This window comes from Protopterus annectens, chromosome 13.part0 (genome assembly GCF_019279795.1).
Source record: "Protopterus annectens isolate FY-2018-M chromosome 13.part0, PAN1.0, whole genome shotgun sequence".
In the NCBI taxonomy this organism is placed as follows: domain Eukaryota; kingdom Metazoa; phylum Chordata; order Ceratodontiformes; family Protopteridae; genus Protopterus; species Protopterus annectens.
In genome coordinates, this window is record NC_056747.1 from 93,324 (window position 1) to 237,502 (window position 144,179).

The following is a 144,179-nucleotide window of genomic DNA, read 5'->3' on the forward strand; positions in this document are numbered from 1 at the left end:
AGTGATTCCCAAGGAAAGGCACAACTGGAGTAAGGAATCCCTGGCTCTGACTAAAGATGCCCTCATGGAGGCAGTGAGAAGCCAATTGTCCAGGTAAGGAAAGATCTGGAAACTCTGCAGCCTGAGTCAGGTTGCCACAACTGCCATGCACTTGGTGAACATCCAGGGGGTGGTGGTAAGCCCAAAGGACAGCACCCTGACCTGGATGATTGGCTCCCATCCAGAAGCACATATACCTCTGCCTCACTATCTTTATAATGGTGGTAAGCATCCTTAAAGTCAGTTGAGCACATCCAGTCCTTCCTCAAAAGCGGTAGGACAGACTGCACTGTGACCATCCAGAACAGTGTTTCACAAAGTGATTCAGTTTGCTTAAATTCAAAATTTGCCTGAGGTCCTTCTTCTTCTTTGGAACCAAAAAGAACCTGGAACAGACCTCCGATCAACGTTGGTCTGCTTGGTTCCTTGAAAAGGTCTGTTGGGAGGGGGTGGCAAAATGCATCCCCATCAGCAGTCAGTGTCTTTCTATCTTGCTCACCCCTAGTCAGTTTGTATTTAATCCTCAGCCCGAAGAACATCTCATCAAAATGGGAGTTAATAAAGGACAACTTGAAGCAGTCAGCAAAGTTGCACAATCTCATCCAAGCATGGCAACACATGGCAATGCCAGTGCCAGCAGCACAGGATGTGCTATTGGCTGTTTTGGAAAGCAGATGGACTTACATGTTATAAATAGACAGTAATGTGAACACAGACTCCAGAGACTGTAATGTGGATTCTGAAGCCTGTTGTGTAGTAACCACTCGACACTTCAGACATTATAGTCTGTTGAAGACTTGTCAAATGAGACAGGTAATTTAATGCTCTCAGCACAAAAATGGCTAACGTGGGGCCACTTCCATAACCATTCAGTTAGGGGGTGGACCAACAACTTTCTGAGATGTCCTCCTTGCTGGCTACTGCTACCACAATAGCATCAACAGCAGGACCCTTTCTCCAATGCTGTCAACCCTTAGGAGGGCCCAAGATCTTACTGGGGTTTTTAGGTATCTGTTCCACCATATTGGCTCCCTCCAGGCTCTGACAGACACTAAGTCAAACACATCCAGAGGTGGAACTACCTATGACATGGCTGGCCCCACCTCAAATGCCTCCAAAAATTATGACTTCTTTGGAGATGAGGCTTCAACTGTCCAGCCTGCGCTAGTGAAGCAGCTCCATAATTTTACTAAAAGAGATATCTTTATGGGGGGATTTTAGTAACCCCTTTCCTTCCTAGTGGTCAGTATTCTTGGTGAGGGATTCCTCTGTGGAATCCAGGTACTTCCTCTTGCACTGCCTCTACCCATGACTCTCCCAACCTTCCATCCAGGGGGGCAGAGTAAGATGGAGGGTGGCCAGGAGTGCAGGGTAGTCTGGAGGCCTGAGTAGGCTGTCCCGGAGCAAGATGTTGCAAGTCTACAGGCACTGACAATGAGTGGGAAGGAATGCCAGTTGCCACTGAGCACTCAGTATCCGAATGGGAGAACATCCTTTCTACCACACCGAAGTCAGAGACTGAAGCAGGCTACCCAAAATCCACACCTCTGGCATTCAAAGACTGCAGGACATGCCAGACTCCTGAGATGCCCCAACACCAACATTGGAGCTGAACTATCGAGTGTCAAAGTGCTGAGTGGAAGGGATGACTTAGACTCAAAGCGTCAACCCCAACCGAGAAAATTTGACCCTGAATGGTTGGCTCCAAGACTGCCAGAGTCGAGACGGCCAAGGCAGGGGTGGGAGCCAAAATCAGTCAAAATGTCAGACGCAACACCAAAGGTGGAAAGACAACCAGCTCCGGGAACCCTGGAGCCACAAGATCTGAGGGAGGAAACAGGTTGGTTAGATCTGAAGTCTCTGATCACAGACTGAGGCAGATAGTATCAGGCCAAATTGCATCTAAGCCTGCAGAAAAGACTGCAACAGCTGCTCAAACTCAGTGGGAGTCTAATACTCCCAAATAGGCAGATAGACCAAGATGATACTAGAGAGAGGCTAGTGAGGAGGGCTTGGAAGCCCACCTCTACAGCAGAGGAGGCAAAGACTGTGGGGAAAACTCCCAAGGAGTAGAGGGCAAAAAACAGGGAATGGATCCTGCCACAGGACATCCAAGGGCTAGGGACACAGTGTCAGTGATGGGGTGTTCCCCACAGTCATTGCTGTGGGAGAAGAGGTCTGAGTCCTCACAGTTGAAGATCTTTGGCTCTTCGGATTCAACTGGCTAGAAGTAGGGGAACTGCACATTTGCAATCCCCCTTAGATGTTTGGGGTAATCAGTCTCGTCTTCCTGGCCCTGATCACTCATCTACCTTTTAAGTCAGAGTGGAGAAGGAAGCATTTCTGGTGATAAAAGACCCTTAAGGACCAGATGAGTCCTTCCCTTAATTTGTTGACAGCCCTGGATCCAAAACAGTCACAAATGGAGCACTGGGTCTCCAAGTAAGCAGCCCTGAGACAGTATACACACTGCTCATGCATATCCTGGGAAGGATTATGGCTACACACTGCACACCTAAATCCCTTATCCAAATCAACAAAGGTCAGACTAGAAACCTAACGACTTAACACACTAGCTATCTTAATATGATTACTAACAACTATTAACTACAGAAAAAAATATATACGTCTCTCGCAAAAAGGGTGGGAAAAGCCTGCATATGACCAAGATAAGACTGCAGTACCCAACTAGCCCACTTACTAGAAGAAACAAATCCACAAACACACACAATCAATACTTAGATATCAGGGAGAGAGGAATAAGTCAAGATAAGTGTTCAAAGGCACACAAAAAAGGATAACCACAGTAGAGCTTGAGATCTAGCTGCTATCATGGAAGATGGCAAATGATATCAGAGGTAACTGTGTACAGCAAGATACTATGGGTTGAGGAGGCACAGCTTGGAGGGCTGAAGTTTTGGAAACTGCCTGTCCCTTATCGGAGTTGGATCAGATAACCCAGAAGTTGAACCCGGATGGAAAAGATACTGGGAACTTTTATTTTGGTTTATAGAATATGCCTAATTCTTTCGAGAGGTCCTTAGTCATGTCTGTACACAAGCAGTGAAACAATACTGGAATGAAAGTGACCAAAACGCTACATCTGACACAAGCAGTGAAACAATACTGAAATGAAGTGACCAAAACGCTACATCTGGCTTTTCTCCAGTCCATCTCAATGTAAGGACATGCCAGATCTGGCTGGCAACCTTTGGACTTTGGATCCAGGCCTCGGGCTCCTCCTCCTCCTCCTCCACATGGAGTTCCTCAGATAGAGTTTACCACCCCCATACAGATGGTTTATTTTATTTCACATTTACTGACCAGATCCCACTTTTTCACCAGAGGCCCGGGGAGAAAAGCTCCACAACATTTACATTTAAGTTTGTAACAGTGCATTTAAAATTTTAAGAGTAAAACAAAGAAGACTAACACTACTTGAGCTGAAACTATACAAGAGGAAATATTAAAGTTCTAAGCTGGGAAAAGTACAATCTTAGAAAGTATGTAGGGAGACTGAGCTTATATTACATTTACAATATAACAAACAATAGGCCTGAGAAGGCGCACAATAAAACTCTCAGACAGTTGAATTCTCTTCCTTGAATGTCACAACCAAAGCACAAAAACAAAGCTCTGCATTAACGTCCTGAATTACGTCTTCATTTGTGAAACTTCATCAGATGTGGGAGTCTGTAGTTAGGTCAGGCACATCCCCCTCCTGTGTGTTGCCCTCTTTACAGTTTACAGTATACAAAACGATAGAAAAAAGCTAAAATTGTAGATACAGCCAAGTAGTAGTTAGAAAAAACATACAGGTGGTATATTAGTAAAGGTATTTTAAGATGGAGTAAGAGGCAATAACCAAGTTGAGAGGAGGAAGACAGATGGCACTAAAAGTGAAGAGAACCAGTAAAAGGCTGACAGTGCTAAAATAGGACAGGATGACAGTTTAAGGGGGGGTGAGTACAGTTGACATAGCCAGTGGCTTTTTACATAGTCTTTGGCAGCTGATTTGAATACATTTGGTTGTTTAAGGGATCCACTTTCCAATGGGAGATTGCTCCAGATGATGATAGGGTGGTAGCTATAAAGGTTTTGACCAATTTTGCTCTTGGGTTCCTAGATGTATAATAAGTCTTGGGCTGAACAACTGAGAGACCTGGAAGGAGTGCATGAGGAGTCAACCTGGGACATAAAGATGGTCGGTATATGATAGAGGTAAGTCTTGGGCTGAACTACGGAGAGACCTGGAAGGAGTGCATGAGGAGTCAAGCTGGGACACAAAGATGGTCGGTATATGATAGAGGTAAGTCTTGGGCTGAACTACGGAGAGACCTGGAAGGAGTGCATGAGGAGTCAAGCTGGGACACAAAGATGGTTGGTATACGATAGAGGTAAGTCTTGGGCTGAACTACGGAGAGACCTGGAAGGAGTGCATGAGGAGATGAGTCAAGCTGGGACACAAAGACGGTCGGTATACGATAGAGCGGACAATCTGACGCTGGGAGAGGAGAAGCTTGTGCGGTAGCCCCAGCCAGTTTAAGTGTTTTAAAGAGACCATGATGAGATCGACAGCTTTGATTTGCAGCACATATAGCACTTTGTTATAGGTATTCTCAAGCTTAGTCTGGAGGGAGGTAGAGACCGTGATGAGATCGACAGCTTTGATTTGCAGCACATGTAGCACTTTGTTATAGGTATTCTCAAGCTTAGTCTGAAGGGAGGTTTGGAGGTTAAGAGAGGATATGAGAGCTGATGGGCATGAGAGAGGGAAACTTTGGCCTTGTTGGATAGGAACTTTTTATTTCTATACAAGAGGCAGAGTTTTTGATGGGTTTTCTTGATACAATTGTTGACATGCAAATTGAATTTCAGTTGGTCATCTATTATGACCCCTAAAAGTTTTGTGTAGGGTTCAACAATGATAGGTGTATTATCTAGAGAATGGATAGTAAAACTGAATTTGAGGTTATTCAGGCTTTTGGGGAGAAAAAGTAAGAGTTTAGTCGTTTTAGCACTCAGAATTATCTGTTTGCCATAGAGCAAGGTCTCGACAGAGTTGAATGGTGTCTGCAATAGTGATGACAGTAGAGTCATCAGCATATTGGATAAGAGTAGACTGAGGGCAGGAGGTATAAAGCAAATTAGCGAAGACAGTTAAGAGTAGTGGCCCAAGAATAGATAGTTGGGGAGCACCTATTTTGATGGAGAGAGCCAAGAGACATTTTACATATTGTAGTCAGAGGGAGAGCTGGACAACCAGGCAGTAGTAGAGGAGGAGAAATTGAGGTTAGTGTGTCCAGAAGAAAGGAGTGAGACACTGTGTCAAATGCTTTAGATTTAGCAATAAACATGACAGTACTTTATTGTTCTCTGGCCTGAGAAATTGTATTGAAGGATAGTAGAGTAGTAGTGGTGCCATGCTTATGATGAAAAACGTGTTGTGTAGGGGTGAGCAGATTTTCCTGAAGTGTTCCATAATTGCTTATGCATGCATTATTCAAGTATTTTTGAGAGGGATTAGAGGATAGCTATAGGTCTGAAGTCGGAGATTTCAATGGAGTTACCTCCTTTGTGACTGGGGGTATAGAATGCCTTTCAGAAAGAGGGAAATTTAGATTCTGTGATTGACCGGTTAATTAGCATAGAAACTGGGAGGGCTAGAGGGTCTGCTGCTAGCTGGAGAAAGTGGGAAGGTAGATTGTTTACATATGCACAGCAGGGTTTTAGTTTCCGAAGTAAAGATTTAATATAGCTGGTAGGTATAGGTTTACGGGAGAAGGGTTAGTAGAATTCTGACTCAAGGGGGAATCTGGTAGAGTATTAGTGTCAAAATTAGAGGGGATTTGACTAAACTTACTAACAGATTATATGAAGTAGGAACTGAAGTTTGATGCCGTTTCGAGGGGTGTCTTTGTAGGGCATGGATTGGGAGATGAGGGGTTACTGGGGGGGGTATTTGATTGATTGCATGCCAGAATTTCTTGGCATTAGATCTTTGAGAACTGGGTGGGTTATTATAGAAGTCTTTTTGTCTTTATTGACTTGCTTTTTAGTAAGGTTTCGAGTTCTTTATTTTTGCAGGTGAATGGGGAGTTTAGTTTTTACCCAGGCTGTCCACATTCCATCTCCAGCTTTCATCAAGGAATGAGTGGCATTAGTTAACCAGGAACATAAGTTAGATTTGACATGTATTGTGTACAGAGGTGCCAATGAGTTAAGCATATTTAGGAAAGTAAAGTCAAATGTGAGGACTACCTCATTTAGGGGGAGGTGGAGCAGAGAAGACCAATTTACTTTGGAGAGGAGAGTATTAAAGGTATTTGGGTCAAAGTTTGACAGCTTGCAGCATTCAATGTATCTGTGTGGTCTGGGAGAATGTGAACACAATCTAAACTTTTATTGGAGAGTGATCGCCAAGGGAGTCAGGCAGAGTTTCAGGATTATGATATTTATGTGGGTCTGAGACTAATATAAAGTCAATAAGTGAACTGGAGTTGTAAGATTTATTAGTGGGGCTAGGAGAATAGATTGTCTGGGTGAAGCCATGCAAGTTGATATTTAAAGCTGAGCAAGTTGAGCATTGGGACAGCCGATTTATGTTGGCATTCCCTAGGACAGTTTCATTATGTATATGTTGAGCAAGCCAGGAGAGGATATGTTCTAGAAGGGGGTTATCACCAACCAGGGGGTATTATAAATGGCAACTACAGTAATTTTAACATGACTATTAATTTTAAGGTTGGAATTAGGAGTTCAGCAGGTAGAAAAGATGGTGCTGAGTTGTCAAGCAATGTGAGTGTAAGATTTATTCTACTTATAGGAAGGAACTGAACATAACGCAGACTGCATACAAGATAAAACTCTGGAAAGGTCCAGTGCAGCTGCGAGTCTGATTGAGCATCAGGGTAAGTACACAACATCCATCTCTGATGTCTTTTGAAGCCCTAGATCTAGACTGCACATCCAGCTTGTAATGAGACAAATGTGCAAACTGTAAACCAGCTAGCAGCAGCACACAACAGGGATCCTAGAAAAGAAAGGTGTAGAAGTTGCTACTACTCTTGCTAAGTGTGCTGTAGGTTTCTTAGGCAGTGATGAATCACTTGGCTCTATAGAAAAATATGATGTAATCTGACCACCACCTGGACAGTGTAACCTTGGAGACACTGGTTCCAAGTTTAGTTTTAGAAAAAGGACACAAAGTTGGTCAGATTTCCTGAAATTTGTCGAGTGATGCAAGTAGAAATAACTGACGATAAACAAATGCAGGATAGTCACCTTTGTGGGAGAAATTAGGAAAAAAGACAAATCTGATTCAAGGAGGCCACCAAAGCTACCTTGGGAAGGAAAATGTGGATTTGTTTGGAGGGACACCCTACCCTTGTGAAAGATCGGCTATGCTGGCTCACAAGACAAGGCCTACAATTCTGAAATCCTCCTTGCCATGATAATCGCCACCAGAAATAGTTTTTCAAGACAAGAATTTCAGGTCCATCATACAAGGCAGGCTCAAAAGGGGGTCTAGACAAGGCCTGTAGCAAGATAGTAACATCCCAGTGTGAAATATGATATGTTATGGGAGGGCACAGGAGAAGACAGACATTCAAAAAGGCCTTAACGGTTTCATAGATGCAAAAGGGGTCTGCTTTTCACCTGTATGAGAATGTGAAATAGCAGCCAGTTGAGCTTTGTGGAGTAGCTAGCTCTTACATGAACAGGGTCTGCAAGAAAGTCTAGAACAGTAAGGGAGCATAAAAGGGGTTCCTGACCTTTGCCTGAAGCCCAGACAGAAAATCTCTTCCACTTGCTTCTGTAAACTTTCCTAGTGGAAGGCTTCTGAGGAGGATAAAATGTGAACACTGAACAAAAATCTGGAATTTCTGGACATCATTGGAAGTGGATAAACCAAGCCATCAGACTCCAGGATTTGATGCCCAAGTGAGGGTTGCTGGATGGGCAAGAAATCTGATCCAGAAGGGGACGCAGCACCAGTGGTGGGCACATCAGGTGAAGCCACAGTAAGAGGAACCATACTTGGGGTTAAAAGGAATTTGAGAATCACCTTAGTCTTGCACCAGGCCACATTCTGAAGAAACTTGGTTATTAGTGAGGTAGGATGGCACATGAAGAGGAGACCTGGGGGCCCAGTGTGGAACCAGAGTATCCACTGGGAGCTGCCCACTTGGGAAATTAGGTCAAAATAGCTGCTGCATTTGGTGTTGGAAGGGATTGTAAATAGGTCACAACAAGGCTGACATCAGTGGCTGAAGATCATGGTAGCCACTGTCTGAGCAACCACTAACATGGCAGCAGAATCAATCAGCTCATCCTGTCCACTAATACAGTGGATTTCCCCAAATATGTGTTACAATTAGAAAGTGCTGGGAAGACATTACCCACTGCCAGACTCTCATGCCCTCATAACAAAGGATAAGAGAGGGTTCAGTCTTGTTTGCTGATGTACCAGACCACCAACATGTTGTCAAGCTGGATAGCAGTCACACCTGTGGGGAGGGAGTCCTGGAAAGCCTGTAACTCTAGGACTTCAACTCTAGTACAGTGATTGCGATGACTGACCTTTGAAACTACGTCCCTTGGACAGTCTTCCCATCAAAATGCCCCATCCCACCCCATAAAGGATGCATCCATAGTCACTGTGGCTCCTGGTGGGGAAGAATGTAAGGACAGTCTAAATAAACAAGAGGAGAATTTAACCACCACTGAATATGGAGTTTGATGGGATAATGCATAGGATGATGTATGGACCAGAGGATGGCAAAGGTTCACTCTATCCTCATATGGAATCTGGCATGAGAAACAAGAGTGACGGATGTCAAGGCTTGATCTTGCTGGTGGAATTTGAGAAAAGGTCCAAAGCAAGTACCCACTGTAAAACTGGAAACAAAAAGCAGCAACAGGATACACCAACATTGAGAAAAAACTTTTAATGCAAAAAACAACAAAGCTTTCGGGGCTACACCCTTCCTCAATGCTAAATACAAATTCAAAATCACAACAATCAGCTTTAAATAGGAGCTAAAGAAGGTCACATGATCGCAGCCAGCCTATCAGAAGACAAAAGCAACATATAAAATCACAAAAAAATCATAAAATGAATAAATATATAAAATCATGTACAAAAACGTGAAAAAAATAAAAAGTAAAAAAATAAATCAAAATTTACTCTGTTGTAACTTCACTAAAATAGGCTTTAAAGTGACAGCAGTGTTAAGACCAGGTGGATGATCAGCAACTAGCCTCAAAATCCACTCATATTAACGTCTAAAAGATTATTGATGTCACCACCTCTCAAGGACATATGGATCGTGTCTATAACCATAACATAAACTTATGAGCACTACCACAAAGCAAAATGTGTTTATAAAGTGCGTTCTTATCATTGTTCCTCCTAATCTCAGACTTTTGTTCAGTGATGCAATCTTTTAATCTTCTCGTGGTCTTCCCCACATAAAAGGAAGCACGTTGAAGACAAGTAGCCAGATAAACCACATTAGTGCTAGTGCAATTAGCTAGAAGTTAGACATGTCCAGTGACAGGGTGAATATAAATGTCACTACCTTTACCTAAAATATCAACACAACAAGCGCAGTCCATACAACAAAATGTGCCCACCCTTGTACTTAATTGGGGGGGTACGTTTACAACGAAAATCTTTGTAACATGATTTATTTCTCAGATTCATCATATTCCTATAGGAAAAATGGGGTTTAGAATCTAGCACATTCCTAACATCAGGCAATGCCATCAAAATTACCAATTCTTCTCAATAATATGCTTAACCGCCTGGGTATTAATATTAAACGTTGTCACATACCTAACTCTAGTTGAGCTCCCCATGTCACTCTCGCACATGTGTAGCAGATTCATTTATCATGCTAAAAGTTGGTTTAAGTGACACAATCCTGGCTCTTACAGTTTTACCCACTAAGTCACAAAGTAGTGTTGAGTCATAACCACTGTGCAAAATGTCCGTCTTCATGTCCTCAAGCTGTGTTAAAAAAACACCATCATCTGTATTGAGCCGACTGGCTCTACTAAATTGCGCAGTTACTATCCCTTTAAAAATATGGGGAGCATGCATGCTGTTCTTATGAAGGTATCTACCAGCATGTACTTCTTTATTGTGTATACTCGTACCTATCAAGCCCTCCTTCAACTCTATACATAAATCCAAAAAAGTAATATTGGTTTCAGAATATATCATTTTAAACTTCAAAAAAGTAGTTGTACCATTCAAATAATCTAAATAGGTACATAAATCACGAAATGATCTCTTCCAAACAAGGAAGCAATCATCAACAAAACGCTGATAAAAGCAGACATTATTGTTTAACAAATTAGCGTCACTACATACATATTTGGTTTCCCACTGATGAAGAACCAAATTGGCATAAGCATTAGCCACAGATGTACCCATTGCTACACCAGTGAGTTGCAAGTAATGCTGATCAAACAAAACAACATTCATAGTGAGGACCAAGTCTAATAAAGAACAAATATTCTCTATTTTTCTGGCAGGCATACTAGCCATGCCAGTCAAAAATTCTCTAATAGCCTCAATTCCAAAATCGTTAGGAATAACTGTGAACAAAGATGAAATGTCAAGGGTGACAAATATTCACCCTGAGGTAATGTAGTAACACACAGACTATCATACCATTTCCTAAATTTCAATATAAAAATCTGTCGTATCTTTTAACACATTCTCACAGTCTAACAAAAAAGGATGCAATTGCTTCTGTAAGTTGATGGAAATTGGTTCTATCAACCATTGCCAGATACGCTTTGTCTCATAGGGGGATTGTGCAAGGACTTGTGTATCTTAGACATCCCATAAAGTTGTGGAACAACTGGGCAGGGAACAGCAAAGAAGTGAAAAAGATCAAGACCAATGTCTCCATTGACCTGAAGGTCATATAGAAACATAACCTTACTAATACACTTCTTGATGTCTAAAAAAAGAGATACACTTAAAAGCATTTCCATCATCAAGCAGTAGATACATAGCTTTCAGATATTCCTCATGATTCATTAGAACCAGAGCCCCCTTTATCGGCCTGCTTTATAACAATGGAGGTATCCATCTCTAAAGCTTTAAGAGCGAAGAACTCATCATAAATAAGATTGACATTTCCTTTTTTTAACATTAGAATATAAATTTCTAAGTTCAACTTCACAAAGGTTATGAAAAGCCGTGAGACCAGGCAAACTGATAGGTATGAAAGTGCTTTTCCTCTTACAGTAAATAGATTGACGTGAGGTAGAATCTTTAAATAATACTTTTAAGTTAACACTTCTGACAAACTGCTTCAAATCTGTAAGAGCAGTTACAATGTCATCAGCAGCTGTAGGAATAAAACTAAGTCCTTTCTGTAACAAGGACAAGTGTGAAGGTTCAGGATGAAATGTGGGTAAATTACCTTGGGCTATCGCCAGATCAGTTTTCCTTGCCCCATAGGGCTCTCGTTCTTCCATTTGGTTCCACTGAAGTTCTGTCTCTGCGAGGATCGGCCCCTCGACACACTCTGTTCTTTCACCTTTTCTGGCCAGTCCAGCTGAAAACGTTTAAGAGAAAGGTAGTGACATTTATATTCACCCTGCCACTGGACGTGTCTAACTTTAAGCTATTTGCTAATTGCACTAGCACTAATGTGGTTTATCTGGCTACTTGTCTTCAACGTGCTTCCTTTTATGTGGGGAAGACCACGAGAAGATTAAAAGATCACATCATTGAACACAAGTCTGAGATTAGGAGGAACAATGATAAGAATGCACTTTATAAACACATTTTGCTTTGTGGTAGTGCTCATAAGTTTATGTTTAGGGTTATAGACACGATCCATATGTCCTTGAGAGGTGGTGACATCAATAATTTTTTAGACGTTAAAGAATATGAGTGGATTTTGAGGCTAGTTGCTGATCATCCACCTGGTCTTAACACTGCTGTCACTTTAAAGCCTATTTTAGTAAAGTTGCAACAGAGTAAATTTTGATTTATATTTTTACATTTTTTTACTTTTTATTTTTTTCACGTTTTTGTACATGGTTTTATATATTGTTTATTCATTTTATGACTTTTTTGTGATTTTATATGTTGCTTTTGTCATCTGATCGGCTGGCTGCGATCATGTGACCTTCTTTGGCTCCTATTTAAAGCTGATTGTTGTGATTTTTAATTTGTATTTAGCATTGAGGAAGGGTGTAGACCCGAAAGCTTTGCTGTTTTTTGCATTAAAAGTTCTTTCTCAATGTTGGTGTATCCTGTTGGAATTTGAAATAAGACCTGTGAATCTTGTTGGCACAGAGTAACTACTTTTGACACAGGAAGTTTGGCAAGTTGTAGGGTGTTTCCCAGGTGGCAACCTATAAATGCTATGGAATAGACTGGCATTAGCTTGGAGTTCTCCAGGTTGAAGATTCCTAGGTGGTGAGCACAACTGGAGCAAGGAGTCCCTAGCCTGCCTTGGTAGATCCCTCATGGCAGTGGTAATGAGCCAGTAGTTTAGGTAAAGGAACAGCTGGAACCCTTGAAACCCAAGATGTGGTGGTTACCACTTTCATGCACTTTTATGAACACCCAGGGGGGGGGCTCTAGTAATTCCAGAATGTAGCACTCTGGAAATGACAGTTTCCTTGCTGAAAGTAAAGTAACCTTCTGGATTGTCGTGCAAACTTTGATCTGACTAACCTATGATGATAGAGATCCTGAAGGTCTACATTGAAGGGATGGGATATCAGTTTGGGGGAACTAAGGAGGTGAAGTAGCCTTTGGTTATTACACACGGCACCCATAAACTGAGAAATGGCTGACCAGGCATGAGGGTACAGAGCTATGAGTCACCTGATTGCCTCCAGAGTGTGGAAGTAGGGCAACCTTTCAGGAGCACTGAAGGGTTTTGTCAATGAATGGTCCATGAAAACTTTGCTTTTGCAGACCACGTCTGCCCCTGGGGTGATGTCTATTGGAATTCCACCCTGTACCCGGGGGGGGGGGGTGGGCATGTGTCTCCAGGAGTGGGACTTTTGAAATCAAACACTTCCCACTCTTCTGCTAGCAAGAGAAGGCCTTTGGAGGGGTGGAAAAGTGAATACAGAAAGCAGACATAAATGTCTTAAAACTTGGGCCCAAACACAGTGGACCCATCAAAAAGGACGTTTTGTAGTTTTCTGCAAAATCACACAGACAAATCCAGGCATGTCAGTGCATGGCAATGGCAATCTTCTGCTCTAGATGTGCCATTTGCAGTGTTGGACAAGTGTATCAATGTATTTGAAATGGACTGCATTATGGCCAACTGTGAATACATTTTTCAGAATTCTGCTATCGTGGTACCAAAGGGAGATTTGGAGGGGTCTTTGGATAGACAAAAGAACTAAACTCAAGAGTTTAGTGGCCACCTGCACCTCGATGGAGTCTACCCCAAGTCCCCTGCTCCACCATGGTTTGTCTCCAGGTGAGAGTGAAATCTCATCAGGTTTGTGATGAATGGGCCATCTGACTACTTCCATGCCTGCAGAGAGAGTGTCTACTAGTTCATTTGCTGGGCGATCTACCCAGAGAGATAACAGGCCAGCTCCAAAATCCTTGAGCAGACTCCTCCTAGGAAGCTGGTCCCAAAGGATGACTCATGGAGTCCAGACCCAGATAGAAAACCACTGCAGACATTACCTGGCTCAGATTCAAAGCAGACACTGGAGCAGAAATGAAGGGATGACTCCAAGTCCTGGAGATGACTGACTCCCACACCCCTGACATTAAGCTCCTGGCTCTAAGATCTCCTCCAAAGATCTGAGTCAAGTGGCTGAGTGACAGTGCAGGAATCAAAAAAAAAAAAGTCCACACTGTTGACACCAGCAAAGGGAGCTTGTGGGTAGCACTTAGATCAGAGATCTCTTGATCTGAAAGATCAGAGGAGGAGAATCATGTGGGCAATGCACAAACCTGGTCCTGCAACACTAAAGCGGGGGAAGAGTGGACAGAACCCATAGTTGGACCAGATTCCTCAAGATCCTCCTATCCAAGTCATAGCTTCAGAAAGTTTCTATGACCCCAATGACCTAAATGAAGCCATAGGTGGTCTGGTAGACCTATGGGGAGGTGTATATAATGATATCATGAGAAGTCTCTCCAATGGTATAGTGGGAGGTCTGAACTGTGGAGGAGTCTGCTCCAGGAAGAATCTAGTATCCAGGAGTATCAGAGGTGAAAACAGATCCCAATCTGTACCGGTCCCAACAGCAAGGAAGGTGCAGGGTCCAGAGACCTCAAAACTTTCACATATGCAATCATACATTTATATAAATGAAAACAAACCATACTGACAATTTTATTTGCAAACATACATCACTTATCTATCCAGTCATTGTAAAACATTACATAGCTCTTACAAATCCTGCCTTCTTTTAAATCTTGTTCCTCCTCTGCATGTATTGTTCCCACAATTCCTTTTTTTTCCATGTAATTTGCACCTACACTTCTCTAAAGATCCAATTTCCAGTTTTAGCTCTGTTACTATAATCATTACTTCTAGTAAGGGTGGTTTAGACTTTGATTTCCATTAATTGCATTTTTTTGGCAGCCACCATAATTAGACTCAGCAAGGCATTACTATGTCTTGGCAATTCCGATTCTGTATCATAGCTCAAAAAAAATAATTTCTTAGTTACACCAATTTGCTCATCCAGTATCTCTGATGGAGCATTCTGCAGGGAATCTTTAAAGTTTGCTAACTTACTACACTCTCAGAACATATGTTCCCATTTAGATCCAGTTTTCTTCTCTGTTCATCTCAAGTTATGGGCTATGTCTGATCCGATGCCAGCAACTTCCAGACGTTGGCTTTAAGGCTTAGGCTGCTCCCTTTGCCCTAATACCCCTCCATCCTACAGTTCCTCGGATCTTTTTTCCACTTGAGGTCATGTGATCCTTAAGGCTCTGGGCTCTCAATTGCAGTTGCAGTTAATGACAATAGTCTAGTTTTCTTCTTAGGGTTACAATCTTATTTTGGAGCTTCTGGCTGCTTTCTGTGGTAGTTTGTATGTAATAATTCATAGGATAATTCATTAAGGCTTAATCTCCCAAGGCTTTGGGTGTCCCCCTACCCTTTTTTGTATTTCCCCCCTTTCAAAAAGAAACACAAGCTTACATTTTATACAGCTTGTATTACTCGTTATTCTTAGTTTGGATCGTTTTTTTGGCTTCTTTGCTGATAGTTGATGTTTGAAGTAGTGTATTCTGTTTTGATGTTGCCTTGAATCTGACCAGGTCTGACTAGGTGCCAAAATTCAAAAAAATGTGCTGACTGCGGGCACAAAATCTCGCCCTCCAAGATCCTCACTCAAAGTGTGTATACTGCTTGGGGTCATGCAGTTGAAGGTGTGATATCTGTTCTACCTATGGGCCATGGGCCCTTTAACTGCTGCTGTAAGTTGATCCTCAATTGTGTTCGCTACAGATGAAAGGCCTCTAACACCCCCTGGAAGGGCATTAACTATACACTAACACAAACCCTGGTGCAAACTTGCTGTAGTATATCTTTATGGTGCTGGAGAAAGCATTTTGCAATCAAAATATAACACAAAATATCCAGACATTTTCTTTATTTTTTGGTCTCTTACTCCTAAAACATTTGATTTGTGGCCAGTAATTGGAGATTGAAGTTACTAAATAATGGCATACATTTGAGTTTGACGATTTTCTTCGGCAAATTCATACCAACACAAATTTTTATTTAAGCAAGTTTGCAATTTTATAAGCTCGGTAATTACAATCCAGTCCTATTTTTGAGCCTTTGTTCCCTCTAGGGTTTGTCCAGATTTCTTCAGCTGAAAGGTCCAGAGTATGCAAACCTCTACTGTCGCTCTCACTCACCTTCTCTCACACACCTGTTTCAGAAAATGTATACCAACACAAATCCTAATTTTGAGCATCTGTCCCCCATTTATTTTAGGTTTATCCAGATATCTTGAGGCAAGTGTCAACAAAGCATACCTTTCAACTGTATAAATTTTTGCAGAATGCCCAGATTTTTGGATCAAATGTGTGGTCCCATCCTCATAAAATGTGTAGTTTTCTGGTAAATGATTTGAGATTGAAGTCATGAAATAATGACAAGCATTTGAGTTTAAGACTTCTCAATTTTAGAGATCAGTTGGCATAATAGTTAAGGTCTTCGCCTCTCATGCACAAGGTTCAATCCTGACCTCCGACCAATGCCTGTTTAGAGTTTGCATGTTCTCCCTGTGTTTCCATGGGGTTTCTCCCATGTCTGAAAAACATGCTGAGTGTTTCAAACTCACCAATGAATGGAACTGTGGGCAACAGCAGACTCTACATGGTGCCTGATAGGGGGAAGATTTGTACAGACCAAACACTTTCGGCATCTACTGTGGTGTGCAGTATCCTCAAGATGGGAGAACACAGCTCATAGACTATGTGCTGTGGCAGGACTAGCCACTCTGTGTAAAATATGGCTCTAGGTGATTTGGTAATGTTGACTAGTGTCATCAAAATGGGCATGGGTAGTTACCGGTGATAAGTGGGTTAAGGACCCAGCCTACTCTGACCTACCCCAGGGACACTTAATGGTGGGAGCAATATATGTGCCCCTATTTGCCAGTGTGTGCCTTCCATAAAGCCCAGCAGCCCTGGGTCAATAAGCTGGCAGCCAGTGTCTAGTTGCCCAGCCTGGGTTACCTGGGATAGCTCTGTTGAGTGAAAGATGGACATAAAACCGACCAACCTGCCAAACATGAACTGAGAATTGCTACGCTTAATGTAGGTTCACTGACAGGATGCAACTTGGAAGTGGATGACATGATACAGAGGGGAGGCTGGACATCCTATATATCTAAGAGATTAGATGGAAGGGCAGTGCAGCAAACCCACTGGGCTTGGGATCCAGACTATACTAATCAGGAGGAGGAAAGGCTAGAAATGATGTAGGAATTGTGGTAAGAGGCTTCAGAAGGCGGTGAGTGATATCATCTGAACTAGTGACAGACTCATGACAATCAGACTCCAGTGTAATGATAGGGCAGTATTCATAATCTCAGCCTGTGCCCCACAGCAGGGATGTGATAGAGGAAAATAATGCATTCAGACTGTAGTTACAGGGCCTACTAGATAAAGCAGGACAACATGAATTGGTGTTGATAATGGGTGATTTGAATGCACATATCAGGACAGAGAGAACAGAATATGAGGACTGCCTGGGTCCACATGGGTGGGGCAACAGGAATAAAGGAGAAGCCATTCTAGACTTCTGTCTGGCAAATGGCTTGATAGCAGCCAACACATGGTTCAGAAAGTCAGTCAAGATCACATGCAAGAGTAGCCAGCATGCAACTCAGGTAGACTTCCTCCTAGTAAGGAAAAGGCACTGGGGTAGAATCAATGATTGCAAAGTTATCCTCAGTGAAACAGTTGGCCCACCTCATAAACCATTAGTTGCCACAATCAGCTGCAAGCAGTGGTCAGAGAAGGCTCTAAGGTCAACAGAGACCAGGCTGAAGACCTTGAAGTTGTCTGGAGAGAAAGTGCAACAGTTCAAGGAATTACTCAGGGCTCTAAGCACCCCAACTGGAGGAGGAAATAGGTGGAGATGAAGAATGACAACGCCTAAAAACAGCATGTGTTAGGACTACAGAAAAGATGTATGGCTGAGCCAGATATGGAAAGAACATACATAAGGAAAGCTGGTGGTGGAATGCAGAAGTCCAGTAAGTCATCAAAAGAAAGGAGGAGTGCAGGAAGAAGTGGGAGACAGAAAAGACTGACCAGGCTAGGAAGGACTACTGGTTGGCTAACAAAGAAGCTAAGAAAGAAGTTGCAATAGCAGAGAATACGGTATTGGAAGCACTCTATCGGCTTCTGGAAAGTGACTCAGTAAGGGACACAAAGAAACTATATCAGGTTGCAAGGCAAACACAGAAAGATAAAGAAGACAGTCAGACACCCTTCATAAGGGATGCCAGCAACAACCTGCTCACCAGTCCACAGGGCAAAGGCAGATGAGAGTATTTCCAGCAGCTTCTGAATGAAGAAAACCCCACAGAAGCTGTACTGCCCCAGAAACAGCCTATGAAGAGAGAAGAGGAGCCCGCCCTAGAAGACGCAAGAACATCACTAAGGAAGATGAAGTCAGGGAAAGCAGCAGGCTCGGATAAGGTCGCAGCAGTGTGTGGAAAGAAAGGCGTATCCCAGATGATTGGAGAATAAATATACTCATGCCAGTGTACAAGAACAAAGGGGACATCCACAACTGTGGGCAGTATAGAGGCATCAAACTCCTATCAACATTGCATGAAAGTTCTGGAAAGGGTGATTGATAAACAGATACACAGACTAGTAGAATGTAAGATGGGAGATGAGCAGTTCAGATTCAGATCAGGATGCAGCACAACTGACCCGATGTTTGCATTGAGACAGATACTTTAGAAGAAGCTAGAGATGAGGAGAGTCTCCAACTGGGCATTAATAGACTTGGAGAAAGCATATAAGGTGCCCAGAAAGCTGATCTGGGCGGTACTGCGGTGGTTTGAAGTCCCAGAAACATTGGTAGAATTAGTACAGGCTATGTACAAGGACCCAATGACTCAAGTACAAAGTGTTCGACCTCACAGAGGGGTTCCCAGTGGGAGTGGGTGTACATCAGGGTTCAGCTCTGAGCCCACTGCTGTTCATACTGGTGATGGACTACATTAGCAAACAGGTCGGAGGGGACAAATCAACAAAGTTGCTGTATGCATACGATGTGGCATTACAGGCTGACTGAGCTAGAACTTCAGCAAAGGACAGGGGAATGGAATGCAAAACTGAAGGCACATGGGATGAAACTAAGCACAGATAAGACAGTGGTAATGGCAACAGATTGGGGAAATCAGAAGAAGCTGAGAATAGAGATAGAAGGGGAAGATAGTGGAACAGGTAAACAGCTTCAAGTATCTGGGAGGGGTGGTTGAGGAGAAGGGAAGTCTGAAGGAAGAGGTCAAAGCTAGAATCAGAGGGGCTGCAGCCAACTGGCATAGAATGTCAGGTGTAGTCCACGATAGTAGAATGCCAAAGAAGCTGAAAAGTAAGGTGTACAAGACAGTGGTGTGACCAGTACTACTGTATGGTCCAGAAACCTGGACAGTAAAGGCAGAACAGCTGAAGAAGCTAGAGGTGATGGAAATGAAGTGACTGAGAAGGGTGGTTGGATGCACACTGCAGGACAGGCGAAGAAATAAGGACATTAGAGCAGAAGCCGAAGTAGCTCCAATTGCAGAAAAGATCAAAAAGATCAGATTACGGTGGTTTGGAGATGTGCAGAAAAGCAGAAGACAATCTGGTGAGCAAGATTTGGGACAGACAGGCAAGAGGAAGCAAGTATGTCCAGCAAAGAGGTGGATGGATTGTGTGAAAGAAGATCTGAGACAGTCAGGAGTGAGTGTTGAAGAAGGCATGACTGTTGGCGACAGTTAACACCATTCCCCGACTCCATGTAGAAAAAAATGGAAAAAGGGGGGTGGGCTGATTGAGTTTGACTTCATATTGTTCAGATAATACATGCTCCTGGACCCCCAACATAAATGACTACTGAATTTGGGTTATAGACCCACACACACAAAGACATATGCCACCGGTGTTCACAATCTGGAAATTCTACTCCTTTGGCGAGGTCACTGGTTATTAAAACACTGCAAATGACCAATGGATGGGGATGATTTTGGCCAGTTTTCATGCTTGGTGAGGTTACCAGGCCACTTTGTTCTATTAGTGCGTGTATTCACCCCCCCAAGAAGCCAAAAGAGGAAGGTTACCAAACTCAGGTGCTCCCCACCCCAGTAGAGTGCCCTTTAAAAATTGGACCAGCCATACATTAAAATTCCATTTTCTTTCCTCTATTTACAGTTAGTCCTATTACAGCTGGAATTCAGTCTTCTCAGCCTCTGTAAAAGAACCTCATCCACTAATCATTCCATTCAGCAGATGAAAAGTCGCAATTCACCTTATTTGCTAGCGAAACCCCACTCTCCATTCCTATTAGTCCTGAATGTTCACCCTATCACATACCTTAAAACTAAGTTAAGCACCAATCAATTGTAGAGAGCTCTGTCTATTGGACAGTACTCAAAAATAGCTGGCCATACAGCTTAATCTGGTGGATACGAAAAATGACCCGTCCTCCTAAAGCCTTGGTACTCAGAGCATTTCTCCCAGCCTATGGTAGCTTAGCATCACAAATTTTCTCCAATCAAAATTATTCTGGCTGCCTACCAGGCTGAAAAGGGTACAGACAACACACAAACCTTACTATAAAAAGGTTTTGGATTGCTTTTGCATTTATCTGCCAGTGAGCGTAAACTTGATTGGAAGCCATTACATGCTTTACTAAGTCATTCCTTTATTTTATGGTTTGCTTGACATGCTCCACTGTATCCTTGCTTTAACAATACATGCTAATGGAAACCCTGTTCTAGCAACTTTCGAAGTTTATAAGAGCGACATTTAAAAGTCTATACCTATTGGTGTCTCTGTCCAGATTTATTGTGCAAAAGGTCAAGAGGTATGGAAACCTCAATCACTACTGCTGCTGCCAGGGACTGCTCACACACACAGTCTTCTGCTTTAATGCATGCATTCACTCACACAAGATCACTCTCATGCAAAGTCCCTTCTGCTGTAATGCATGTATTCACTCACACAAGATCACTCTCATGCAAAGTCCCTTCTGCTCTCATGCATGCATTCACTCACACAAGATCACTCTCATGCAAAGTCCCTTCTGCTCTCATGCATGCATTCACTCACACAAGATCACTCTCATGCAAAGTCCCTTCTGCTCTCATGCATGCATTCACTCACACAAGACCACTCTCATGCAAAGTCCCTTCTGCTCTCATGCATGCATTCACTCACACAAGATCACTCTCATGCAAAGTCCTTCTGCTCTCATGCATGCATTCACTCACACAAGATCACTCTCATGCAAAGTCCCTTCTGCTCTCATGCATGCATTCACTCACACAAGATCACTCTCATGCAAAGTCCCTTCTGCTCTCATGCATGCATTCACTCACACAAGGTCACTCTCATGCAAAGTCCCTTCTGCTCTCATGCATGCATTCACTCACACAAGATCACTCTCATGCAAAGTCCCTTCTGCTCTCATGCATGCATTCACTCACACAAGGTCACTCTCATGCAAAGTCCCTTCTGCTCTCATGCATGCATTCACTCACACAAGATCACTCTCATGCAAAGTCCCTTCTGCTCTCATGCATGCATTCACTCACACAAGGTCACTCTCATGCAAAGTCCCTTCTGCTCTCATGCATGCATTCACTCACACAAGATCACTCTCATGCAAAGTCCCTTCTGCTCTCATGCATGCATTCACTCACACACAGACATACTTTTTTTGGTTTCCTTTAGTATTTTACATTCACTAAACAGCAAAAGTGCCGATTAGAGAGAGTAAAATAACGTCTCAATCGATTTTATTGTTCAATCTCTCTTATACACATTCTGCGTACACACACGCATTCACTCACACGCAGACGTATACGTACACATTCACTTTCATTTCGCTCCATTCCTGAAAGTTTCACTTTTCTGTGTTGCCTAGTACACGATGATCCACAGTCCAGTGGTTGGGGACCTCTGCCCTTACTGACATATGGGTAGTGCCCTAATACCATACGTCTTGCAGTCTGTCAAATGGCAGGCTTCTCCTCCTGCTTACCTGTTACCACGAAGGACCAATCAGCTGCCAGAGCAGGAGTCCTTAAGTCAAAGACAACAGCCCTAATTGTTATCCTAGGGCCCAGATGGAAAAGCTAAAGATTTGCCAGTACATATTGTTCCAGACCAAAGCCTACCAACATGCACACCAAATGCTGTTACACAGCAGCAACCAACCATAAATGATTTACAACCAACTAAAGGGGGATGGGGAGGGTACTGACAAGGCAGTGTGTGTAGATTCCCAAAGCTTACCCCACCTGGGAAGGGGGATAAGCATCCAAAAACTCCTGGAGAATGGTCCTAATGAAGCCCGCCCCAGATCTAGAAAAGGCATCCAGTTTGCAGTACTTCATACAAGTATGGACTACAGACCAAGTTCTTACCTCTAGAACACTAGTATGTCCACCACTTTGCAAATGCTACTGAAGAGGAAATGCCTGTACCTGGCCTGGATTTATTGCTATGGTTGGTGTAAGAAAACCAATAGGAGAGGAAAACCAATAAATAATGGTTTGCTTCGAGACAGTTTGGCCTTTCATTGCCCTTTACAAGGAAGTATAAAGCCTTTCAGCTATCCTAAAGGGCTTTGTACTGTCAAGGTAAGTTCTGAACTGCTGAAACACATCCAAGGTGTGAAATAAAATCAGTAATTCTAGGGTTCTGAAAGAACCCAAGGAGAAAAATATACTGGCTATCAAATTCTTAAACCACTTACAGCATTAGAGAAGGATTGTGTCATCACTCTATACCTGTGGAAATCAGGAAAGGTTGTGCAACTATGAAAGGTGCAGCTCAGAAACTAGCCTTGCAGATCTCAGGGCAATAACTTTTCCAGTTTAAAAAATGGTCATAAGGACTTAAAAAAAAACACAATGGAGAAATTTGCCTGAGAGGGGTCCTCATATACAATATTCCCTTCATATACTGTTTTACCAAAAAAGAAAAAAAATGAGATCCATAGACTTACAGAGATGGTCACTAAATGTGCCTTAACGTATGCATATGCTAAATCATCCTGAAGAAACTCGCACAACATTTTCAAGACTAGAGGGAAACTGGAATGGATCCCCTATTTCTGTTTAGGCACCAAGAAAGCCTCATCCATTATTGAAACACTAGATTTTCTACCAGCAGGATTTCTGGCCTCCTTTAACACCTGCTGCACATGCTCAAAAAGCTAAAGCCAAGCGCCTAAAAATGCGATTGCCTCATCCAGTCCATTGAAGTTTCTCCAAATTGGGGTGCACCTGTCCTGAGGCTAAGTGAACAGATCCAACTTGTGAGGAAGTCTGTGGTAATTGCCCTCTGTCAATACAATTAAAAGGGAGAACCGAGACTGCCTAGGCTAAAAAGATAGTCAGCACAATAACTGTCTTTTTTTACTGAGCCTTCAGAACTACCTTGAGAATTGGGTGGAAAGCATTCGGCAGCATTCCCGTGAAGGGAAATGAAAATGCATCCATCTTCCTAGCATGGCTGTAAGGATATGAGGAACAAAATATCAAAAGCTGTCAGGCAACCAAATCTATTTGAGGCATTCCTCACATCTGGACTAGAACTTGAGTTTTCACTTGTACAGGTTTGCCAAGGATGTGCAAAGTCTGTCTGCCACAACAAACTGCTCTGACATGAAGGAAGATGCCTGAAGAGTCCAAGAATACAAAAAAGCCAGCTCCCTGTGTGATACTTACCAACCGGCACAAAGGATAACACCTCATACTTCTATGAAAGTCGAAGTATCATGTGGCTCAGGTGAAGCCTGAAACCAATGTAGAAGCACCCAGAATACAAAGGTGAAGGACTTGAGGTATTAACTGCCAAAAACTCCAGATATAGATATGCTTCCATGCGTCCATGGCTAGCACTTCTCTTGCTTGACACTATTCCCCAAACAAAGTGAGACATTTATTAGTATAGCTTGCACTGGCCCACAGGAGTCCCAGAAAGATACACAACTATTTGGTCTACCACGAAGATGCTGGCCTGAAGACAAGCAGAGCAGGCCACTGGGATTCCACAGCACAGGCCACTGGGATTCCACAACACATGCCACTGGGATTGCAGAGAAAGTTGTTAATTGCAGACATAGCAAAGAATTTTCCTCAAAAATGCAGACCCGTGGTAACAAGAGAATCAACACATGGTGCAAAAATTATGTATTCCTTGCAGAGGCAACTTTCTGGGGAATCCAAAAAACACTGCCTGGTAAGACATGACTGACTTTAGAAAGGCCATTATAAATGAGTCAATTAAGCAATCTAGAAAGATCAGCATTTATGAACGTGCCAAACACTACTTCTAAAGATTCAATGAACTCTAGCTAGGAGAGAGCAGAAACAATGTAGTGATTCCATGCACCTGGAAACCTACTCTGCAAGAATCTGCAAGTCTTTCAAGTTCACGAAAGAAAAAAAAAGAATTTCCTGAGTCCAACAGTAAGCTGCAACCACACTCATGGTTCAGTGGAAAGGCCAGATGGCAAACCAGATAGTGTGGACCAGACATCAGAAATTTTAAAGGGACCAAATAGTCTCCACAACAGCTCTTATTCAGGGAGAAGAAAACACTGAGAAGGTGATTTTCCAATTTTTTTCAGAGATCAGTTCAAGTACTCAGTCGACCATCATTTGCCAGATAAAACGAGGGAACAAGGTCAGGTACAGGGGCTGCAAGTTGCCCCTAGAACAAAGGCGACAGCTGTCAACACTGTTACCTGAAAGCCTTTGTCAATGTGGTTGAGCACCCATTTTTTCAGGAACCAGTGACAGCCAAGCAGCCTTGCTAAGAGTCAACTATAGAAGCAAAACACCCAGAGAGGGGACTTGAAGATGGGTGCCAAGCCTCTATTCAGGAGAGAAAAAGTTATGCACTTACTATAACATTCCATCTGTGGTGTCCATTTTCATTCTTCAACTGTTGGGTTTGGATCAGAATCTAAGATTAGACTTGGCCATTACTAAAGCCTGTGATAACCAAAAAAATCTTGAGCTGCTCCCTTACCCATAATATGCCAATCCCTAACACACCTCAGATCTCGTTTGTTAATTTCCCTAAAGTAATTCTTACTAATGTACATGTATATACAACCCCACACACATCTATACAGACTTGTGTGTATATATGTATATTTATATACATAATATATATAAACATACATATATATGTATATAAATCCTACAGAAGGAACTATATCTGGAGTTCAACATTAAGGACAGTGGTGTCGTTGCAATATCTTGTTCTCCCAGAAGTCTGCTGTAAAAGGGTTGGGGGGTTGTTGGGTGGGAAGTTGAGAACGAATGAAAATGGACAACACAGATGGAACATTATTGGTGAGTACTAACTTCTTTATTTGATGTCAATTTTCTTTTTTTTCAATAATAAATCTTTATTATTTTAACAATTTTTCATACAATAAAGAAAAACAGCAAGAAAATACAAATAATACCCAAATTAAGCTACTAACACCCATACTGCAAACTATGTACACTATTTACATAAATGCTTCCATCCGTTAAACAAAATCAATGACAAAAAAAGAAAGTAACATCTAATAACGAGAGTCAAAAGATCTAATATCATTAGAATGGATTGTTATTACCAACTTTCAAATTAAGTATGCATGTCCTGGGGTTGAGCTAAATTCGGTACATTAAGCTAATATAATGTTGGAAATTTGTTCCCATACTTTCAGATTATTAATATTCCTTTTATTATCCTTGATTAAAAGTTTATGTGCTAAAATATGTTTCATGGCTAAACCTTTAAAGTTTTCCCATGAAGTTTGAGGTGGAGTCAACCAATTTGTAGCTATATAAAGTTTGATTAATAAGAAAATATTTATAAGTATAATAATTTGGGTTCCATCTAAATTATTAGGAGGGATATGTAGAATCATGAATTCCCAAGAAAGTGTAGAATGTTGATAACCCATCTTTTGTAGTTGGATTTTTAAGGAATTCCAAAGTTTGTATATACATTTACAGCTCCAGAACATGTGCAAGAGGTCCGCTGTTTGATCTTTACAGTATGGACATTTGTGCGAGTTTTTTGAGTTAAATTTATGCAAGCTAAGGCGTGTATAGTAGGCATTATTCAATATCATCAATTGTGTAAATATTAATTTTTGGAGAGAAACTGATTTTATTGTTAAGTTAATTGCTTTTAATATTTTATTTTCTTCTATCAAAGGTATTTTATCTTTCCAAAATTTTGACGAGTATTTGATTTTGGTATTTCAACTCTTTTATCAGTTCACTTGTAGAAGTTATAAATTTGGTATCTTGTCTAAGAGTCAACCATAAGTTTGAACAATTAGTTAACATTTCCTCATCCATTCTGAAGTCTTTAAAGTAATTTATAGAAAGATCCTTTAATTGTCTCAATATTATTAAGTAAGATTTAGGAAGATTCATCCCCTGCAACATAACATGAATTGAATAATTAAGATATGGATACATCTCAAGTAAATTTAAATTAATTATAAGTGGATATTTTTTAAGATCTATTAATTGATTATTGATTTTCAAATTCGGGTTCTTATGAAAAGGTTGAAAAATCATCATGTTGATGTCAATTTTCATTCCATCAACTGTTGGACAGGGTCCCTAGCTACCTAGAACCCAAGGTGGACTAAGGATATTCCTGACCACAATTGAACCAAAAACTGCTCTAGCCCCTGAGACCAGATCCAGTTTGTAATGAGTGATAAAGGTATGAGGATTCATCCAGGTTGCAGCTGCACATAGGTAGTCCATGATAACTCCGGATAGAAAGGCTGAATATGTTGCCATGGACCTAGCTGAATGGGCTCAAAGGTTTTGGTAAGGTTAGACTTAATTTGTTATAGATAAAATGCAATCCATCAGCCATATGGCTAGAGCTACTTTTGTAACTGGTTTGCCCAATTTCAAATCTGCAAAGGAGACAAATAATTGATCTGTCTTCCTGATTTATTTTGCCCTTAAAAACGTAATTGTCTGTGAACATCCAATAAATGCAACATATACTCTCCTTTGCAAATTTAGGAAAGAAAACTAGCAAATTAATGGACTGATTGATATTGGATTCTGACATCACCTTGGGAAGGGAAGAAGCATTGGTATGTAATGTAACTATCCTTAAAGCTCAAGTAGGGAGGTTTAGATGACAATGCTTGAAGTTTGAAATTCTTCTAGCAGAGGTAATGGCCACTAGAAACATAGTTTTCCAGGTCAGGAACTTAAGATCATATTTTGCTGCTGCTTCAAAGGGGGGAACGAATTAAGGCCCGCAGTACCAAGTTCAAATCTTATGATGGAGTAGGATCTTTATATATGGGGATCTCACAAGAATGCTTTATAAATTTTAGAAGAGGCCACAGAAGAATTTTCAGTCCCAATATGAAAATTAGATATTGCTGCTAATTTAACTTTAAATGAGAGGAGATAGTCCCCTCATTAAAGATTAATGCCAAGAATTCAAGTATATATACTAGAGCCGAAAACAGATCAATGTGTTTATGTTGCACCCAGCAAATGAACCTTTTCCACTTGTATAAAGCTTTCTTGTAGAATTCTTATGGGAAGATAGAATATGACAGACAGTGGAAGAGAGCATATGTTGTCTGGCTATTAACGAAATTGGAGAGAACATGCTGTTAGCTTGAGGTTTGAGATACCCAGATGAATCATCTGTTGGATGCAACAGCATGTCTGGAAATATTTCCAGAATCCAGGGTTGGCAAAGTAGATGAGGCCATAGGAAGGGGAACCAAATCTGCAGAGGCCAGTAAGGTGCAATAAGGATGACTTTGCGCTTCAACCTGGCATCTTTCTGCAGAAATTTTGGAATAAGGGGAATTGGTGAGTAAGCACAAAATAGACCGGGGAGCCAATCAAGAAGTAGATTAGCCTTAGGTGATTCCCTGAGGGGGTGATTAGGGCAAAATGTCTGCTGCAATTATTGCTTAGGGGAATGCAAAAAGATTACAGCAAGACTGGCCCCATTGATGGAAAATCATTTCTGTCACCTTCATGTCAAGAGACCACTCATGAGGTAGAATAGCCCTGCTCAATTTCTCTGCTATCACACTGGATTTTCCCAGAATGTACACTGCTATGAGAAAGTAGTTGGACAAGATCGTCCATTGCCACACTGAGTGCTTCTGAACACAAGGGGTAAGATCTAGTTCGTTGTTTGTTGAGGTACCAAAATACCGACATTCTCTGAAAGAGTCCCAATTGTCCCTAAAGGGAGTGTCTTGGAAGGTCTACAATGATAACAGCACTGTTCAGCTCTAGGACACTGATATGCAAATTGGCCTCTTCAAGGGACAAAGTGCCTTGGATTTTTTCCTCAGGAAGTGTCCCTCCCCCCAAATTTAGGAAGCATCAGTGGTCACTATGGCCTTGGGTTGAGGGAGAATTAAAGGTCAGCCTTGTAGAACCTGATTTGACTGAATCCACCACCAGAAGTATATCTTGCATGTCAGAGTGGTTATTTGTGCTGACATGCGCTGTTAAAGAATTGACCACTGTGTTGCTAGTACCCATTGAAGAATCCTCACATGAAATCTTGCTAAAGTAACTAAGATTATGGCAGCTGACAATGACCCCAAGGCTTGAAGGATCAAATGAGTTACAATTTTGGTATTGCAAATTATTTTCATGACCTGGAATCTGATAGTCTGAACTCGACAGAGGAAGAGAGGTTGTTACCGATACACTGAAGATGGCTCCTACAAATTCCAAAATTTGTGTTGGGTCTAACAGAGACTTTTTCTAATTTATAGTTATCCCCAGAAGAGAACAAATCTGAAGTACTTGATCTTTTGCTCTTGTTAGATTCCTGGTCAGAGCAGTGATGAGCCAGTCATCTAGATATGAAAACACATGGAATCCCTGCAGTCTCAAGTGAGCTGATACCACTGCCATGCATTTGGTAAACACCCTGGAGGCTGTGGTGAGGCCAAAAGTCAGTGCTCTGAACTGATAGTGATTGGCTCCCAGCTGGAAATGTAAATACCTTCTGGACTGTGTTCATTTTTATATGATAGACCTTCAGGATGCATACTACTGAGCACATCCAGTCACCCTTGCCTAGGAAGGGTAGAATGGACTGAACTGTGACCATCCAAAACTTTGTGTGTTGAACTGACTTGTTCAAAGTGCTGAGATCCAAAATTGGTCTCCCGTCCCATTTCCTTTGGTAATAAGAATTGAGTAACTTCCAGATTCTATCTGGTCTGTGGGACCTCTTGGATAACTTTCTCACAGCTTTTGTATTTCACGTGTTGCTGCTTTCCTCTAGGTGGAACATCTGGAATTTTGCATACAGATGGGGATGGAAAGGAAAAGGGAATTATATAGCCTCTGGAAATAATACTCTGCACCAAGTATCTTTTGTTATATCTAGCCAGGCTTTCTGGTGAAGGGATAGCTGATCCCTGGACTGCCTCCAGAGAGGGACAATCAGGCCTCCTTTCAGGAGTGCTGATATGGTCTATCAGAAAAAATCTCTGGACAATACAATTGGTTTTGTGGGTTTCCTCTGTCACGTGGATGGCATTGTCCATTAGAGTTTCCCCTCTGCCCCTAGGGAAACTTTCTCCATGTGTGCTGTGGAAAGGACCCTGGGACTTCCTGAATCAAATTTTCCAACTACCTCGATTCCTAGAAAAAGATCTTTGAGGGGTCAAAAAATGTACACCCATTGCACAGAGTATCTTTCCATCCTTCTTACATCTGGATAACGCATCCTTCACAAACTGCTGTCAAAGGGTGCATTGATGAGCAAAGACCTGAAAAGCTCTGCAAAATCACAAGTGCATCCAGGCATGTCTTCTAATGGACATGCCTGAACCTGCTGCCCTTGAGGCCCTACCTTCAGTTGCATGCAAGATAAGCCTCATGGATGAATTCATAATAGATTGGATGGTAGCCAAAGACAACTGAGCCTCAGTGGTAACAGTCCCTGAAAGGGAATTTGAAAGCTCCTTGATCAAGTCCCTTTGTAACCTAGTAAAATGTGCCAAATAGCTCAGTGACCTAAAAGCAAAGGTCGCTGATGCACAGACACGCTTCCCAAACTTGTCCATCACCCTAGACTCCTTGTTAGGGGGACAAACAGAGAAACTTTGTTCATAGGATCATAGCCCACTCATCCAAGTACCTGTTAAAGAGGGATGATGAAATACTCTGCTTGATGTGGAGAGGGAGTCTATTCCACAGATGCGGGATCTCTAGGAGAGACATCTGTCCCACCAGCAAGTCATATGATGTTGCAGACCAAGTTGACGTTTTGCATATGGGTCACGTGAGTGGAAGTTGGCTTGTGGATATGTAGAAATTTCTTCAAGGCGGGGTCACAGATTGCTCTGTGTGCCACACATAGATCACCTCTAAGGAGTCTGTGTGAGCTGGAGTAGAGAGACAGGGCTTTTAGCTTCTGTGTAGGATAGATTTTTGAAATCCTGAATTCTCCTAGTCAGGAACCTCTGTGGTCTCTCCAGCTGCTACATGTGCTTCGTGAAGTACATGCCGAAAGGGGCGTTATACTCTATGATGGGCCTGATAAGGGAGGAACACAGAAAGTAATGACTTCCTGGTTCTTCGAAGAAATACTCTTACTAATGAGATAAGCCATGTAGAAAGCTCTCCATAGAATGGAGGCAACATAGTGGTCAAAAGTCAGATTACTGTCAACTTGGGTGCCCATGTCCCTCAACTCCTTGCGTGCTTAGGACACTAATGCGATAATTTGTGGAGATGTCACTCTCATGAAAGAGGAGGATGCAGTTTTTTTGGCATTTAGTTTGAGGCCGTGTTTCTGGCACCAGTCATTTGTCTGGGTGAGACCCTCTTGTTGTACATCTACATCACTTGGGGAGTTTATGACAGCACCCAACTTGCAGTCATCTGCAAACCTGGTCAGTGATAGACTTCTGGTTTTGGCGTGCACCTCGGAGAAGTATATCCCAAACAGTAGGGACCCCAAGACCGAGCCCTAGGGTACACTGCTCATTACAGGTTACTACTTGAGGTAGCTTCCCCTATTTTGAGTTCTATCAGTGAGACAGTTAGCTACTCATCTGGTCCCATACGGATTTACACCAAGCTGGGATAGTTTAGCTTTTATGCCTGAGTGGGGAATAGTGTCAAAGGCCTTGGCCAGGTCAAGGTACGCAGGGTGCACTGTCTTATCCTTTGTCCATGGCTTTGGTGACTGACTCAAAATCTGCCAAATTTAACAGGCATGTCTCCCCTTGGCAAAACCAAACTGTGTGGGATCAAGTGTTTGGAGGTTACTGATGTCCTTGTTAATGCGGTCCGTGATGCCATGCATTCCATGGCCTTGCAAATCAGGCTAGTTAGGCTGATGGGTCTATAATTGCCTGGCTTGGTGGACACTCCAGCTTTATGCAGAGGGATGACTGTGGCCATCCTCCACTTGGCTGGGATGAAACTGGTACTCAGGCTTAGGTTGAAAAGTGTACCTAATGGTGCTGAGAGTTCCTGCCTTAGTTGATGCAGGATGCAGCCTGGGATGTTATCAGGTCCCATGAAAGCTGTGTTTTTAGCTGTTGAGAGAGTGGTAATGACATGTTCCCTAGAGATAAGGAGGGGCAGTTGCTGTGGCTATCCTGGATTACTGATGGGGGGGAGGGGGATTTTCACTGAACCTTTCTGCCAGCAGGTTGGCTATATCCATGGCATTTGTGTATGTGGTGTCCTTGACCATCAATTCCGAACAGATATGGGTGTTTCCCCTTAGATTGTGGATGTATGTGAAGGCCTTATGATTGTCTGTAGTATATGTGGCCAATTTGGACTCAAAGTTAGCTTTGGAGGACTTCACTAATACCCTTATTTGCCTGTTTAGGCCAAGCAGAGACTGCTTCCAATTTGGCACCTGTTTCCATCTTTGTCCTGGACAGCATTTCTTCCTTTTGTTATAGAGTTCATTTATAGCCGATGTCCACCAGATAAGGTTTACTCTTCCTTGAAGAGGATTTTGTCCTGTCAGGTAATGCTGAACCCATGTATTTATATAAATGATCATATAGTATTTTGGTGTTGTTTGAACATTAGTGCCAGTTCCTGTTAGAGAGGGGGCTTTGAAGCTGTTTAGACCTTCTCTCAGGAGGTTATTAGCTTTGGAGTTTTTTTGTTTAACCCTAACTGGAGGGGTGGTCAGGGGAGATGGTGACCTCGAATGCGACCACTTTGTGGGCTGATCTTACCAGGGATGACCTCACTGTGGGGATGCTACAATGGTTTCCTATGTTGGTTAGTATCAAGTCCAAGATGTTGTCACCTCTCATAGGGGTGTCAACCAGCTGATCCAAGGCACTGGCAAAGTCAAGCAATCTTTGAGCATGTGTGTTCTGGCTCGAGTAGTTCTTCCAATCAATGGTTGAGTAGTTAAAAATTGTCCAAGACCAGGGTAAAGGGTTGAATATTAATAGATTTGAGGAGGTCCAGATAGGCAGCGTGGCATCCTGAGAATGTTGGGGGGTCTGTAGCTAACTGACTTCAACAGTGGTCTTTGTCAACCATTAACTGCACCTGGAGCATCTCCTGTGTGTCATACTGTTTGACTAGTCTGGAGATGTGTACATCTTTAATATATATTGAAACACCACCCTCTTTGGCTTTGCTCCCCTCAGTTTGGGGTCTATGTATGATAGGATGAATAACTAGGTAAAGGCTGTAGTGCTCTCTCCAGCTTTGAACCAGGTTTCTGTGATTGCACAAATGTCAGCATCTTCCAGGGTTAAGAATACTCGCAATGAGTGAAGCTTCATGTTGAGACTCCTAGCATTTAGCACCATGAATTTTAAATTGCATTTAGAGGAGATTCTCATGTTGGTAGTTTTGACATTGCCTATAACAGATACTATGGGGAAGGCAAGAGCCTTTTCCAGGAGCCTGAAGCCCAAGGGTGACAGATGCAGGCCATCACTGGCAAAGCATCATGGTCTGTCAATCATGTCTTCCCAGGCTGATAGGTACTGGATCCATTTAGAATGACACCAAAAACTAAGCAAATTGTTAGTCAATTTTTTGTTTGTACTGAGGCATCATTTTTGGGTGACAGCAAAGTGCTGCTTAAGGCTAGTGACATACATGCCTGGAGCACATATTCATTGAACTCAATCATATCTCTCTTCAAAGTCCAAAGAGGTATGTCTCAAGTCATTCACACCAACATGTACTATGACAAGTCATAACAGTACTTGAGGGACTTGAGTGCATGGGTGATGTGGCGGATTCTGGCACCTGACAAACTTACCGTAACTTTCTCCTTATCCAGCCTGGTGAGGAGCACATCTGTGCGTCTGACAATAGAGTCTCCTATGATTAATATATTTGGTTTATGGTTAAGCCTTAATGCCTGTGAGAGACAGGCTTGTGCACTGTGTGTGGTGTGGTAGGCTGTGGAGTTTGCATTTATTTTTGTCTTGGAGGGCACTTTTGTTTAGGTGTTTAAGAACCTTTGCATATGTGGGTGTGTGTTGTGTTGGTGTGGGTGATGTTTCAGGTGTGGTGTTTGAGCAGGCAACCTTCTCAGCGCCAGGTATACTGGCTTGTGAGGGAGAGAGCACAAACTCCAGTTTTTTAATGTAGTAGCATTTCTCACAAATTGTGTTCCTAGTTGGTAGTAAGAGAGGGTTATCCATGTACACGAGAGTTACTACACTGTCTCAGGATGCCCATAACTAGATTGGCAGGAGAAACTGTAGGAAACTGTCTGTCCATATTAGTCAAAATCAATGTGGGGGATGAGCTAAGGGGGGTTAAGTTGGAAAGCTCTGAGATACTAGTAGCTTGTGTTTGTACAAAGGCTGTAAAGACGCTTCACTACCTCAGGATCAAGTGAGGGCTAGTAAAGGAAAATTTGAAGCTGGAATACCTTGCAGTGGGTTAAACCAGCGCAGCAGCGGTGCACGACTTTCAATAGAGTGCAGCCCTGCACAAACACAGGGTTTAAATACAAGAAAAGATGGAAGAATCTAGAAGCTCAGATTACTATTCAATCCTGCTAGCCCCTCCACTTTTAACCACTCATGCTAGAGAAGGTCAGACAGCCCTGTTACGCTCACTAACAGGGAAGCAAGTCCCTTACCAGCACAGATGGCTGCCAGGAAACTCATCAAGCAAAACAACCAGGCCTGGATGAAGCAAACCTGTATCCAGACTATGATACTTAAAGCAAGTTCCTTCTTGGTGGCCACTGCCACCACCATGGACAGGTACACCCTTACTCCACAACTCTTTCCTGACAGGTTCAGCCAGACTCTGATCTGGCCTCTAAGAGATTGACTCAGTCAGGCTCCTTCCACGCCCACTGAGAAACCAAATCAATGAGCTTGTCGGTAGGTGGAGTAACCCAGGAGGCAGACAGACCAGCTCCAAAGGCCTCTAGTAATACAGATTCTTCTGGGGAAGGGTTGCTGGAGGTCCAACCACCTCTCTACTTCAGGATCTGAAGGATGTATCAAAATGAAACGTCTTCCAGACGTGATCGTGGAGACCCTTCTCCCTCATCAAAATCAGTATCCTCAGTGACCAACTCGGAATTTCCAAGTGCCTCCTGTTGCACTTTCTCTACCTAAGAACCTCCCCGGGGAATGCTACAGTGAAGTGCTGGAAGAGATTGTGAAACTGTCAGGTGGTCTTGAGCTGGCTGTCTCTGTGGCATAGAAAGATGCGGCTCCAAGCACAGACATCTGGGAACTAGACTGAAGATCCGAGTGGGTTGGATCCATCCATCCTGTTGCAGCAGAGAATAAGCTCTTCACTACCTCAAAGGCAGACCACTCTGGACAGAAGACTGACCTTGGCCCTGAGAAGGCAGACTTCTGGACTGCTGCCCCCCCCCCCCGTGGAGGAAGTTGGAGCACAGCTATCCAGTGGTGAAGCACAGAGGTACAGTGATGGCTCTGAAATCCTTGGAGTTTACTCCAACACCTCGTACTCAAGCAAGGAAGCTTCAGCTCTGAGAATCATCTGGATCAGATGTCAGAGCTGGTGCACTCAGAGAAAGCTTCAAATGCCATAAGGTCATCTTCAGCTCCAAGCCAGGCAGACCCAGGAGGCTTGGATCCAGAGACTCTGAAGCACCCAGAGGGATCAGAAAAGGAGCAAGTAGTTGTGGTGTGATAGGTGGACTGGCTTCCTGACCTGAGGGGGGTAGGAGCCAGTAAAAAAATACCTATCTGAATCTGTGCTAAGAGGAACGTTCTCATCATTCTGTTCACATCCTCTTCAAACTCCTGGATGAATGAGACAAGGCAAGGGAAGATGACTTGGATCAGCACCTTTCCAAAAAAGGGGAGGGAACCCTGGAAGGCACTGGATAATGTATTGGTGAATATCTGGTCCTAGGAAAGATTATCGGATCAGTAGGTTTAGTCAGATCAGAGGCCATAGGATCCCCTAATTTCTTCCTCTTCAGATTCAAAGGACAGTGGCTCTGAGATGTTCCGTGACCTAATCTTGATCTCTTCCTTGATGGCTCCAAAGATGGAGTCAAGAAAGTAGGTTTAGGAAACTTAGATAAGTACTCCTTAGTTTTAATTCTGGGAAATTCAGCCCCATTAATACCTTCACCAAGATGGCAGTAAACCTTTTAGAATAAATGTATTTCTTATATCCACAACAGCCCTGGGATTGAAATTCTTACAGATTAAACAATCCTTCTGTAGATGTTGATGGCCCAATCTGTAAATGCAAAGAGTATGAGCATCTGAAAGAGCAATCTGTGCCCACATTTCAAACACTTTCTAAAATCAGAAGGTGCTTTCTCAAATATGCTGGTGACTAAAGGGAAAACAGTAAATAAACTTTTTAATGGGAAAGTGAAAGGAAAGAAAAATAGTGTGTATGACAGGGAAATGGATTACCAACAATGGTAAACAAAAATTACCAAAATATACACAGTAAGGGAGCAATATATATAAAATGTATAAACTATGAGGGAAAAAATGCACTTATCTTGAAGGAAACTCCAGAGCTAAGGTGGACTACATCTTTTCATGAAAAGTGGCAAGAGAAATCTGGGGTATGTTAGGGGTGGTGCATTGTGGGTAAGGGAGAAGCTAGAGAGCTTTTTGGTTACTATTAGCATTATTAAAGGCAGGGTTGGATAAGAACCCAACAGTTGAGGACAGAATGGAAATTGACATCAGATGGGAGGGTTTTATCCTTTTATGGTACAGGAATCCCTCTTTAGGTTTGGCAGAGGACTACACCTGCCATTAAATGAATACTCACCATGACGACAGATCGGTTCTCTCTTTGTCCTTCAATGTATGGGTCTCTAATCTGTGTCGGATCAGACTTGGGCCACTTTCAAACTTCTAGATCCGGTGCTCAGTCTCCTCCCCTTACCCATAATCCCTGGGGTTATGTGAAATATCTCAGAGTTTGCCTGTAGGAAGACTGTATGAAATCCAAGACAGAGGCAGTGAAGCAACCTCAAGGAGCCAAGGCTAGGTCGAGAAAAACAAGAATCAGAAGGTCAAATGCTGTCCAGCACATGGAAGGGTTGACATATGGGAAGTGAGCTGAGAAAGGGCAGACTTTCCTTCCTTTCTAGTCTCTTCCATCTGTTCTTTAATGTATGGTTCATAGCCCCCAGCTCAACTAACACCGCGGTGGTCTTTTGGAAATATTCCAGAACACTGCTGAGCCAAGAGAGGCTCTTGATCTGCATAGTATGTCCAATTTATAATGTGAAATGAATGTGTGAACTTTGGACCAATTGGCAGCTGCTCAAGTGTCAAGAAATACTCTAGCTATAAAAGGTTGCCTAGCGACATATCTAGTCAAATGGGCATTTGGGGGAAAGGCAAGGACAGCACCATCTGCTTGCAAACACAGAAAATGCACTCAGGTAACCAAAAAGGAGTGTGTGACCTTGGATACTCATTTTTCGATTTTGTAGAACAAACAAATAAACTGGGAGGAAGAAACAAACAATCCAAAACAGAACAGGAGCCCAACAGTAGCCAGCAGAAAAAGATGTTAATCCCAAAAAACACTTTTTTTTAACGTAAAGTCAATTTAATAAAAATGTTTCTCACGTTTTTGTCACTTTAAGTAAAGTAACTTCTTCAGACAAACAGCAGTTACACAGTTTCTACAGCATTTAAACCATGTAGCATGAAGTCATGTGACTAACAGCAGCAATGAATTAAAGGTGCAGAGCACAATAATTCAAACACTATTAAAGTAAGTCTTAAAACTTACATACTACCTCAAATAAAAAGTGTGTATGCAATCAGTATACAATATACAAGGATTATATTAATGTCATTAGTAAAAAGTTAAAAATACACTATTGTGTAAGATTTCTTAATTTAAGCAAACATGAAATATTACAATTCTCATTCAAACCAGGCAAACAGAAAGCATTAAGTGCTAACTGCCATTCTAGTTCTCGTACCTCTAATAGTACTGGATATGGGCCACCTCTAATGTCAGGAGGTACCTGATCAATAGCTTGGAATATGAAACTATGTCCACCATTTAATGAAACATGTTTTGCTAAAGCATTTTCTGTTTTATTTTTGCTAATCGCATAAGAGTGTTCATAAATTCTCTCACGAAGCCTCCTGTCCGTTTTCCCTATATAGAAAGCCTGACATAAGGTACAGGAAGCTAAGTAAACAACACTCTTGGACTCACAATTCAACTTGTGGTTGATGTCAAATTTATATGTATTCAATACTCTAAAAGAATTACCTGTTTTTATGTATTTACACATCCTACATGCTCCACACATGAAGGTTCCAGTAAGTCTAGGAGTAGGTTTAGTGCTTTTAATTTCAAAAAAAAAATTAAATTAGTACCTCTTCTATAAACAATACTGGGTGACTGGCCAGTTCTGTCAACTAGGGAAGAGTCCTTATAAAGGAAACTCCAATTTTTGTGGAGAATTAATCTAAGTTGGTCATTGTCTTTACTAAAGGTGGTTATAAAAGTATTGCATAAAGAGGTATCCCTAGTTTGCTGAGTCATTGAAGGTTTTATAAAGGTAACCAAGTCACTGTTTGGTGACTGTGTAGTTCGAATGGCAACCTGGCTAGGAGGTGACTCTACCAGGTTAACATTAATGACAACGGAAGATGAGGTCAAGAGTGGTTGAACTATACCTCTACTCCATTTGTTTACGATTTCTTCATTTAAGTCATTTATTAAACTAACCGGGTAGCCTTTATTGCAAAACATGTCTCTTAAGAGTTGACATTCAGAATTAAAGTCATCTTCATTAGTACACATCCTTGCGGCTCTAATGAGTTGACTTTTCACTATTGAATGTTTTTGCCTGTAAGGGTATGCACTAGAAAAATGTAAACAGGAGTTGCAATATGTAGGTTTTCTATAAATTTTGGAAACATATCTCCTATTTACTAAATCTTTTTTTATATTCACGTCCAAATAGTCAATACTAGTAGTGTGAAAAGTGTAAGTAAATTTAAAAAATAAAAAATGGCATACTAGAGTTAAAGTAATCTATCATTTGTTTAGCTTGTGATTCATTTCCTTTAAAAATCACAAAGATGTCATCTAAAAATCTGGTATAAAAAGTGAAGGAAGTGTAAATTTCAGAGTTATTGAATACAAAATATTCTTCCCATTGAGCCATAAACATGTTTGCCACGCTCGCTCCGCAAGGGGAGCCCATAGCAACTCCATGTTTTTGTAAATAGATCTTGTTGTTAAAAATAAAAAAAGTTGTTGGAAAGTATAATATCAATTAACTCAGTTGCCAGGTTAATATCCCTTTGTGGAGCTTTTTTATTTTTCATATAAACTTCTACCCACTCAACCGCTTCTAAGTGTGGAATAGAAGTATATAAGTCGACTACATCGATGTTAAGAAAGTTGTCTTCTTGGTTAACTTCTAAAATGTTCAAATTTTTCAACAAAGTCCATGAATCTTTGCATACTCGTGACTCAAGTTTAAGATATTTTTGTAATATTGAGTCAATGAGTTTTGCACATGGATATGTCAAGGAACCTCGACCGTCAATAAGTGGACGCATAGGAGGGGTCATGTTGCTTCTTATGAATCTTTGGTATTCTGAACATGACAGGTGTTTTTGGGTAGAGAATATTGATGTAATTGAATGTATCCAGGTCAATTTTGGCTTCTATAAACAGATCTCTGAAGTACACTCTAATCCTTGATTGTGCAATATTTAGTTCGTTAAGAGATGCCTTAGCATAGGCTGGACAGTTCAAGGCTAACTTCATTTTTTTATTATAATCAGTGATGTCAAAGATAAGTCCACCACCTTTGTCTGGTTTAACTAAACATACATGAGCTGATCTAAGTAGCTTTAGTGCTCTTAACTGTTCCGTAGTGATGTTGCTCTGTTTATAAAAAGTATTACTAGCTCTAATGAAAGGTATACGTCTAATGTATAACTCACACACGCTTTCATAAAGAGCTAAAAGGGGATGAAGAGGAGGGTTGAACGTACCAGCAGCCCTAAGTACATGTGCAGGTTGTTGAACATTGCCTAATAAAAAGGAAAGATTTAATTTCCTTACATAACACTTTAAGTCTAACAAAGTTTTTACTACATTAATGTTATTACTTAAAACATATGTGTTACCCTTCGCTAGCAGTTCTACCAAATTCGCTTCTATAATAACAGATAGAAAGTTGTAAATATTAAAGTCCCCTTTAGAATTAGTGAGAACAACAAGGTTATTTACTGCAACAGAGTCATTTGGAACTCTCTCTTCCAACAGTTGTTCTGCCTTTTGTTCTTCTGATACTGAGGGTGACGTGCCCCAGTAGTGGGTATGTTATTCTTGTCCTGGTGAAAATTTCGAGCAAGTTGATTGTTGTTTGCTTGCCCCTCACGTGAATTGTTAGCCCAAATTCTTTCACTTCACCTGTGTCAGCGAAATCAGTGTTATTAACCTCAGATTCAAGTGGTAATAGACTGTCAACAGAATTATTATTAGTTGAATTGACTTCTGTCAGGGGCGGCACTGTGTTGGAATTGTGTCAAACCTGTGAAATTTGTGGTCTAGGGTAAGCAGAACCATTAGTGTATGCCATACGGTCATTTTTTTAATCTTGTTGTTTTTAAGTCTGTCCAACAATTGCTCAATACTGGTAAAGACTCTGTTGTAGTCAAACCTATATCTAACAAAGTCAGGATGCAGTTTAATAGTTTTGTCCAAATCTTTGACTTCCTTCACTAAATTCTCAATCTGCAATGAGTAGTGTTTTATCATTAACTCCATAAGCTGAAAGCCTTGCTGGTCAAAAAAAGAAAGTAATTCTGTGTGGAAAGGAGAATCTGGTATTAAGCCAGTTGGATATTGATAGCACCTAAGGCCCTTAGGTACTATCCTTTCAGATAAACATTGTCTAAAATATACCACCTGAAGTTGGAGCTTCTTCAATTTTAAGAGTTTCACATCAAAAGATTTAAATTTGTCAGCAAGTGAACATAAATTTGTCTGAGGTAGGTTAACATTACAAGCCAGTTGTTCCTGGGGGTTAGTAAGACCAAAACTTAACTTGGTAGTGTTGTTAGCCCATTCAGTAAAAGATGGAACTCCAATAAGCTCATTCATGTTAACAAGTTCGTTAGAAACACTGTTATCTACAGTCGGTGGTGCCAAGTTATGAATATATACACCCACCTGTTGTGCTGGAACAGTCGCTAGTTGACCTGGTGGCATTGAACCATCTGAAGACCGAAACTGAGGGTCAATGTTATTGGAATAATTCTGGGAGTTCAACTTCCCCTGGTTGTTTCCATTAACAGATGTAATAGTGTTAGGTTCGCCACTTCGCTGCTTCTCTACAGAGTCAAGTCTCTGGGTTAGATAATCAATACATTGTGACAGTGAATTAAGAATGTTAGTTAAATCCACTGGTTGCAAAGGTTGTGTTCGTCCGAACAAATTCAGGCTGGCTGGGCTGTTAGGTGATCCAGATGCCATAAAAACTGTAGAACAAACAAACTGGGTGGAAGAAACAATCCAAAACAGAACAGGAGCCCAACAGTAGCCAGCAGAAAAAGATGTTAATCCCAAAAAACACTTTCTTTTAACGTTTCATTTTTCCATTTTGACAGGAGGAATAATTTCAGTTTTTTCTGCAATCTCTGGTCCGGTGTAAATAGAATCTTAATCAATGCTAAACATCTAGTTAAGTTTAATGTGTATTCACCCTTGTTTGAGAAGTTTGGGAAAAATATGGGAAGGTTTATGGCTTGGTTGATAAAGGATTCAGAAGCCACCTTAGGGAAAGGACTGGTTCTCAGACTCACTGTGGAAAATCAAATAAGGGTGTTCTGCAGACAAGGCAGGAGCTCAGAAATGCTTCCAAGAACACAGAGGGACAGAGACAAATGGAGACAGCAACTCAATTTCCCACCATAAATGTTAAATCTGCCTCAGCAGCATGTTCAAATGGAGGACCAGTTAGGGCTTGTAGTAGAACAGTACCATCACAAGGAGGAACTGGGTTCTTTAAATGGAGATCATAAAAAAATCAACTAAGAAAGGCTTTAGAAAGTCTTTTTCAAAAAGTTTTTATTCAATTTTCATAAGGCTTTAGATAGTTTTGAGGATGGAATGGGCATGGGATTCTCACCAATGTGAAAAGACATGGCTGCTAATTTCACCTTGATAGTGGAGTAGCTGGCTCCATTCTGAAAAGGGAATGCCAAGAAGTGCAGAGTCCCTGAGGGAGGCTGGAAGATCAAAACTCATCAACTGCCTAGATAGAGAATCTCTTCCATTTAGGTTTTTGGGAAGAGGCTCGAATATAAATGGAGAATGAAAACCTGGACTGTATCCATCATTGAAATTGGAGAAATCATGCAGTCAATTTGGGGGAATGAATGTTTAGGTGAGGCAAACCCAGTGGGTGAGACTGGTCCAAGCAATCTGAGCACCCATGCACAGTTTTGCAAGACAAGACCAGAGGAAGGGAAACATTCTGGAGGCCAATAATGGGAAAGGAGGATGACTGATTCTTTGCCATTGCTTTCTGTAACAGCTTTGGAATCGGAGTAATTGGCATTGCTTTCTGTAACAGCTTTGGAATCAGAGTAATCGGGGATGTGTAAAGGAATCCTGGGGGGCAACTGTGGACAGACTATCCCTCTCAGGGATCAAAATGAACTTGCTGCATTTGAGAGGAGATGCAAAGACACTGCAGTAAGACTGGCCCCAATGGCAGATATTCACATCACAGCAAGACTGGCACAATGGCTGAATATCTGACCTGTAACTGCTGAGTTGAGGGATCTTCTGGAGAATCCTTGCAGGTAGCTTCTGCAAGGACAAAATTGTTGAACCTAGATTGCAAATGGTTGCAATTGTCTGGGGAAGTCTTGTGTTCAGCTGGGCGCCTATTAATTCTAACTGTGTTGGGGAGAGTTTGGACTTTGCCAGATTGACAGCAATAGCCAAGTCTGAGCAGAGGTGCAATGAGTCCCTGGCCTGTATGAGTACATCATACGTAACAGTGATGAGCCAGTCAACCCAGAACCCTACAATAATAGCTGCAACCACTGCCATACACTTGGTAAACACATGAGGGGTTGTAGGGAAACCAAAGGGCAGAGCTCTCAACTGAAAATGACTGGCTCCTAGACAAAGTGAAAATACTTCAGGATGCATACTACCACAAATATAGACAGGTGCTCCAGGAAGATCGAGCACATCCACTGGTTCAGAAAATGTAGAATGAACTGTACAGTAACCATCTGAAATTTAGTTCTTTACAAAACTATCTAGGTAGTCTAAACTGGTCCAATATCCCAGTTTTCCTGTGGCACCAAGAACCTTGAGTAAATTGTGAATCCTGTCCGATCTTGTGGGACCTCTTGGATGACCACTGATAAGGAGCTTCTTTACTTCCAAAGCTGTCATTTCCCTTTGAGAGGATGAAACATCAGGAAGTCTAAATAAAAGAATGGCATAAAAAGGGGATGAAGTAACTTCTGCACTCATTTGTCTCACGTGATAGACGTCCAGGTGGTTTGATGAAGGGATAGACGCTGAATGTATCCAAAGAGCAGCAGATGGACAAGTGCTCAGGAGCACTGAAAAAGCTTCTCATAGAAAGAACATCTGAAGCCTTGATTCTGCACACCACCTTAGCTCTCAAACCAACTTCTATTATAAGATTTCTCCTCTCTGCCAAGGCCACTCCCCCCCATCTCCAGACTGGTCATGTGTGTACCTCTGATTTATGGAACCAAATTTTGCCTTACTTTTGATTCCCGGAAAAGGGCCTTGAGGGGTGGAAAATTTGTTCCCCATAGCAGAAAAGGATTTGCCCTTTTCCCTTCTGCAGACTTTCACCTTGGGACGAAAATTTTTTGATCTGTCAGAGGGCATTCACAAAGGTTATATTGAAGTGATCCACAAAGTCAGAGACTCATCCAAGCAAGTCTCCTAATGGATATATGCCTGTAATAGCTGCTTTAGATGTATTCTCTGCAGCATTGGAGGGAAGGCATAGAGATATTGGACAAACATTGAAGTGGGGCCAGCTGCGCAATGGTCTCCCTTTAATCCTCAGGCATGGTCCCTTGGATGGAGATCTCTGGTCAAATTTCTGACCCTGTTTGGGAGGTGGACATAGGAACTCTTCTGCTAGTTACTTTTTGGTGGCAGTCATCACCATAAAATATATGGCTGGGCCCTTGCTCCAAACAAAGTAGTCTTTAGGAGCATGAAAAATGTGCCCAGTTTCTTGGGAAAAGGTTCCACTGTCAGTCTCTTTCCAAGCCCATGTGGAGATCATGTCCATCATTTCATCTACTGCAAGAGCACCTAAGATATAGACAGGCCAGAGCCAAAAGTCTTACTGAATACGGACTTCTGCAGAAGATTGGCCAGGAAGATAATCCCCATTTCTGTTTGAGAAGTTAGGACTTCTCTGAATGAAATCCTCAACAGGGATCTGGGGGGTTCTTTATCTAAAGCAGTGCCCATGGTGACAGACTAAGGAGACTCTAGGTGCTTTCTTTTGTGTTTGCATCTTCAGTACTTTGGTGAGCCATCATACTGATGTGGTTTGCTCCATAGGAGCCAGAGCAAGATTTTTGGTCACTTGCTGTCCAGATGGGACAACAGTAGGATCCAGACCTTGGGAGATCCCTTGAGCTTGGATACATCCCTCTCCAAAGTAAAAGTCTTCTCTGGAATGAGTAGTCTTTCAAACTTCAACACCTAACTTAAAACAGGTCCAAAGAACAGAGCTATAGGAGCCAAAGCCCTGAGGCTTGACCTGAGATGCTGCATGGAAAGGATCAAAGCCAGACATCTGAGCAGATATAGAGCTGATGCCCCAAAACTTCAGCTCAAAGATTCAGGCAGCACCAAAGCTGACTAAATCAGAGAACTTGTCAGGGTCAAAGAACTAAGCCTAGTCTCCAGTGCAGACTTGGCCCAGATAGAGGTCTGGTTCAATAGCCCCAATACCAAAGGTCAAATCGGACTAGCTAGTAAGCATGGGGAAGTCTTTCCCTCCGCTTGGTGGATAGCAGAACCAGGGGGACCCCCCCAGCTGGATCTGCGTCCAGAGGAATTTTCTTACCTTGTCCACGTCCACTCCAGCTAGACTCCTGAAAAACCTGACTGACCAGAAAGATGAAGTGGTGCAAGGTGGTCTGGAGAAATTGTAACTTGAATGATTGAAAAAGACAGCATAGATAACAGGCGCTGGAGAAAAACTCTGTACTGGATACAGTAATGATTGGATACAAAAAAAAAAAAAAAAGCTGTCTGCAAGGGTTTTGTAACTTTTGATGCTGGATCTAAATAACACTCCAGAGACCTCTTCCTTAAAGACTGGCTTCTACTTATCTATGTCTTCTTCCTTGGTTTGTCAGATTTTTTTGGAGAAGAGAAACGTTGAGGAGCTAGGGGCACTTTTTTTCTGCTGGGGATGGCAGAAGTCCTTTTAAGATGCATTTGTTTCTTCTCTCTACAATACCTCAACTGGCCAAAGGCTTCACAGACATAGGATGTCTCCAGGTGGGACAGGTCCAGACAATAGACATCTGCCAAGGGTGTCATATTTGGGTAGCTCGTGAGAACAAACCACACACTTTCTAAAACTAGGTGTCACTTGAACATGCTGAAAAGAAAAACTTGTAACAAGTAATATGATAATCTGACAGTGAAGAAAAAGAACATTTTCCTATAACACACATATATATATATATATATATATATATATATATATATATATATATATATATATATATATGTATATACATACATGTCTGTTTTATGCCTTTAATTTCTCCAAGTCTTTTGGGTTTTAATACCATGATGGGAATGGACCCCATTCCCAAGTCAAAGTACGATTAAAGTTCATGAAATTAGTATTGCTTCACTTTTTAATGTCAGCCAAAGGTGCTCTTCGCAGCACCCACGATGTGCCCAGTAATGACTCCTCCTGCAATTTGTATGGGGTTACATGAATTGGTAACATCTAAATTTGATTGTAAATTCTTTTTTATAAGACTCGTTGCTCCTACTACTATTGGAACTGTCTGGGTATCTTTCTTTCACATTGCCTGTAATGTCCCCAGTAATGACTCCGTCTACAATTCGTATGGAGTTACATATATCGGTAACATATCTAAGTTATAAGACTCGTTGCTCCTACTACTATTGGAACTGTCTGGGTATCTTTCTTTCACATTGCTCTCATTTCTGCCTGCAGATCCTGGTATTTTATGATGGCCTCTGTACTCGGGACACTGTACTCACTGGGTGTGGAAATTTCAGTGGTCAGTGCTACTTGTCTTTTCTTGGACCACTACATCCGGTTTTCTAGTATATATCTTTTGAACTGTTGGTAATGGGTAATCCCATGTGATATAGACTTCATTTCCTATGATTCTTTGTGCCTCATATTTCCAGTCTTTCAGCCACTTCGATACCATGTTTTCACAATCTCTAGTGTAACAGTCTCGCCACATTATGCCTTTCAGTATACAGTCCCTCTGCCATTAGTGTGTCACAACCAGCAACAAGGTGTGTTACTGTTTCCAATTCGGTTTTATAAAACCTACATTTGTCCATTTCTCCCACATGTTAAATGGACTTTGTAAACCAGCATGTATGTAGCCCACTATCTTGGGCTGCCAATATTAACCTTTCATTTCTTGGTTTGAATTCACCTCTCCTTAACCATTCCTGCATTCTTTCTTGATCAACATGAGGCTCTTCCAGAAGATTTCTATACTTGCAACTATATTTGTTTTTTCAACATTTCTTGCCTTCTCATCTGGTCCTTCATCTTATATTTCTTTCTTTTTTTTTTTTGGCACATTGAATTGCTGCCTGTTTTTATCCACTTCTGGTTTGATTTCCATTCCTGCTTGATGTCGATATGCTTCTGCTAAATTAAGCAGAGACATCACCCTAGATTTATTCTCCTCATATTTTAAAACTTTCACTACATTTGGATCTTATGAGGTCAGTAAATGTGTGGAGTCCCATGATTGCAGATCTATACATGTAATCAATTTCAAGTAGGGCCATCCCTCCTTCGGAATGGGGAATATATAATCTTGGTATACACAGATTTTTATAACTCATTTGGTGAGCATGAAGCATCCTTCTTGTTTTAATATCCAATCTATCCAACACTTTTTGGGGCCAGCCAATCACTCCAAAACTATAAGTTAGGACAGGAAGAGCAAACTGATTTATAGCTTGGATCTTGTTCCTAGATGTCAATGCTGTTCTCAGGATTAATTTAAGTCTTCTAAAGTATTCCTTACTGAGTTTTATTCACATTTGTTAATGTTTTATTGCTGATCCTTCATCAATTCCCAAGTATTTATACACACCCTCTTGCTCAAGCTCTTTTATATCTCATTATTGTCCCAAACTGTTTTTCTAGTGCTGCAGTTTTCCTTTTTAAGGGTTGCTTTTGCACATTTATCAAGACCAAATGACATCCCAATATCTGAAAAAGTTTTGACAACCTGCAACTGCGCTTTCAGTTCCTCATCTAAGATATACAGTTTTAAATCATCGAGAAAGAGAAGATGAGAAGTCATTAGACTCTTGTCTAGGAGCCAAATTGTAGCCATGGCCTAAGCTGTTAAGTAAACAGATTAATGGCAAGGCAGAATAGCAACGGTGACAGTCACCCTGAAATATCCCCCTTTGAATTTTTATCCCTGGGATAATCTGTCCTTTATCATGGCTTAATTGCAAAGTGGCCTGCCATTGTTTCATGGTTACTGTAATGTAGTCAATCAGTGTAGGGTGTATCTTGTACATTTTTAAGCACTCTTATCCATAAATGTGGGATACTATCAAATGCTTTTTTGTAGTCAATCCATGCCATACTTACATTTTTCCTCTTCTTACAGTTCTCCACTACAACAAATGATCCTTTGTTCCATATGACTCCCTTTTATTGCCCTTTTGTTCTACTGCCATAATTGAGTTTTCTTCTAAATGACTATAAACTCTGTCAGCATCAATTAGCGTGTATAGTTTATACATCGTTGGAAGACAAGTTATCGGGCTATAATTTTTAGGGTAGCTTGCAGGTTCACTCTAAAGAGCATTGTTTTTCCTGTTGTTAACCAGTGTGTCTGTTAGGGGTGAGCATATAAATAGTTGTTACTCATGGCTAAATCCTTGTGCAAAAAAGTTAATACTTTAAGCCAAAAGTTAGGTACTGCATCTGGGCCTGGGGTTTTCCAATTAGAGGCCTTTCTTAACTTTGTCTCAATGTTTCTGGCTGTTACTTTGTCCCATTTCATATCTGCACCTTTAACCCTCTTATTCTTTCTTTTACTACTTATATCCATTTAGCATCTTTATGTTCCATAGGATCTTCATAGATACTTTTTGGCGGTCTTTCGATTCCTTTTACCTTATTTCCCAATTCTCTAATTTTTTTTAATCAATAAATTGCTTATTTTGTACTTTTCCTTTATATTTATCATTGTATCTTCTGAGTCCTTCTGTTTGTGCTGAATTTTTCAGTTTATTTGCGATGGTACACAATAGATCCTGGTCTGTTCTAATAATGTGCACTGCTTTAATCACATCCGTCTTTCTTAGTATTTTTGTTGATCTATTCCCTCCTTCTATAATTTTCTAACAGCGACACTTGTCTTTTAGCGGCTTTCTAGTTTTCTCTCTGATATTTCCATAATGGTATTCGCTTTTGCCCCTCCTTTCCCTTGCTACCCTGTGTTCCTGTGATAGAACTTTATCAGTTATTAATTTAGCAGCACAATAATATATTCTGTTTACTTCTGTTACATCGCATGGATCTCTATGTGCAGTCGTAATTACTATGTTCGTTTTGTCACACTTCTGACTTTTGGGGTTTTATTAACCTTCTGCAGTCTATTTCTCACATTGACCTTGATATATCTGCCTTTGTCTATTAAATCAAGCAACTCTTCTCTCAACTCCTTTTCTTCCATACTGAGAGCACATCCCTTGTTTTCCATTGCCTGCTGGCATTCTACAGAAGATTCTATAGCATCGTCCTGTGGCACATTCTCTTCATTCCTGGGTAATCTGTTGTTCTGTCATATGGAAACTCACTGCCCTATCATTCCTCAACATTGACTGCATCAGAGTTTCCTGTTCCTTCTTTTGCTGTCTAGCTTAAACCGAATGTTTATATGGTTTCCTGTGGAAGGCTCCAAAATTATCTGGATATGGCACCTTACAAATTGCTTTCTGTTCCACTGGTTTCCCCTTAATTTGGAAATCCATTGCTCTATCCTGTTGTGGTGCTTTCTGCATTCGATTTTCTACACTAAATCCTTCACTTTGCAACTGCTTCATAACCTGTTTCTATTTCTTTGACGTCTCCATTACTAATCTCTTTTCTACTTTTCCCCCTAATCTCCTTTTTTGTATTGTAAAGTTTTCCATATCCAGATTCCTTTGCCTGTATTTCTCTTCACATATCTTTGGTGCTGCTCTTTTTATATTGGTTAGTTTTGCATTCTCTTTTGCATAAATATTACACCATATTAAATCTCTTTTCCTTTCTCATGTCCATATTTCTTCTTCACGTCTCCTGATCTTTCTGCTTTTCCTTATTCTGGGGACTCACTTCATCATGCTGTGATGTAGTTTGTGTTAGACTTTCTATATTAAATCCTTCACTTCACAGACACTAACTTCAACTTCTTTAACTTCTACTTTACTAATCTTCTTTTTCACATTACATCTTTGTGCTATTAATTTTTTTGTGTGAAACTTTCCATATCTGGATGCCTTTGCCTGTATTTCTCTTTGAATATCTTTGAGACTGCCTTCTCTATATCAGTTAACTTAGCTTTCTCCTTTGCATACATTTTGCACCATATCAAATCTCTCTTTCCCATGTCCATATTTATTGTTTATATTTTTTCAAATATCTCTAGGTTTTTGTTTATATTTTCGCACTTCCTCAGATGCTTCTTTTCCCAAAGAGATCAAGTTTCTTGATCTAGATACTGTTTTTCAAAAATCTGTTGTATTAATGAACACAATTTTTTTCATTTGAAGCTTCTGACAGTTTTTCCTGTGGAAGTATTTTTCTTTCCTCTAATTTATCTGTTAATAGTTTTGTATATTGTGTCTGAAAATTCTGGGCTTTTTGCATAATACATAATTTCTTTATCCTTAATGGTACACTATCATCTTCATCTCTCTTTTGGCCTATCAGTTTGTGTGATATTTTTGAACTGCTACTTCTAAAATTGGTGGGGGGGGGGTGCACATCCTCCTCCTGGGCCTGGCCCCCATTATAGGAATATTTCAGTATTTTGAGGATTCGTAACTGTCATTTTTTCCAGTCCTGGCATCAGTGCATCTAACCAGAATTGGGCACTTTTTTATCCTGGGTCTTGTGCACCCAGCTATCTTTAGTTTTTGACCTATATGCTATATAAATACAATATACATCAGTGTCGCCTTGGTCAGATCTTGTGTCTGGAAATTCTGGGCTTTTTACATAACAGTAATACATAATTTCTTTCATATCCTCAATAGTCCACCCTATTGTCTTTATGGCTCTTCTTTGGCAAATCAATTTTTGTGGACTACTACTTCCTTCTGCAATGGTGGTGGGGGGGGGGCATCTTCCTCCTGGACCTGGCCCCATTGTAGGAATGTTTCGTATTTTGAGGCTTCTACACTGTCATTTTTTCCAGTCCTGGCACCAGTGTGCCTACCAGGATTGAGCACTTTTTTATCCTGGGTCTTGTGCACCCAGCTATCTCTGTTTTTAACTTATTTCTGTCCAGGATATATATATAAAGCCTATACCAGTGTCGCCTTGGTGAGATTTTGTGAAAAACAGGGTCCACCTCACAAAGGTACTCACCAGGACTAGTGGATTAATCCAATTTCAGCAATACTAGTCTCCTTCGCTTGCTAAACTTTCATCTCTTCATTAGGAGCCCTATATGTCTGTCCCTCTGTCCATCTCCATCTGTCTCCATCTCTCTAGCTGTCCATCTGTTAGTCTCAGTCAGTCTGTTCATCTCTCTGTCCCGCTGTCAGACTCTGTTCCTCTATGTCAGTCTGTCCCTATTCCTTTATCTGTCCATCCCTGTATCTGTCCCCTATCAGTCCCTCTGTCCTATCTTTCCTTCTCTGTCCGTCAATCTTTCCGTCTGTGTCCCTCAATCTGTCCATCCTATCTTTCCATCAATGCCCCTCTATCTTTCCTTCTCTGTCCATCTATATCAGTCTGTCTCTCTGCCCCTCTGTCTCTCTGTCCCTCTATATGGCTCTGTCCATCTCCACCCCTCAGTCTGTCTCTGTCCCTCTATCAGTCTCTGCATGTCTCAACCCCTCTGTGTCCATCTCTGTCTCCCTATGTCCATCTGTCGGTCCATCTGTCTGTCTCTGGCCCTCTATCTGCCCATCTGTCCCTCCATCAGTCTCTCTGTCCCATCTGTCCATCTCTGTATGTCTCTCTTTCCCTTTGTCTGTCCTACCAATCCATCTGTGTCCCTCTGTCTGTCCAGTTGTCTGTCCCAACTGTCCATCCCTCTGTCAGTCTCTCTGTCCCAACTGACCATCCCTCTGTCAGTCTCTCTGTCCCTGTATCTGTGCACCTGTCTCTGTCCCACTGTCAGTCTCTCTCTGTCCTATCTGTCCATCTGTCAGTCTGTCCCTCTAGCTATCAGTCTGTCTCGGTCTCTGTCCCTCTATCTTTCCATCCCTGTCCCTCTGTCGGACTCTGTTTCTGTCCCTCTAAGTCTGTATTACTGTCTCCATTTGTCTCTGTCCCTGTATCTGTCCCTCTGTCCATCTGTGTACCTCTATCTGTCCATCTCTGTCCTACTAGTCCATCTGTCCCTCTGTTCATCTGTCTGAGCTCTGTCTGTCCCTCTGTCCATCTCTGTCTCAGTCACCGTTCCTCTGTCTATCTGTCTCTGTCCCTCTATCTGTCCACCTGTCTCTTTCCAGCTGTCCCTCTGTTTCTCAGCCTCTGTTCCTCTGTCAGTCTGTCTCTCTGTCCCTCTCTTTATCCATATCTCTGTCTCTGTCCCTCTATCAGTCTGTTTCTGTCCATCTATCTTTCCATCTCTCTGTCCTGCTACCAGTCCATCTGTCTTTCCCTGTCCCTCTCTATGTCATGCTGCCTGTGTCTGTCCCCATCTCCGTCCCTGTATTTTTCCATCTGTCCCTCCAGCTTTCCACCTCTGTCCCTGTCACTCTGCCCCTCTGTCAGTCTCTGTCTCTATCTGTCCATCTGTTCCTCTGTCTGTATCTGCCCCTCTAGCTGTCCATCTCTGTCCCTCTGTCTCTACCCCTCTCTGTTCATCTGTCTGTCCCTCTGTTGCTGACTCTGTCTCTCTGTCCCTCTATCTGTCCATCTCAGTCTCTGTCCCTCTATCAGTCTGTCTCTCTGTCCTGTCCCTATGTCTCACTGTTTGTCCATCTGTCCATCTCTGTCCCTCTATCTCCGTCTTTCTCTTTCCATCTGTCCCACTATCTTTCCATCTGTTCCTCTATCTGTCCATCTGTCTCTGTCCCCCTCTCCCTCTGTCCCTCTATCGGTCCATCGGTCCATGTCTCTGTCCCTCTATCAGTCCATCTTTCTCCATTTGTCTGTCCCCTCTGTCCATCTGCCTGTCCCTGTATCCATCCATTTCTGTCCCTCTCTGTCCATCTCTCTGCCTTGTCTCGGTCCATCTGCCTGTCCATCTATGTCCCTCTGTCAGTCTCTCTGTCCCCCGTTACATCTATGTCCCCCTGTCCTTCTCTATTTTTCCACCTCTGTCTCTGTCCCTCTATCTTTCAGTCTCTGTCCCTCTATCTTTTCATCTCTGTTCCACCGCCCCTCTATCTGTCCATCTTTTCTCTGTCCCATCTGTCTCTTTTCATCTCTGTCTGTCTCTGTCCCTATCTCTGTCCCTCCATCTTTCCACCTCTGTCCTTCCATCTTTCCGCCTCTGTCCTTCTGCCCCCTGTCCACCTGTCCATATCTGTCCATCCCTATCCCTCTGTTCATCTGTCCGTTGCTGAGTCTGCCATATCTGTCCATCTCAGTCCCTGTCCCTCTCCCTCAGTCCATCTGTCCCTCTCCCTGTTGCTCTCAGTCCGTCTGTCACTCTGCCCATCTGTGTCTGTCCCTCAGTCTGCCTCTCTGTCCCGTTATCTGTCCCTCTGTCTCTGCCCCACTGTCTCACTCTGTCTGTCAGTCCCTCTGCTGTCCCTCTGTCAGTCCTTGTTTCTCTGTCACTCTGTATCCATTTCTGTCTGTCCCTCTCTTTTTCCATCTGTCTATCTGTCCCGCTATCTTTCCATCTGTCCTATCTTTCCATATCTGTCCCTCTGTCTCTGTCCATCTGTCTGTCCCTTTGTCCCACTGTCAGTCTCAGACTGTCTCTGTCCCTCTCTTTCCATCCCTGTCCATGTACCAGTTCATCAGTCCCTGTACCAGTCCATCTCAGTCCCTGTCCCTCTACCAGTCCATCTCAGTCTCTGTCCCTCTGTTCATTTCTCTCGCTGTCCCTCTGTCTGTCCCTCTATTTGTCCATCTCTGTCCCTTGCTCCATCTGTCCTTCACTCCCTCTATCTGTCCCTTACTCCCTCTGTCCGTCTCTGACCTCTATCTGTCCTGTTCGTCCCTGTCCTTTATCTGTCCCTCTATCGCTGTCTATCCATCTCTGCCCATCTCTGTCTCCATCCCTCTATCTGTCCACTTGTCTGTCCCTCTATCTGTACATCTCTATCCCTCTGTCCATCTCGCTATCCCTCTGTCAGGCCTTGGCTGTTCATCTATCTTTTCATCTGTCCCTCTTTCCATCTCTGTCCCTCTATCTGTCCTTGTCCCTCACTCCCTGTCTTTCTGTCCCTCTCCCTCTATCTGTCCGTGTCTCTCTCCCTCTATCTCTCTGTGTCTCTGCCCCTCAGTCTGCCTCTGTCCTGCTATCCATCCCAGTCTCTGTCCCACTGTCACCATCTGTCACTCTGTCTCTGTCCCACTATCTGTCCTATCTGTCCATCTGTCTTTCCCTCTGTCTGTCCATCACTTTCTCTGTCCATCTCTGTCCCTTTATCTGTCAGTCTCTGTCCCTTTATCTTTCCTTCTCAGTGCCTGTCAGCATCTGTCCCTCTATCTGTCCCTCTATCTTTCCATCCCTGTCCCTCTACCAGTCCATTTCAGTCTGTCCCTCTACCAGTCCATCTTAGTCTGTCCCTCTCTCTCCATCTCTTTTTCCATCTCTGTCCATCTCTTTCCATCTGTCCGTTTGTCTCTCTGTCTTTCCATCACTGTCCCTCTATCTGTCCATCACTCCCACTTTCTGTCCCTCTATCCATCTGTCTGTCTATCTTTTCATCTCTGTCCCTCTGTCAGTCTCTGACTCTGTCCCCATCCCTCTATCTCTCTCCCTGTCCCTTTGTCTCCATCCCTCTGTCCATCTGTTTCTGACCCTCTATTTGTCCGTGTCTGTTCTTTTGCCTGTCCCTATGTCCATCTCTGTCCCTCTATCTTTCCATCTTTGTCCTATCTGTCCATCTGTCACTGTCCCTCTATCTGCCCATGTGTCTGTCCCTGTCAATCTGTTCCTCTGTCCATCTGTCCCTGTCTGTCCACCTCTGTCACTGTCCCTCTATCTGTCCATCTGTCTGTCCCTCTGTCCATCTAAGTCACTATTAGTCTGTTCCTCAATCTGTCCATCTCTGTCCCTCTATTTGTCCGTCTCTGTGTCTCTGTTCTATCTGTCCAGCTACGTCCCTCTATCTCTCCGTCTTTGGCTCTGTCCCTCTATCCCTCTATCTTTCCGTCTCTGCTCCGCACTCTTCGTCGGTCTGTCTCTGCCCCGCACTCTCCGTCGGTCTGTCTCTGCCCTGCATTCCCTCTGTCACTGTCCCTCACTCTGTCCATCTGCCTCTGTCCCTCACTCCCCCTTCTCTGTCCTTCACTCCCTCCGTCTCTGTCCCTCACTCCCTCCATCTCTATACCAGTCTGTCCCTCTGTCCTCACTCCCGCTCTGTCCATGTCTGTCCATCTCTGTCCCTCTGACGCTCTAGCTGCCAGTCTCTGTCCCTCTAGCTGTCAGTCTGTACCTCTGTCTGTCCCTGTCACTATCTGTCCACCTCTGCAGTCTGTCCCTCTGTCCGTCTCACTGTCCCTCTGTCTGTATCAGTCTCTCTGTCCCTCTGTGTCCATCTCACTGTCCCTGTCTTTCCATCTGCACGTCTGTCCTTCTGCCCTCTGTCTCTCTGCCCCTCTATCTGTCCATCTCTGTCCATCTCTCTCCCTCTGCCCATCTTTCTCTGTCTTTATCTGTCAGTCACTGTCTGTCCATCTCAGTCTGTTCCTCTATGTCTGTCCCTGTATCTGTATGTCTCAGTCTGTCTATCCCTCTGTGTCCCGCTGTCTGTCACTGCCTCTGTCCCACTATCAGTCCACCTCTGCTCCACCCTGTCCCTCTGTCATACTGTCAGTCTGTCCCTGTCCATCCCTCTGTCCGTCTCACTGTCCCTTGGTCCATCTCTGTCCATCTATCCATCTGCCTCTCCCTCTGTGCATGTCCATCTGTCCCTCTGTCCCTCTTTCCATCTCTGTCCCTCTGCCCCTGTATCTGTCCCTCTAGCTGTCCATCCCTCTCCATCTTTCTGTTAGCCTTTGTCCTGTCTGGCTCTATCCATCTCTCTGTTCCTCTGTCTGTCCCTCTGTCCATCTCATGTCTCTGCCTCTATCTCTGTCACTCTGTCTGCCCCTCTGGCCATCTGTCTGCCCCTGTCACTATCTGTCCACCTCTGCAGTCTGTCCCTCTGTCCATCTCACTGTCCCTCTGTCTGTATCAGTCTCTCTGTCCCTCTGTGTCCATCTCACTGTCCCTGTCTTTCCATCTGCACGTCTGTCCTTCTGCCCTCTGTCTGTCTCTCTGGCTCTATCCCTCTGTCTCTCTGCCCCTCTATCTGTCCATCTCTCCCTCTATCTGTCCATCTCTGTCCATCTCTCTCCCTCTGCCCATCTGTCTCTGTCTTTATCTGTCAGTCACTGTCTGTCCATCTCAGTCTGTTCCTCTATGTCTGTCCCTGTATCTGTATGTCTCAGTCTGTCTGTCCCTCTGTGTCCCGCTGTCTGTCACTGCCTCTGTCCCACTATCAGTCCACCTCTGCCCCACCCTGTCCCTCTGTCATACTGTCAGTCTGTCCCTGTCCATCCCTCTGTCCGTCTCACTGTCCCTTGGTCCATCTCTGTCCATCTATCCATCTGCCTCTCCCTCTGTGCATGTCCATCTGTCCCTCTGTCCCTCTTTCCATCTCTGTCCCTCTAGCTGTCCATCCCTCTCCATCTTTCTGTTAGCCTTTGTCCTGTCTGGCTCTATCCGTCTCTCTGTTCCTCTGTCCATCTCATGTCTCTGCCTCTATCTCTGTCACTCTGCCCCTCTGGCCATCTGTCTGCCCCTCTGGCCATGTCTGCCCCTCTATCTGGCCATGTCTGCCCCTCTATCTGGCCATCTGTCCATCTTGGTTTCAGTCTCTGTCCTATCTGTCCACCTCAGTCTCCTCTGTCCATCTCGGTCTGTCCCTCTATCTGTACATCTGTCTGTCCATCTGTCAGTCTCTGTCTCTGCCCCACTATCAATCCAACTCTGTCCCGCTGTCTGTCCATCTCCCTATCCTGCTGTCTGTCCCTTCTCAGTCTCTGCCCATCTGTGTCCCTCTATCTGTTCATCTTTGTCTCTGTTCCTCTGTCTATCTGTCCTTCTGCCTCTGTCCCGGTCGCTCTGTCTGTCCATCCCTCTGTCCATCTGTTGCTGTCAGTCTGTCCCTCTGGCTCACTATCTGTCTGCCTCTGTCCATCTGTCCCTCACTCCCTTTCCATCTCTGTCCCTCCCTCTTTCCATCTGTCCCACACTCCCTCTATCTGTCCATCTGTCTGTCTCTGTCTTTCCTTCACTGTATCTGTCCCTCTCTTTCCATCTGTTTCTCTGCCCCTCTGTCCCTCTTTCCTTCTCTATCTCTGTCCCTCTATCTGTCCACCTGTACATGTCTCTCCTTCAGTCTGTCTCTATCCGTACATCTGTCTGTCCATCAGTCTGTCCCTCTAGCTGTCCATCTCTGCCGTCTGTCCCTCTCTTTCAGTCTTGTTCCTCTTGTCCCTCTACCAGTCTGTCCCTCTGTTCATCTCAGTCTCTGTCCCTATGTTCGTCAGTCTGTCCCTCTGTTCGTCTCAGTCTCTGTCCCTCTGTTCGTCTCAGTCTCTGTCCCTCTGTTCGTCTCAGTCTCTGTCCCTCTGTTCGTCTCAGTCTCTGTCCTGCTATTTTTCCATCTCTGTCCCTCTACCAGTCCATCTCTGACCCTCTCTCTCCCAGTGACTGTCTGTCACTGTCTTTGTCACTGTCTCTCACTGTCGCCTGTCCATGTCCATCTCACTGTCCCCACTGTCCATGTCCATCTCACTGTCCCATCTTTCCATCTGTCCCTCTTTGTCCCTCTGTCTCCATCCATGTCTTGCTCTGTCCGGCTCTCCCTCAATCTGTCCGCCTGTCTCTGTCCATCTGTCCCTCTGTCCATGTCGTGTCTCTGTCCATCTGTAGGTCTGTCGCTGTCTGTCCATCTCTGCTTGTCCATCTGTCCCTGTCTCTGTCCACATTGGGTTTCTATATCCCTCTATCTGTCCATCTGTCTGCCCCCCATCTGTCCCGCTATGTCTGTCTGTCACTGTCCCTCTGTCCCGTCTATCCCTCTGTCCCACAGTCTGTCCATCTCGGTTTCTGTCTGTCCCTCTATACGTCTTGGTCTCTCTGCCCCTCCGTCTGTCCCGCTGTCAGTCTGTCACTATCTCTGGCACTGCCCATCCCTATCAGTCCACCTCTGTCCTGCTGTCTGTTCTGTCCAGCCATCTGTCCCTCGCTCTGTCCCACCATCTGTCCATCTCGGTTTCTGTCTGTCCCTCTATCTGTCCATCTCGGTCTGTTCATCTGTCCCTGTCCCACTGTTCATGCCTCTGTCCTATCAGTCCACCTCTGTCCCATCTGTCCCTCTGCCTGTCTCGGTCCATCTGTCCCTCTATCTGTACATCTTGGTCTGTCCCTCCATCTGTCTCTCTGTCTTGCTATCTGTCCGCCACTGTGTCACTGACCCTGTCCCTCTATCTGTTCACCTCTGTCCCACTGTGTCCCATCTGTCTCTCTCTGCCCCACCATCTGTCCTCTGTCCCATCTGTCAGTCTTTACCAGTCTATCCCGCTATCTGTCCATCTATGTCACTATCTGTCCATCCCTCTAACTCTCCATCCCTCTATCTGTGTCCATCTATCCATTTCTGTCCATCTCTGTCCCTCTTTCGGTCTGTCCCTCTGGCCCATCTGTCCCTTTCTGTCCCTCTAGCTGTCAGTCTCTCTGGCCCTCTGTCCATCTGTCTCTGTTGGTCTGTTGTTGTCTGTCCATCTCCATCTGTCCCTCTGCCCATCTGTCAGTCACCGTCTCTTTCCCTCTGTCCATCTCGGTCTCGGTCCCTCAATCCAGCTGTCTCTCAGTCCCTCTGTCCATCTCGGTCTCTGTCCCGCTGTCTCTGTCCTGCTGTCTTTCCCACTGTATGTCCCTCTCTATCCTGTCTGTCCCATCTGTCCTGTCTCTGCCTGTCTGTCCTATGTCCATCTGTCCCTCTGTCCAGTCTGTCCATCTCTATCCATGTCTGTCCTGTCAAGTCTCTGCGTCCCTCTGTCCATCTCCCTCTGTCCTTGTCAGTCTGTGTCCCTGTCAGTCTGTCCCCTCTGTCCCTCTCTGATCTGTCCTTCTCTCTTTCAGTCTCTGTCCCTCTCTTTCCATCTGTCCCTCTGTCAGTCTGTCTCTTGGTCTTTCTCAGTCCATCAATCTCATGTCTGTCCCACTATCTGTCCGTATATCTATCCATCTCCGTCTCTGTTCCTTTCTCATTCTGTCCTTCTGTCCGTTTGTCTATCAGTCCATCTCTGCCTCTGTCCTTCTGTCAGTCTGTTCTGCTGTCAGTCTGTGGTCTGTCCACCTGTCTGTCCCTCTGTCCATGTCTGTGTTGCTGTCTATCCCTCTACTTGTCTGTCTGTCCCTGTGTGTCTGTTGCTGTCTGTCCCTCTACCTGTCCATCTCTGTCCCTCTATCTGTCTCCCTGTCCCATTATCTGTCCATCTCTGTCTCCATCCCTTTATCTGTCCATCTCTGTCTCCGTCCCTTTATCTGTCAGTCTGTCTCCCTGTCCCGTTATCTGTCAGTCTCCCTGCCTCCTTCCCTCTGTCCCTCTATCTGTCCTTCTCGGTCATTGTTCCTCTGTTGCCCTCTGTCCCTCCATCTGTCAAGTCCCTCTGTCCATGTCTGTGTCACTCTGTCCATCTGTGCCCCTACCTGCCCATCCCTCCATCTGTCCATCTCTGTCCCTCTGTCTCCGCCTCTATTGGTCCATCTCTGTCAGTCTATTCCTCTGTCCATCTCTGTCCCTATATCTCGGTCATTGTCCCTCTCTCCATCTCTGGCTCTGTCCCTCTATCTCTGTCCCTTAGTCCCTCAATCATTCCATTTGTCCCTCATTCCCTCCATCTGGCAGTCTGTCCCTTACTCCATCTGTCTGTCCCTCTCTCCATCTGTCTCTGTCCCTCTGTTTGTCCATCTCTGCCAGTCTCTATCTCTTTCTCTCTCCCTCTGTCCCTCTATCTGTCCACCTGTCTGTCCCTCTGTTCCACCATCTGTACATGTCTGTCCCTCTATCAGTCTCAGTCCCTCTGTCCAGCTCTATTCCTCTTTCAGGCTTGTCCCTCTACCAGTCCATCTATGTCTGTCCCTGACTGTCCCTGTCACTGTCTCCATCTCTGTTCCTCTGTGTCTGTCTCACTGTTCCTCTATCTTTCCATCCGTCACTCTTTCCATTTATGTCTCTCTCTTTCTGTCCATCTCTGTCTCCATCCCTCCATCCATCTCTGCCAGTCTGCCCGTCTGTCCATCTGTACTTGCTGTCTGTCCATCTCTGTCTCTGTCTGTCAGTATGTCCCTCTACCTGTCCATCTGTCCCTCTGTCCATCAGACCATCTCTGCCTCTGTACCGCTGTCCATCAGTCCATCTCTGCCTCTGTCCCTCTCTGTCCACTCTCTGCCTCTCTGTCCATCAGTCAATCTCTGCCGGTCTGTCCCTCTGTCTCTGTCCATCTGTCCATCTGTTTGTCCTATCTGTCCAACTTTCTCGGTCCGTCTCTATCTGTCCCTCTATCTGTCCATCTGTCTCCCTGTCTCTGTCCCTGTCAGTTTCCATTTGTTAGTCTGTTGCTCTGTCCCTGTCTGTCTGTTGCTCTGTCCCCATCTGTTGCTGTCTCAGTCCCTCGTTTGTCCCTTTGTCACTCTATCCATCTCTGTCGCTCTATCTTTCCATCTCTGTCACTCTCAGTCCCTCTATTGGTCCATCTCTGTTCCTCTATTGGTCTGTCTCTGTCCCTCAAGAGGTCTGTCTCTGTCCCTCTGTCTGTCCTTCCATCAGTCTGTCCCTGGTCTCTGTCCCTCCAGTCTTTGTCCCTCACTCCCTCTGACAGCGTCTTTGTCCCTGCCCCTCTGTCCGTCATTATGTCTGTCATTCTGTCCATCTCTGTCCCTCTGTCCATCCATCTGTTCCTCTGTCCTTCTCAGTCTGTCCCTCCATCTGTCCCTGTGTCCATCTGTCTGTCCCTCTGACTGCCCGTCTGTCCCTCCATCAGTCTCTGTCTGTCCCATCAGTCCATCTATCTGTCTCTATCCCTCGTCAGTCCATCTGTCCCTCCATCTGTCCACCTGTCGCTGTCAGTCTCTCGGTCCCTCTTTCTGTCAGTCTGTGTTCCTCTAGCTGTCAGTCTGTCCCTGTCCCTCTATCTGTCGATCTGTCCCTCTCCATTTGTCTCTTTCCATCTCTCCATCCCTCTATCTTTCCATCTCTGTCCCTCACTCCCTCTGTCCATGTCCCTGTCAGTCTGTCCCTAACATTCTGCCTCTGTCCCGCTGTCTCACTCCCTCCCTCTGTCCCTCTATGTGTCCCTCTGTCAGTCTGTCCCTCTCTCTGGCTCTGTCTCTCACTTTCCATCCATCTGTCCCTCTATCTTTCCATCTCTGTCCCTCTGTCTCTGTCCCTCAGTCACCCTCTCCGTCCCTCCATCTGTCCATCTAGCTGTCCGTGTCTGTCCCTATCAGCCTCTCTCTATCCTATCTGTCCCGCTGTCTCAGTCCCTCTGTCAGTCTCTGTCCCTTTATCTGACCATCTGTTTCTTTGTCCCTCTGTCCGTCTCTGGCTCTGTCCCTCTCTGGCTCTGTCCCTCTTTCTGTCTGTCCCATCTTTCCATCTGTCCATATCTGTCCTATCTTTCAATATCTGTCCATCTGTCAGTTTCCATCTGTTAGTCTATGTCACTCTGTCCCTCTATCTCTGTACATCTGTCCCTGTCACACTATCCATCTGTCCCTGTCAGTCTGTCCCTTTATCTGTCCATCTGTCAAGTTTCTGCATCTCTGCCTCTGCCCTCTGTCAGTCTGTCCGTCTGTCTGCCCCTCACTCCCTCTGTCCCTCACTCCCTGTCTACCCCTCTCCCTGACCACCTATCCATCTCTGCCCGTCTCTGTCCCTCTCCCTGACCACCTATCCATCTCTGCCTGTCTCTGTCCCTCTCCCTGACCACCTATCCATCTCTGCCCATCTGTCCCTCTCCCTAACCACCTATCCATCTCTGCCTGTCTGTCCCGCTTTCCTTCTCTATCTGTCTCTCCATCCCTCTGTCCATCTGTCCTCTATGTCATTTGTCTCTGTCCCTCTATCACTATCCATCCATCTCTGCCGGTCTATCTGTCCCTGTCTCTGTCCCAGTCTTTCCTTATCTGTATCTATCCCTCTAGCTGTCCACCTGTCTCTGTCCTATCTGTCCGTCTGTCCCTCTGTCCACCCCTGCACCTCTGTCTGTCCCTCTGTGCATCCCTGTCTGTCCCTCTATCTCTGTCCCTCTATCTTTCCATCTCTGTCCTCTATCGTTCTGTCTCTGTCCCTCTGTCAGTCTGCCCCATCTGTTCGTCTTTGTCCCCCTCTTTCCATCTCTGGCTCTGTCCCTATATCTTTCCATCTGTCTCTCACTCCGTCTCTGTCCGTCTCTGTCCCTCACTCCGTCAGTCTGTCCCACACTCCCTCTTTCAGTCTGTCCCTCACTCCCTCTGTCCCTCTATCTCTATACATCTATGCCTGTCTCTGTCCCTCGCTTTGTCCCTCTCTGCCCCTCTATTTCCTTCTCTGCATCTGTCCCTCTATCTGTCCATCTTTCTCTGTCCCCCTATCTGTCAATCGTTCTCTGTCCCTCTGTCAGTCTTTCTCTATCCATCTATGCCTGTCTCTGTTCCTCTATTTGTCCCTCTCTGCCCCTGTCTTTCCTTCTCTGCATCTGTCCCTCTATGTCCATCTTTCTGTCGCTCTAGCTGTCCATCTTTCTCTGTCCCTCTGTCTGTCCACCTCTGTCAGTCTGTCCCTCCAACTGCCCATCTCTCCCTCTACCAGACCATCTGTCTGTCCCTCTGTGTCTATCTGTCCATGTCTGTCCCTGCTCCTCTGTCCCTCTGTCCATTTGCCTGTGTCTCTCCTTCCCTCTGTCTCAATTTCTGTTCCTCTGTCTGCTTCTATGCCCCTTTATCTGTCCCTCTGTCCATGTGTCTCTGCCTGTCTGTCCATCTCCATTGTTCCCTATATCTGTCAGTCTCTGTCTATCCATCTGTCCATCTCGGTTTCTGCCCCTCTATCTGTATGTCTCAGTCTCTCTGTTTGTCTGTGTGTCCCGCTGTCGCTCTCTGTCCCAATATCTGTCGCTCTGTCTCTAGGTCCTGCTGTCAGCAACTCCCTGCCCATTTGCTGGTCCCTCTAGCTGTCCCTCAGCCCGTCTGTCTGTCCCTCTAACCATCTGTCAGTCTGTCACTATCTTTCAGTCTGTCGCTCTAGTGGTCCATCTATCCCTCCATCAGTCCATCTCTCTGTCCCATCTGTTTCTCCATCCCTCTATTTGGCAGTCTGTCTGTCCCTATTTCATTGTCTGTCCCTCTGTCCACCTGTCTCTCTGTCCCTCTGTGTTCATCTGTCTGTCCATCTGTCTGTCCCTCTATCTTTCCATCTGTCCCTCACTCCCTCTGTCCATGTTCCTCTGCCTCTGTCCCTCTCTGTCCATCCCTATCAGTCTGCCTCTCTGTCATGCTATCTGTCCCTCTCTATCCTGCTGTCTCACTCCCTCTGTCCGTCTGTCCATCTGTCTCAGTCCCTCTGTTTGTCCCTCTATCCATTTGTTTCTTTGTCTATCTGTCCCTCTGTCAATCTGCCCCTCTATCCATTTCTTTGTCCCTCTGTGTCCGTTTGTCTCTGGCTCTGTCCCTCTATCTCTGTCTCTCTCCCTCTATCTTTCCATCTCTGTCCTATCTTTCCATATCTGTCATTCTGTGTCTGTTGCTCTTGTCCCTCTGTCCGTCCCTCTATCTCCATCTGTTTCTTTGTCCCAATGTCCCTCCATCTGTTTCTTTGTCCCTCTCAGTTTGTTCATCTCCATCTCTGTCCCTCTATCTTTCCGTCTCTGTCCCTATATCTTTCCATATCTGACCGTCTGTCAGTCTCTGTCCGTCAGTCTGTGTCCCTCTGTCAGTCTCGCTGTCCATCTGTCTATCCATCTCTGTCCCTCAGTCCGTCTGTATGTCCATCTCTGTCCCTTTGCCCCTCTATCTTTCCATCTGTGTCCCTCTGTCCTCTGTCCCTCTATCTGTCCTGTCAGTCTGTCTCTGTCCCTCTAGCTGTCTGTCCCTCTATCTCCATCACTATTCTTCCCATCCCTCTGTTCATGTCTGTCCCTCTGTCTGTCTCTATCCCTCTATCTGTCCATTCTCTGTCCATCTGTCTGTCCCTCTATTGCTATCCATCCATCTCTGCCAGTGTCTGACCACCTGTCTGTCCCTGTTTTTCCTTCTTTCTCTGTCCCTCTAGCTGTCCAACTGTCTGTCCCCCTCTAGCTGTCCCCCTGTCACTGTCCCTCTAGCTGTCCACCTGTCACTGTCCCTCTAGCTGTCCACCTGTCACTGTCCCTCTGTGCATCTGTCACTGTCCCTATGTCAGTCTGTTCTGTCTGCCCCGTCCATCTGGCCCCCTGTCCATCTGGCCCTGTCTGTCACTCTAGCTGTCAGTCTGTCCCTCTCCATGTCCTGTCAGTCTTTCTCTGTCCGTCTGTCCCTCTAGCTTTCCATCTGTCCCTCTATCTGTCCATTTGCCTGTCTCCTTCCATATGGCTCTGGCAATTTCTCTGCCCCTCTATCCATGTGTGTCTCTGCCTCTGTCTGTCCATCTCCGTCAGTCCCTCGGTCCATCTGTCTCTATCCATCTGTCCATCTCGGTTTCTCTGTCCCTCTATCTGTAGGTCTCAGTCTGTCCCTCTGTCTCAGTCTGGCTGTCCCTCTGTCCATCTGGCTCTGTCCATCTCCTGTCTCTGCCAGTCTGTCCCTCTGTCCATCTCTGTCAGTCTGTCCCATCCATCTGTCCTGTCCATCTCAGTCTCTTCTCTGTACCTCTATCTGTACATCTGTTTGTCCCTGTCTGTCCCGCTCTCTGTCACTGTCCCAATCCCTCTGTCCTGCTATCAGTCCACCTCTGTCCCGCTATGTCGCTCTGAACCATTGTCTGTCCCACTGTCTCATCTGTCCCTCTGTCGGTTTGTCCCAGTCTGTCCCGCTGTCACTGTCCCTATCCCTCTGGCCCATTATCAGTCCGCCATTGTCCCGTTGTCTGTCCCGCTATGTCCCTCTGTCCCGTTGTTTGTCCCTCTATATGTCCATCTGTCTCTGGCCCTCTGTCTATCCCTCTGTCTCTGTCCTGTCTGTCCCTCTGTCAAGTTTGTACCTGTGTCTCTCTCCCTCTGTCCCCGTCAGTCCCTCTGTCCCCGTCAGTCCATTTGTCCCTCTGTCAGTCTGTCCATCTGTCCCTTTGTCTCTGTCTCCATCCTTCTGTCAGTTTCCCTGCCTCTTTCTGTCCCCGTCCATCTGTCCATCTCTGTATCCCTATGTCCCTCTATCGAACTGTCCCATCTCTGTTCCATCTCTGTCAGACTCTGTCCATCTCTATCCATCTACCTGTCTGGCTCTGTCCCTCTCTGTCCTGCTGTCTCACTCCCTCTGTCCATCTGTCTTACTCCCTCTGTCTGTCCTTCTATCCACCTGTTTCTTTGTCTGTCCATCTCTCACTGTCAGTCTGTCCATCCATTGCTGCCCATCTATCCATCTCTGCCCATCTGTCCCTCTGTCAGTCTGTCCCTCTGTCAGTCTGTCCCTCTCCGTCTGTCTTTCCCTCTCTCTGTCCCAGTCTGTCTCTCCCTCCATCCATCTGCCCCTCCATTCATCTACCCGTCTGTCCATTTCTGTCCCTCTTTCCTTCTGTCCCTCCCTGTCCATCTGTCCCCCTGTCAGTCTGTCCCTGTCTGTCCTATCTTTCCATCTGTCTCTCTGCCTATCTGTTCACCTCTGTCCCTCTGCCTGTCCATCTGTCTGTCCCTCTCGGTCATTATGTCCCTCTGTCACCGTCTCCATCTGTCCCTCTCAGCCTGTCTGTCCCTGTCTGTCAGTCTCTGGCAGTCTGTCCCTCTATCTGCCCATCTCACTGTCCCTCTACCTGTTTGTCTGTCCCTCAACCTGTCAGTCTGTCCCTGTCCTTTCATCTATCTAGCTGTCCCTGTCTCTCTGTCCCACAGTCTGCCTGTCCCACAGTCTGCCTGTCCATCTGTCCCTCCATCTGTCTCTGCCCTTCCGTCCGTGTCTGCCCCTCTGTCCCCATCTGTTGCTCTACCCCTCTGTCAGTCTGTCCAGCTATGTCAGTCTCTATCCCTCTATCTGCCCATCTGTCTGTCCCTCCATCTGTCTCTCTGTCAGTCTCCATCTGACTGTTCCCCCATCTGTCCATCTCGGTGTCTCCATCTTCCTGTCTGGCCATCTCTGCTGTCTCGCTATCCCTCTGTATATATGTCTGACCCTCTGTCTCCATTCCTTCTGTCCCTCTATCTGTCAGTCTGTTGCTTTGTCCACCTGTTGGTCCGTCTGTCACTCGCTCTGTCGGTCCATCTGTCTGTCCCCCTCTGTCCATCTGTCGCTCATTCCCTCAGTCCCATCTCTGTCCCTCTATCAGTCTCTCTCTGTCCATCTGCCTGTCCCTCTATTTGTCAGTCTCTATCCACTGTCTCTCTGTCCCTTTATCCATCCCCGTCCGTCTTGTCCCTGTCGGTCTCCATCCCTGTCTGTCCATCTGTCCCTGGTCTCCATCCCCATCTGTCCATCTGTCCCTCTATCAGTCTGTCCCTCTTTCCATCGCTGTCCCTCTGCCCCTCCAGTCTCTATCCGTGTTTGTCTCCGTCCATCTGTCCATCTGTCAGTCCATCTCCATCTGTCCCTCTGTCAGTCTGACCCTCTGTCTGTCCCTGTTCCTCTGTCTCCCTGTCCCTTTATCTGTCCTGTCTCCATCCCTCTTCAGCCTGTCCCCTGTCCCTTTATTTGTCCCTCTGTCACCCTGCCTCTGTCCGTTTCCATCTCTGTCCCTCTATCTGTCCCTGTCTGTCCATCTGTTGGTGTCTGTCCCTCTGTCAGTCTCCATCTCTGTCCACCTCAGTCTCTACCTCTGTCCCTCTACCAGTGTCTCTGCCCTCTACCAGTCTGTCCCTCCATCTGTCCTCTGTCCCTCTACCTGTCTGTCCCCCTCTGTCCATCTGTCTTCCCTTCATCTGTCTGTTCCTGTCAGTATGTCCCACTGTAACCTGTCCATCTGTCAGTCCCTCTGTCAGTCTGTCCCTCTGTCCATCCCTGTCCCTCTATTTGTCAGTCTGTACCTTGGTAGTCTCCCTCTATCTTTCCATCTGTCCGTTTTGCCCCTCTCTGCCCATCTCAGTCTGTCACTCTGTCTGCCTCGGCCCCATCTTTCCATCTCTGTACGTCCATCTCTCTATGTCCCATTCTCTGTCTATATACAGAGATACAGATATACATGCACACATTTATATACAAAAAGAACACCAGATGAGAAAGTCAATGCCCAAGGAAAAGAAAGGTTAGGGGGAGAGGAGATATAGTAAGAAGAATCAGGAAGTTTACAGAAAGTGATTTCAGAAAGATTTGTAAAATAGTAATCAACATCTAAGCACCCACAGATCAGTCCTACACTTGTAGCAGCAAACAAGATTGGAGCTATTTCATATAACACCAGGAATTAAGGGCAAGGGTGGAGCCTGATCACCAGATCCTGAAGGTTGAAAGTGGCCAAAGTCAGATTAGACACAGATCTGAGACCCATACATTGAGGAAGGATGGACACAAGATCCTGAGGTACCTTGGTTTAGTACAGCTGAGACCCAAATGTGGTAACCAGTCCAAAATAACCCTAAGAGGAAAACCACAAAAAATAAGACATTTTCAGCGGTCCTTCCACTCTCTTCTGTCGTATCAATAAGGATCAGATTAGTTTAAGAAAAAATACTACAACTCAAGTACAGCATACACAATTTCAGGTATAAACTCATCAGAACGATTGTCAGCAAGCATACCTCATCACCGAAAATTATGCATTTCGAGGAATAGAAAAAAACTCCTTCCAAATCACTTTAAAGCATATTTTGAGACAAATGAAACAAAATGCTTAAACTTTGCTGAGCAGAAAAAAACATTAACCACTATTATGCTGGAGAGCTTACTTCCCAAAGATGAGAGGCAACTGTCTAGTCTATCTGAAGGGAATCAATTTGAAGACTTTCCTTTTACTAAAGAGGTTGCTGAAAAAGCAGAAAGTCCCACACAATGGAGCTCAGAGCCCAAGTACATTCAGAAATACTCTTAATTCTATATAGCACAGTAAGGCAAAACCTGCAAAAGCAGAGAATTACAAGCTTTCTTAAAGCTCTTCCAATACTGGGGACAATATATGAAAGGTCATGACTTGTGTCCACAAGATCAAAATCCTTGCTGACTTCAGGAGTCAGCAAGCAGACCGACGTTGGATCCCCAACCAAATCAGGATCCAAGGAAGATAGAACAGTGGTGGGAAGCATCAGCTTTAGTCAAAACTGGGTAACCAACTGTCCAAGTAATTGGAAAAATAGCAAGTGAAGTTCACTCAAAACAAGGTAGGTTTTGACTTCCAGGACTGCTGCACACCAAGGAATAGCTTAATTTCAGCTCCCAAAGTGAAAAACTCAAGACGTAGCAAAATTTGTCTTGGTTACTGGCTAGTAAGTGCACTGCCTGGATGACAGCAAAGACATTTATAGAACCTGAAAGAAACCAGCCCCAAATGACACTGGGTGGAAAGAATACTGCAGCTGTTTAGCAAAAAGTTCAAACTTCAGTTTTGGTGCAAGACGTGACTTAAATGAACTAAAGGAAATTAAGTCACATGCTCAGAGCTCATCAAAAATAAGCAGAACACTTAAGATGTAAATTAAAATAGCAAAAGGCCAGGAAGAAAAAAATGGAAGCTTTAGACATTCAGATGTGGTGGATAAAACTGCAACAAAGGTTGACAAAAAATGCTGGCCAAGTACAAGACTGCTGACAGGTTTGAAATAAATGCTAGAATTAGACGACAGAGCATGCAAGGAAACATTTTATGCTATACCAGAGAAACTGGGAGGAAGAGACTTAATTTTATGAAAGCTTAGAATGTGGACTAATATTCCACAGCAAGAGTTAACTGAAAGTGCACGTTGTACGTATAGTCCAATTTTGGTCATAAGCAAGCAGACAGGACCTGTATTAGTAAAGATGCAATCCTGCCTGCAGAAAAAGTTGACTGATAAAACTGAGGCAGAAGCGTGAAGTACTAAAAGTTGGAGACAGTGTTTATGTAAAACTATTACTCACTGTACATCATGCAGAAAAGAACATTTATTTTAGCATTCAGGAAATGTTGATGCAGTTGAGATTCAAGTTGCTGTATCCAGCAGAATCTTCAGAATATTTTTTTCTTGGAGGATCAAAGTAATATCTGGATGCAGAACAGGCTATGGAGTAAATACTGTCTGCCCAACAAAAAGTGAGCTGTCACAGAAGTTAACTCTGCTTATTTTTCTGATAAAGCTCAGAGAGAACTTGGCAGAAAAATATTTTCCAATGTTCCAAAGGAAAATGCTTCAGAGAAAGAAAAGCACAGGAGTCAACTAGAATAAATGGGTGTATGTTGGAAATGAACCAGAGACTATAGTTGGGAGATGGAGATAAACAGGATGAAAACCAGCAACTTGGAAATTAATGAACAAGTGTTGGATTACAAAGCATCAACCGCATTTGTGAAATATGGCTGAAGAAAAAAAAATGCAAATATTGTAAACTTGTAGAGGACACCAAAGCATTTGCCCTCCATGTTATTAATGTTTGGAAGACCATTAAAGGGAAGAGGGAAAGAGGTAACAATTTTTGCTCTAACAGTATTTTTAGGAAACATATGGCATAAACTGCGGGTTATATAGTAATGCATTTTCAGCTAGGTTTGTGTTTTAAGGACACCAAGTAAACAGGTTCCCCTTTTAAGTTTTAACACTGGCATTGCAATGTAAAAAGAGAACTGAATCCAGTGAAGTTTTCCTTTAGCAAATACACAGTTGCAATATAACAAGCTCAGAGCTGAAGGCACCTTCGTATCTCGTTCTTATATTTCTATGGAGAAAAGCTGATGACAGCAACACTTTAAGGTTAAAATTTAATGTTTTCTGAAAGCAGTTAAGTTGCTTTCTACATCTGAGAGAGGAATATAAGACAGCACTTAGTGTAAATAAAAGCACAGACTGTACCATGTGTTATAGCATGGATAACCTTAATTATAGGCTGATTAAAGATCATGAGTGTAGCTATCACTCTGGGAAAATTGTTCCTATTAGAAGGGTTAAACAATTTCAATAAGTATACAAGTGTGTTTGGATTCAGGTAATAAGTTATGGGGGCATTCAGTTGTTTTTGTGCTCAAGGGTTTTCATTAAAACAAAGTCTTTAAGATGTGACAGGTTAAAGTGGACTTAACTGTATAGAAGATTAACCTGTCAAACAGTGCATGCACATAACCCAAGCTGAAAACAAACATTTAAAAAGCTTATACTAAACAGGTGGGAATACTTGTAATGGCAATACTTTCCATATCATCTTGGAATGTGAATTGTCTCAGGTATATAGAAAAAGGAGTGCTGAACTATATAAAAAGAGTGCAAGCAGCTATGCTACAGGAGACAGGTTCGGAAAGAAATGACAGGTGAATTTGATAAAGGATTTCAGGATTGTTATACTGTGGAATACTTGGGGGGGAGTACTTGTATTAACTGCTACAGGAGCTCGAACAGTGACAGGAAAAAGATTGTAGATTTGTGGTAGTAAGGGGCTACTGGCAAGGGAGGATTACACTGCCATGCATTTGTATTCCACATAAAAACTAAAATGGAGCTTAAGAAAATTCTGGGAGAAATAATCCGCTTTCAGCAGAGAGTATTACACTTAACTGTGGGGACTGGAATTAAAATTTTCAAAAGTGGAGAAGAAAGCATCTAGGGGGCCTAGAAGGGAAAATATAATAGGGTATATTTTTGAAGAAATTTATGAAAAGATTTGGTATGGAAGAGCAGCAGGAACTCGGAATTTACATTTAACCCAAGGTACAACTGTGCTAGGCTAGAAAGGAATTACATTTCACAGGAGCGTGTGCATTTAACTGAAAGTGTTGCTGCACCTCCAATAACTTTCAGTAATGGCCAAGAAAATATGCAGGGTAATTAAGTGAAAATGAGACACTGGAGCTTCTTCACACATCTGTTAAAAAGGGAGGAATTTAAATAACAGGTAGTGGAAATCTGGAAGTTATTAGGAAGATAGAAAATTTAAGATGGTTACGGAGTAGGATAAAATTAACATTTAGAAACGGGGAGAAAAAAAGATATGGCTCAGTAACAAGAATTTAAAGGAACCAACAAAAGTTAACACTTTGCAAAATAAGGGAAATCTCACAGAAGAGGTGCAACTGCAGTATTCGAGAAAATACAGGACTACTTGGATAATGTGCATCAAGGGGGTTTGGAGGGTGGCCTAATGGTTAAGGTGTTTTACCTTACAAACACAAGATGCAGGGTTTGAGTCTCACAAGGGATAATTGGCTAGGCTTAAAATGGCTCGCCAGGGCAGTTAGCTTAGTACTAATCTATGAACCTATGAATTTAGAAAGACTGCTAAGCAACTCTGATAATTTCACAGCACAAAAACATAGTGCAGAGATTCAGGCAACAGAAAGTAGAAAGGGTTGTTGCCAAGCATAGGGAGCGTATAAGAAAAAAAAAGAAGTTATGTACTCACCATAACATTCCATCTGAGTAGGTAACTTAATTTGTCTGCAACCTGTGGGTATCAGATCAGATTCAGATCCGAGCCGGCAGCTTTCCAAGCTCCTCCCGCTTACCCATAATACCCTGCTACCTCCTTGTAACCCTCAGATCGAGTTTGCCAGAGAAGGCAATAGAAAGTTTCTATAACCTAGTAACCCTTATCACTTTGCAATGGTGATGACTGAACAAGGTATACACAGGCTCGTAACTAGCAAACCATAGGTCCGGGGGAAGGAGGGAGGGTTGGTTGCAGACAAATGAAGTTACCTACTCAGATGGAACATTATGGTGAGTACATAACTTCTTTATCTGAAGTAGTTAACTTCATTTGGTCTACAACCTGTGGGACAGAGTCCCCAGCTACCAGTAACTTGGGAGGCCCTTATGGAAGGATATTCCGGAGCACTGCAGAGCCAAAAGAAGCGCATCCTCTGGATATGAGATCCAATTTATAGTGTAAAATGAAGGTATGTGAAGAAGCCCAAGTTGCTGCTGCACAAATGTCATCTAATGAGACCCTTGACCAAAATGCCGCGGAGGTAGCCATAGATCGTGTAGAGTGGGCTTGCACGTGTAGGGGCTCAGGACGACCAGAACTTTTGTAGGCGAGGAGAATACATTGGGAGATCCACCTCGCTAATGTAACTTTAGTCACTGGCTTCCCAAAACGTGATTTTGCAAAGGACACAAATAGTTGATCAGATTTTCTGTTATCTGCTGTTCTGTTCAGGTAGAAATGTAGTTGTCTGTGAACATCTAAACAATGGAGTCTGTACTCTCCTTTATTCTGAAAATTTGGAAAGAAGACCAGTAGATTGATAGACTGGCTGATATTGGCCTCTGAGGATACTTTGGGCAGGAAGGAGGGATTGGTCCTGAAGGAGACCCTGTCCTTGTGAAAAATGATGTCTGGAGGTTTACAGCACAGAGCGTGAAGCTCCAAAATTCTCCTGGCGGAAGTAATGGCAATCAAGAAGATTGTCTTCCAAGATACAGACTTTAATTCCACTGTGGCCGCCGGTTCAAATGGGGGCCCAGTTAAAGCTTGAAGAACTATGGTAAGATCCCATGGAGGTACTGTATCTCTGATCGGGGGTCGTAACAAGAAGGCTCCTTTCATGAATGATTTACAGATCTTGGATAAAGCCAGGGGTCCTGAATTGTTACCTATGTGATAGTGGGAGATAGCTGCCAGTTGGACTTTAATAGTGGACGCACTAGTTCCCTGCTGAAAAATATGTGAAAAGTCAAGGACTGCTGGCACAGGGGCTGTGAAAGGATCTAGATTCATCATCTCTGCCCAGAGGGAAAACCGTTTCCATTTACTCTTGTAGATCTTTCTGGTGGATGGTTTGTGCACGGCCAATATGATGGCCTTAACAGAGGAGGATAATCCGGGAGTCCTAGCCATTAGGGGAACTGGATCAACCAAGCTGAGAGCTTGAGATGACCCAGGTCAGGGGTCTTGATCCCCAGTGGATGGGAAATCAGATCCAGACTGGGATCTAGGATCCAGGGAGGATGTACTAGATGAGACTGTAAGTAAGGGAACCAGGTTTGGCGAGGCCAGAATGGGGCTATGAGGATAACTCTGCTTCCCAACCGACGAGCTTTCTGTAGGAACTTTGTTATCAAGGGAAGAGGGGGATAAGCATACAGAAGACCGGATGGCCAAGCATGAACTAGAGCATCTCTTGGGGCTTCCTCTGGTGGGGGAATCAGAGCGAAAAACTCGCTGCACTTTGTGTTTGAAGGTGAAGCGAAGAGATCGCAGCAAGGTTGTCCCCAGGCGAGGAATATCTGGTTCGCGACTGTTGGGTTCAGAGACCACTCGTAAGGTGAGAGAATAGTTCGACTCAACCTGTCTGCCAAGATGTTTGACTGACCCGGAATGTGCGTTGCTATGAGAAAGCGGTTGGTGGAGATCGCCCATTCCCACACTCTCATGGCCTCCCTGCAAAGAGGATAGGATCTGGTTCCCCCCTGTTTGTTTATGTACAGACATGTTGTCCGATTGAATTGCAATCGTACCCAGAGGAAGAAGGTGGAGAGCCTGCAACGCTAAAAGCACCGCCCTCATCTCCAGTACATTGATATGCAGTGAGGTCTCTGTGAGAGTCCACGTGCCTTGGATGGATCTGCCCCCCCACCCGAGGAGAGAATGCGTCCGTGGTCACCGTGACTTGTGGGGGAGGTAGGACGAAAGGATGTCCTTCCCGAAGGTCTTTGGAATGAAGCCACCAGAGAAGCGACTCCTTGCACACCCTGCTGAGAGGAATAGGGGTAGGTAGGGGTTGAAAAAGAATAGACCATTGCACTTGAAGAGTCCATTGAAGGATTCTCATTTTCAGACGGGCGAATGGGGATAGAGCGATGGCAGCCGCCATGGATCCCAGGGCCCTCAGGACCAATACGGCAGGTGGCGCAGGAGACTGTAAGAGGTCCAAGATTTGGAGGCAAAGATTGCGTAGCCTGTCGGTTGTCAAAAAAATTCTGGATTGTGTCGTGTCTATCCTGGCCCCTATGAAATCCAAAATTTGAGTGGGTTGCAGAGGTGACTTCCTGAGATTGATTGAGATCCCTAGTTGGTGAGCTAGTTGTAACAGGTAATCTCTGTTTGAGCAAAGTTGATGTCTGGTGGGGGGGCGGTAAGGAGCCAGTCTTCCCGGTACGGAAAGACCTGTATGCCCTGAAGTCTCAGGTGGGCCGCTACTACTGCCATGACCTCGGTAAACACCTTGGGGGCTGTGGTGAGACCAAAGGGTAGGACCCTGAAATGGTAATGACTGGTTCCTAGCGGAAAGCGGAGAAACCTCCTGGATAGTCTGTCCATAAGAATGTGGTAGTACGCGTCTTGGTGGTCTATCGAGCACATCCAGTCGTTCTGCTGTAACAGTGGGAGAATGGATTGAATAGTGACCATCCGGAATTTCTCTTTGGGTACTGACAGGTTCAGCATTGATAGGTCGAGTATGGGTCTTAGGTCCCCTGTCATTTTTGGCACCAAAAAGAACCTGGAGTAAAACCCTAATCGGGACTGCTCTGGGGGGGACAGGCTGGATTGCTCTTTTTCTTAGCAGCCCTTGAATTTCTATAGCTGCTGCATCCCACTGACTGGGTGGGACATCGGGGATTCCTCTTGATCGAGGAGGGTAGGTTAAGAAGGGGATTGAATATCCTCTAGATACAATTCGGAGCACCCAGCGATCTGTGGTGATGGACTCCCATTTGGCTAGGTGTTCCGAGAAACACCCCCCGACTGCCTCCAGAGAAGAGCAGTCGGGCAACCCCTCAGGGCTGCTGCACGGGTTGGTCCGAGAAAGGTTCTCGCGACCCAAAGTTCTTTGCACCCCCTCTGCCTCTGGGCCGGCATCCACCTTGTCCTCCTCTGCCTCTGAAGGATGAGGTCTCGGGAGCAAAATGGGAATGTTGAGTCTTCCGGAACCACATCTTCTTCTGTCCCTTTTGGTTCCTGGAATAGGACCTCTGGGGAGCCGAGAAGCAGATCCCGATGGCAGACGTCTTCCAGTCTTTCTCGGTCTGGAGAAGCATGTCGTGGACAGTCTTGCCAAAGAGCATTGAACCGTCATAAGGGGCATTTGTGAAGGACGCCTTAAAGGGTTCCGCAAAGTCACAAAGATGGAAACAGGCCTGTCTTTGTAAGATGACGCCCATTCCGCTAGCCATAGCCGCTCCCTCCATGGCATGGGAGAGGAGCCACATGGATGTGTTTGTGATAGACTTGAGTGTGGCCATTCGGGACGAGAACGTACGCTTGTCCTCGGCCGACATGGACTCTAGGGGTGATCCAGCGTACTCCTTAATCAGGTCACGCTGGAGTCGAATAACATGTGCAATGTAATTCAGAGACCTTACTGAGAAGGTCACTGAAGAGATCATCCGCTTTCCCAAATGGTCCATCATCCGAGAATCCTTATCTGGAGGATGCACCGAGGAACTCTCCTGTGCTTGTTCCTTCTTGGTGGCCACTGCCACCACCATAGCATCCACAGGGGGACCCTTACTCCAACATGCCTTGTCCGAGAGGGGGCTTAGAATTTTGTCGGGACATTTGGGGATCGGCTCCACAGCATCCGGCTCCTTCCATGCCCTGGTAGTAATAAGATCTACTAGGGGGTCGGCAGGGGGGGGCACCCAAGAGGTAGATGGGCCTGCATCAAATGCCTCCAGAAACACGGACTCATTCAAAGAAGGCTTTTGGGTGGACCACCCTCCCCTGATGTGTAACATTTCCATGATGTCTCCAAAGGAGACGTCTTTGGGGGGTGATCTTGGGGAACCTTCCCCTTCCTCCAGGTCTGTGTCCTCCGTGAGGACTCAGTTGAGTCCAAGTGCATCCCCTTGCACTTTCGCTTGTGAGGCACCTCCTCGGGGGGGGCTGTCCGAAGAGGCCTCACCAGCGATGTCCTATTCCTCCAAGGGAACCATCTGGGACGTAAGCGCAGGCTGTCCCTGGGGTCGAATGATGGAGGATAGGCTCAACTGCGTGGGAATGATGGGCTGGTCCGGAGCAAGAACCAGGGGTCTCGAGTCCCTCAAGAGGACCCTCTCCACTACATCAAAGGCCGACGGTGAACTGCTCTCCCTTGGAACCGAGAGCAGTTCCTTCGGCTCCGACGTATGGATCGGTGCCGAAGGTGACCCGATCGGATCCAAAAGGGTAGTGTGACCTGACCAGGACGGAGCCGAAGTTCCACTAGCCCCTCCGGATCAGACGCCCGCCCCACAGCTCCAAGATCTCAGATCAGACAAGATCCTGGATCCAATAGACCCGAGGGCATGGTCGGCGCCAAAGATGTAAACGCTGTCGGCGCCGGCCCCACCCTGGCTCCGAAGCTAAATGGATCCGACAGCTCTGAGACCCGAAAGCGGGTCAGAGAAGGAACAATAGGAGCAAAAAAGGTGTCGAGCTCCCCAACAGAGGGTGGGGAGACAAGAGCACTCCCAACTGCATTTAAGCCTGCAAAAATCGAAGCATCATCTGATCCATGTCTGCATCCGACAAACTCCTAGTAGACCTACTAGAGGCCACTGAAGGTGGCCGGGAAGGTCGCCTTGATGACCTAGAAGGTGACAGAGTCTCCTCCTCCGGCTCCAGGGAGAAACGAGGGGAGCGGAGCCGAGAGGGGGTACACTCGGAGACCTTCAAGGGAGATGCAGCAACTTTAGGTGGCAGAGCCGAGGAAATCGACTCCGTCCGCCTTTTATGGCTCCGGTGTTTCTCTTTCTCTCTCCTTGTCTCTTCTATCCTTTTTTTCTGACCTCCCTTTCCTCCTGGGCCAAAGAGGGAGGGTGAGTCCCGGCCAGGGGATCGGGAGTGGCAGGTGGGACAGCCGTGGTAATGGCTGGCACCACAGCAGAAGCCGAAGATGATTCTGGTGGCAGAAGGCCCACCAAAATCAGCTTGGCCTTTCTGTCTTTTAATGCAGCCTGTGGGAAAGGTGTTCCACACCCAGGCATAACACACACTGAGTGTGGCCATCCACTGGGGACAGCTTATGACCACACTCGGTGCATTTAGAAAAAATGGCCTTAGGGCCTTCGGTCATTGTAAAGGAGAAAAGAAGCAGCACACACCTTCACACACTCTAGTGGGGAGGGGAACTAGCTGACTAAACAATTAAATAAACTACAGCTAAAGAAACAGGAACCGCTATGATAAACTACCTGAGGTTCACACACACACACAAAGGGAAATATACTGAAAAATAAGAATTCTATTATTAAACTACTCACAAACCAACTCAGAGCTCATTCTGAGAAGCTATCTTAAGCCGCGGCAAATGAGATCTGAGGGTTACAAGGAGGTAGCAGGGTATTATGGGTAAGGGGGAGGAGCTTGGAGCTTGGATCTGTAAGCTTGGAAAGCTGCCGGCTCGGATCCGATGCCCACAGGTTGTAGACCAAATGAAGTTAACTACTTCAGATAAACTGCAGAGGTATTGGAAATATTCTGGAAAAGTTATGAACATTTGTATAAAGCAGAAAAATGTTGGAAGAAAGCTGTGGTGGCTGCAGTACCCAAAGATGGTAAAGGCCTATCAGATCAGCTTCAAATTGGCCCATTCTAAATCTAAAACCACGAGTGCAATGCATTTGCCTAATGGGTAGGAAAATGGCAAAGGTGTTGCCAGAACTGATAGAGCTGGATCAATGTGGCTTTGTGGAGGGGAAGCAAACATCAACAGAATAATGAGGATCCAAAATTAAGATATAAGAAAATACTATTGTCAGTGGGTCTTGATGCAAAGAAAGCATTCAAGAGAGTAAGCTGGGCGTCTGAGTAGAGCAAAGGAAACATTCGCATCCCTAACGCAATAAGGTTAAATAGGATAGATGAGGGATTGGAGGCAAAGATCCAAGTGGTGGTGGTGGGGGGTCTCTGATAAGTCATCTGAACAAAGGAACCAGGCAGGGGTGTCCTCTTCCCCCTTACTTGCATTCTATTTAGAACCACTGGCAAAGAAACCAAGGGACTCAGAAATTCAAGGATATAAACTGATATAGCAAACATGAAAAGCTGGCTTTATTTGCAGATATTTTGTACCTGATAAAATATACAACCAGAAAAGGGCATCAGGTGCTGTGGAACATTCTGAAAGTTTCAAGTTAAAGATAAAAACAAAGGCTAGAGCTGTAAACTATGTACCATGAACTGGTTCAGCAATACCCATATTTATGGGGACAAGATAAAATACTTAGGAGTATGGATTAAAAATGATTCTGTTATGGCAGCTAAGGATATGTGGGAAGAGACTAAAGCCAATACAAAAACCATGGAACTGGAAGCTCTTGATTATGCATAAGATAAAAGCAGTGACAGTATTTTTAGTCTATTTAGTTTTATGCACAGATCACACTTAATTTTAATCAAGTAGAGAAGGTATGATTAAGAGTTGTATTTTATCAGGGGGAGGGCTAGAGTTTAAGGGGATAAGCTGATCTTTCCAAAAAAACAAGGTGGATTTGTATTACCTAATTTGAATGGATGTTTTAAAGCAGGGGTGGGCAAACTTTTTGATTCGTGGGCCACATTGAGTTCTAACATTTGACAAAGGAGCCGGAACAGGAGCAGATAGATGGCATGCTTTGAAAACATCACCTCATTGGGGGAAAAATACACATCTTGGGATATGGAGAAAATAAGAAGTTATGTACCTACCATAACGTTCCATGTTAGTTGTCTTCTCTCGCCTTCTTTCTTGCTTGATGGGTTCGGAGCCGATCCCTCGGCTCCGACTCGGCACTTGCTTTAGCTCGAGAACTCCTTTTACCAGCTCGAGGCAGCCCCATATCCCATGATGCAAGGCAGGAAGTACCCAGATCTCGTTTGTTGACAAAAGGGCAATAACACCAAGCATAAACAATACTTCCCAAAGGAAGAAGAAACTTACAAATGGAAAAAAGGACCAGGTCTGAATGGTCTTTAGTATTATAGTTTCTTATACAAGGTCTGTCCAGGCCAGGGGGAAGGAGGGAGGGTCGCAAGAAGAAAGAGAAGACAACTAACATGGAGCGTTATGGTAGGTACATAACTTCATGTTGTTGTCAATCTCGCCTTCATTCTTTTCTGATGGGACCATCCTAGCACCTCTATCCTGGGTGGCTCAATGGAACAAACTCTTGAGGACTGTAGAGCCAAAACTGGCTCTGTCCCTGGAGGCCAAGTCCAATTTGTAATGGGAAACAAAAGTGTGAGGAGTGGCCCAAGTGGCCGCTGCACAAATAGTGTCTAAAGGCAGTCTAGCTTGAAAAGCTGTAGAAGTAGCTAAACTCCTAGTTGAATGTGCTTTAGGTTTTGAGCACAGCTGTTTTCCCCTGATCGTATAAATTTCAGTGATGACCGAAGAAAGCCATCTGGACAAAGTCACTTTAGAAACAGGAAGGCCTTTTTTATTATCCGCATAGGAAACAAAAAGTTGATCAGATTTTCTAAATTTTTTTGTTCTGTCCAAATAATATCTAAGCTGACGGTGGACGTCAAGATAATGTAGCTTTTGTTCAGCTCTATCTGAATAGTTAGGAAAAAAATACAGGGAGATCAATAGATTGATTCAGATTGTTTTTCGAAGCGACCTTAGGTAAAAAGGATGGATTAGTTCTCAAAGATACTCTGTCTTTGTGAAAAATCAAATAGAAATTCGAACCGAAAAAACATGAAGTTCAGACACCTCCTGGCAGATGTATAGCCACTAGAATAAAGTTTTCCAAGAAAGATATTTCAGGAACAAGAAACAGCTGGCTCGAAAGGGGAAGAATCAAGGATGTCAACACTAAATTTAAATCCCACTGAGGAGGAGGATTCCTGATTGGGCTTTAGTAGGAAAATTCCTTTCAAAAGGCCCTGCAGAGCCTATGGGACATAATATTGTGATCTGCTATCCCGACATGAAATTAGAAATAGCAGCCAACTGAACTCTGACTGTGGAAGAAGAGGGCCTGCATGGAAAATCTCTGCTAAGAAGTCCAGGAACTGCCTGAACAGGGGCAGTAAAAGGATCAATATTTTGGGCCTTAGCCCAATAAGAGAAACGTTCCATTTGCTTGTATAAATCCTCCTGGTAGAGGATTTTAAAGCTACTATGATATCTCTAACTGGGTTAGAGATCAAGGAAGCCTGGCTAAGGAAGGAAGTGGAGCAACCATGCTGTGAGGTTGAGAGAGGGATTGACCGTGCAGCTGACCGGATTGGTGAATCAGTAGATCTGGCACTGGGTCAGATGCCAGCTGCACCAAAAGGTGATGATGGAGGCAGGAACCAAACTTGTCGAGGCCAGTGAGGGGCAATGAGAATCAATTTGGCTCTCAAAGCGGTAGCTTTCTGGATCACCTGAGGGATCAGAGGAAAGGAGGGAAGGCATAAAGAAGTCCCTGGGGCCAATCCTGGGTCAGGCGTCTCTGGGGATGGCCTGATAGAGGAAGAGGCTGAAGAAGTCTGGACATTTGCTGTTTTGGGGAGTAGCAAAGATCGCAACATGGACGACCCCATTCCAGAAAAATCTCTTCCGCTATGGATTGCTTGAGAGACCACTCGTGAGGCATGAGAATAGCTCTGCTCAATCTGTCCGCTATAATGTTGGTTTTCCCAGGGATATGTGCGTTGCTACCAGAAACCGATGAAGGAGATCGCCCATTGCCATAGTCTGAGCGCTTCTCGACACAAGGGTAGGACTTGGTTCCGCCCTGTTTGTTGATATACCAAACTACAGACATGTTGTCTGTGTGGACTGCAATTGTCCCTACGGGAAGAAAGTCGCTGAGGGCTTGCAACGTTAAGCACTGCTCTCATCTCCAGGACATTTATGTGCAGATGGTACTCGAGCGGTTGCCACGTCCATGAACCATCCTGCCCTGATAATGGCCCCCACCCGATCAGGGAGGCATCCGTGGTGACAGTGGCTATCGGGACGGAGGTACAAAGCACCTGCCTTGGTGAACCTGAGACGATGTGATCCACCAAGCAAGATGTTCTTTGCATGTTTGTGTCACCAGAATCTGGTGACGCATTGGGAAGTTGCTGGTATGACCACTGTGTGAACAGCATCCACTGAAGGGGACGCATGTAGAATCATGCCAGGGAAAGTAGAGTGATGGCAGAAGCCATAAGGCCTAACACCTTTAGAACCATTCTGGCCTGTACCTTCTTGCTGGCCAGAATGATCCTGACATGAGTCTGAATGTCTGAAACTCTTTGTTCTGTAAGGGTAGCTGACATCCGAACAGTGTTTAAGTTTGCGCCTATGAAGGTAATAGACTGGCAGGGCGATAAGGATGATTTTTTGTAGTTGACTGAGATGCCCAAATGAGAACAAAGGTCTATTGTGTAATCCCTGACATATAAGCTGATGCCTGGTGGTGGCTGACAGGAGCCAGTCGTCGAGACACGGAAACACCTGGAATCCTTGACGTCTCAGGTGAGCGTAACCACTGCCATGCATTTGGTGAACACTCTGGGGGCTGTAGTGAGACCAAAGGGCAGGGCTCTGAACTGAATGACTGGACCCCAGCAGCGGAGAAATCTCCTGGAGCGTCTGTGAATTTTGATGTGATAGTACGCATCCTGAAGATCTATAGAGCACATCCAGTTGTCCTTCTGTAAGAAGGGTAGAATTGACTGAAGAGTGACCATTCGAATCTTGTCTTCCTGACAGACTTGTTGAGTCTGCTGAGATCCAATATTGGTCTCCAGTCTCCCGTCTTTTTGGGGACCAAAAAGAACCTGGAGTAGATTCCGGACTCTGAATGGTCTATAACTGGCTGAATGGCTCTTTTGCAGTAGTTTTCGATCTCTAACTCTGCAATGTCCCTTAGACCGGTGGTACATCTGGAAGGGAACTTGAGGAAGGACTTTCCTCGAAAGGAATTATGTAACCCCTTGGAAATTTATTGGGGGGGGTCGGGGGCTGGGGTTTAAACCCCCCCATCTGTTTCCCTTTTTTTTAGTTGGGGAAAGGGAATTTTCCCAGGGCCTTTTCCTTGGGGTAAAAAACACGGGTTGGTCCGAGAAAGGTTCTCGCGACCCAAAGTTCTGCACCCCTCTGCCTCTGGGCCGGCATCCACCTTGTCCTCCTCTGCCTCTGAAGGATGAGGTCTCGGGAGCAAAATGGGAATGTTGAGTCTTCCGGAACCACATCTTCTTCTGTCCCTTTTGGTTCCTGGAATAGGACCTCTGGGAGCCGAGAAGCAGATCCCGATGTGAGACGTCTTCCAGTCTTTCTCGGTCTGGAGAAGCATGTCGTGGACAGTCTTGCCAAAGAGCATTGAACTGTCATAAGGGGCATTTGTGAAGGACGCCTTAAAGGGTTCCGCAAAGTCGCAAAGATGGAAACAGGCCTGTCTTTGTAAGATGACGCCCATTCCGCTAGCCATAGCCGCTCCCTCCATGGCATGGGAGAGGAGCCACATGGATGTGTTTGTGATAGACTTGAGTGTGGCCATTCGGGACGAGAACGTACGCTTGTCCTCGGCCGACATGGACTCTAGGGGTGATCCAGCTGCATTCCTTAATCAGGTCACGCTGGAGTCGAATAACATGTGCAATGTAATTCAGAGACCTTACTGAGAAGGTCACTGAAGAGATCATCCGCTTTCCCAAATGGTCCATCATCCGAGAATCCTTATCTGGAGGATGCACCGAGGAACTCTCCTGTGCTTGTTCCTTCTTGGTGGCCGCTGCCACCACCATAGCATCCACAGGGGGACCCTTACTCCAACATGCCTTGTCCGAGAGGGGGCTTAGAATTTTGTCGGGACATTTGGGGATCGGCTCCACAGCATCCGGCTCCTTCCATGCCCTGGTAGTAATAAGATCTACTAGGGGGGCGGCAGGGGGGGGCACCCAAGAGGTAGATGGGCCTGCATCAAATGCCTCCAGAAACACGGACTCATTCGAAGAAGGCTTTTGGGTGGACCACCCTCCTTTGATGTGTAACATTTCCATGATGTCTCCAAAGGAGACGTCTTTGGGGGGTGATCTTGGGGAACCTTCCCCTTCCTCCAGGTCTGTGTCCTCCGTGAGGACTCAGTTGAGTCCAAGTGCATCGCCTTGCACTTTCGCTTGTGAGGCACCTCCTCGGGGGGGCTGTCCGAAGAGGCCTCACCAGCGATGTCCTATTCCTCCAAGGGAACCATCTGGGACGTAAGTGCAGGCTGTCCCTGGGGTCGAATGATGGAGGATAGGCTCAACTGCGTGGGAATGGTGGGCTGGTCCGGAGCAAGAACCAGGGGTCTCGAGTCCCTCAAGAGGACCCTCTCCACTACATCGAAGGCCGACGGTGAACTGCTCTCCCTTGGAACCGAGAGCAGTTCCTTCGGCTCCGACGTATGGATCGGTGCCGAAGGTGACCCGATCGGATCCGAAAGGGTAGTGTGACCTGACCAGGACGGAGCCGAAGTTCCACTAGCCCCTCCGGATCAGACGCCCGCCCCACAGCTCCAAGATCTCAGATCAGACAAGATCCTGGATCCAATAGACCCGAGGGCATGGTCGGCGCCAAAGATGTAAACGCTGTCGGCGCCGGCCCCACCCTGGCTCCGAAGCTAAATGGATCCGACAGCTCTGAGACCCGAAAGCGGGTCAGAGAAGGAACAATAGGAGCAAAAAAGGTGTCGAGCTCCCCAACAGAGGGTGGGGAGACAAGAGCACTCCCAACTGCATTTAAGCCTGCAAAAATCGAAGCATCATCTGATCCATGTCTGCATCCGACAAACTCCTAGTAGACCTACTAGAGGCCACTGAAGGTGGCCGGGAAGGTCACTTGATGACCTAGAAGGTGACAGAGTCTCCTCCTCCGGCTCCAGGGAGAAACGAGGGGAGCGGAGCCGAGAGGGGGTACACTCGGAGACCTTCAAGGGAGAAGCAGCAACTTTAGGTGGCAGAGCCGAGGAAATCGACTCCGTCCGCCTTTTATGGCTCCGGTGTTTCTCTTTCTCTCTCCCTGTCTCTTCTATCCTTTTTTTCTGACCTCCCTTTCCTCCTGGGCCAAAGAGGGAGGGTGAGTCCCGGCCAGGGGATCGGGAGTGGCAGGTGGGACAGCCGTGGTAATGGCTGGCACCACAGCAGAAGCCGAAGATGATTCTGGTGGCAGAAGGCCCACCAAAATCAGCTTGGCCTTTCTGTCTTTTAATGCAGCCTGTGGGAAAGGTGTTCCACACCCAGGCATAACACACACTGAGTGTGGCCATCCACTGGGGACAGCTTATGACCACACCGGTGCATTTAGAAAAAATGGCCTTAGGGCCTTGGTCATTGTAAAGGAAAAAATAAGCAGCACACACCTTCACACACTCTAGTGGGCGAGGGGAACTAGCTGACTAAACAATTAAATAAACTACAGCTAAAGAAACAGGAACCGCTATGATAAACTACCTGAGGTTCACACACACACACAAAGGGAAATATACTGAAAAATAAGAATTCTATTATTAAACTACTCACAAACCAACTCAGAGCTCATTCTGAGAAGCTATCTTAAGTCATGCAAATGAGATCTGAGGGTTACAAGGAGGTAGCAGGGTATTATGTGTAAGGGGGAGGAGCTTGGAGCTCGGATCTGTAAGCTTGGAAAGCTGCCGGCTCGATCCGATGCCCACAGGTTGTAGACCAAATGAAGTTAACTACTTCAGATAAACTGCAGAGGTATTGGAAATATTCTGGAAAAGTTATGAACATTTGTATAAAGCAGAAAAATGTTGGAAGAAAGCTGTGGTGGCTGCAGTACCCAAAGATGGTAAAGGCCTATCAGATCAGCTTCAAATTGGCCCATTCTAAATCTAAAACCACGAGTGCAATGCATTTGCCTAATGGGTAGGAAAATGGCAAAGGTGTTGCCAGAACTGATAGAGCTGGATCAATGTGGCTTTGTGGAGGGGAAGCAAACATCAACAGAATAATGAGGATCCAAAATTAAGATATAAGAAAATACTATTGTCAGTGGGTCTTGATGCAAAGAAAGCATTCAAGAGAGTAAGCTGGGCGTCTGAGTAGAGCAAAGGAAACATTCGCATCCCTAACGCAATAAGGTTAAATAGGATAGATGAGGGATTGGAGGCAAAGATCCAAGTGGTGGTGGTGGTGGGGTCTCTGATAAGTCATCTGAACAAAGGAACCAGGCAGGGGTGTCCTCTTCCCCCTTACTTGCATTCTATTTAGAACCACTGGCAAAGAAACCAAGGGACTCAGAAATTCAAGGATATAAACTGATATAGCAAACATGAAAAGCTGGCTTTATTTGCAGATATTTTGTACCTGATAAAATATACAACCAGAAAAGGGCATCAGGTGCTGTGGAACATTCTGAAAGTTTCAAGTTAAAGATAAAAACAAAGGCTAGAGCTGTAAACTATGTACCATGAACTGGTTCAGCAATACCCATATTTATGGGGACAAGATAAAATACTTAGGAGTATGGATTAAAAAGGATTCTGTTATGGCAGCTAAGGATATGTGGGAAGAGACTAAAGCCAATACAAAAACCATGGAACTGGAAGCTCTTGATTATGCATAAGATAAAAGCAGTGACAGTATTTTAGTCTATTTAGTTTTATGCACAGATCACACTTAATTTTAATCAAGTAGAGAAGGTATGATTAAGAGTTGTATTTTATCAGGGGGAGGGCTAGAGTTTAAGGGGATAAGCTGATCTTTCCAAAAAAACAAGGTGGATTTGTATTACCTAATTTGAATGGATGTTTTAAAGCAGGGGTGGGCAAACTTTTTGATTCGTGGGCCACATTGAGTTCTAACATTTGACAAAGGAGCCGGAACAGGAGCAGATAGATGGCATGCTTTGAAAACATCACCTCATTGGGGGAAAAATACACATCTTGGGATATGGAGAAAACATGTGCTTTAACTTCCAATGAAAATGAAGAAAAGCATTACAATAAAATCTCTGACTTCGAAATGAGTCTTTAAACATTGAAAATCAAATAAATGACCATTTTATTTTAAAACACCGAAAGTTCTGTTATCCTTCAGAATATCACCATCACTCTCCTCCTGTCTTTTTTTTTCAAAAATGGTAGGAGATGCAGATGTACTTGTCCTGTTCCTTTTATTCAATTTGTTTCCCCGGTGCCAAAAGTCAACAACGACCAGTGCAAGGATGAAACAGTTGCAGCAAGTCAGTCTGTGAAGCCTTATATTTGATCTGCGTGCACTGTTTATTTTAACAATGTGCGTATCACGGAGACACACACATTTTAATGGGAGCAGTGTTGTTGGTCTTTTTTAGGGAGCGCATCAAAGTCTGGAGTTAGTTTTGTTGTGGCGATTCTCAGGATGGATCTGAGGTGTAGGTCTGTTAACTTGGATCTGTGGCTGGCTTTGTTGATGTTCATGATGCTGAAGGTCTGTTCACACACGAAGGTAGAGCTGAACAAAGCCAACATCATCTGCGCTTTTCGCCTTAGATTTGGAAACGCGGCATCATTGAGTGAAGCATAGAAGTCATTTAGTTTCAGAGAGCTGAACTTCTTAAGGCAGGGTCGGACTGAAGGTCGATAAGTTCGAGCTGAAGCTCCTCTGGAGCTGTTTCGGGGTCTTGTGACAGGGGAAAGGCCACCAATTGAAGTGACTTGTCAATTTTGTCGAAATCCAAAAACCGACGGCAAAATTCTCCGTGCAGTGCATCCAGTGACTCACTGTATTTCTTTACTTTTGCTCCGGCCTCTTTCATCGTGGCTAGTCTAGGAAAATGAGTGAATGACTTGTTCAAAATCTGCCTGGAGAATAAAGCCAGCTTGGATTTGAAGGCTTTCACGTTTGTGTACATGTCATGCACAAACTGCTCCTTCCCCTGCAGTTTCACGTTGAGCTCATTCAAGTGTGAAAATACGTCCGTAGCAAACGCAAAGTCACACATCCAGCTCTTGTTGCTCAGCTCAGGAAATTCATCAGTCTTCCCCTGCCGCTCCAAAAACACACCAGTCTCCTCTTTGAGCTCCCACACTCATTGAAACACTTTGCCCAAACTCAACCAGCGGACACGGGAGTGATAAAGCAGGTCCTGGTGATCTGCATCAGTTTCCTCCAGGAACGCAATGAACTGACGGTGCTGAAGTCCCCGTGCGCGTATGAAGTTGACGAGTTTCACCACAGGATTCACAACATGATTCAGATGTAACACCGATTTACATAGAGATTCCTCTGGATGATGCAGTGGAGGAAAATGACATCCTGGTCAGGGTTTTCATCTTTCACTTTATTCTGGATTCTCCTCAGCAGGCCAAAATTTTTTCCCCGTTAAATTCGGAGATCCATCTGTGGTGACGTTAACAAGCTTACTCCAGGGAAGCTTCATGTTTTCGATGGCAGCAGACACCCGTTCAAACAAGTCCTCTCCCCGTGTTTGTCCTTTCAGAGACTCCATTGTCAAAAACTCCTCCGTTATTTCAAAGGTTTCGTTGATTCCTCGGATAAAAATGAGGAGCTGAGCAGTGTCTTTGACATCGTTGCTTTCATCCAGTGCTAAAGAATAAAAAGTGAATGACTTCGCCTTTTTGTTTAATCTGCTGGTGATATCTTCATCTATTAGTTCCACACTGCGAGTCACTGTCCGCCGTGATAAACTGATTTTCTCAAATTTGTCTTTGGTCTCCGGGCACAAAATACCTGCTGTCTCTACCATACATTCTTTTAAAAACTCGCCCTCAGACAGTGGTTTGCTGGCCTTTGCTATTCTGAATGAAAGCATAAAACTGGCCTTGGTACTTGACTCTTGAATGGCAGTTTGACGGTGAAAAAAAACTTTGCTGAGCCTTCAAATTAGCTGCCACCTTCTCAGCAGCAGCTTCCCGTTCTTTTGTTGAGAGCTTGCTAGCATAATTAGCGTGCTTTGTGGCAAAGTGACGGCTAATATTATACTCTTTAAAAACCGCCACAGTTTCTTGGCATATCAGGCAAACAGCAGATGATCGGTGTTCAGTGAAAAAATATTTAGTTGTCCACTCCTTATTGAACACTCGACATTCTCTGTCCACTTTCCTTTTCTTGGGTCCGCTCATCTTCATAGAGGGGCGGTGGGTCAAAGGGTAAAGTGCAAACGTGGAGTAATAGGCCTACGCTTCACCTCAACAAAGCCAATATATCTAGAGTGCGCCATCTAGTGAGGAAACATCAGAATTGCAGGGGAAATAAAACATTAACAAGGTTAATTTATTAAATTTTTTCAAGTTTGGCAGGCTGAATCAAAACGTTTAACGGGCCGCATGTGGCCCCCGGGCCATAGTTTGCCCATGCCTGTTTTAAAGCTACACAGTTAAGGCTCCTGTACATTGAATTATAGCTTTCTGTTTCTGCCAAGTCAAAAAGGAAGAAATAGGGAAGCTCAAGAAATGAGCAGGATTTTGGATGCAGATCCTTGAGAATAACCATAACAGAATGTTCATAAAGCAGCAGGATGTATTCTAAAAAAAACTAAGCCAACATGGGAATAGATGGGGTCTATAGTAGAACCACAGAAAGTCAGTTCAGTGAATGGCTTTCACATCAAAACTGCTGTTTGTCTAACTCACTTTTGTGGGGGGCTGCACCCCCCACTAATTATATATACAGACTCAGAGTGTGCACTACAGTGAGGAAAGGGCAAATTTTCCGATCTTCACTATACTGCGATCTCAACAGTTCATTGAATGGCATTTTCGACGTAAAATGCTGTGCGCTGAAATGAGCTTTCATGATTCTAATATAGACCCAATAGAGAAAGGAGATTCTGCAAATAGGGATGGACTCCAATTAGGGATACAGACAATAGGGGGCTAGAATTTATTGGAGAACACCAGCAAAGGAATCAAGGTACTGCAAGCAAATCGGAGAGGGAAAGGTAATAGAATGGGTACAGGCCAAGAATAGATTTGGCCTGCAGCCAAGAGACTGCCTTCCCTATCAAGGAAGATAGAGTATAACCAAAGAGAACGTGAGAGGAATAAGACAGGCATTGGTAGGTTTTTAGTTAAATCTAGTACAGAAGCTGCTGTTAAACAGGGATAATTAGGGCATATAAAATACGGCGTAACTACAGGAATCAGAGACTAGAAAAGACTGGGGACATACTGGATAAGCAATTCACAGACACAACGGAGGGATAGATCTGCCTCCCAAACATGCAAATTCCAGAAGATTAAAAAAAAATCAAAGCAAAAAATCCTAAAACACCCCAGACTCCAAAATGTTTTCCTTTTACAAATTGTTAAGTGATTGGGAAGAGAGGTAATTGGGAACATATTGCTTTGAGTATGAGATTGCAGGCTTTAAGAATTCCTTACAGACTACTACCAGAGAAGCAAATTGGGGTTTAACCTGGGATACAGGATATGAATTGCTTAGACATAGTAAGGCCTTGCCAAGTTTAGCTCTGGTGGCTACCAGAACCATAAAAGCAATTACTAGAAAGTGGATATCAAAGTTTAAACCAGCTGCAGAGTTAAAACTTGAAGTGGGATATTCAGAAAAGAAAATTACATAAAAATGGGAATTGTGCAACAATTTATTCAGAGTAATGTTTCAGAGGAATGAGGTTTAAGGGAAGGCAGGAATTGAGTCAGCTATAAAATGCTAAATTGACAGTGACTGTACGGGATGTGTTTTAACGGAGAATGTCAATATGGTTTGCATTTATAAAAAAACTGTACGACTGTCATAGGTGATAATTAAAAATGATTAAACCCACCTTGTTTCTTAAAGTTTCTCTTACTTTTGCCACCTACTCAATGCTATTGGTAGAATCTCCAGGGTGCAGACATATCAATGACTACAGTATATATGCCCCTGACTTCTCCATCAAAATAGTTTGGTTTTTCCATACCTTAAGCAAGCAAAGACTCAGTCTTGGGACCCCTACTGTTCAGCATATACGTCTCAGAAGTACAGGCAAGCACAGGACAACTATGGCTAACCAAGTTAACCGATGACTAAACTGGGAGCCATAATTTACTCTCTGGCTGACACAGACATCCTCCAACAGGGCCTTATTGAGATGGACACCTGGTGTCAAAGTCATGGCCTCAAGTTAAATGCCAAAAAATGCACAGTCATCGTGTTTGGGGAAAAACAAAATACCCACAAATTACCACATAGGTGGCAGCCCCCTTAATGCAGAAGAGGTAATAAGATCTGGGAACCCAGGTAGATAGTAATCTCTCCTTTTGACAATCATACTGCCAAAGTAGTTAGGAAATCCTCTGTGTAGCCCATCTAATTACTAAAGGGTTCGCATCTAGAAATAAAGAGGTTATAATGCCCCTCTCATTAGACCCATCATGGAGTACAATGCCCGATTTGGGATGTACCTCACAAAACACTTCCAACAGCTGGAAAGACCAAAAAAGTACCTCACCAAGAGGATTACTAGTCTCAAACATATGGCTTATGTAGCCCGACTGAAAAAATTCTGGCTGTACTCAGTGACATATCGCTTACTCAGAAGTGATCTCTGCCTGACTTACAAAGCCCATGGCCAACTCGGATTTCTTTAGGTGGAGCATCTCCAATTCTAAGTCACTGCGAGCCACGCACTCTAGTGAGCTAAACCTTACCACAGCAATAAATAGAACATGCTGGAGGGATAGATTCCTGTCAGAGACCCCCCCATGCTTTGGAACAAAATTCCAAACTACATTAGGCAGAGCCCCTTACTAACACTCAAGAGAAATCTTGGCAAGTTGACGGGTAACAGAAAATACACCCCTGGGATCACTTCATTGGCTCTGCTTGACAGAGGATCAGTTAATCAATGGGGCAGCGAAAGCAGACACTCTGCCCAAGGGTATTTATACGCATAACCAGATAGCCTAGTACCTACCTATGAACCTATAAAAGTATAGCCCCAGAGGTGATGACTGACCCTTATGACCATTCTTAGAACCATACCCACACCAGGGGACCTGGAGGTGAAAGTGAGTGGTCCAACAGCCTGCCCATGGCTAAGGCTACTCAGTCACAAACCATAGGCTGAGCATATTTTGAGAGGTTTAAGTGCAAAAAGGGGTAGACAGCAGTGGGGGCACAATATCGGAGTACATTAAGTCAGAGGAAAAATTTCTAGCCAGATCCTTACTAAACACTGGCTGTATGGTCAAGCCCAGTAGCCAAAACCTACTATTCTCCCTTAAAATAGTTAACTGAAGACTATTTCTACAGGGATGCAGCTCTAAATACTGCACTAAGCAAAACAGTAATTTCAGTAATCCAGCACCAAGTCCAATTATATGTCCCAGAGGACCACAAAATTGAAGGCTATAAAACAGGCCAAAAATTATAAAAACAGTATAAAAGTCTTAGATATGGAATTAACAGCTTAATAAAAAATTGTGCCAGTATATGTCCCAAAGGATTCAAGAAATAAAGGCTAGAATTAGCCCAAGAATAACAGAATCATAAAAACATTGTTAGACAAGGAATAAAGTATAAACTTAATAAAAATGGTTAGAAATGCTTCGGAGACAAAATGGCACCACAAATTGTGATTTAAACAAAAACATTGTTTAAACATATCAAATGATACCATTCACTTGTATTCATGAAAATAAAAACTGAACAGCAAGTTTTCCTGTCAAAATTTTCAAAAATGCTTTAAAACAGGAACTGCTATGACTATTACTGCAGCTAGAGGCAGTGACAAAACTTTGATAAACTGGCCCCATTGCAGAAAGTCTGTCAAGTATTCAAACATTTATTAAGTTGTTCTATAAACTCTTGAAATAGTATTCAGATTAAATATACACAAGGTATAATCCTATACTTTAAACAGAAAAAGTATTTTAAGAAATGCACGGACAAGCACCAAGACTGGGAGGAATAGAATAACTCACAGGATTTTGTACGGAAGCTCAACAGATCACCAATGCCAGAAGGAGAGTCTTTTCTCTGAGATACTTTTCTTCCAGTGGCACCATTAAAAAAAGGCTATTCTCCGACTGAAGGACTGTCCTGCCCTGGCAGCTGATTGGACCTTCACAGCCACAGACAAGCAGAGGGGAGCAGCCTGCCAGAGGGAGGGTAGAAGGGCACTACCTGTATTTCTGTACATTGTTTTTTTTTGAACATCTGACTAAAAGCTAATAAAATGGCGGAGCACTGTGTGGCTGCAGCTGTGTTGGCTTGTCAGAGATGTGCTTAACACTTAAAAAAAAAATCACTTTCTTGGCTTTTAAGTGTAAGTACATTAACTTACAGCATGCAGAAACTTCTTGAAATTATGCAGTTAGTTTCATGTTGCTGGCTAGATTCCATGCTGTCAGCAGAGTTCCTGGGAGGTAACTACACTCAGAAATACTGGAGCTGTGTATTTTACCCAGCATGCCTTAAAGTGTCTAAAACATGAGACAAAGTTCTGGAACACTCAGGACAAGCAAGAGGAAAATATGTCAGAACCAGAAAAAGGGGCTGTAGGGCTGGAACTTCTGCAAAGCTGAAAACTAATCCTCACAAGCCTGCTCTGCCTTCAATACTGCTAGCAAATGCACTTTCGCTAGACAGTAAAATGGATGGCCTGAGGCTCGAACTTTGCAGCAAACATAAGGTGAGAATTACCTATTTATTGATGACTACTGAGACGTGGCTGCATAACAAGATCAATGACAGTGCTGTTAGCTTAGGCCTCACACTCTTGTGCAGATGTCAAGCTTTGTGTGGAAAGGCCAAGGGAGGTGGAGCCTGCATCTATGGGAATGAAAGATGATTTAAGAACTGTGAGATTGTCAGTCTCAGTGCTCTGATAATGTAGAGTTCCTGTCTTTAAAATGCAGACCCTTTTAACGAACATAGAGAGCTAAATGGAATATACATAACAGTGGTATACATTCCACCCAGTGCAAACACCACTGAGGCCCTGGGCAATCTTTAACCATCTGCGAGCTGCAGAGGAAAAGACTTTGCACATATGGCAGCTGGTGATTTTAGTCAAGCAGATCTGAGAGGTGCTACCCCATTACTATCAATTTGTAGATTTTCCTACAAGGGGTGTCAACATTCTGGACAAGGCATATTCCAACTCCAAAGGTGCCTACAGAGCAATACAACCTAACTTAGGAAGCTCTAACCATCTTACCGTCATGCTTCTACCAGCCTACAAACCAGCTCTGATCAGAGAAAAGCCCAGAGTTAAGCAGATCAGGGTCTAGCACATGGGGGCTTTGGAATGTCTCCAAGACTGCTTTGATAGTACCTGCTGGGACATTTTCAAAGAGGCAGCTACATCAGATGAACAGGTGAACATAGATGGTTACACAGAAGCAGTAATAGCTTACATCACTAAGTGTGTTGATGTATCTGACATGAAAAGCATCACAATCACAGCAAACCAAAAGTCATGGTGCAATAACTGATCTCCTGAAGGCAAGACATGCAGCATTCAGAGCCAAGGACAAGGGTCTCAGCGAAGCTAGAGCAAACAAAAAGGGACATTAGAAAGGCCAAGAAGGAATATGGAAAGAAATTACAAAGTTGGTTTATGGACATGGACATCAGGAGTCTTTGCTTCATAGGTAGGTACTAGGCTATTGGACCTGGGGCCTATACAAGCCCAGCCAAAAAGGTACCCTGGCTTTTACCACCCAAGAAAATTACTTTCCTGTGCCATTGTCGAGCAGTGCCACAGAGGTGATCCCCGGGGTGAATTTCCCATTTCCCATCCAGTCATCAAGATTTTTCTTGAAGAGTGCTAATGAGGAGCTTTGTTTGACAAGGGATACAACAGATTACTGACTATACAACCAGGTCAGCTCACTGAAGGCAACACTGAATTCTTGGACAGGATGAACTCCTTTGGCAGATTTGAAAATAATGTGAGGGGGTACTCAGCTTCAACTCCCATGAAGTGAGATCTCAACTTGTGACCAGGAAGGCTACTGGTCCTGATAAAATACCGTATAGACCAACTATACTCAACTTATTCTTGGTGGAGTTCCCTCTTGCTTCAAGGTGAATATTGTCCCTCTCCCCAAAAAAAGTTAATCCAGCCTGCTGAATGACTACAGACCAGTTGCTCTAACTTCAAATGTCATGAAATGCTTTGACAGGTTGGTTAAAAGGCATCTGTCACAGTAAACCTTCCATCCACCTTTGACCCGCTACAGTTCATTAGGCTAACAGATCCACTGCAGATACTATTTTAATGGCACTCCACCTCTCACTCAACCTGGAGGGAAGAAACTACGTCAGGCTGTTTACGAATTTCAGCTTGGCATTCAATACAGTGGTTCCAATGCAGCTTATTGACAAGCTTGTACATCTTGGAGTTAGCAGCTCGTGTGCAATTGGATCCTCTACTTCTTTAACAGACCACAGAATCCATGTTCAGACAACAACACAGGACACAATACTCAACACTGGTGTTACTCAGGGTTGTGTCCTAAGCCCTCTGTTCACCATCCTCACCCATGACCGTTATGCAAAACACCAACCACATCATTACGTCTGTAAAGAATAAGGCCTCAAAGGGGAAGATGAAATGGCTTACAGAGACTAGGTTTATTCATTGATTGGCTGCTGTGCTAACAACCTTGACCTGAATTGTCAATAAAACAAATCACTGGCTTCAGGAAAAGGGCAACACTTGCCGTTCATGATAAAAGAGGTGGAAAGGGTCAAATCTATAAAGTTTTTGGGTGTGCACATTTTGGAGGCTCTCAGACTGTGAACACAACAGTTGGTTTAAAAAAAATAGTCTCCACTTTCTCAAAAGGCTCAAAAATGCAAAGCTCCCACCTACTGTTCTGTTCTCAAAACATTCTACAGAGTAGCAGTTGAGAGCACTCATTTGGTTTGGGAACAGTACAATAGCAGAAAGAAGCTACAGAGTGGTGAGAGCTGCTGAAATAATCATGGGCACCAACTTACCATCAATCCAGGATCTCTTCGCAGCAAGCAGCACTGAATGTACATCCAAAATAACTTGCAACCTCTCACCCTGCACATGGCTGGTTTACACAACTGTCTTCAGGAAAGAGTATGTGCTGCAGTACCACCAGATACTTAAACAGCTCCTACCCAACAGTGTTGAGACTCAAACTGTGATATCAGCCACCAATTAGTAATCATTCATAATACATACCTCAGCTGAAGTGTGCAATATCTTTTTTTCATTCTTTGATGTAGCAATACATTTTTATTCATGTGCAATTGCCTGCTGTTTGTCTGATGCAGATGAACAAAGTACTAAACGTGCAATCCTACTCTGGCATGCTGCTATATAAACAGTATTCTTAAGATTGTCTGGGGGGGCTTGTGTGTTTTGGCTGTTACTATTGGTTCATTTATCCGTTTTTGGGTCTTGTACTGAATATCTTTTTAAAATTTAAATTACTGTTCTTATCCTTGCTTCTTACGTACTCTCTGGTGAGTTCATACTTTGAATATCATTTAGGCTGTATTTGTGTAGACAAAGTTTTACTTTGACTTTGGAAAGCAAAACACTCTGACCAATGAAGCAGTCTCAAAGTCTTCATGTGGCCTCCTCAGCTGAGACACCTACACCCAGCAAAATGACTAGAAACCCTTAACTACAATGCAAAGAAACCAGCAGCATGGTCAGTGAAGAGCAGGATACTACAGTGGATAAAGGGTAGAAAAATACAATAATCTGAAAACATAGCAGCAGTACTCAAATCTTAACATATCCATATTCCCCTATTTGCAGGGACATTCTCACCCCCACATATCCACAGTGATTCTCAGTTCTCTGGCATCCACTTAAAGTGTTACAGGCATCCACTCAGGGTAACGAATAAGACACTGCTCCCAAGTGTTGCTGGAATATACGTGCATTAGTGACTGTACAATCCATGGCCTTAGACCCACCTCATTCTTTTCAGTTCCAAGCAGTTTCTCCACAGTGGAATCACTCACTTGTTAAAATGGGGTTCTGCAAGAAGCTCCTGTATGGACTACTGCTCCATTTGTGTTTCTAGGATACAAAGGCCTTTCTTCCCACCTTATCTGCTGCATTAAAAGGGTTTTATATCCAGCTGAGGCCCCCCCCCCAAGCTCCAACTCACTGCACCTGGTCTGCAGGGTAGGAAAGATTTGCACCCCCCCCACAGGATTCAGGTTAGTGTCCATTTCCAAATTCCACTAAAATGGACTCCACCCATATGTAACTACCATCTTGGAACTCTTCTGAAAACAGGCAGTTATCTTGTGGCACTAACTCTTGAATAGTCTACTTGTTTACTTGCTTCCATAGCCATTGTAGTTCGTCCACCTCATACTGATCTTTTCCAAGTCAATCAGCACAGAGCACTTCACATGCAAAAATCTAACAATGAACGGACCACACATACTTAAATTAACTTCTGGTCGGCAGTAACAACGGAGCACTGTTGGACAATGAGTAAGAAGGACACCCTAATAGCAGTTATCTATAAGGAATAAGTACAGCACGGGGATGTGGCTCAACTTCTGAATGAGGTCATGACATATGCAAAGGTTGATGGGCAAGACAACAGAGCTGAACTGAGGCTCACATTTAAATATGCCAGTCGCCTTTTTTGATGAATGTGCAGTTTCTTACAATATCCTACTAAAAGACCCTTGTAACCTATATTTAGTTTGGTGCGACCGAGACCAAGGCCTCACCTCAAAGGGAGGAACAACCAAGTTTTCTACTGCAATATCTGCTAGTATTTGGAGAGTTCAGTTGTGCAAGTCCTACTTGCCCATAACTGGTTCAAATTGTTTTCACTGCTGCAGTAGCCTATGGGTCTTGTCCTGCAAAAGGCCACAGCACATGGCCAGCTTGCTAAAGCTCTAACGCCTCTCCCTACCACCTGCTCCCTTGAGCTGCTGACAGGCTGCAACCTTTTTTGGAGGGAAGTATATCAAGCAACCAGGAGGTGGTAAATCTTCAGGATTTTACTACCCTGAGAAACAAGATTCATCCCGAGCCAACCATAACAATCATCTGAACTATAACACAGGATATTGCATCCCCTGTCAATTATCTACACAAGGAAATGGTGGATACAGCTACTGCAGCACTCAATTCAAGCATCTAACGTTATGTATAAGTAGGACTTTTGCTGCTGCTGCAGCCTATGGCTAGACTCTAAATGTCTCCCTACATATGGGGAAAGATGAGGGACAATTTACAGCAGGAGAATGGTCCTAGCATAGTCTGTCCTGGACCTTCTGAAGAAATCCAGTTTGTAGTGCTTACGTATGAACAGAAGACCAAGGTGTTTCATCTAGAATGAGTCTATGCCTTTCCAGTATGCCACCAAAGAGGTCAAGGACCTTGTAGAACATGCCTTATCTTTGCCTGGAATAATACCATGGTGGGATCTAGATACAATTTAGAAATAGGTTAGCCTTTTAGACCCACCATAGGAAACAGCAGTTTAGCTTACCTAAAGGATAACTCCGGCACTACTTTGACAGAAGTCTGCACACATCTGCTGTGCACCTCATACCAAACTATTCATACCTACAAGACTACAGACCATGTAAATAACTGGGGGAGAAGCAATAATTTTAACGTCAATTGTTGCACAAGTTAACAGCAACTTAGAATCAGATTTTAACTGGATCCATTTCCAGCCAACCAAAAACCCTCGTTATAGCCAGTGCATACCAGGCACATGACCAAAATTCAATACAGTTATCCAACAAATAAATGCCAAAGCTGCCAAACTATCTTAATCATTCATCGAAACATCAATCTTACTTAGGACCAAAAGCTATTGATGTCAGAGCTCCTGGCCAGCTAAGTTTTACCCAAAGCAACCCTGAAGCCACCAGAAAAAGACCTTTAATTCAACATGCACACCTTACTAGATCTTGTAATAACTAAATCCTATAATGATATCCAACTACACCATATATATGCATCCTTTTTAAAAATCGCTGTTTCATAAATTTCTCAGTAGATAATCCAACATTAAAGTATAAACCTAAACTTGTCATATTCAGACAAGACATCATTCAGAATATTACTCTTAAGCGTCCAGCCACTCTTGGTCTCAGTTGCCATAAGAGACCTCAGTGAAGCAGCAGACGGCAGTAATACTCTGATGCACTTGTACAAAGGCTACTTTGACCTCAAACATGACTGGGTATCTAACCATCTCAACCCCCCCCCCCAAATTACATGAAGCATGGCAACAATGGAAGAAAACTTATGTACTTACCATAACGTTCCATGTTTGTAGTCCAGCTCGCCTATATTCGTACTGGATGGGTTTGGAGCAGATATCAGTCTCGGACTCAGCTGATACTAAGCTAGAGAGCTTTTACTGGCTTGAGGCTAGCCCCTATCCCATGGTGCCTCACGGCAATTCCCTAGATTTAGTTTGCAAGAAAGTAATAATACCCATCGGGTAATAAGAAAGAAGCTGTATAAATACAGCAAAGGATTAGAAACAATCCATTCCAGGTGGACAATAAAGAGCAAAGTCAGGCAGCCCCCAAAAAGAGGTCCACTACATCCCCCAGAAACAGGAAGGGGGTTGGAGGGAGGGACGCAAGAATATAGGTGAGATGGACTACAAACATGGAACGTTATGGTAAATACATAGCTTCTTTATGTTATGTAGTCCTATCTCACCGTAATTCTTGCTGGATGGGACAGTGTCCCTAGCACCTTTATCCTGGGTGGCTCAAGCAAAGAGACTCTTTAGCACAGTGGACCCAAATGATGACCTGTCCCAGGAGGCCAAATCCAATTTGTGATGAGTGACAAACGTATGTGGTCTTGCCCAAGTAGCTGCTGCACAAACAGTATCAATTGGGAGACTAGATCTAAAGGCATATGAAGTAGCTACAGCCCTAGTAGAGTGACCTTTAGCTTTTAACGGTAATTGTCTACCAGCTTGTTGATAAGCAAAGGATATGCAATCCGAAAGCCATTTTGAAAGAGTAATTTTTGAAACAGGTAAGCCTTTCCTTTTGTCAGAAAAGGAAACAAAAAGTTGATCAGTTTTCCTGAATTCTTTGGTCCTGTGTATATAGAATCCAAGTGTCTTGTGGACATCTAGCTGAAGTCTATACTCTGATTTATTAGAGTGGTTTGGAAAAAACACAGGTAGCTCACTGGTAGTATTCAGGCTGTGTTCTGAGCATACCTTAGGAAGAAAGGAAGGGTTGTCCTGAGAGACTATCCTTGTGAAAGAATGTAAGGAGGTCAAATAGTTAGGGCTTGAAGTTCTGAGACTCTCCTAGCCGATGTTATAGCTATCAAGAACAAGGTTTTCCATGATACAAGTTTGACGACGAGGATGGCTCAAAGGGTGCAGACATCAAAGATGAAAGGACTAAATTAGTCCCAGGGTTCTAATGGTTGTTTTATTGGGGGCCTAAGGAAGACTCCTTTTAAGAAGGTTTTACAGAGGGAGTGTTGCATGATTGGATTTCCCATGAAACCAAAATGGAAATTGGAAATGGCAGTTAATTGAACTATAGTGGCTACCGCTCCTTCATGAAAAATTGTTAGGAAGGATAAAATGGATTCTAAAGGAGCTGTATATGGATCTAAGCCCTGATTCGTAGCCCAAAGGGAAAACCTTTTCCATTTGCTACAATATAGTTTGAGTGGAAGGTTTATGGGATGAAATTAGGATGTGTTTGACCACTGGGGATAAGGAAATGCACCTGGCTATACGTGGAATTGGACCAGCCATGCTTTCAATTTGAGGGTGTGGATGCAAGGGTGGAACTGCCCTGACTGATGAAGAGATCTGGAGATGGGTCCAGAATCCATGGTTCCTCCAAAAGCTATGGCCACAGGAAAGGAAACCAAACTTCTTGAGGCCAGTAAGGAGCAATGAGGATCAAGGAACTCCTACTGTCTTGCTTTCTGTATTACTTTGGGTATGAGTGGGAAGGGAGGAAAGGCATAGAGAAGTCCCGGGGGCCAATTGTGAACTAGAGCATCCCTGGGTGACATCCCGGATGGCGAATGAGGGCAAAGTAGCTGCTGCATTTGGTATTCAGGTGAGTGCAAGGCTGGCCCCATTTGTGAAAGATCTTTCGCAACCATTGGATTCAGGGAACCACTCGTGAGGCATCAGAATTGCTCGGCTGAGTTTGTCAGCTATTTCCCCACAATGTGTGTTGCTATCAGAAGCATAGGGTATACATCACCCATTTCCAAACTCTTAAGGCCTCTCTGCAAAGCAGGTAAGACGTGGTTTCCCCTTGTCTGTTCATGTACCACACTACAGACATGTCTGACTGAATCGCAATCGTTCCAGTGGGAAGGGAGCTGTGAAGTGCTTGCAACTCATAGTACCACTCTCATCTCCAGAAGATTGATGTGCAAGTGGTTCTCATGGTTTTGCCAAGTACCTTGGAATGTCTTTCCCAGATAATGACCCCCCCCCCCCAATCTGGGAAGCATCTGTGGTCAAAACTGCTTTTTCTTGGGGAAGAACAAGTGGACAACCTATGACAAGTTGTCTCGTGTGTAACCACCATGTCAGATCCCTTTTGCATGCATTTAACATCTGGGGAGACAATGGAAGGTCTTGCATCGACCATTGTGCAAACAGCATCCATTGGAGAATCCTCATATGTAGGCGAGCAAGAGGAACTAATAAGATGGCGGAAGCCATAGTGCCTAGGACTTGAAGGACTACTCTGGCCTGGACTCTGTTTAATAAGGATCTGATCTGACTGCGTAGAGATTCCACACTTTCCTGTGTTAGCTTTATTGACATGGTGGTGGTGTCTATTTCTGAGCCTAGATGTACAAAATGCTGTGAGGGAGATGACTGACTTTTGCAAGTTGACAGTGATGCCTAGGCTGGCGCACAAGGATAGAGTCTCGTCCCTGGTCCAGATACCTGGTGGTAGCAGTGAGGAGCCAGTCATCTAGGTATGGAAACACCTGGAATCCTTGACGTCTCATGTGAGCAGTTACCACTGCCATGCATTTGGTAAACACTCTGGGGGCTGTAATGAGGCCAAAGGGCAGTGTTCTGAACTGAAAATGGCTGGCTCCCAGCCAGAAGCACAAGTGTTTACTGGAGCACGTCCATTTTGATGTGGTAGTATGCATCCTGGGATAGATTGAGCACATCCAGTTGTCTTTCCCGATAAAGGGAAATATGGACCGGAGTGACCATTCGGAATTTTTTTCTTACATATTTGCTGAGCCTGCTGAGATCTAGAATTGATCTCCAGTCCCGTGTCTTTTTTGGAACTAAAACGAATAGAGAGTAAGTTCCGGATCCTACTTGCTCTGCAGGGACTTCTTGGATGATGCTTTTTGCAGCAACTAGATGACCTCTGATGTTGCATAGTCTAGTTTGATGGGTGGTATATAGGTTCATAGGTTCATAGGTTTATACTAGGCTATCTGCCCGAAGGCATTTATAAGCCTAGCCCAAATTTTTGTGGCTTACGCCACCCCTTATATGAAAAAATACTGTGCCCATTAGTTTGTTGTGCCTCTGTCCAGCAGTGACACAGAGATGATTCCCGGGATAAACCTACGATCTCCCATCCACAGGTCAAGATTTCTCGAACAGAGCCAGCGAGGTGCTCTGCCTCACATGGACCGGGATTTTATTCCACAGCATAGGGAGTCTCTGAGTGATAAATCTATACCTCCAGCACATCCTATTTATATCCGTGCTAAGGTTTAAGTCGCTTGCTCTAGTGGTTTTGGTGGATTTGGATTTTTTGAGGTGGAGCATGTCCATTAATTCGTGGTTGGACATGGCCTTGTATGTCAGGCACATGTCACCTCTGAGCAGACGGTATGCAACTGAATAGAGCTGGAGTTTCTTCAATCTGGCAGCATATGACAGATTTTGGAGTCCCTTTATCCTTTTGGTGAGGAACTTTTGGGGTCTCTCCAATTGCTGCAGATGTCGGGTGCGATACATCCCGAATGGGGCATTGTACTCGATCATTGGTCTGATAAGTGAAGAGTACAGGGAACAATGACCTCACTAGATCTGGATGTGAATCCTTCATGATCAGGTGGGCAATGTAGAAGGTCTTTCTAACCACTTTAGCAAAGTGAGTGTCAAAAGAAAGGCCACTGTCAACCTGGGTCTCCAGGTCCCTGATAACCTCTTCTGTGCTTAGTGGATTGCCACCTATATGGTAGCTTGGGGTTACCTTGTTTTCCCGAAGGGTATGACTATACATTTTTTGGCATTTAACTTCAGGCCATGGCTCTGGCACCAGCTATCTGTTTCCGTGAGTCCCTTCTGAAGGATATCCGTGTCCGATGCACTTTCCACTATGGCGCCCAGTTTGCAGTCGTCTGCAAACTTTGTCAGCCAAAGTCCTCCCATGTTGGCCTGTACTTCTGAGAAGTAGATGCCGAACAATAGGGGGTCAAGGACCGAGCCCTGTGGGACACCGCTTGTGACCGGCTTGGAGTCTGACATAGCATCAGCAACTCTAACCCTGTGGGTTTTGTCCTTAAGCCAGTTTGCAACCCATCTTGTGACATATGGGTTTACATTTAAGCTGGTAAGTTTTTCTACAATACCCGAGTGGGGTATTGTGTCGAAGGCCTTTGCAAGGTCAAGGTAGGCTGTATGGACTGCCCTTCCCTCATCAATGGCCTTGATGACTGTTTCGAAGAAGTTGACCAAGTTCAAAAGGCATGATCTGCCCTTGACGAAGCCAAACTGGGTCGGGTCCAATGTCTGCAAGTCCCCTATATCTTTGTTTATGAGCTCCATTATGATCCTCTCCATAATGCACTAGCCAAACACCTTTCTCTTAATAAAAAGACACAGGTTTTAAGTTCCAGATCCTGGATCGCATAGACATGGGTGATCTTGAAGGAGACATCTGGAATATTCCGGAGAAACATGAACTCATGTGGCAATTAAAGCTGAACTCTTAGGAAGCCTGGACTATACTACTGTTCAATTAAAAGTGCACTGGAACTTAGAAAATTGCCACATTGTTTACATAACTAATTTATTTTATTCCACAAATTGGTTTTAAATACCATTTTAAATCAGTTGAAATTTAAGTGTATATTTTGCTTCCATCATCATGCATACATTTTTTCTTATTTTTTTCTGGTTCTTTTTTTTTCCACTTTATTCAAAATGTGTAACTATACTAATTATACAATTATATAGGTTTTTAGGGTTCTTGTACACAGACCTGAAGAAGTCTAGAAGGATGAAAGCGATCTTTAATAGGTTATGAAAATAGAAATTGATCTTTACATGCAAAATGTACATGTATATATTTATATATTTTTTTGATTGCCAAATGAACTAAGGTTGATATATTTCCAGCTATGTAATATATTGTCTTGGATAAAATCAGACTTAATCTACTTAATAATTTGGTTAAATAAGAGGTACCACATCATTATATAATTTTAAAGTACATAAGGGTTATATATTATGACAGCTACTAAATAGGGCAGGACCAGCTTGAATGTCACTGATGGGGGAAGGGATGTGAATTTAACATGTGTACCAATAACACTGTTTTATAGCACAATAAACCACTCCCATGCCTGATAAAAAGTATTTATATATATATATATATATATATATATATAGAAAGCTTGAGGAAATTACTCTGTTTTACTTGGATCGTTTGTCTACTTAAAGGATTTTTGACTGGAAACAGACTGCCTGCCTTGCTTGGATTACTTTCGAATACTTAGTAATGCTGTAGTTATATATTTTCTATTACTTTTTGTTTTGACTTGAGACGAGTTTACATTTGCTACTTCTACTACTATTGTCTGATCTGATTAATATACAGTGATTAACTAGAAAAATATGGACTAAAAATCTTCCACACAAGTTTTATGCAGTTTTGTTTTTGGACCCAATACACTTTAGTGGGTTTTGAGACTTCGGGGATACCACGGAAATTACTTGTTTGAGGATGGATATTAGAAGACATCTCAGATAATTCCTTCTTGGTGGCTACTGCTACCACCATAGCATCGACTGGAACTCCCTTGCTAAGGAAAGACTTGTCTGCAGGTGCTGTCATAAATTTGTTAGGCTTCCTCGGGACGGCTTCCACTGAATCTGGAGAGGTCCATGCTTTCCGCGAAATGACCCCCAAAAGTTGGTCATAAGACAGTGTCACCCAAGAGGGTGAAGGTCGGGAGCCAAAGGCCTCAATACACATTCATCCTCAGTGGGGTTAGAGATCTTCCAATCACCCCTCTAAGGATTTCTAGGATGTCAGAGAAGGAGACATCCTCAGAGGGAGATCTAGGGGACCCTTCTGATTCCTCTAAATCAGGGTCTGATGTGATAGACTCAGGGGAGTAGACATGTTTCCTCTTACATAACCTCTTTCAAAGGAGCTTTCCAGTGGAATAATCTGGGGAAATCTCCAAAGAGGGGGCACCTGCAATGGGGGCTACTTGGGCCTCTGGTTCCCTATGCTGTGGGGGTGGCAGGGGGGAAGATCGCTGCCTGCTGCTGGTGGTACAGGTTCCAAAGGAATGGCTTTGGCAGAGGATAAAGCCTTTTCTATAGCTTCAAAAGTCCCCGCCTCACTCCGAACACCTCCGCTCTGAGGAGGAGGATGGTCGAATCCTAGCAAGAGGGAACGGCTCCGAAGCAGAAGTGGGAGCCCAGCTGAGTCCAGCTGAGGCTCCGAGACAGTCAGTTCTGAAGAGAACCCAGGGTGACTGTCCCCCCTCAGAGTCGACACAAGAGCATCGGCTCCCAGAACCCTCAGCTCCAGACTGAGCCATCAAGGATAGAGTAATTGTCTCAAAGGAAATGCGCTGAATCCCTGGAGCTGAAGGGTGGAAGACAGAGGAACCTGATGTAATAGGATCCGGGAGCCAAGCAGTCTGAGGAGGAACAGTGATCAGTACGGGAGACAGCTCAGAGACCTTTGGGTCTGGAGGGGTCAATTGTTTAGCCAGAGCTGGATCCAAAAACAACCTCTTTACCCACCCTCTCAATGTCCTCATCTGATAGGGTCCAGAAGGATCTGGTGGAGACTGAAGGAGACCTTCTCTCCAAAATAGATCTCAAATTAGGAGATGGTATCGACGTAGGGAAAAATCTTCAGTACCGAAGACTCTCGGAACCGATGGAATGGACTGGACTGAAGATGAAAGAGTCAGAACCGGAACTCCTTGGTTCAGATGCTTTAGACTTTTTGGTCGGCTCCGAAGTCGGGGTCGATTTTCTCTCTGAAGATTTTGGAGCTGCCTGACCAAGTTCCAGCTGTTTCTGGAAGGAACTGGTCATGAGACCCATGTCAATAAGCTCTCTTCCTTTTGTTTAACACTCTTGTACTAAGAGTGATAGAAGGTGCAGGGTTCCTGTAAATGGGCTTCGCCCAGACAATATACACAACTGGTGTGGCTAAGACATTTTCTGCGCACACCTGTCGCCTTTTTTGAAGCCCAAAGGGCGATGATCCTAGTCTATCTTTAGACATTGTTAAACACTAAAAGTGCAAGAACAACTACCCCCCCCCATCAGTCACACACAGGGAGGAAAGGCCCTCTAACTTAAACGGGCACTACAGTCCTCTAATTTAAACAGGCCGTACAGTCCTAAGGGGGAATAGGGGTTGAAAACTTTCAAAAACAGTCACACAATACAGAAGAAACTTAAGATATATATAAGCTAAAAAAGGTGGTAGAAAAGGACTGAAGTAAAATAGTTGTATTTAGTCAATGAGCCAGTAAGACACAACCTCGAAGTTTCACAGCAAATAATATCTGGGAAATGTATTTATTTATTTTATTTTACATTTGTTGACCGGGCTAGTCTAGCTGGATACATGTCCATTTTCAGTAGAGGCCCAGGGAGAAAAGCTCCACTTTAAACTAGTTAACATCAGGCTAGTGCCAAAACAAGATAAATACATTATGTAATGTAGCTAAGATGAATATGCTTGCAGAATTATTTAATCAACTTCAGTTATACAGAAATAAAGATACAGAAATTGAGAAATGAGTTGAAAAAGGGTACAAAATACAGTGATTATTACCAAGGGAAAGAGATAGAGCTTCAACGTTAGTAAGTTGGGTAGGATGTGCTTTTCAAAAGATATAAAAGGGTTATAAAATGTGTATAATACAGGGAAGTAGGAGAAATTAGGGAGGATACGTATAAGAGGAAGAAAACTTAATCATAATGAAAGAAAAGAAAGTGCAGGGTGGAAAGATAAAAGTACACTGAGAAGGTAGTGTAGTGAGAAGAAATATTCAGTGATGGCATGCTGGGAAATAGGATGTAAGGGAGGGAAGCAGGGGTAAAAATGCTAATGGTGTGGGTGAAGGAGGAGGTCTGTTGAGTACGGATAAGGTGGGGGGTTAGTACAAGGACATAGCCATTGTGTTTTTAGTAGAGTTTTTAGTTGTTTTTTTAAAGAGTGTTAATGATGAAAGAGATGTAAGTTTAGTGGGAAGCTTGTTCCAGATCTTCCCCACTGTATTTGAGAAAAGTGAATCACCAGCCCTGTTGTGGGATTTCTGGGTGGTAACTAGTAGTTTATTTGCTGAGCGAAGGTTAGTGAGGTTTGTGTAGCGGGAGATGAGGCTACTGAGAATAGGAGTATTACTAGGCTGGTGTAGAATTTTATGGATAATGGAGAGTTGTTGAAAGTTTAGTTGGGTATTTAGTTCAAGCCATCCTAGAAGTTTTAGATTTAGACAGTGATGTGTTCTGAAGGAGGACCCAGTAGCAAACCTGGCAATATCGCTGTAAGAAGTAGACAACTTGTTTAGGTTACTTTTGGAAAGATTAGTATAAATTGGAGAGGCATAAAAGAGTGTGGAGATTAGATGCGTCTGGCCAATAGTAGTTCTGGCTTCTGGGGTGAGAAAGGATTTCATCCTATATAAGGATCCATGTTTTCTGTTGACAGTTTTGATGGTGGCATTGATATGAGTGTCAAAGTTCAGGTTGTGGTCAATCAATACCCCTAAGAGTTTTGTAGTTGGGTCAGGAGCTATGACTGTACCATCGATGGATGTAATAGAGAAGTCTAATGGGGTGGATTTAATAGTTGGAGTAAATAGCAATAGTTTGGTTTTTTTGGCATTAAGGAGGAGGTGGCGTTGCTGGAACCAGTTTTCAACTTGGTTGAATACTGTTTGGGTGATGGTTTGGAGTTCAGATGAAGTTTTAGCTTTACAAATCAAAGTGGAGTCATCTGCATATTGAATGCTAGTAGGTACAGGTAAATTAGTAGAAAGGTCGTTAATGAATAGGGAGAAGAGTAGAGGTCCTAGGATGGAGCCCTGAGGGACACCAAGGGTAACGGGGAGATGTTTGGATAGGTTATCCCAAAGGACAGCCTGCTGTCGATTGTGCATATAGGATTTGAACCAGAGTAATGTTTGTGCGTCAAGTGAGAATGAGTTGAGTATGTTAAGTAGTATTTGATGACTGACCATATCAAAAGCCTTAGAGAGGTCAATGAGAAGAGCAGCGGAGAGCATGTTATTGTTATGCTGTTTATTGATGCAGTCTAAACAATAGGAGAGCCGTGGTGGTACTTTGGAATGGTCGAAAACCATGTTGACAGTCAGCTAGAAGGTTGTGTTGGAGAATGTGGTTGAGAAATTGTTGGTGGATACATTTTTCCATTATTTTGGCTAGTGGGGATAGTAGGGCTATGGGTCGAAAGTTGGAGAGTTCAGCTGAGTTGCCGCCTTTGTGAAGTGGGATTATGTGAGAGATTTTCCATAGTGAAGGAATGGAGCCTTCAGTTATGGTTCTATTGATAAGAATAGAGATAGGGTAGGCAAGAGCTTTATCTGCAATTTGTAGGTATTCAGGTGGTAGGTGATCAGTGGAGGGTGTACAAGGTTTGAGCTTATGAAGGTGAGTATAGATGAGGTTTGTAGGAATAGGTTTAAATTGAAAGGTAGGTGGTGAGGTAGTTAGGGAGCATAAGAGGGTAGGATTGAGAGGAGGTAGGGTGTTGGCTAGAGATTGGACAGTTTCAGTAAAAAAGGTGTTGAAAGCATCAGCTATCTTGTTTGGAGAGTTTTGGGAGAGACCAAATGGAGTGTGGGTTTTAGAGTGGCCCAGATGTAACAGTTTATGCCTGACCAAAAGCTTTGGGGTTGATTATGGTGTTTCTGTTGGAGTTTGAAGAAATAGTTTTTTTTATCGTAAAGTATAGATCTTTTGGTGGCATTTATTAGTTGTCTAAAGTGCTGCTGATCAATTGGGTCTTTAGTGCTTCTCCATTTGGACCAAATTTTATTTCTTTGATTTGTTGTCTGGTTTCTTTAGTAAGCCATGGGGCTGCTTTGCATCTAGTTCTAATGGAGCAAGAGGGGGCATGGATGGAGTTAAAATGGGATACTGCTTCATCAATTGGTAGGTGCCTTAAGGGAGACCAGCCGCAGGCTTGAAGTTCAGTTTGAAAATTGGTTGGATTAAAATTTTTTCTGTTACGGGTGATTTTAAAGGTATGGTGATTAGAAGTAAAGGATCTTTGTCTAGATAGGTAGGTTAGTGAGTGGTCACTAATATCATCAGGAAGGACACCTGCTTTGTATGAGAGAGAGTGGCTGTTTATTAAAATCCAGTCTAATATACTTTCTTTGCTGCTGGGTTTATGGATTCTAGTGGGGGAGTTCATAGTTTGAGAGAAGCCATAGAGGTTTATATGGGTTGTGGGTTCTAGAGTGGTACAGGAGTTCCAGTCTATATTAAAATCGCCAAGTACTATGGTTTCTTGAGGGAAGGATGTAGAGAGCCAGCAGAGGATACTTTCTGGGATGCTTATGTTATTGCCCGGGGGTAGGTAGGAGCAAATTATGTATATGGATTTAGTAGTATTGTGCTGGAGCTTAGAGATAAGAATTTCTACATTGGTTTCTAGTGGGGGTTGTATCAGTATGGGTGTGACCTGTAATTGAGATTTGTGCATATTGCAACCCCACCACCCTTTTTGGTAGTTCGGTCTAACCTCAGGATATTATATCCAGGTGGGAGTATTTCATTGTCTTTTGTTGCAGGTTTAAGCCAGGTTTCAGTTAAGCATAAGATATCAAAAGAGTGAGTATCTAGTAGAGCGTGAAGTTGGCTTACTTTATTGTTAACACTCCTTATATTGAGATGAGCTATAAGTAGTGAATTTGTGGGATTGGTGGGGGGTGTCTAAGCGTGTTATATGGTCCTGGGTTGGGATGAATGTCCCCATGAAGGAGAGGATATTGAAGAGGACTATATGGATGCTTCAGTGGTTTATTGTAATTAAGTTGTGATTTCCTATATTGTGCCAATGAGAAATGGGTAACTCTGTGGTATTTGGGTGATAGATAGTTTGAGGTGGATGTTATGTTAGAGTGGATAAGGAATTCAAGATTATTTATTACTGTTTGTTTAAGGGGTTGGTGAGAAGATGGGAATTGTAGGTTTTCATAATAAGTGAGTATAGGGAATAGAAAGGATACATAATAGTGAAAGTAGGAATGGAAGTTTTATGTAAGTGAGTGAGTTAAGGGCATGATGAAAGAGATGAAAAAAACAAAATGTACTTGGAAATTAGGAGGTTGAAGTGCTGAGGGAGTGGAGAACAGAGGTGTGTAGGAGGTAAGGGAGAGTGATAAATTAGTCGGTATGCAGTTGTGTAAGTGGAGGGTGTGAAAGAGTGGAGAAGGACTATTGGATGGGAGAGAGGGGGTGTGGCTTTGTAGGTATAAAGGTAGGACCACTGGGGGTGGGTGGGAATTGGGGGTAGGGGAGCGGAGCGGGCTTCAGAAGGCAAGTGAGAGTCAAGGGAGACAATCTGGGAGCAGCAGACTTTGCCATGAGGCACCATGGGACAGGGGCTAGCCTCGAGCCAGTAAAAGCTCTTTAGCATTGGCTGAGTCGGAGCAGAATATCAGCTCCGAACCCATCCAGCAAGAATTATGACTAGATAGGACTACATAACATCAACCATTCCCCGAGCCAAATACATCTCAATACACAACCTAGCTAAGCAATCCAGCCACAGAACTATCAAAACTTAAGATTCTGGATAGAAAACATGACTGGTCAGAAAATACAATGCAATTCTACTCCCCTAGCTCCTCATGGAATGACTTCTTGAGTTCAGCAACCATCCACAGATCAACACAAATCTACCAGTGTCACAGCCACCCTATCCCTCCTCTACATTCCACTATTCTACTTAGATTAGAACCAAAGAAACAATAAGACCAAATAAATACTCCACCAGGCTCAAGGTAACCTAGCTCCTTGGTTCATTCAGCTTTAAGAATTTTGCCCCCCCCCCCAATATACAACCTTTTTTAATTTCTCCAAATCTTTTGGGTTTCCAATACCATGACGGGAATCGACCCCATTCCTTTACCAAAGTATGATGACTATTAAAATTCAGGAAATTAGCATTGTTTAATCTTTGATGTCAGCTAGAAGTGCTCTTCGCAGCACTCGCAACATGCCTAATAATGACTAATTTGGAAATTTGTAAGGGGTTATATGGACTGGTAACATCCAAATACAACTGTAGATTCTTATAAAACCCTTTGCTCCTATTACTATTGGAACAGTCCGGGTATCTTTCTTCCACATTGCTCTGTTTCTACCTGCAGACCCTGATATTTTGTGTCTGTATGCAAGATGCTGTAGTCACTGGGTGCAGCAATTTCAATAATCAATGCTATTGGTCTTTTCTTGGACCACGATATCTGGTTTTCTAGCATTGTTTGAACTATTGGTAATGGATGATCCCATGTGATGTATACCTCATTTTCTATGATTATTTCTGGCTCGTGTTTCCAGTGTTTTTCAGCCACTTCAATGTTTGCACAATGCCCAGTGCAACAGTCTTGCCACATTGCGTTTCAGAATACAGTCCTTCTGCCTTTAGTATGCCACAACCAGCAATGAGGTGTGCAACAGTTTCCAATTCAGTTTTACAAAACTGACATTTGTCTGCTTCTCCCACATGTTCAATGCACTTTGTAAGCCAGCCTGTACAAAGCCCACCATCTTGGGTTGCCAATCTTAATCTCATCTCTGTTTGAATTTGCCTCTCCTTAACTATTTCAGTGTTTGTTCCTGATCGAGAGGTTCTTCCAGAAGTTTATATTTATGTCTTTTCCACATTTCTTGCCTTATCTGGTCCATCACTTTTTTTTGGCACATTCAGTTGATGCCTGTTTTTTGCCTACTTTGATTTCCATTCCTGCTGGACGCCACTATGCTTCTGCTAGATTAAGCAGAGAAGTCATCTTAGATCCTCATGTTTCAAAACTTTCATTGTTTGGGTATTGTAAGGTCAGCAGATGTGTGGAATCTCAAGACTGCAGATCTATATATAATCAATTTCAACGAGGTCCATCCCTCCTTTGGAACAGGTAATATATAATCTTGGTATACACTGATTTTTATAGATCATTTGGTGAGAATGAAGCATCCTTGGTTTAATATCTAATCTAGCAAACATGTTTTGGGGCCACTCACTCCAAAACGAAGTTAGAACAGGAAAAGCAAATTGGTTTATAGCTTGGATTTTATCCCTAGATGTAAACACTGTTTTCAGGATTAAAGTCTTCTAAAGTATTCCTTACTAAGTTTTATTTGCATTTGCTCATGTTTCATAGCTGATCCTCCAATTCCTAAGTATTTACACTCCCTCTTCAAGTTTTTATATCGCATTCTTGTCCCAAACGGTTTTCCTGGTGCTGCAGTTTTCCTCCTTTAAAGGTTGCTTTTGCATATTTATCAAGACCAAATGACACATCACCTGAAAAAGTTCTGGCAACCTGCAGCTTTGTTTTCTTAGAACCTTGCACTTTGTTCCTCATCTGATAAGCTATACAGTTTTAAATAGACAGAGATTAGTCTTTATACTTTGTTTTCTAGGAGCCAAATTAATCATGGCCTAATCTGTTGAGTAGATATCTTAATGGCAAGGCAGAACAGTGAACATCACACCCTGGAATATCCCTTTGAATTTTTATCCCTGGGATAATAATTTGTCCTTTATCATGGCTTAATTGTAAAGTGGTTTGTTACGGTTTCATGGTCCCTGTAATGTAGTTTCAGTGTAGGGTGCATCTTGTACATTAAAACACACAGCCATGAATATGGGATACTATCAAATGCTTTTCTATAGTCAGTCCATGCCACACTTAGATTCTTCCCCTTTTTACAGTTCTCCACTATGACTAATCATCCTTGTTCCACAAGACTTTATTCTGTTGCTTTGTTCTACTGCCATAGAGTTTTCTTCTAAATGACTAAACTGTTGGCATCATTTCATGTATAGTTTATACTTCGTCGGAAAACAAGTTATTGGTCTAATTTTTGGGTCGCTCGCAGGTTCACTCTTAAGTAGGAGCATTGTTTTACCTGTTAGCCAGGCTGGTCTTTGTTTAGGAAGTGCACAAATAGTTCTATCTCCTGGCTAAATCATGCAGAGATTATACTTTTAACCAGAAGTTAGGTACTGCATCTGGGCCTGGGGTTTTCCAGTTAGAGGCTTTTCTTAACTGTTTCAATCTCTCTGGCTGTTACTTCATCCCATTTCATATCCTGTATTTTTGAACTTTATTCCTTTAATTCTATTCATTTAGCATCTTTGTTCCACAGGATCGTACTTTACATTTGTTTACCAGGGAACTCCAGCTGGACAGAGCTACCTGTTTTCAGTGGAGGCCTGGGGAGAAAAGCTCCAGAACAATTGCCAACATACCATACACAAGACATTTACATGAGCAATGCGGTTTACAAATTCACTTAAAATATAGCAGATTGTGATGATAGCTGAAGGCTCCCAGCCTAGCTAGACTTTTGTAGATAATTCTGTCATTTGTAAATATTTATGTAAGCCAGATGCTTGTTCTCCAACCGTTGAAATTCAAAAAATTTAACCACATTGCACTCTGCTGGAGGAAAACTGATTAGTCAATGACTGCATAATTGTTTGATCTCAAAACTTTGAGCCGAGATGTCTGGATGAAGGAATTCTTGCTATTTTTTTGAGACCAGTTAATTGCTACAATTTTCACGTATGTCTTATTGCTAAACAGTTCGTTAGCCTGGGAACCAGAAAAAAAAAATGATGTAACATGAAATGAGTCAGTAGTACTGTGCTATCAATTTAAGGACAGACTGAGCATTTTGCATTTGTCTTCAGAACATCCATCACCAGCACTGCCTTGCTCTATATGCAAGTTTATTTTAGAACGGTTTGCTCTTAGATATAGCTAGGAAATAGGAAGATTAGACTAGTTCTGTATTGATATCAGAAATATTTTACTGCATTTTAAGCATTTTCCTGTGATTTCTGAACTCAACTAGCACTGTGTAGTCAAGTACTGTCTTGTGTTTTTATTATATTAAATATTTTTAAACCTTTCAACTGTGGCTGTTTTGTGTAGAGATAATTTAAGCTCTAGAGTACATTGCATGTATATAGCGATACTGTACAAAGCCACTCCAATAGTCTTGTTGGTCAGTCACACCAGTTGGATAACATTGCACAGTAATAATTGGACACCCTTTGATAAGGGCCTTCGTACCAGATATTAGTGGTTGGTGGCAGTGATTACTACCTTATATCCTGGCAGGAAAGGGTATAGCTGGAGAACCTGTGCCAGCCTTCCCCAGGAGTGTCTTGTGTGTTTGTATAAAACTTCTCAAAGTGTGTGTCAGATACTTGGGCAAGGAGACCTTGGACAGAGGGTAATGGAGGTTGAAGCTTGACCACTAGGTTGAGATCTGTACCCTATAATTGTACCAGTGGGGAGTCTTACTGGGTATCTGGAGAGAAAGGGGGAAACCAGCCCCAGACTGATCTCTGCTCTTAAGGGAAATTTTACTTTACTGTGTGTATTTGTTATCATTCCCAATGTGGCCACCCCTCACTGGTGTTAGTGGTGAGGACAGTGGCTCCCTGCTTGCTGGACCAGTGCACGGGCATCATTGTTTGGCAGCGGTGGGATATCCACACATTAATTGGTTGGCAAATACCAACTGGCTTGCTGTGGTGTGGACAGGGATTCCTATAGCTTGTGTACAGTGATCACTGAAGGTGTTGATCAGCCACACAGTGAATATTTGGAGTTCAGATCACAATTGTTTTTTCTTTTGTGAGCGTAGTCAGGGAGTGCAGGCAAGCATGTCAGCAGAGTATGGAAAGCTGACAAGCAGCCAGCTGGCTGAAATGTTCCAGGCTAGGGGACTGCTGCATGGAAACCTAAGGCAAACATGGTTGCAGCTTTGGTCACAGCTGCATCAGAAAACAGCAACCAGGATGACAATCAGATGGGCTGTGGAGATGTACAACACTCGTGGAATGGACAGCTCAACCTTTGAGCAGAGGACTTAAAAAATCCATCTAGAGCTAGAGACACGAGTTGGAGGCCAGGCATTTGGAAATGGAAGCTGTGGAAAAGCAGCAGAGGCAGCAAGAAAAGGAGATGCTGACTCTTCGCCAGAGTCCTGGAGGTAATGGGCAAGGGGGTAACTGGACCCCAGAAGCACAAAAGGTCAGTAAATTTCTTCTGAAGTTTACAGCAGGGGATAATTTTGATAGTTTCATTCATATGTTTGAGAGGGTATGTAAACAGTATGGTGGTGACCAAAGGTTCTGGGTACATTTCCTGACCCCCTTACTCCATGGTAAAGCTGTAACTATTGTCCAAAATGTCTGATGTTGACTTAATTGTACTGCTGTTAATTGTTTTAGAATTAAGCTAACACCTGAAACGTATAGGAAAAAGTTGTGAGCATAGACTCAATGCAGAAAATGTGTGAATATGTTGAACTGAGCACTTATTTTCATAGGTGAGTGGATGTCAGGTCACCACTTTTGAAAGGCTGGCAGACCTTTTGGTGAGGGAACAAGCCCTTAGCACTTTGCCTGTGGACATTAGTAGGCAATGTGCTACTTCAGAGGAGTTGGGGAAGGAGACCTATACCTAGCAAGCAGGGAATCCCTGCACAGGAAAGGGACCCCCAGTACTGCTCATGGGTCTAAAGGAACCCATAGTGGGCAGCCCAGACTGCCCAATAAAATCTGCCTGTAGCACGGGAAGCCACTTCTCCAGGTACACATCCAAGACCTAGGGTTAAATGTTTTGTATGCAACCAGTGGGGCCATGTGGCATACAGATGTCCATGGAGGCAAGGTGGGGAACAAAAGGTGACAAGCCAGTAAGTGGGAAAGAAAATGCCAATAGTACGTTGTCTTGAGAAAGAGGTACAGCACTACCATCCTGAAGATGTCCTGATAGGGAAGGATTTTGATGTGGCAGTACCATGTGTTTGTGTAGTTACACGCAGTCAGGCTGGGAGACAAGCATGTGGGTCTGGTAGCCTGGGGAGACCTAAACAGACCACATACTTGCTGGTGAGATGGTTACTTCAGGAAGGGAGCTACTCTGTAGCAGTGAGACTAAAGTTCAAGCCACAGCTGCTTGTGGGTACTGATGTTTCCTTGGACAGTGACTGCAAAGATAGAGTTGAGTAGTAGTATCCAGGCTGACTGAGACCACTGTCAGAGTATGCCAGACTTCCTGTGGAAGGGGAGCTGGGGGGGGGTTTATATCAGATGAACGAAAAATCCATTCATCGAATATGTAAAGATTGAAGCTTCACGGAAATTGAAAATAGTATTGTGGGGTCTCAGTACAGTGAGGATTAGGGTATTTGCCCTTTCCTCACTGTAGTGTGATCTCAGAGTTGGCATATATATTTAGTGGGGTGGGGGCACAGCCCCCCACAATAGTTTGATTTCTGTGAAGCTTCGAAAATTACATATTGAATAGATTTTTCATTCATCTGATATAGACCAGAGCTGGGAAGGGTTACAAAGAGTTGGACAGACTCAGCTCACAGATCCTACATTGCAAGGCCTGAGAGAGGTAGCTAGTGATGGTCCCGATTCTCAAGGGAAGGGGCAATCTGTATACTGGGACAAAGTATTACTGTACAGAGTGGATCCCTGAGGGAGGGCTAGAAAGGGAGAGAATACAACAGTTGGTAGTGCCTAAACCCTACAGTCTGGTGCTTCTAGCCATAACCCATGATATTCCCTTTGCAAGTCATATGAGCATAAAATGTACAAAGATGTATTATGCAGAACTTTTATTGGCCTGGAATTTCCAGAGATGTAACTGGGTACTGCAGGACCTGTGAGTAGTGCCAAAAGGTAGGCAAGGCAGGAGACTAGGTGAGCTCTTTTGATGCCTTTGTGATTGAAGACCCATTTCAGAGGGCAGCTATGGATATTGTGGGGCCGCTGAATACCCTAAGTTCCAGAGAAAAAAGTATATACTAGTGGTAGTAGATTATGCTACAAGATACCCCGAGGTAGTGGCCTTGTCCTCTATTGAGACAGAAAAGGTGCCAAATGCTTTGTTAGAGATTCAGCAGTGTAGGTTTCTCAAAATAAATACTGAGGTACCAACTTCATGTCAGACCTGCTGGCCTGTCTATGGAAGTACTGTGGGGTGAAACATCTGAAGACCACCCCCTACCATCCCCATACTAATGGTCTGGTTGAGAGACTAAACTCTACAATCAAGTCCATGCTACGGACATTTGTAGACCAGTTTAAGAGGGAGTGGGACAAATATTTGCCCCAACTGTTATTCGGTTACAGAAAGGTCTCCCAGGAATCCACAGGTTTTTCACCCTTTGAGTTGCTGTATGGGCATAGGGTGAGAGGACCTCTAGATTTAATTAAAGAGGCATGGGAAGGTGAGTGCAAATCTCAAAAGGAGTCTGTCACATGTCCTAAACCTCAGGACAAGGCTCAGGGAACTCATGGGCTTGGCCCAGGAGAAGTCATGCAAAAAAGAGAGACCAGCACTCGATAGCAACAGATGAAAGTATGTTTATTAGGATTGTAAAAACAACCTAATATTAGTGCACAAACCGGTTTCAGCTTAAGAAAGCCTTTTATTGTTTGGGGACACACTTGTTGGTTGTTACCCATGTGGACACTGCAGTTTATGTCAACACATTTGGAAAACTAAAGAATTTACTAGTAAAAATACATCCAAGATTTTCAACATAAGAACTTTTGGCAACTGCAGCTCAGACTGGGTGGTATATTTGGCTCAATGCTCTTGTTCAGCTTTCTATGTAGGGCAGACTTCCAGGCCAATCAGGATTAGAATCAGCGAACATCTTAGTTCGATTAGAAACAGGCGTATAACCAATGCCCTATATAAACACACTAAACAACATACAGCAGCTTCATTTCAGTTCATAATTATTGATAGAATACAATCACACAAACTTCAAGATGGGGTGGCATACCAAACTTAATAATATGGAACAAAGATGGATCACTACACTTGGGGCTCTCTTTAAACCCGGACTTGAGTACCATGTACACGAAGGATAAGCTCTAGGTATTCAAAAGCAATACCAAGTAATATATTTAGGCAGTATATTATTATAACTCCTGACATATCAGACATCAGGCTCATTTTTCATAATTTAAAGAGCATTTTTCAGAACCACATATTTGTCATCAATAGAAACACGAATTTTGGTCTAAAAGTCAATTAAAACATCTAAACTCCTTAATATATGATTAATAATAATATCATGCGTTTGGAAAATAATGTAAAATAAGCATATTATTATGGACACACTTTTACTTATAACTATTACTAGGCAGTGTGTTTGGAAACTGTTATATTTGTAATATTTTGAGTTGGTACAATTAGATTTCACCACAATATAATCTGAATATCTAGTTATATAAAAAAATTTTTTCAATATATTTTGAATATTACCAGTTGTACAAATATATAAAAAGTGGTGAATCTATATTTTTTAGGAAGTCATCATATTTATTTAATGTCAATAATTTAGTCGTCAGTATTATGGACTAATAATTGAATATGGGTAATACCACTTTAATAAATGGGTATAAAATATTGAGCAGGATGCATTATGGTTTGAAACTGTTTTTGATTAGTAAGTCACATTGAAAAAGGCTTTCTTAAGCCGAAACCGGTTTGTGCACTAATATTAGGTTGTTTTTACAATCCTAATAAACATACTTTCATCTGTTGCTATTGAGTGCTGGTCTCTCTTTTTTGCATGACTTATCGTGGTTTGGACCGAGCACCAACAGTCCCACGTGCGTGCCTTGTTGGCTTGGCCCAGGAGAACCTGGCAGAAGCCCAACAGAAGGACGCTGCTCGTTCGAGTAGTTAAATTTTATTCCACTTCTAACATAAAACACTGACAACAAGGTTAAGCGCTTTCAACTGAAGTAATCAGTCTTCATCAGAACAATGTATACATGGATTCACTAAGTATATATAGTAACTGTTGCTTTCTAATTTAAAAAACTGTGCCAAAACTTTTAAAGAGACCATGTTCATTTTACAATGCATATGAATGAAAATACCAACTAATACCAACGTGTATATACTAAAGCTGAAACTGAGCTAAATCCTGCTTAAAGACATGACACCAAAAACATTAATTGAAATAAATTGTTAACAAAATTGATTTTATATAATATTTTATACAAATAAACAAGTGTATGACCATATATTAAACAATACTATATACTGAAATTAATTGCCTACTTTGTATACTTTAGTTATACTAAGATATATAATACAATCTATCTACAAATATGCTAATGTACTTATCTAGGATACCTAATTAAAAATGGGTGAATGTATAAATGGTGTAATATAATGATGGAAATTCATAGCAAATCAAACATAATAAATAATTACCTTAAAAATGAAATAATTTTAAATATTTGATTAAATATTAATATGTTAATATAAATTCCATACTATAAAAATGTAAAAATGTTAAAATATATTATATAAAATTTGATGTAACATGAATAATAATGATATAACAAGGGAAACACCCCTCATCCTACTTCAAGGAAGGGTTTGATGCTAATATAATCATTTAAGCCTGGATATCTAGTAGCATCTGTTCTAATTTGCCATATACTTTCCTTAAGTGCCAATTGTGCTTTCTAGTTCCCTGTATAAATAGTTTCATTAACTTGATCAATAATGCTGAATAAAAAATTATGTTGCTCCCCTTTATCTATAATGTGTCTATATAGGGCATTGTTTTTATCCTTCTTGCGTATTTTATAAAGGTGTTCGTAAATCCGCTTCTTTAGCATCCTTTCTGTCTTCCCTATATAGAATGCGGTGCAAACCTTACATTTCACTATATATACAATTTGTTTGCTATTACAATTTCCACCTAAGCATCTAATTTCCGTGTGGTTGATGTCACTCAATCGAAGTTTATCAATAGTGTTAATATATGGACATTGGTTGCAACATCCACATTTAACACTTGTTTTATTACTTCTCTTGGACTTGCCACTTTTGCTATCTGTATGTTCTAACATCCTTTTTAAATTAGGTGCCACTTTATATACAATAACTGGTTGTTTGCCCAGAATCTGACCCAGATTATTGTAAGTGATAACATCCCAATATCTGAATAATATTTCTTTGATATAATGTACATAAGGAAAGTATGTTAAAATACATACTCTATTGAAATTATTTTCCCCTTCTCTTCTTGTTTCTCTTACTGACTCCTGGACTCCTAACAGTGGTTTATATATCTATGTCCCCATTCTGAAATAACAAATTGTGTGATATTCTTGAGTAACTTGTCTGGATAGCCTCTGTTTTTGAACATGATATATAACGTATTAATGTCTTGTTCCATCACTTCCTTAGTTGATGACATTCTTGCTATCCTTATACATTGTCCTTTGACTACATTTTTAAACAAACGGTGGATGATTACTATCATATTGTATGTAGTCATTAGAAAATGTAGGTTTCCTGTAAATTTGTGATGCAAATCCTGTCTCTATTACTTATAAAGGTATCAAGGTATGATATTCCTTTTTTGTTATAACTATAAGTAAATTTAAAAAAATCCATTGTATTAAGAAATGTGATAAATTCATCTATCATATCCTCAGGGCCCTTCCATATAACAAACAAATCGTCCAAATATCTGGCATAAAATACCACATAATTATGTGTGCTCTTGAATAAAAATTCATTTTCCCATTCTAACATGACCATATTATCAATAATCGGTGCGCAAGATGCTCCCATAGCGACACCGGTTTTCTGCCTAAAAAACTCTCCTTGAAAAGTTATATAGTTATGATCAAGAACGAGACATCATTTCTGTTATTACACATATTTTGTCCCAACTGTACCCTGAATATTTTTTGAGACTATTGGAGAAAAATTCTAATCCTGTCTCTTTAGGTATACAGGTGTAGAGATCAACTACATCTATGGTAATGAAAAAATAATCTTGATTCCATTTATCCATAGTTAGATTATTCAAAAAACTCCATGAGTCTTTCATAATATGGGGTACAGCTTTATATATGTGTTTTGTCCAAGTGTCTATAAGTACACCTATGTTATATGTTTTGGACTTAGAACCAGAAACAATTGGTCTGTAAGGTGGATCTTCCAGAGACTTATGTACTTTAGGTATACCTACTATTTTGGCTAATACTGGATGATTTTAAGAAAAGTATAAATCTCGCTAGTAATTCTATTATCTATTAAATATTCTTCCAAAATAAGGTCTATACGTTTATATCCTATGTTAATTTCATTTAAAGAAATAACTTCATAATTTCCTGAATCATAAAGCAAATTGTGAATTTTGTTAATATAATCCAATGTGTAACTAATAACTACTCTGCCCCCTTTATCAGGTTTCATGATGCGGATTTCTTTATTCTGTATAATATTAAACACTGTCTTTGTTAAATTATCATTGTAGCTATAATTTCCACATACATTTCTGTGCATATCATGATTCAACCAATATATATCTTTATTAACCATCTTTTCATAATTACTGACTAATTGATTACTAGCGGGTACATAAGTACTTTTCTTCAACTTAATTGGTGATTTAATATTATCTTTATCTTGTGTAGAATCAAATTGTATGGCTAAATTAAGTCTCCTACAATACATCTTGATCTCTTTGATAGTATCTACTAAATTCATACCGACAGTAGGTATAAACTTCATTCCTTTACTCAAATGAAAAAAATCCTGTTCTGTAACTGTGTCGGTATAATTATATACATTTAATCCGTTGTAAGTGATCACTCTGTTGTTCATTTTCTACTTGATCATGAAAAAAACTAATATCTTCTTGTGGAACCTGAACTTCCTTATTGATATTAATATCGGTTCCTACTCTAAAAAAATTATCTACGTCTTGACTGATGTGACCTAGTGTCACTTTTTTGATCACAATTGAAATGGAATGTATGGGCTGAAGTTAACATACTAGTAGATACTACATCCATATCTGTTTGATTTAATTCCATTTGTTGTAGGGGTTGTGCTTCGGTGCAGGAAAAAATCCCCCCCCCGAAAATTTTCTTCTTTATTACTTCTACTTCGATCGCTATAATGTAATTTCTCAGTGTATAAATGATCTCTCCTAGCCACTGGCCATATATAGGCTCTATTATACTCATAAGCCTCTATATCTCTAACTAATTTTCTATTTTTTCTCTCAAAAATATTTTTAACCTTGTCTTGTGTGATATCAAACTGTTTATAATATAGCTCTTTCCATTTGTCAAAATCACGATGCTTAATAAATTTCATTCGTACATTCTACCTCATTACTCAAAATAATCATCTTTTCATCATTGTATTTAATGTCCTAAGATATAATAAACCAAAACTATCAAATAGTTCATTAAATTCTTTTTTCATTTCTTTAGTGTAGTTAATACCCAAAGGTAACTTAAAAAATCTAATACCCTTAGGTACTACTTTGGTATTAAGACATTTAGATAAGTAGGCAATATCTATTTTTGTACTGTAACAATTTCTTACCAAAATTAAAAATCATTTCTCTGACTGTTTTGTTTAAAATGTGTAATATTGACATTCACATTCTGTTCCCTATTGAACCCACCAAAATTAAAATCATCACATAAAAATTGATGTATTATTTCATTATGTATATGGTCACCCACACTGTCATTTAAATTACTTTCTTGATTTACTTTGCGTATAAACATATGTTTATTGTCCTTAATAGGACTAGACATGTGTAACAGTACCTTTCTTTTCTTCAATGTCTTTGCGTTTGACATTACAATACTGTTTAACAGCTTGTCTTTCCTTAGGTCTTGCTCCCGTTTTAATGTAATTGTAATCCCTTTCTTTACGATTCCGTAAAAAACTAAAGTCAAAAGTTAAATCCTCATTGGGTGAAAGTAAACAAAGTCTTTTATTAATTGTTTGTCTATGGTGACTCGTAGATGAATGTAAACTATTTGGATCTTCCGCATAGATTAGGCATATCTATGCAAGTATCATTATGCTGATCAATAACAGTACTGTCCTTCAATAATAACGGAAATTCAATGTCCGGTGTATGAACCAACGCTCTGTTCTTATAGGAATTGGTTCTTTGTGTCAAAACAACCTGGTTCATTCAAAGAAATATTATCCTCGCCAATACACTTCGGACTAGCCTCTACGTGAGTAGGGCTATCATCGTTCATGTGAGCGTGTTGGATGAAGTCTCGTTACACTGTAGTTGCCCTCCATAGAGCTAACAGGTTTCTTACATTCCGACATGAAATCTGTGAACATAGTAAGTAATTTCTGAACCTCTGTCTGCAACGCAGTAACATCCGCTCGAAGTTTAGCCAAATCACCACTCGACGATAAAGCTGGCGTTCCCTCCTCACAACCGGCCATATCCTTGCTACTGATAACTCAATACACAAGCTGACACGACAATGTAATAGAAAACAGGATACACAGGATGATGGAAGGACGCTGCTCGTTCGAGTAGTTACATTTTATTCCACTTCTAACAAAACACTGACAAGGTTAAGCGCTTTCAACTGAAGTAGTCAGTCTTCATCAGAACAATGTATACATGGATTCACTAAGTATATATAACTGTTGCTTTCTAATTTAAAAAATTGTGCCAAAACTTTGAGACCATGTTCAATTTACAATGCAAATGAATGAAAATACCAACTAATACCAACGTGTATATACTAAAGCTGAAACTGAGCTAAACCCTGCTTAAAGACATGACACCAAAAACATAAAATAATAAATTCTACCCAGGTTTGAGAAATCTGAGCAGTGTTGCAGGAGTTTGAGGACATGTTCACTGGGAAACCAGGGTTCACCCACCTGGTGCAGCACCAGGTGGATACAGAACCCCAAAAGGCCTACTAGGAGGCCCCTTATAGGGTGCCTGAGAGTCAGACTGAGGGAGGAGATACAGGAGATGTTGGAACTAGGGGTAATTCAAGAGTCCAACAGTCCCTGGGTCTCCCCAGTGGTGCTGGTTCCAAAGGATGGTAGCACCAGGTTCTGTGTGGACTACAGGAAATTAGAGTCAGAGGCTTACCCCATGCTTAGGACAGATGAGGCCATAAAGCAGCTGAGTGGGCCCAAGTATCTTACAACCATCGATCTTGCCAAGGTTACTGGAAGGTGCCCTTGACCCCCAGTGCTAGAGAATTCCGCCTTTGACACTCCTTGCGACTTGTAAGAGTTCACAAAGATGCCCTTTGGGATGAAAAATGCCCCAGCAACTTCCCAGAGGCTGGTAGATCATATCCTAGCAGGAGGGTTTGCCTTTGCTTACCTAGATATTGCCATCTACAGCCATTCCTGACAAAAGCACCTTTAACATGTCAGGGAGGTGCTGGGCAGACTACAGAGGGCAGGGTTGACCATCAAGCCCAGCAAATGTCAGGTGGGTATGGCAGAGATCTACCTGGGACAGAGTGGGGAGTGGTAAGATTAGGCCAGAACCTGCCAAAGAAGCCAGACATGGCCTGCACCTGTTACCAAAAAGCAGGCAACGACATTCATAGGGAAAGCAGGGTACTACAGAAAGTTCTTTACGGTTATAGTCCCATAGCTGCTCCCCTCACAGACCTGACAAGGAAGAGCAGGCCAGATAAGATAGTCTGGACCATAGCATGTGATAAGGCATTCCAGAAGCTGAGTACCACCTGTGCTAGCCACTCCGGATTGCAGCAAAGACTTTGTTGTGCAGGTAGATGCTTTGAACCATGGGGTGGGGGCTGTACTTGGCCAGACTTCAGAGAGAGGAAAGAGAACCCAATGGTTTATCTCAGTCATAGGCTCCAAACCAGGGAGGAATACTATGCAGCTGTAGAAAAGAAATGGCTAGCCATAGTGTGAGCACTGCAGAAACTTCTACCTTACCTGTATAGAAGAAAATTCACTGTAGTTAGACCACAATCCCCCAACATGGTTACACAGCCAGCAAAAAGTGGCAGTGAGTTGGTAAGCAATGTGTGATAATATATAGTGCATCTGTGGGAGTTTTAAAGAGGTTGGATACTGGGGTAGGGGAAATGAGTTAAAATACGTCAGCCAGGTACTAGGCAGTTGCATGTCCAGGAGTTTAGGTGGGAAATCAGCTGTTTTTTGAAGATGGTTTTGTTAGGTTGTAACCTGATTTGTAGTGGTAGGGAGTTCCAAGTCTTGGCAATGTTGCTAGAATACAGGGAGTCACCAGAGCTGTAATGACTTTTGGACATTGTGATTAGTGCCTTGTTAGTGGATCCAAGTTCTTGGTTATTGGAGTATAGGGTGATCAGGTCTTGTAAGGCTGGAGTTGTCAAGTTGGTACAGTATTTGATGAACTAGAAGTTGGTTTAGAGGCAAGGTGTTGGGGAGTTCCCACCAGGAAAGCAGTTTTAGGGCCTGACAGTGGTGGGTGCAGTAGGAGTTTGCGGTGAATTTTGCTATTTTGTTGTAGCATACTGATAAGCTTGTTTAAATCACTCTTGTTTAGATTTAGGACAGGAGAAGCATACAGTAAGGTAGAGAGGAGATGGGTACGAGTAGAACTTTAATGTAGCTGCACAGAAATTTATCCTGTTTACTTATGTTATATCATATGGATCTCTATTAGAGCCAATTACTGTTTTAATTTGTTTTAGCAAACTTTTGGAGTTTTGACCTTCTGCTGTCTGTTAATCTTAATGTTATCCATATCTATTAAATCAAGCAACTCTTAACTCATTCTCCCAAACTGAGGGTACATCCCTTGTTTTTTCATTTCCCGTGGGCATTCTATAGAAAGTTATATAGCATGTTCCTGTGGCACCTTCTCTTCAATTTCATCCTGTGCCATCCATCGCTGTCATATGGGAACTCACTGGCCCATTACTCAACAATGACTGTATCAGAGTTTCAACATTGACTATCAGAGTTGTTCAGTTTCCTGTTCATTCCCTTGCTGTCTAGCTTCAAGTGATACTAGTTTCCTGTGGAAGGCTCCAAACTCTTTATATGGTACCCGACCAATTGCTTCCTGTTCCACTTTTCCCCTCAATTTGGATATCCATTGCTCTATCCTGTTTTGGTGCTTTCTGCAGTAGATTTTCTACAGCAAATTCTTCACTTTGCAGGTGCTCCTTAACCTCAATTTCTATTTTTTCACCTTTCCATTACTAATCTTTGCTACTTTTCCTCTTTTTTGTATTGTAAAGTTTTCCATGACTGGATGCCTTTGCTTGTATTTCTCTTCATATACCTTTGGTGCTTTTTGTACTGGTTAGTTTTGCTTTCTCCTTTGCATAAATATTACACCATATTAAATCTTTCCCCATGCCCATATTTCTTCAGATATCTCCTGATCTTCCTGCTTCTTGCTTTGGGGGCTCGTTCCATCATACTGTGATGTACTCTGTTAGACCTACATCAGATCCTTCACTTTGCAGGCACTCCATAACAAACTTCTACTTCACTAATCCTTTCTACATTCCCTGAATTTTTTGCGAAATTTTCCATATCTGGATGCCTTTGCCTGTACTCTTTGAATATCTTTGGGCCGGCCTTCTTTATATTGATTAATTTGGCCCTCCTTTGCACAAATACTGCACCATATCAAATCTTTCCCCATGTCCATATTTCTTTATACTTTTCAAAAATATCTAAGTTTTGTTTACATTTTCACACTCCCTCAGATGGTTTTTCCAAACGGATCAAAGTTTCTTGATATATACTGTTTTTCAAAAATCTATTGTATTCATAAACACAAATTTTCATTTGAAGCTTCTAACAGTTTTTCCTGTGGAAGTGTTTTTCGTTCCTCTAATTTGTTAATTTTGTACATCTTGTCTGAAAAATCTGGGCTTTTTGCACAATAGTAACCATACAATTTCTTTATCCTCAATGGTACACTGTCTTCACCAGCTTCATCTCTCTTGGCCTATCAGTGCGATTTTTGTGAACTGCTACTTCTACAATGGGGGGGGGTGCATCCTCCCCCTGGGCCTGGCCCCATTATAGAAATGTTTCAGTATTTTGAGGTTTCTTAACTGCCATTTTTTCCAGTCCTGGCACCAGTGAGACTACCAGGATTGGGCACTTTTGTCTTGGGCAAACAGCTGTCTAGTTTTTGACCTACTTCTGTCCATGATATATGCTATATAAACACAGTATACATCAGTGTTGCCTTGGTGAGATTGTGAAAAACAGGGTCCACCTCATGAAGGTACTGACCAAGACTTTAGGATTAATTCAGTTTCAGCACTACTACTCTCCTTTGCTTGCTGACCATCTCCATTCAGACCCCAACCTCTGCTTAGCTAACAAGAATATACTTCAAATAAGCAGTGCAGCACTACTCAATCCAACTCCAAAACTACCCAAGCAAACTACTGCTTTGCAATACTAACGTCTCAATACTTCTCACTTTAGGTAACATACTACAGAATCTACAACCACATCACTGCTTTATACCAATATCCATCTAGGAAGTAACAAAAATGCTGGTCTGGACGCAGTACCACAGCAGCTCTCCACTCCCTCACAGATGACATACCAAACACGGACAAAGGCAACCCGACAGGAACAGTCTGACATCACACAACTCTTGACCTTTTACTGGGATAGTCCAACTGGGTCAAAAATGAACCCACTTTCAGCAGAGGCCCGAGGAAAAAAGCTCCAAATTACAGAATTAATATACAACATATTACAGCCCTTTAGCTTGAGAAGCAGGTGTACCAATATTTGAGTGGTCAAACAAAAACTACCAGCAAAAAAAATCTTGGCAATTTACAACAGGAGCCAATATATAGCAAGATGCATTTTTTTTCTTAATGCGGTAAAGATCTGACCATAACTTACTACTTCACACAAACAGAAATGGTGGCAATGCACAAATAGAAGTTATGTTCTTACCATAACGTTCCATGTTAGTTGTCTTCTCGCCTTCTTTCTTGCTGGATGGGTTCGGAGCCGACCTCGGCTCCGACTCGGCCACTCTAAAAGCTCGAGAGCTGGTTCCACCGGCTCGAGGCTCCCCCTATATCCCACAATGCTAGGCGGTATTACCTCAGATCTCGTTTGTAAGCTGTGCCCAGCCAAAAATAACTCCAGAACCACTGGAAAAGGAAAGAATCCACCTCTACAAAGGGAATGGAAGAAGGTGACCTGAAAACCTGAAGAAGGAATATATGTACAAAAACATATACCTATGTACAATAGAAGTGGCAGAAAGAGAGGTCACAATCAAACTCCTCTAGGTCTGTCCAGGCTAGGGGGAAGGAGGGTGGGACGCAAGAAAGAAGGCGAGAAGACAACTAACATGGAACGTTATGGTAAGAACATAACTTCTATATGTTGTCAATCTCGCCTTCATTCTTGCTGGATGGGACCGCGTCCTAGCACCTTGTCCCGGGTGGCCTATCGGAACAGACTCTTGAAAACAGTGGAACCAAAGTTAGCTCTATGTCTAGAAGCTAAATCCAACTTGTAATGAGAAATGAAACTGTGAGGAGCAGCCCAAGTAGCCGCTGCACAAATGGTATCAATAGGCAGTCTGTCTTGGAAGGCTATAGAAGTAGCCAAAGCTCTAGTGGAATGGGCTTTAGGTTTGTTAGGCAGCTTTTGGTGTCTTATTTCATAGACAATGGAAATTAGGGATGTTAGCCATCTAGATAGTGATACCTTGGAAACAGAAAGTTCCTTTCTGCCTTCTGCATGAGACAAACAGCTGGTCAGATTTTCTGAATTGTTTGGTTCTATCCAAATAGTACCTTAACTGACTATGAACATCTAGCCAATGCAATTTTTGTTCAGACCTATTAGAATATTCTGGAAAGAACACAGGAAGGTCAATGCTTTGATTTAGGTTAGAAGCAGAGGCTACCTTAGGTAAAAAGGACGGGTTGGTTCGTAAGGATACCCTGTCTTTGTGGAACAACAGATATGGTGGTCGACAGCTGAGTGCCTGAAGTTCTGAAACTCTTCTAGCTGAAGTAATAGCTACCAGAAAGAGAGTCTTCCATGATAGCAATTTCAAAGAACAGGAAGCTGCAGGTTCGAAAGGGGAAGAATCAAAGAACTGAGAACTAAATTAAGGTCCCACGGAGGAGGAGGATTTCTTATAGGAGGTCTGAGTAGAAAAACTCCCTTCAAAAAGGCTTTGCAAAGCTTGTGGGACATTATGGCAGACTCTGAAATGCCCACATGAAAGTTATTTATAGCTGCCAATTGAACTTTAAGAGTAGAAGGAGATGAACCTGCATGAAAGAGTTCAGCTAGAAAATCAAGAACCATATGGATGGGAGCAGTGAAAGGATTTAATTCCCTTCCTTGAGCCCAATAGGCAAAACGTTTCCACTTACTCAGATAAATCTTTCGAGTGGAAGATTTATGGGAAGCTATTAAAATATCTCGAACAGAGTGAGATATTTGAGGAAGCCTGGCTAAGGTTTAAACTGGAGGAACCAAGCAGTGAGGTTCAGAGAGGGGAGGGAGCGATGTAACTGACCCGACTGATGGATCAAAAGATCTGGAACTAGGTCCAGATGCCAAGGTTGCTCCAACAGAAATTGATGCAGAAAGGGGAACCAAACCTGTCGAGGCCAGTAAGGAGCAATGAGGATCAATGAGGCCTTCTGAGCGATAGCTTTCTGTATCACTTGAGAGATTAGTGGGAAGGGAGGAAATGCATACAGAAGTCCCCGGGGCCAAACTTGGACTAGAGTGTCTCTGCTGGGCTGGCCTGGTAACGGGAAAAGGGTGAAATAATCTCTGCACTTGCTGTTTTGGGGAGTAGCAAAAAGATCGCAGCAAGGCTGACCCCACTTGAGAAAAATTTCTCTCACAACAGAGTCTTTCAGAGACCACTCGTGAGGCATGAGAATAGCTATGCTCAACTTGTCCGCCATTTGATTGGACTTCCCGGGGATGTGCGTTGCTATCAGAAACCGCTGAGAAGAAATCACCCATTGCCACAGTCTGAGTGCTTCTCGACATAGGGGATAGGACCTGGTTCCGCCTTGTTTGTTGATATACCACACTACAGACATATTGTCCGTCTGGATTGCTATCGTTCCCAAGGGAAGAGAGTCTTGAAGGGCTTGCAATGCTAAAAGCACTGCTCTCATCTCTAGAACATTTATGTGCAAGTGGCATTCGTCTGGTTGCCATGTGCCCTGGACAGTTCTGCCCTGATAATGCCCCCCCCACCCGATCAGGGAGGCGTCCGTTGTCAGAGTAGCAACCGGAGGAAGGAACAAAGGGTCTTCCCAACAAGAGCTGAGGGGAAGACATCCACCACCGAAGATGATTCTTGCACGTTTGTGTAATCATAATGGTGTGGGACATCGGAAGTTGCTGGTATGACCATTGTGTGAAGAGCATCCACTGAAGGATTCTCATGTGGAATCTGGCTAATGGAAGCAGAGGAATGACAGCCGCCATAATCCCCAATACCTTCAGAACTAACCTGGCTTTGACTCTGTTGCTGCTGAAGAGGAGTGAGACCAGTTTGTGTATGTCTGCTATTCTCTGATCTGTTAGTCTACAGACATGTTGACTGTGTCTAGATTTGCGCCTATGAAGGTAATAGTACGACAAGGCGACAAAACAGACTTTTCGCAATTTATTGAAATGCCTAAGTTTTGACAAATGCGAAAGGTGTAGTCCCTGGCCAGAAGAAGAAGATGCTTGGTGGGAGCTGTGAGGAGCCAGTCATCCAAATATGGAAACACCTGGAATCCTTGACGTCTCAGGTGAGAAGCTACCACTGCCATGCATTTGGTAAACACCCGGGGGGCAGTGGTGAGACCAAAGGGTAGGGCCCTGAATTGAAAATGACTGGTTCCCAGCCTGAAGCGGAGGAATCTTCTGGAGCGTCTGTTCATTTTTATGTGATAGTACGCATCCTGAAGGTCTATAGAGCACATCCAGTTTTCCTTTCCCAATAGGGGAAGGATGGACTGAAGCGTGACCATCCGAAATCTTGTTTTCTTGACCGACTTGTTCAAGATACTGAGATCCAAAATTGGTCTCCAGTCCCCTGTTTTCTTTGGAACTAAAAAGAACCTGGAGTAGATTCCGGATCCTTGCTGACCTGCTGGAACTGGCTGAATTGCTCTTTTTGTAAGCAGCTTTGAAATTTCCAAAGTTGCGATATCCCTTTGAGCGGGTGGAACATCTGGAAGGGATTTTTTTGATTGGTTTGGAATGCAAACGAAGGGAATGGAATAGCCTTCAGAAATGGACTGTACCCACTTGTCTTGAGTTAGGGATAGCCAGGCTTCTGGGTACAGTGACAATCTTCCCCCGACTGCCTCCGAAGGTGGACAGTCGGGCAACACCTCAGGGATGCTGAAAGGGCTTATCGGAAAAGGTTTCTCGATTGCCCTGGTTCTGGACCCCTCTGCCTCTGGGGCGACGTCTACCATTATTGTTCCCTCCTCTGCCTCTGGAGGGGAACCGACTCTGTGCGTCAGGCAAATTCCCTTGAGATTGTTTGCGGAACCACATTTTCCCACCTTTCTGGCCTTTGGGGTAAGGCCTAGAAGGAGTAGAAAAACGGACTCAGACGGCAGAGAGAGTCTTGCCATCAGTCTCGCACCTAGTCAAGGTTTCTTTCACTTGAGGACCAAAAAGAGATGATCCATCAAACGGGGAATTAGTGAACGACATTTTAAAGGGGTCCGCAAAGTTGCATAGCCGCATCCAAGCATGCCAGCGTAAGGCCACACCTGTCCCTGCGGCCCTGCTCGCTCCATCAGCCGCATACGAAAGGAGGTGCATGGAGGAGTTAGCTATAGAATTCAGGGTAGCCAGCTGAGTGTTCATCTTGTCCTGAAAACTCGCAGCTGTAGGATCCTTCAACATGTCACTCGCTTCTTTGATCAAGTCCCTTTGAAGACGAGTAAAATGGCATAGGTAGTTCAGCGAACGCATTGCAAAGGTCGCTGACGAGAACATCCGCTTCCCGTACCTGTCCATAGACCTAGATTCCTTGTTAGGTGGATGGACAGGCACTGAAGGATCAGCTAGTTCCTTCTTAGTGGCAGCAGCTACCACCATAGCATCCACAGAAACTCCTTGGTTAGAAATTGTTTATCTGCTGGTGCCGTGATAAATTTGGAGGGTCTCCTGGGGGTGGGGTCCACTGAATCAGGAGCCATCCATGCCTTTTTTGCTACCACCTGCATGAGAGGGTCAAAGGGGGGGGCACCCAGGAGGTGGAAGGGCGAGAGCCAAACGCCTCAAGATACACAGATTCATCCTCCGAAGGGTTAAGGGCTGGCCAATTTCCCCTCTGTTTGAGGATTTCTAGAATGTCTGCAAAGAAGACATCTTCAGAAGGGGAACGGGGGGAACCTTCCTCTAAATCTGTGTCAGAGGTGACAGACTCAGGTGAGTCTAAGTGTTTCCTCTTACACTTTCTCTTCCTAGGGGGCTCTTCTGCCAATTCAGGAGAGGTCTCGGAAGAGGATGAGATCCCCACAGGGGATTCCTGAAGAGCTGGCTCTCTGCGGTCTGGGATGAGGGAGTGAGTAGACATGACCTGAGGCACCGAAGAGGGAGGGGCGGACGGAGCAGACTGTGGAGTTGAACCAGGTTCCAACACACTCTGCATGACCTCGAACGCACCCCTGTCAGGCAGAGCCAGAGGCCCCCGCTCCGAAAAGCTGAGGACCCCCCTCAGCACCGACAGTGATGGCTCCGAGGCCGATGTCGGAGCCGAACTCACCAGCGCCGAAGCACCGAGAGGGAGAACAGGGTCGGACAAGGGTCCGATGCCACTCACCCCCTCGGAGCAGACGAGGGAAGTCCGGCGCCGAGATTCTTCCAAGGAAGAAATCGGAGCCGACGACGGAGCCGAAGACATTTGTATCGGCTCCGACGCTACCACAGTCTCGGTTCCGAAACGCCCCGGCTCCGAGCTCAACAGAGTCGGAGGAGGAACATAATGAACAGGGTCAGGCATCGACTGATGAGTCGGGCTCTGAAGCATTTGGGCCAGTGCCTTGGACTTAAGTCGACTCACTGCCCTCTGAAGGTCATGGTCTGAAAGCCTCGATGACCTAGAGGAGTGAGATCTATGGCTCCGTTCAGACAGCAAGGGAGACGCTGGAGCCGAATGAACGGTGCCAAGGGAAGGTGACCTAGACCTCTTTCTAGATGTCTGCTCAGATGGTCTGGTCGGAGCTGACACAGGAATTTCCAATGCCTCGGCTCCAGCCGGAGCCGAGGAAACCACAGAAACTGCAGTCAGACTCATCGGCTCCAGCCGGAGCCAATGCAGATGGAGGTTTCGAAGCCTTAGGCCTCGACTCAGAAGCTGGAGCAGAGGACCTAGAAGCCTTAGAGGGTTTGCCCGGAGTAACAGTAAGGGAACCCTCAGGCTTAAGTAAACCTCTCAAAACAAGTTTATTTTTTCTTTCCTGCAGGACTCTGGGGCTGAAGCCATGGCATACAGCACAAGAGTCCTGCAGGTGTAAGTAAACACAAGAAGTGTGACCGTCTGTCAGAGACATTTTCTGACAGCATGAGTCACACTTCTTGAAGCCCGAGACCTTTGAATCCTTGGACATTATCAAGGAACCGAAAGTGTAACCACCACACAGAACACACCCACACCGATTACACTATGAAAAAGTTAAATTACATTAAACTAATAAAAATTAGATAGTTAGTTTAAATATCCCTACCAAACACAAACACTCCACTTTAGCAGGGCCCGAAGGCCTAAGGAAAGAACTTATAAGTTCTTTAGGGAAGAAAAGGGGAATAATGGAAGAGAAGGAATAAAATCCACTAAAGTAAGGAAATATGAAACTTTTAGTTAAGAAAAGGGATTTGAACTAGTTCAGATAGACTGATTTAACAAACTAACCTGAGCCGGTAGAAAAACAACACCTCGATAGCTGTAGCGGCAAACGAGATCTGGGGTAATACCGCCTAGCATTGTGGGATATAGGGGGAGCCTCGAGCCGGTGGAACCAACACTCGAGCTTTTAGAGTGGCTGAGTCGGAGCCGAGGTCGGCTCCGAACCCATCCAGCAAGAATAAAGGCGAGATTGACAACTTAACATCCTTGGTTTGTAGACTTCCCCACAAATAAAACCTTCAAGGTGAAGGTAGGCACCAGCAGCTCAAACAGCTCCTCTTATGAAAGGAGTCCCCACGGGTCCCACTTTAGCCCTTCTGCCATGTTCTATATTTAACTGCCAGACACCTACTTTATGCAGATGACATGGTCATTTACAGGTCAAAGAAATCCCATGCTTACTATACAAACTCCGCTTCAAGTTGGCCCCCAAACCCTCAAATCAGTGGCTAATAGGCCAGAAACATACTTCCGTCAAAAACAAAAGCAATGCTATTTGGAACCAATCACCCAGCTTCCTTAACATTAAAGGTAAAGGACTTCAGTCACCAGGAACTTGCAATGGTTTTTAAAACAAACCAAGTGCTTTTGTTCACTATTCTAACTGGAACTTCGGATACATACTTCCTCATAAAACACTTCCATAAACAAATACTGCCATCTAGTCAGACATTTAAAACACACCATTTTCCACAAAAAGTAGCAATAAAATACCTCGAAAGAAGCATGCTATTAATGGAAAATTATATACCATGGGGGTTTGGGAATCAAGCAAATACCTGTAGCATAATACTTTTGTGCCAGCAAATAGGTTTAATTTAGTTGGAATCTTATTACATTTGAAGTCATTTACATGCAAGTTGAATTTTTCCACTTTAAAAAACAAAGTGAAGAGCCATTTGATTGCTGAAACTGGTACATTACCAAGATCTAGTTTATTCAACCCCCCCCCCCATTATCCCCTTCTCTGGCTGGATGCAGCTCTAGTGTTATTAGAAATTAGAAGTTATGTACTTACCATAACGTTCCATCCGAGTAGGTGGATTCATTTGTCTGCAACCTGTGGGTTATGGATCCGATATCGGATCCGAACCTGCATGGTTATACCAGCTATGGATCCGAGCTCCTAGCTCCTCCCCTCACCCATAATGCCCTGCTCTCCCTACATGACCTCAGATCAAGTTTGTCCTGAATCAAAATACCCTGAAAGGGGTAACATATAATATGCAGGAAACTGACAAGGCCAGGGGGATAGGAGGGCGGGATGGTTGCAGACAAATGAATCCACCTACTCAGATGGAACGTTATGGTAAGTACATAACTTCTAAATCTGAAGTAGGAGATTCATTTGTCTGCAACCTGTGGGACAGTCCCCAGCTACCTGAATCCTGGGCTGCCGTCATGGAAGGATATTCCAGAGCACCGCGGAGCCAAAGGATGCTCTACCTCTAGATGTGATATCCAGCTTGTAATGAGAAATAAAGGTATGGGATGAAGCCCAAGTGGCTGCTGAACAAATGTCATCCAGAGGAATCCTAGCCTTTAAGGCCGCTGAGATAGAAACTGACAGAGTTGAATGGGCATGGACTCCCTCCGGTGCGGGCCTCCCAGAGGCTTGATAAGCTAGAAGAATACACTGTGAAATCCAGCGTGACAAGGATACTTTGGAAATTGGCTTACCCAGACTGAATTTGGCAAAGGAAATTAATAACTGGTCGGATTGCCTATGACCAGCTGTCCTGTTAAGATAAAAACCAAGCTGCCTGTGAACATCCAAGGAATGCAGCTTGTATTCACCCTTGTTTTGATATTTAGGAAAGAAAACAGGGAGGTTAATGGACTGATTAATATTTGCTTCCCTTGCTTCTGAGGCTACCTTAGGAAGAAAGGAGGGATTGGTCCTGAGGTATACGCGGTCCGGATGGAAGACCAAGTAAGGAGGCTTTGAAGATAAGGCTTGAAGTTCCGAAACTCTTTTGGCCGAAGTAATGGCCACTAAGAAAGCAGTCTTAAGGGATAAAAATTTAAGATCTACTGTGGCCGCAGGTTCGAATGGGGGAGCGGTCAAGGCCTGAAGAACCAAGGACTGATCCCAAGGAGGAACCACTTGCTTGACAGGGGGCCTAAGGAGAAAGGTGCCTTTAAGAAAGATTTTACACAATTTGGCAGACATAAGTGGTCCAGAGTCATGACCAACATGATAGTGAGAAATGGCCGCAAGCTGCACTTTGACCGTGGAACTACTGGCACCATCATTAAGAGTGGTCAGGAAGTCTAGCACCAGAGGAAGGGGAACCGTGAAGGGATCTAGACCTTGCCGCTCCGCCCAAATGGAGAACAGTTTCCATTTACTGCGGTAAACTTTCCTGGTAGATGGTTTATGAGCTGCTACCAAGATGGCCTTAACGGGAGACGAGATACCGGGAGTCCTAATTAGGAGTGGAACTGGAGCAGCCAAGCCGTTAGCTTCAGGTTGTCCAGATTCGGAGTTGGTAGGTTCGATGGATGCGAAATCAGATCCGGAATGGGATCTAGAATCCAAGGTGGATTCACCGAGTGAGACCTTAGGAAAGGGAACCAGATCTGTCGAGGCCAGAATGGGGCAATGAGGATCATTCTGCACCCCAACCAAGAGGCTTTCTGAAGAACTTGGAGCATCAGAGGCAAAGGGGGTAAGCATAAAGACTGGGAGGCCAAGCATGCACCAGAGTGTCTCTCGGGGAATCCCCTGGAGGAGGAATTAGAGCGAAAAAAACTGTCGCATTTGGTGTTTAAGGGAGATGCAAAAAGATCGCAACAAGGAGTTCCCCACCGTGCGAAGATATGTTTCGCTACTTGAGCATTGAGAGACCACTCGTACAGGGAGAGAATGGTGCGACTGAGTTTGTCCGCCAGGATGTTGGACCGACCCGGAATATGCATTGCGATGAGAAAGCGGTTGGTGGAGATCATCCATTCCCACACTCATGGCTTCTCGACATAAGGGATAAGACCTGGTTCCCCCCGTTTGTTGATGTACCAGACCACAGACATGTTGTCTGTCTGAATCGCAATTGTTCCCAGGGGAAGAAAGGCCTGAAGTGCTCGCAATGCCAAGAGCACTGCTCTCATCTCTAGAACAATGATATGCAGGGAGGTCTCAGTCGTTCCACGTGGGTTGGACTGTCCTGCCTGCAAAATGCCCCCCCACCCGAGGCGGGAGGCGTCCGTGGTCACCGTGGCGAGAGGGGGAGAAGCACAAAAGGAGCGGCCTCCGTGGAGATCCTGTGAGTGGAGCCACCACAAGGACCGCTTGCAAGCCTTGCTGATCGCAATGGGATGATGCAGAGGTAGAGCAAGGTAAGACCACTAAACTTGAAGTGTCCACTGAAGGACCCGCATGTTGAATCTGGTGAGAGGAAGAGATATTGCTGCCGCTATGGACCCTAGAGCCCTCAGGACCAATTCCGCCAGAACAGAGCTGGAGTGGAGGATGGCCCGCACCTGGAGTCGCAAACTCTCAACTCGTCGGCTGTGAGGAAGGCTCTTAACTCCCTCGTGTCTAACCTGGCACCTATAAAATCTATCACCTGAGTGGGGGCCAGGTTGGATTTTGCTACATTTATCGTGATGCCCAAGCGGGGAGCTAGATGAAGAAAGGAGTCTCGCGCCAATGATAGTAGATGCCTTGTTGGGGCGGTAAGGAGCCAGTCATCCAGGTATGGGAAGACTTGCACCCCCTGAAGCCTCAGGTGGGCCGCAACCACTGCTAATACTTTGGTGAACACCCTGGGGGCTGTGGTGAGACCAAAGGGAAGGACCCTGAACTGGTAGTGACTGGCTCCCAGCCGGAAGCGAAGAACCCTCCTGGAACGTCTGTCCATTAGTATGTGGTAGTACGCATCCTTGAGGTCTATAGAGCACATCCAGTGATTCTTTCCCAGAAAGGGAAGGATAGATTGCAGGGTTACTATCCGGAACTTCTCTTTGGGAACTGCCAGGTTTAACAGGGACAGGTCTAAAATTGGTCTTAGGTCCCCAGTCTTCTTTGGCACTAAAAAGAATCTTGAGTAGAACCCTGAACTGATCTGGGGGGACGGGCTGGATGGCTCTTTTCCCCAGCAGATGACCAATTTCTGCCGAAGCGGCCTCCCACTGACCAGGTGGTACGTCGGGGAGGGATTTTAGTTTTGGAAAGTGATGAAAGGGAATCTTGTATCCTCTGGATATAATGCGGAGGACCCAGCGGTCTGATGTTATGGACTCCCATGCCGCTAGGTGCTCTGAAAAACGTCCCCAGACTGCCTCCAGAGTGGAGCAGTCGGGCAACCCTTCAGGGCTGCTGCGCGGGCCATTCAGAGAAAGGTTCTCTGGACCCAAAGTTCCTGGGAGCCCCTCTGCCCCTGGGGTGGTGTCCTCCCTGTCCTCTGCCACTGAAGGACTGGTTGTCCGGAGCTGGTTGGGATTGCTGCGACTTTCGGAACCACATCTTCTTCTGGCCCTTTTGGTTCCTAGAGTAGGACCTCTGGGGCACAGAGAAGCGGATTCAGACGGCAGACAGCGTCTTCCCGTCCTTTTTGCTCTGGGTCAAGGTGTCGCGAACCATCTTGCCAAAAAGGGCAGAACCATCGAAGGGGGTGTTCGCGAAGTATGCCTTGAAGGGCTCTGTGAAATCGCAATGGCGAAGCTAGGCCTGACGTCTCGTGACTAGGCCTACTCGTGCAGCTCTAGCGGCTCCCTCAGTAGCATGGGACAGCAACTGCATAGAGGTATTCGTCACGGATTGAAGAGTGGCCATACAGGTGGAGTGCAAAAGTTTGTCCTCTTCCGACATGGACTCAGGGGGGGATGCAGCGTATTCTTTAATAAGATCGTGCTGCATCCTGATCACATGTGCCAAGTAGTTGAGCGCCCTCACTGAGAAGGTCGCAGAACTAAACATTCGCTTCCCCAAGCGGTCCATCAGAGACTCCTTGCTCGGAGGGTGGACTGAGGGACTCTCCTGAGTGAGTTCCCTCTTGGTGGCTGCTGCCGTCAACATGGCATCTACAGGGGACCCCTTACTCCAGTGGGCACAGTTTGCAGGGGGGCTAAGGATTCGGTCTGGCCTTTTGGGGATTGGCTCCACGGTGTTCGGTTCCTTCCACGCCCTGGTGGTAATGAGGTCCACCAGGGGGTCGGCAGGAGGGGACACCCAAGAGGTAGACGGGCTCGCTTCGAATGCCTCCAAGAACACGGACTCAGAGGAAGACTTTGGGGCAGACCACCCCACCCTTATGTGAAGCATTTCCATGATGTCTCCAAAGGAGACATCCTCGGGGGGGGGGGGTGATCTAGGGAGCCTTCCCCTTCCTCCAAATCCGTGTCTTCAGTTAAAGACTCGGGGGGGAGTCTATGTGCCTCCTTTTACACGTATGCTTGCGAGGGGCTTCCTCGGGGGGGGCTGTCAGAGGAGCCCTCGCAAGCAGGGCCTTGTTCCAAAGGAACAGCTTGGGGCACTAAAGCGGGCTGTCCCAGTGGCTGGATGATGGAAGCCTGACCCAGTGCAGATGGAGCGAGGGACGGAGCCGAAGCAAGTGCCGGGGGTCCGGAAGCCCTCAACAGAGCCCTCTCCACTACATCAAAGGCAGAGGGGGAACCAGCCTCGACCTAAGGATCTGAAAGTAGGCTCCCCCTCTGATCCGAAGAGTGGATCGGAGCCGGCCCAGAGACACTCTGATCAGAGGAACCAGTGCGCTCAGACACAGACGGCGCCGAAGGCACACTGAATCCCCCGGATCCGAAGCTTGGAGCCAGGCTCCGAGAGGTCGGATCCGAAACACTCGAGGGCAAGGTCGGATCCGAAGTACCTAGTACTATCGGCGCCGACCCACCCCCGGCTCCGAAACTGCCCGGCTCCGAACCCGGGTAGCGGGTCGGAGAAGGAGCTATAGGCTTGAACAATGGGGTTGAGCTCCCCCCCCAGAGGGGGGGGGGGAGGCAGGAGCACTCCCATCTGCATCTGGGCCTGGATGAACCTTATCATCCGGTCCAGATCGGCATCAGAAAGGCTATACGTAGATCTCGAAGAGGCTACCGAGGTAGGCCTTGAGTGCCTCCGATAGCCTCGACTGAGATCGGGTCTCCTCCTCCTCAGGCCCTGGTGAAAAGCAGACCGGAGCCGAGGGGGGGGGGGGGAAGAGCCAGTAGCCAAGGAGGCCGGAGGAGAAGCCCGCTTAGCTGGCGGGGCCGAAACGGAGGTCTCGGCCCGCCGCTTGTGGTGCTTCTCCCTCCGGTCCTTTTTTCTTGCCTCTCTCTCCTCCAACCCAGCAGGAGGAGGTGGAGTCCCAGGTGGAGGGGGAGCAGACGAGGAGGGAACCGAAGCCACGGTTCCCACCACAGGAGCCGAAGCAGAGTCCGGGGGCAGAAGTCCCGCCAGGACCAGCTTCAACCTCCGCTCCTTCAATGCCCTGGGGTTGAACCCTGCACAAATGGAACATCCACAAGTGAGGTGTTCAACCCCAAGGCATCGAACGCACCAAGTGTGGCCATCAGCAGGGGATAGCTTATGGCCACACTCTGAGCACTTGGAGAAAATTGCCTTAGGGGCTTCTGACATTTGTTTTTTACTTAAGTAAAAAAAAGAGAGAAACTGGTACTAAATTAGTACACACACACAAGGCCCCACACAATACACACACAGAAACTGCGACCAGCGAGGGGAGGGTAAACTAAAAGTTCTTAAAATTAAAAATTTTAAGCTAAAACTAACAAATTATGAAAGGGAACCTAATACAATCACTCAAAAAACACAACTATTAAATATAACGCTTTCTTTGAATACAAAAATCACTTAGCTGAAGCTCAGAATCCAAGACCTGGTTACCAGCGCGGCAAACTAGATCTGAGGTCATGTAGGGAGAGCAGGGCATTATGGGTGAGGGGAGGAGCTAGGAGCTCAGATCCATAGCTGGTAAAACCATGCCGGATCGGATCCATAACCCACAGGTTGCAGACAAATGAATCTCCTACTTCAGATCATTTAGTTATGTTTTTGGATGCACTCAGACTGGTACTGTGAAGGCAGAATAAAATCTGAAGTTGTTTAACTGGCAATTTAGTTATTTATTGCCATTTGCATTTCAAAATAGTTTGATGGTAGTATTTAGGAGTAGGTATCTGATGTAGTTATAACAGTGAATGAAAACTTGTATTTTGTTAACGTGACAAGTTCTCATCTATATAGTAAGTTTTTTTCTTTAAGTTTGTGGATTTGTTTTGCCATTTTTTTTATATTAAAGCTGTTAATGCCATCAGAGAAGATACCACGTCCTACAAATGTCATTGCATTTGGCTAAGTCAGTCTTCTTTCAACTGTACATTCTACACAAAAAGACCACCACTTTTCTGAGTGAAAAAGCTATCAACTTCTAAGCAACCCAAAAAGCAGAAACAAATACTCCGCTTAGTACAGACTACCCATAATAGCTGCAGCATTAAAAATGCCACCAGCTTACAAACCATCTCCAGAAATATCTGCTTTTATTTTTATTAGTGAGGGGAGTACCACTTTTTAAAGATGGGCTACAAGTCACCTCTATACCATATAACCCACCAAAACCATGCTGAAGTCCTTATTTCCAAATTACAGCTCAACTCTAGTAAATCCTTATATATATGTATCTACCTACCTCCTGGAAACAATATCAGTATACTAGAGGATATTCTCAGCTGGATTTAAACATCCTTCCCACAAGAAACTATAATCCTAGGAGACTAATATAGATTGGAAGATCAGTACTGAACATCCTACCTCTCATTAACCTTCAAGGCTTCTCAGACCATTACCTCCCCAACGAGAATAAACAAACCAAACAAAAAAAAAAAAAGAGCACTTTGGATTTGATCCTCAACTACCAAAGTTAATTGGTATCCTCCCTGATCCTTGACTTGTATAATCAGGCAAAAGTTTAATACCTCTCACCTAACTTCATATAGGACTATACGGACCAACAAGCAATTTAACAAACACCTTTTCCAGAGTGAGCTCTGTGCCTGTGATTGGTCTCAATTAAAAACCCTACCACTTGAACAGGCTGTCAAATACTTCAACTCTATGTTCTTAGAAATCCTAGACCGCCATACTCCTAAACGTAATATCAGAACTAGGTCCAAACCTGCCCCCTGGCTTACAAATGAAACCAAGAAAGAAATCCTCCTCAGAAATAAAGCCTGGTCTAGGTGGCGAACTACCAAAAATACATCAGAACAGATCTATAGACATGAGAAACATGCAGAAAAAGAAATGACAAAAAACCCACTAAAATGCAGCAAAAACCAAAACAATCCTCAGATTTTGGGCAAGTGTCAATAGACTCCTTTATCCAGGTCACTCCAGAACACCAACCCCAACAGGTGCAACACAAGACTCCTATCCAAACTGCCAATGCTTTCAATTCCTTCTTCAGAGGCCATCCAATCTCTAGCCAGTCAACTAGCTCCTGATAGAGCCAGTCTTCGTAACTTTTCCCAGCTCTCTCCCTACCTTCAAATTTCTACCCACCTCAACAAATTATATCTATAAACTCATTCTAAAACTTAAACCTTTTACTCCTTCTGCTGACCAGATCCCAGCCGAATACCTACAAAAAGCAGCTAAAGTAGCTTACCAGATATCCATCCTGATAAATAGAACTACCAAGCAGGGAAGCATCCCTAACATCTGGAAAATCTCATATCCCCCTACACAAGGGTGGCAACTCAAATGAATACTTAGACCTATAGCCCTATCCCCCTTAGCAAAAATAATGGAAAAATGTATTCACCATCAGCTTCTAAACCATTTAATTCAACATAACATCTGCTGAAAGCCAACATGGCTTTAGGCCATTCCACAGTACTACTACTGCCCTCCTTACTGATACCATAAACAAAAACCGCAACAATGTTTTCTCTTCCTCTATTGATCTCAAAAGCATTTGATATGGTAAACCACTATACTTATAAATATTCTGGAATCATTCAACACTTTGGCTGTACAATGGTTTACTTCTTACCTCAGCAACAGGCAACAGGCAAGAGGCTGTGCTCTGGGAGAATCATCCCACCTTCCAGTATCACTTGTGACCCTCAGGACTCCATTCTAGGCCCTCTCATTCTCAATATTTATCAATGATATCGACCTAGCTATTCCTCAGGCAACATGCACACAGTATGCAGATGACTCAACTCTAATCTGTGCAGCTGAATCTTCATCTGAACTACAACCCCTAACTCAGAAAATTAACATAGCTGAGACTTGGTTCTTAAAACGGTGCCTCCTCTTGAATCCCAAAAAACAAAGCTTCTCTATGCCTACCCGTAAATCCATGCCATTAGATTTGTTATTTCTAACAATGGCGCCCTCATATCCCCGGATTAAACCAAACTCCTAGGAATAACTAGACAATTACCGCAGCTTTGATAACCACTAACACTAACAGTCAACAAAACAATGGGCGAATAACTAGACAATTACCGCAGCTTTGATAACCATACTAACACTAACAGTCAACACTAACAGTCAACAAAACAATGGGCGAATAACTAGACAATTACCGCAGCTTTGATAACCACACTAACACTAAGTCAACAAAACAATGGGCGAATAACTAGACAATTACCGCAGCTTTGATAACCATACTAACACTAACAGTCAACAAAACAATGGGCTTAATAACTAGACAATTACCGCAGCTTTGATAACCACTAACACTAACAGTCAACAAAACAATGGGCGAATAACTAGACAATTACCGCAGCTTTGATAACCACACTAACACTAACAGTCAACAAAACAATGGGCGAATAACTAGACAATTACCGCAGCTTTGATAACCACACTAACACTAACAGTCAACAAAACAATGGGCGAATAACTAGACAATTACCGCAGCTTTGATAACCACTAACACTAACAGTCAACAAAACAATGGGCGAATAACTAGACAATTACCGCAGCTTTGATAACCACTAACACTAAGTCAACAAAACAATGGGCGAATAACTAGACAATTACCGCAGCTTTGATAACCACTAACACTAACAGTCAACAAAACAATGGGCGAATAACTAGACAATTACCGCAGCTTTGATAACCACTAACACTAACAGTCAACAAAACAATGGGCGAATAACTAGACAATTACCGCAGCTTTGATAACCACTAACACTAACAGTCAACAAAACAATGGGCGAATAACTAGACAATTACCGCAGCTTTGATAACCACTAACACTAACAGTCAACAAAACAATGGGCGAATAACTAGACAATTACCGCAGCTTTGATAACCATACTAACACTAACAGTCAACAAAACAATGGGCGAATAACTAGACAATTACCGCAGCTTTGATAACCACACTAACACTAACAGTCAACAAAACAATGGGCGAATAACTAGACAATTACCGCAGCTTTGATAACCACTAACACTAACAGTCAACAAAACAATGGGCGAATAACTAGACAATTACCGCAGCTTTGATAACCATACTAACACTAAGTCAACAAAACAATGGGCGAATAACTAGACAATTACCGCAGCTTTGATAACCACACTAACACTAACAGTCAACAAAACAATGGGCGAATAACTAGACAATTACCGCAGCTTTGATAACCACACTAACACTAACAGTCAACAAAACAATGGGCTCCCTATACAGGATCAAATATTTTCACTGCAACAGCCAGAACTACTATTGCCCACTCATCTAATCTCAACACTCCACTATGCCTCACCAATTTACACCAACCTATCCAAGAAGAATCTTAAACTACATTTTACAATAACACTGCCAGATTTGCTACTGGTAATCGCTTTAGAACTCACTGTCAGAATCTAAAGCAACTAGGATGGCTTGAACTGCAAAATCAGCTTTATTTTAACCAACTTACCATCGCTCATAAGATCCTCAACCAGCCTAACACTCCTATACTCAAACCTCATTACTCCATATAAAAATCTTAATACCTTACGCTGTAACAAACTTCTACTTAGTAACATGGCAGGAAACTCCTCAAACACAACTGGGAAATACTGGAATCTTCTACCTAGTGATCTTACTTCACTTCCTTCCCTACCCCACTTCAAACAAAAACTCAAAATATACCTTAGAACACACTGGCTACGCCCTTGCACTAACCCTAACCCACTACCTCTGACTACATTTCTCTTAACTCCACTAACTAATTTAACACTCTTTACTGCAAACTTTACAAGAATACCAAACCCGCATGCAGTTATGATCTACCTCACATGGATATCTTGTTCAAGGTTATACTCTTATGCAACCATTCTCAGGAATTGTAAACGTGAAAAAGTTCAATCTACCTCATGTGAATATCTTTGCAATATACTGTACAATGTTTTGTACCTTCTGCTATGTTAACTTGATTGTAACCTTACAAACACTGTTTTGAAATTGTAACCTTATACATATTGGTATAATGGATCTGTCTTGGAACTTTTCTCCCTGGGCCTCTACTGAAAATGGACATGTATCCAGTTGGACTAGCCCAAACAACAAATTTAAAATAAATATAATCTCAGTGGTGTCTCCAAGTCTGACGCTTAATTGCAATGACAAACTTTATTGCACTGAATGTACATTTTCCATCCTAGTACCTAAACTGTGATTTTCCAAAACATTCAGAAGTACTGACTTCAAACTGCTCAAGAGCACTTCAAAAGTGCAGGTGCACTCACCCCACATTACATGAAGCCTGCAGCTTCTCACCTCCCTCTATCCCCATTTCTTTTCATCTGCCTAATCATTCTACTTACCTCTTTTTACATCTTTCTTCCCTACTTTCTTCTGCATGCTCCTCTCACCTTCTTCCCATGTTATCCTTTCCTCCAACTATTCTCACTAGCCTCTAATCGCTTTAGGCCTCCATAACATGCCATCTGTAGCACAAGCCATCTGTCATTACGGTTACATCCCATCTAT